A 102,231-nucleotide genomic window follows, 5' to 3' on the forward strand; every position below is an offset into this window, starting at 1 on the left:
TGTGGTGTGTGGCGTGTGTGGTGTGGTGTATGTGGTGTGTATGTGTGGTGTGTGGTATGTGGTGTGGTCTGTATGTGTAGTGCGTGGTGTGTGTGGTGTGGTGTGTGGTGTGTGTGGTGTGGTGTGTGGTGTGTGGTGTGGTGTGTGGTGTGTATGTGTGGTGTGTGGTGTGTGTGGTGTGGTGTGTGGTGTGTATGTGTAGTGCGTGGTGTGTGTGATGTGGTGTGTGGTGTGTGTGGTGTGGTGTGTGTTGGGGGCAGCATGGTGAGGAGCAGAGGCGGCCCTGAGACACACAGCTCCTGCTCCCTCCCCCATTCCTCACCGGCCCCATCACACCCAGCTACTTGGCTTTGCCTTCCCGTCAGCCTGGAGCAGGCTGGAGGAGGAGGAGAAGAGAACAAAAGGACGAAGTACGAATCCTTCCTAGGTTCTTCTCCACGTCCTTTTCCTCCCCTTCCTGCTCCCCCAATCCAGTGCCAAATGTCAACCAGGAGCATCGAGGTGACCTGACATTTTCTGAACTGGCAGTTCCCTTCTGGGCCATGCAGCACAAATACACATCTTCTGCATTTGGCTGAAAACAAAGTTGGAAAGACCTGACTACATTTAAAAAAAAAAAAAAGAAAGAAAAGGTAAAAACAGATGACACTGTCCCTCCCACTATTTATGCCCCTCCCCAGATTGCTGTCTCCAAATACAAAATGCAGCATGGAATCCCGGCTGGGGCTCCAGCACAGCCTCGGAGACCAGAACAGAAGTTACCTGAAAATGAAGGGCATGCCTGTTTCAGATCTGAGCTGGCACTAGAATGTATCCTCCGCCTCTGGAATCTGGAGCCCGCACAGACTCCACAGGCAGGGCAGAGGCCAAAAGTCAGGCCTGGAGGCTGATTCCTGAGCAGACGGCCCAGCTCTCAGCAGAACACCTAGGGAAGGGCCGCGAAAATTATGCAGCCTCACGTGCCATGCCAGTCGGGCTCATGCACCTGCATATTTTGGGCCTTCCCTCAGTTGATGGGGACTGCTTGCATGGAATGACCTGGCGACCCTGGGCCAGGGACAACTTTGTTTTTCAAAACATTGTTTCCTGTAACAGCTTGTGAAGAACTGAAAACCACAGATGGAATGCCCCCAGACACCAGAAACTCTGCACACCATCTCCCAGTCAAAGATGATGATTCTCGTGACATTATTATCTCCTCCACCTCTTCCTGTGGCAGGTACCTGTCCCCAAAGTGGTTCAGGCCAGGCCTGCACTTCCAGAATGGTGTTCTTCAAAGGATGTCCCCCCATGAAGGGCAAGAGGGTTACTTGGTCATCCAAGGCAACTGTGGTAAATGGCAAGGTGACTCCAGGCTGTCCCAGTGATAAAAATGCTGCCACATGAAAGAGGGTGCCCGGGTAGAGACACCTAATCCATCACAGTGATGCAGACACATGGCTCCCCTGGGGTTTTATCCCATGTAAGAGGAGAGGGAACAGGGATGGGTGCCCCAGGTCACACAGCAGACTGAGGGATCCTTTGACTCCACATTTTTTTCCAGCACACCAGAACATTGGGAATAAATGACACATTTACTGAGACATGCATTCCAGGTGGTTGCATGCAAATGAAGTTATTGTGGCTTACATGTGTGAGCTATTATGATTTCAAGGCCGTGTGTCTGAATATAAGCTGGGATGCCTTTTCTTCTCGCCTGGGAGACAATAGAATGTTCCATGAGGATCAAAGAGCCGTGAGGGCCAGGCCAATGTGGGAGGAGTATGGAGAGAGGTGTCTGGGAAAAGAGAAAATCAGCAGTACCAGCAGGCCCATTAAGATAGAGTAAGGAGTTGCCAGAAGATGTGGGCTGGGAGCGGACAGACCCGCAGACGCAACTCCTCAGCCAGCAGCACCAGGCAAGAGGTGGCGAGGAAGAGGGAATTGATTCAGATCAAGTCCAGGAACCATGGGAACTGTCCCCCAGGCTGGCCAGAGCCATCCTCCGCTTCCATGACTGCCTGAGAGAGTCCAGTCACTGCACACTCGTGTCCTCACTGCAGGATCAACAGTGGCTCTGGAAGACCTGACTGAATGAGTATCCTGGTGACCCCCCAGGAGAAGTCACTGAGGGGATCAGAGTGGGTGACCCACTGGCTGCACCCAGGGCCTCTGACCAAAACAGGAAAGACAGAAAGCAAGCAGTCGGCTGGCCTGGGACACTCAAGCCAGATGCAGGAGGGGCTGTTGCATTTAATTAAAATGAGTGTTCAATCATTATCTGGGAGAAATTGGAAGCCCCATACATCGCTGGTGGGAATGCAAAATGATGCGGGTGCAGCCACCGTGGAAAACAGTTCGGTGGTTCATCAAGTTAAACACAGAATTACCTCTTGACCTAGCAATTCCACTCCTAGGTATATACCCAAAAGAATTGAAAGCAGATGTTCAAACAAAAATGTATGCAGAACGTTCATCACAGTTCATAGCAGCACTATTCATCATAGCCAGAAGATGGAAACAACCCAAACGTTTATCAATAAATGAATAAACAAAAAAAAAATGGCATACCCACACAACTGAACACTATTCAGCCATAAGAAGAAATGCAATGCTGATCCATGCTACAACATGGGTGAATCCGAGAGCATTATGCTGAGTGAAAGAAACCAGACACAAAAGGCTACATGTGGTATGACTCCACTATATGAAATAGCAAAAATAGGGCCAGGAGTGATGGCTCAAGCCTGTAATCCCAGAACTTTGGGAAGCTGAGGCGGGCGGATCACTTGAGGCCAGGAGTTTGAGACCAGCCTGGGCAACATGGTGAAATCCTGTCTCTACTAAAAAAAAAAAAAAAAGAAAGAAAGAAAAAGATTAGTTGTGCATGGTGGCAGGCACCTGTAATCCCTGCTATTCAGGAGGCTAAAGCAGGAGAATCATTTGAACCTGGGAGGTGGAGGTTATAGTGAGCCAAGATCGCGCCACTGCACCCCAGCCTGGGTGACAGAGCGAGACACTCCATCTTAAAAAAGAGAAGAGAGCAGGGGAGGGGAGGGGAGGGGAGAGGAGGGGAGGAGAGGAGAGAAGAGATTCAAAATAGGCAAATCTATACAGATGGACACAGATTCATGGTAGCCAGGAACGAGAGAAGGGTGAAGAGCCAGGGAGAGGCTGCTAATGAGTATAGATATTCTATTTGGGATGATGAGCAAATTTTGGAACTAGAATGTACTTAAAGCCACTGATTTGGACACTTTGAAATGGTTAAATTGGTAGACAGTCCCCCGCCCCACCACCCGCCGAAAAAGATATCCAGCAATTTTCCTCCTTCCTAAGTTCACAAACTTTGATTTATTTGAAAAGAAACTTGATCCACAACAGATTAAAATCCAAGTTGCGAGCTTTTAGTCATTCTCTGATGTCAGATTTGCCTCATCTGGAAGCAACACTATGTTTGGAGACTGTGCTCTAAGAAGCTGGTCCCAAAGGAGAAGGACAATGTCTGACCAGCCTTGTCCAAGTCGCTGTCCAGTAATACCCCTTAGCTTTGCAGAGGACTTGCAAGACCTTGAAGACCTCACTTTTCACTTCTCAACCTCACTTCTACATTGTGACGACAGACAGGGCCGTGATTATTGATACAGAAGAAGAAGCTGAGGTTCTTGGGGATGAGGGCCAGTCGAAGGTCATCACAGCCTGAGGGAAGCAGCATCTAGACTCGGTCCAGTGCTGCTTTCCCCCACGAGCACCTCCCTGGTTTTGACATATCGTCTCAGGCTGAAAGCCTCAGAATATTTGGCAGAGAACCACTGTGAAGCTCCACAGTGGGTTGCCTGAGCGCAGTAGTGACATCAGAGAGACGTATTCTTTCTCCAGTTCTGCCCCTAGGGAAGCAGCTGGCCTGCCTGAAGGCAGCAGGGAGCGGTGAGGAAATGAAGTAAAACTCAGGGTCTTAAAACCAACACTAGAGTTTTTTTTTTCTTTTTTATGTATTTCCGCAAGATTAGTCACCCAGCCACGTCCTTTTAAAAAAAATCGCAAGGGCCAGGCGCGGTGGCTCACGCCTGTAATCCCAGCACTTGGGAGGCTGAGGCAGGTGGATCACCTGAGGTCCGGAGTTTGAGACCAGCCTGGCCAACATGGTGAAACCCGTCTCTATTAAAAGCACAAAAATTAGCCGGGCGTGGTGGCGGACACCTGTAGTCCCAGCTGCTGGGGAGGCAGGAGAATGGCGTGAACCCAGGAGGCAGAGCTTGCAGTGAGCCGAGATCGTGCCTCGGCAACAAGAGCGAAACTCCGTCTAGGGGGAAAAAAAAAGTCAAGCAGCGGCCCTGTGGCTGTAAATGCTAAATATATCAGATGATCCACAGATTCCTGTCTCCAGCTCAGTTGTCTTCTGAGTTTCAAATACCTCCATCTATTCTACTTGGATGTAGAATGTGTGTTAGGTTTTTCAAACATAATGTATTCTAAATGCCACTTTTGCTCTCCCTCCCCACCTGATACCTATCCTATCCCTGTGGTTTTCAAACATCAGTATCCCCATCTCAGAATTTAAATAACCAATCAGGCAAGGTGCGTGGCTCACGCCTATAATCCTAGCACTTTGGGAGGCTGAGGCAGGTGGATCACCTGAGGTCAGGAGTTTGAGACCAGCCCGGCCAACATGGTGAAACCCCATCTCTACTAAAAATACAAAAATTAGCCGGGTATGGTGGCGCACGTCTGTAATCCCAGCTACTCGGGAGGCTGAGGCACGAGAATCACTTCAGAATGCACCAGAAACTCCGCACACCATTTCTCAGTCAAAGATGATGATTCTCGTGACATTATTGTCTCCTCAACTTCTTCCTCTGGGCAGGTACCCGTCCCCAAAGGCAATTGGGTTCAGGCCTGCATTTTCAGAATGAATGGCGCAAGGAGGCAGAAGTTGCAGTGAACAGAGATCGTGTCACTGCACTTCAGCTTGGGTGACAGAGCGAAACTCCATCTCAAAAATTTAAAAAAAAAAAAATTAATGAAAAACAGTATCTCCACATGATTCAGTAATTCCATTTCTGGGTACACATCCAAAAGAATTAGAAGCAGGGTCGCAAAGAGATAATTATACATCCATATTTAGAGCAGTATTATTCACTATAGCAACCCAAGTGTCCATCCACAGGTGAACAGATAAGCTAAATGTAGTCTATGCGTACAATGGAATATTACACAGTGTTAAGAAGGAAAGAAAATCTGACACATGCTACAACATGGATGAATATTAAGGACATTATGCAAAGTGAAATAAGTCCGTGACAAAAGGACACATACTGTGTGATTCCACTTAGATGAGATACCCCGAGTACTAACATTTACAGAGACAGAAAGAAGAATGGTGGTTGCCACGAAGGAGAGGTAAGAGGAAATGCGGATTGTTGAAATGGCAGAGAGTTTTAATTTCGCAAGATTCAGAAAGTTCTGGAGATGGGTTGAACAATAACGTGAATGCATTTAACACTACTGAAGTGTATACTTAAAATGGTGAAGGTAGGACATTCTATATTTTTTATTTTTGTATTTTAGATTTTGTATTTTGCCACAGTCTTTTTCAAAAATCCAATTCCTTCCTCGTTCTCTGTGCCCCTCTGTGATCGGGCCCCGCCTCCGTCTCTGGCCTCATTTTCTACGCCGCCTCCCCTACTCCCTCAGCTCCAGCCATTTGGCTTTCTGGCTGACACCCGTTAAAGCGTTTAACACCCCCTAAGGCATTTCCACCTGGAATCTTCTTCCTCCAGAGAGTCTCATGACTTACCCTTCCACTTCCACAGGGTCTGCTCAAGGAGACCTTCCCTCACCACCCTTTCTAGAACGGCAGTCACCCTGACTTTGTTCCTTTTTGCCACACTTCCTAACTTGACATCAGGTTGTTTATTTAGAGACAGGGTCTCGCTCTGTGGCCCAGGCTGGAGTGCAGTGGTGTGATCACAGCTCACTGCAGCCTCAACCTCCCAGGCTTAAGTGATTCACCTGCCTCAGCTTCCTGAGGCCTCTGGTCCCGAGGGACCAGAGATTCATGCCATCACCCCCAGCTAATCTTTTGAATTTTTGTAGAGACAGGGTCTTGCTATGTTGCCCAGGCTCATCCTGAACTCCTGAGTTAAAGCAATCCTCCCACCACCACCTCCCAAAGTGCTAGGATTATAGGAGTGAGCCACCACACCCGGCCGACATTATACGTGCAATTGTCTGCTTGTTTATTCTTTCTTCTTGTGAGAGCAGGAGTTTTTGTCTGCTTAGCTTACCACATAACTCCTGGCATACAGTAGGTGCTCAATAAGTGCACTGTATGTGCAATGAACTGCTGAGAGAACGTGAGCCCTGCAATACAATCTCACATAGAAAGACAAGGGTGGGGGTCCCCAGGGACTTCAAATCATCCTTCTCACTGCTCAGTAAATGCAACTTTTTCCCTGGACAATAAAGAATGGAATTGTATATGTACAATACTGAGAGTGCTTAGAGAAAATAGTGACAAAATTCATAGCAACCCGCACACAGCAAAGCTCAGTGTTCATGGAATGCAGATCTTTAGTACTGGCATGATTTTAAAATTCAAACATAAGCTGTTTTTCCATGTTCTTTAACCACAAATAAGGCTGCTGGTCTGGGGTCAGGACACGGTGGAATCAGGAGGACTCCTGGGTCACTAGTGCCACCACTGACTTGCAGTGTGACCTTGGAGAAGCCAGTGTTCCCTCACTGGGCCTCCGTTTTCTTTCCAGTCCTATATAAGGACCAGGTTGCTTCCCGTGGGTCCCTTCTGATTTGAACATTTTTGCAATTTCGGAAAGTTGTAGTTCATTCATTCTTCAAGATTTCTGAGAGTTGAAGTTCATCTGAAACTGCTCCTTAGTAAGGCTCCTTTTTTTGTCCTTCCCTCAGTTGGCAACGCAATACAGAAAAACAGTTCTACCCAGGAGTAAAACCACAATGATTCATGTCATGTCAAACCCAAACGCAATGGGGAGGGGAGGGAATAGGGATATTTACTCATTCTTGGAATAAGAAGGAGTTTGAACTCAAAACTGCATTATTCACGGTAACATCATTCATCGTGACAAGCTGCTGTGTTTTTTCATGAGGTTGTAAGATGTAATTGCTCAGGCATTCAGATGGCATTAGAACGAGGGAGAGTCATCCTATCAATAAAAACAGAATAAACTCTGTCTTTGGGGAGGCCAAGAGTGAGGCTTAAGGGAAGGGCACAGCAAGGGAGACTGAGGCTGGGGCATTAAGCACCGGGGCTGGGGGTGGGGTGGGTGCTGCAGTTCCCCGCCCCCAGCGCGCCCTTCCTACAAGCCTGCCCTGCACTCACCGTCAGCTGAAATGAAGCAGGAAGTGGAGCAGGGGATCTGTGGGCCCCACAAGCTCAGAGGAAGGAGGGCAGCAGGAACTTTCAGTGCGTGGCTATAGGAAATTTACCAAGTGGAACAGGAGACTCCAAAGAGTTCATGTGCTTTTCCAAAGAAGGGTCCAAAGGCACTTAGGCCAAAAATAGATGAATAGATGAGTGAGTGAGTGAGTGAGTGTACGTGTGTGTGTCAGTTCTGGTAATCTACAAAGACAAGACTAGCTCTCCCCAACTTAATCCTCCCACCCACCCCCACACCCCCTTCCATTCTTGCATGTCTGAGCCTGTCTGCCTGGCAAAGGGAGAGGTGAACTCAGCAGCCTCTAGGTAGAATTAGGAAGAGAAAATTAGGCTAACAAGTTTGGCCACCCCTGCTCCCCCTAAAAAAACTGCTATCATCAAAGGCGAAGGGCCATCACATTGAGAGTCTACTCTGGCCTCTGTGACCAGAATTTGTTCTTGTGGAATGTTGTTTTCACCAAGATATAAAAAGCTGTGACCCCAACCACGTAGGTGCCCACCACTGCCACTGCTCATCCACCCCACCCCACTGTCACTCATGCACAGATGGCCCTGTGGTCTCGTTTCCTGAGAACCTCAGCGGATGCAGAATCACTCCAGCCCTCTGAAAACTCCTTAGCGTCTTAGCATTGTGAGCAAGAGTGGCATTAGTCATTTGAGGAAGTGGTGGTGACCAGCAGGAGACAACCTTCATTGAAAGCAAAAATGAGGTGATTTCACACAGTTCTGCAGATAGCAGAGGCCTCTCCCTGAATGCAAAGGTCATCATGACAGGAGACAAACACATGGCAATTCCACTGGGTGATAGTGAACAGGTGTGCCCTCTGGGTATGCCCAGAAATAACTGGAGCTGGACATATTCAACGACAACCAGACATCCAAGAAAACAGGATGCCATGAGTAGGGCTAGCAGACAAAAGAAACACTCACAGGGGTTTCAGATATTCAACGCACTAGACACAGACTAAAACAATTCTAGCTACTCTATTCAAAGAAATAGTCAACAAGTTTGCAAATTCGAACCAGGAACTGGAAACTATAAGAAGTGTCACACAGTCACATAGTTGATATAAAAAAAGAATTCAGAATAACTTCCAGAGGTGAAAAGTACAACAACTAAAAATTAAAGAGCATATAAGTGGCTTTAACCACACTTTGAATCCAGCTGAAGAATTCATATACCAAAATTAAAGCAGAAGAAACATTGACATTACAGTATAAGAAGACAGAAAGATTAAAACCAGAAGAGAGCGTAATAAAGTATACAGTGAGTCAACCTAACATGCATTTCATGGCGGTATCAAAAGAAGTAAAAGGAGGGAAGGCCCAGAAGAAAATATTTTAATAGGACAGGCGTGGTGGCTCACACCTGTAATCCCAGCACTTTGGGAGGCCAAGGCAGGTGGATTGCCTGAGTTCAGGAGTTTGAGACCAGCCTGGCCAACATGGTGAAACCCCATCTCTACTAAAAATACAAAAATTAGCTGGGTATGGTGGCAGGCGCCTGTAATCCCAGCTACTTGGGAGGCTGAGGCAGGTGAACCTCACTTGAACCCGGGAGGCGGAGATTGAAGTAAGCCAAGATCGTGCCATTGTACTCCAGCCTGGGCAACAAGAGTGAAACTCCATCTCAAAAAATATATATATTTAAATATTTTAATATGGAAGAAGGAAGGAGGGCAGGAGGAAGGAAAAAAGAAGGAAAGAGGGAGGAAGGGAGGATGGGATGAAGGGAGGAAGAGAAGGAAGGGAGGGAGAAAGGAAAGGAAGGAGGAGGATGGGGTGGGAGGGAAGGAGGGAGGAAGGAAGAAAACTTTTAAAACAGCCTTAGGAAGAAAGAGATCGCCTTTAAAGAGGCCATAAATAAACAGTCAGCTGACTTTTTTTAAAGCCACAGTGGAATCCAAAAGAAAAGCCTAGATCCTCTAGCCATGGAAAATATCCCTCAAGAGTGAAGATGAAATATAGACATTTGGGACAAGAAAAAAAACTACAAATAAAACCCCAAGAGCATTCACCACTAGCAGATAATCATCTTTTAAAAGGAAAAGGAGTGTGGCACCCAGAGCTGTGTGGAATGTTGAAGTTGACATTTTACTTGGAGCTTCCAACAGGGAAATCGCTCCTTGATGACCCATGTAGATCAATGATCATGGACATCAGTGTGAACCAGATGGACCCCACACATGTTTGGCACCTCAGAGGCCCCTGGAATATGTGTGTGTGTGTGTGTGTGTGTGTGTGTGTGTGTGTGTGTGTATATATATATATATATATATATATACCTCCAGGGAAAACATGGAACCCCTAAAATGACATGGGAAAACAGTGGCTCGAAGCAGGAGCTAAATTCAGCTAGAGAATAATAAAGTTATACATCTCGTGGTGCACAGACTACTGAAGGCAGGCTTTGCAGAGAGCTTGGAGACCTCTAGAGCTGCATCTTAGCCACCCTCCTGAGTTACTAAGGGAGTCAAAGGACATAAGTCCTCTTAAAGCACCTCAGAGGCAAGGAAAGCCATACAGATTTGAGGCAATGATCATACTTGAAATCACTCCCTTGAAGTGACCTAAAGAGTATCAGTAGGGCTCAAGCAATTAAACAATTGTCAAGTGCATCAAGCATCTGTGATATGAATTCACAGGCACATCTGAGCAAGAGACCACCAGTAATTCTTCATGTTATGACTGGATCTTGGGGGGACCCTCGGAATTCCCTAGGAGAGCTCCTATCTAGGACTGGCCCACTCTCCTGGCTTCTCCTGCCAGGAGCCAAGTTCAGAGACTGAAGGACTGAGTTCCTTCTCCCTAGCTTCTCCCTTGTAATTCCCAACAACTCTGACCGCTGGCAGCTCTCCCCTAGAGGCTGGAGGGCTACTGATGATTCCAGGGAAGTGGCTGCTTGCACCGATCCTAACCCCTGATAACTCTAAAGATGCTGGGGAGGAATCTCATTCCCAGGATCATAAAACTTGGTGAAGAGGAGGGGTTTGAAAAAGAATAATAACGTGACCAGACTGACTTCTTGAAAACAAGGGACTGCTGTGTGTCTTCTCTTCTCATGTAACATCCCAACTGCCTGGTGAACAACCAGCTCGAGGAAAAGAAAAAGGAGATTTGCTGCTGTTGCTAGGACTAGGGCTCCAGATACATCAAGGCCCTTGATGGGGGAGTTAAGCCTGCCACCGTCCAGCGTCATGGGGTAACCAAGCACTATCCGCTCTCTAAGTGGTAAACATAATTTTCCCACGTGGGAGACACTAATCCACATCATGCTGAAAGCAAAGTTATAAAGTGAGGCCGTCCCACCCCACCACCGCCCCCACCCCATCTCGGTCATGAGCATCCAGGTGCCTTTTCTTTTTAGAGACAGGGTGTCATTCTGTCACCCAGGCTGGAGTACAGTAGTGTGATCATAGCTCACTGCAGCCTCGAACTCCTGACTCAAGCCATCCTCCCACCTGCCTCCTGAGTAGCTGGAACCACAGGCACACACCATCATGCTTGGCTCAGGGGCTGTTTATTGAAGCTTCTTCCACCCAGCTCTGAGCCTTGCTCCTGAAGTCATCCTTCGACCAGGGCTGCTGGCACCTCAAGCCACTCTGGCCCCTGAACAGCCCCCAGTCACATTAGTCCTGGCTCTCTCATTCTTCATGATGTCCATCAGGCGGAGACCAGCCAATGGGAGGTCAGACCCACCCTCCTCCAAACTCAGCAACATGTGTGGGCTTTTACTATGTGCCTCTTCACAAATCTTTTTTCATTTTTGTGTCCCTTAGGATAGGAATTCCTAGCTCTACTTAACAGATGAGTGTGGGGCCAGGCATGGTGGCTCACGTCTGTAATCTCAGCACTTTGGGAGGCCAAGGTGGGAGAATCACCTGAGGTCAGGAGTTCAAGACCAGCCAGGCCAACATAGTGAAACCCCATCTCTACTAAAAATACAAAAATTAGCCAGGCGTGGTGGCAGGCACCTGTAATTCCAGCTACTTGGGAGGATGAGGCAGGAGAATCACTCGTACCCGGGAGACAGAGGTTGCAGTGAGCCAAGATCATGCCACTGCACTCCAGCCTGGGCGACAGAGCAAGACTCCATCTAAAAAAGAAAGATGAGTGTGGTGGGCAGAATAAAGTCCCCCAAAGATGTGCACCGCCTGACTCCTGGGACCTGTGAATGTTTCCCTCTGTGGCAAAAGAGACTTTGCAGACGAGACTAAGTCAAAGATCTTGAGATAAAGATATTATTCTGGATTATCATCGTAGCCTCTAAATGCAACCACAAGTGTTCTTATAGGAAGGAGGCAGAAGGAGATTTGACAGGAGAGAAGGCAATGAAACAAGGTGTTGCTCTGCTGGCTTTGAAGATGGGGGAAGGGGTCAACAATTAAGGAATGCAAGGAATGCAGCATTAGAAGCTGGCAAAGGCAAGGAAATGGGTTCTCCCAGAGCCTCCATGGGGATCTTGGTCCTACCAACATCTTGATTTTAGCCCAGTGAAATTGATTTCGGACTCCTGACCTCCAGAATGCTAAGAGAATAAATGTGTGTTGTTTTAAGTCAGCAAGTTTGTGGTGCTATATCACAGAGGCAATAGGAAAGTAATAAAATGAGTAAACAGAGACGCTTAATGCCTTGCTTCAAGTCCCCCAGCAAGTCGGTGGAGCTGGAATTCACACTCTGGCTTTTGGATTCTAAGCCTCATATTCTTTCTGTTATACCATGCTGCTTCTGAGACTGCAGCAATTGAGAGTGTAATAATCAGGGAACAGATAAATTAGGTAAACTGTGTGTGTGTGTGTGTGTGTGTGTGTGTGCATGTGTGTGTTAGCAGGATTAGACAATAGGGTATGAAAGAGAACATGTCATTGACTTGTATTTATCTCTCAAACTATCCAATGGAAATGACAGACACCAAATACAAATTATAAAAAGGTGCCATTAAGCTCAACATTTTGCCTCTGTTTTTTCCGGTCTTCATATTGCAAAATAGTGATGCTCTTGTTCTGTCCACATGTTCACCTAAAGTACTGGTCTTACAGAAAGTCTTGAAAGAAAACAAATGGGCCAGGTGTGGTTGCTCACATCTGTAATTCCAGCACTTTGGGAGGCCAAGGAGGGTAGATCACTTGAGATTAGGAGTTCGAGACCAGCCTGGCCAACATGGTGAAACCCCGTCTCTACTAAAAATATAAAAATTAGCTGGGCATGATGGCACACGCCTATAGTCCTAGTTACTTAGGATGCTGAGACAGGAGAATTGCTTGAACCCGGCGGATGGAGGTTGCAGTGAGCTGAGATGGCACCACTGCACTCCAGCCTGGGAGACAGAGTGAGACTCCGTCTCTCACAACAACAACAAAAAAAGACTGTTCCTTGTGAGCCCTATCAAATAACAGAAAGTGTATAGAATAGATACAAGCCGGGGCTTGGGTCCTGAAGGTCAGAGTTCAATGTTTGCATTTCCTAAAGGAAATCTAGGGCAAGCACATCTCTAATGGACAGCGGTCACTTTCGTGCCAGTGATACGCCTTGAGCTCTTGTTCACTTGGTACATGTTGGATTTTCTCCTTCATTTTTAACTCCTCAGGAACCCCTAGAATGGTAAACTGGGAAGTCATCTCATTTAACTTAACAAGGAATCTGGGGCCCAGAGAGGTTAGGGGTGGCTCAGATGCTACTGGTTATGACCACAATCTGATGGGTCATCGTTACTTGAAGGGGTGAGCGGAGCTTCGCTTAACTTCCTTAAGGCTCTCAATGGAAGAACCGCAAGTGTCTGCCCCTTTGTCATTTTCTGAAAAAGCAATTTATCGTGAAATCCTCCCTGTGGCTGAGCTATTCAGTACTTTTTTTATCTACAAAAACTCCACTCTGGTTAGTTGCTGCTTGGACATGATGCCATAGCATTATCTGAGAGGTCACAACACATTTTATGTCCTTGGTCAGAAATAGAAAAACAGAAGCACAAGACCCCTAGCCAGAAGATGACAGCATGCCGGAGCTTAGTGTCGCCAAGCTTTCCTTTCTATTTTTGGAAGCTTTAACTTATTAGGCAAATGTATCACCCAACAAACACTGGGAAATGTAGGTTGGAAAGGTCCCGCTAGTTGATTAAATTCCCTCATTCTCTTCCAAGGCTCCCCACAAAACTGAAAGCCCCTTATCAGCTCTCATAAGAACAATAGAAGGAAACAAGCACTTTCTAAGCCTTTGATCCTACTCCTGCCTAACCTCCTAATTCAGTCTTTACCCTTGGTTTTAAAGCCACCAACACCTCTCCTGCTCCCAGAACTTTTCTCTAGCTGGGACTCCCATCTGCTGCTTTAATTAGAAGATGTGGGTGAAGAGCTGTTTGGGAATCAATGTGGAATCAAGGTAGAATGTTATTGATGCCCAGGTAGCCATCCTCCACCTAAACAGGGTCCTGCCAACATCATTGTACCGCCCGGCTTGCTACAGCACAGTGACAAGATGTGCTGGTGGTATCTTTCAGTGGAGATTGTACCTTGCGTTGGACAAGTCCTCACAGGTGCCAAACTCATGTCAGACAATAAAGCAGGACTTTAAATAGCATGGCAGTGGCAATCTAGAGCTATCATAAACTCTAATTATCTGAATCAGGGGACTTTGCTTATTTTGTCAATAACATCTACTGGCAGAGAACTCCCAGGCCAGGGAAGCAGTGGGACTCCCCACAGGGAAGGGGAGCCACCGCCTACTAAACATGCATGGTTTATCTTCACAGTGGACAGTTTGGTGGCCTTAGACATCATCTTCTACAACCACATCTACATCCTTCCTTTCTGTTTCAAGTTGTTCTCTTGAGAAACTGTTCAAATTTTGAGGAGCTGAAAATGTACTGCCTTAAATCCAACTCATGCCGAGATTTCCAGGTTTGCTTTGAGGAATCCACTGGACTGATGGTGACTTGTTTAAAATTCTTCAGCTCTTCTACTATGTCCAATTCAACAAATAGTTACTGAGTGATTGCCATAGCAAGTCTCTTCTGAGCTGGGAGACTTCAGGTTGTCTCGGACCTCATGGAGCTCCCAGTCTATCTGGGAAGACAAAGTTAAGAAATAATGAGCATTGCAAAGTGTATTATAAATAGCAAGGAGATGTTAGTCTAGAGGGCCAGCTGCTGCTGTTGCCACTGAAACAAATTGAAGCCAGAAAGAGAACCAGAGGAAATGCAGGAAATGTGCCTGAAAAAAAAATAATAATAGCATGGTGGCCACCCACAATGGTGATCAAGTTTTTTTCCAAGTTCTAATGAAACATCCATTCATTTTTATTTTGTGAGATTGAAGCAGTAATAGCTGGGTATACAAAGAATTTCCTGTAGATTAATATGAAGCTGGAAGGAGTTGATAGACTTCAGCAGTGATTTGGGCTATTAATCCAAGCCAGTCATTCATTAACCCTCAGGAAGTTTTCTGTGCCAAAGTCATTATTATTATTATAAACTAAACCCCAAGCCCCAAATGGGTGTATGGCTACTTTTCTCTCCAGGATCCTGAGTGTTTGAGTCAGCCAGGGAGCCTGAATCATTTCCTGAATTCCCTTCTGGTTCATGGGGAGTTAGACTTTGTACAATGCACTTGCTGCCAAGGGAACCCAGCAAAGAGCCTTTTTGAGAGGTAACTATCACTCTTGCCTTTCTTCATGAGGTCCTAAGTGGCTATGGCAGGTGGCTGGTTGTCTCCCAATTTTTGTTCTTCTATACTTCTGTAGTATAAATTTTAGCCAGCAACATGGCTGCCTGGCCAAAGACTACATTTCCCAGTCTCCCTTGCAGTAGCCATGGTCATGTGACTAGGTAAAGCCCACAGAAGTGATAAAGGTCACATCTTGATCTTGCTCTCAAAAAATTGGTAGTATCATCGACCCCTCCATGCCCAGTCCCTTCCCCACTTTCCACTGCTGGAAGGAGAGGAGGAGAACCGGGGTATCTCCTTAGACACAGAGATGGAAAGCACGTGTTCAGGATGTGGAGCTGCCCCAGCAGACCTGATCTGCTGACCTCCAGACTGTGACATGGAAACAGATCAACTTCTCTCAGTAAGTCACTGTACTTTGGAGCCTTTTTGTTACAGCAGCCAAGACTGTACTCCTACAAACACAGTGCCTACCAAGCAAACCCTGTGGCCCCAGGTCAGGGACCTTTCCATATTGCATGTTGATGCATCAAGGCAGTGGCTTTTTTTTTTTTTTTTTTAAACATCTCAGGCTGGAGTTCAGTGGCACAATCTTGGCTCACTGCAACCTCTGCTTCCCAGGTTCCAAGTGATCCTCCCACCTCAGTCTCCTGAGTAGCTGGGACTACAGGCAAATGCCAACCATGCCTGGCTAATTTTTTTGTATTTTTCTAGAGATGGGGTTTCATCATGTTGCCCACGCTGGTCTTGAACTCCTGAGTTCAAGTGATCCAACTACTTTGGCTTCCCAAAGTGCTAGGATTACAGGCATGAGCCACCATGCCCGGCCCACAGTGGCTTTTTAAATACATTGTCTCATTTAATTATCCCAGTAGTCCTATGTGGTTGGTATTATTGCGGAACCGTTTTAAAGATCAGAAAACTGAGGTAGAAATAGATCAAAAAACTTGCTCAAGATTCCACAAGCAAGTAGGTAGGAGAGTGAAGACTCCAACCAGCCGTGTAACTCCCTGTTGCCTCTTCCCTGCCTTGCCATTCCCCTATAAGATGACTTGGTCACATCAACATTCCATTTGAGGTCCAGCTAAATACATACCCTGGGTTAAACAAATTCCAGAAAATAGTCTAACTTGGCTCTGTGTGGGTGTAACCCACCAATCTGGCTTTTTAAAGGCAACAACGATCGGTCACCCTCAAAAGCTCTACCTGGTGGTTCAATAGTTCAGCAGCTCCGCATTGACTGAATTCCTATTGTGTTCCCAGGCATTAAGTTTGACACTGGGGACATCAAAATGGATAACACATGGCCCTGGATCTCAAGGAACCTGCCGCCTGATGGAAAACAAAAGAGAGAGACACACTTAAATGGATGATTTCAGCATAATGAATGTGACAAGAGATACGATAAGGGAATGTATCTGGTATCACCGCTTTTCCAAGGCTTCTCCAGGGGTAAAAAATTACCCAGTGGGTATTTGAAGGAGAAAGTAAATAAAAGAAAATCTACAGAGACCTGTGCTATTTGGTAATATGTGTTATTTTATCTAATCCTTACCACAAAACTAAGAGGGGTATAATTTTATCTCTGTTTTACAAATGGGGAAAGTGAAGGCCAACAGGACCTAAGTTCCCAAGTTCCTACACTCCACAGGAGATGCAGTGTTGAAATCTAGGTTAGCCTGAGTCCAGAGACCACATTTTAGCTACTGTTCCCAAAATAAAGAAGTTGATCCTCTCTTTTGGGAAATTTTTCTTTTCTTGAGTCTTTTGACTGGAACACAAAACACCTGGAATTATGAAAACAGCTAAGAGAAAGGACTAGTTCTTTACAACACGGCGCTTTCTGTCAGTCTCAGGGAAAATGTCTCTTGTCAGCATGGAAAGAAAAGCAAGATTATAGGCAATCACTGTTTCTTTTTTCTGGGAGCTGCTTCTCCCCAAAGCTGACAGTATTGATTCTCGGGGGTTCAGTCACAGTTTCTGGCCCCCTTGAGGTCTGGCTAATCAGCCCCCCATCCTTCCTGCTAAGTCAAGGGCCCAAGGGATGGGCATGTGTCCAAGTAAGGCCAGCCCGAGCTCATCTAGGATTCGACATGTGACTGCTGGGAGAAGAGAGAAGCTCCTTTTGCCCCTCTGGGCATCAAGCCAGGAGGCCTGGAGGTGAGGCAGCGTGTTCAATCATAGAAGCAATCAACCAATCATTCAATCAATTTTCCTGAAGTCCTAAGCTGGGTTAGGTTCAGTTTCTTTTACTTGCCAATGAAACCATCCTAATACTGTGGGGAAGGTCTGAGTACAAAAAGCAAGTTTACAATGTAATTTCAATACTTACATTCCTTATGTTTATTTCTGATTTTATATGTCATATACTTTATATATATAATATTTTCAAATATATATACAATATATTATATTAGATAATAAAGTCATATACAAAATATATAATATATTCATATATAAAATACATATGATTTTACATGTAGAATACTATATATATTTGTGTATTTATTATATTTATTGTATTTATTATGTATTATATTTTTACCTATTTCTTATATTTGTTATTTCAATGCATAGAGTTTCAACTGGGCATGATGAATTCTGCCTGTAATTCCAGCACTTTGGGAGGCTAGGATGGGAGTATCTCTTGAGCCCAGGAGTTCAAAACCTTGGGCAACATGAGAAAGACCCTCGTCTCTACAAAAAAAAATTAAAAATTGGCCACGATGGCATGCACCTGTAATCCCAGGTACTTGAGAGGATCCTTTGAGGCCAGGAGTTTGAGGCTGCAGTGAACTATGATTGCACCACCGCACTCCAGTCTGGGCAACAGAGTAAGACCCTGTCTCAAAAAAAAACCAAAAAAGTTAAGAGTTTTCGAAGTTCTGAGAATTTCAGGCACCCCACCATTTTCAAATGAAACCACACAGACACATGATAAGGTTAAATATTTGGAATCACCATCTTTTTATGTGGCTCCCACAGCAGAGGTTGTTCGTGCATTTCATAACTAAGGTCTGGTCCTCATTTTTATTTGTAAGTGACAGAGGATGCAGACAGTAACTTCTGGTTTAGTCACCAGTCCCACTCTACGAGATGTCAGCTGCACATACTTAAGAGTTGTTAAATTTATGTTTCCTCCTGAATTGCCATCTTTGTCTAACAAAACCCATGCTATGATAAGCTACTTCCATTTCTCCTTCTTCTAAAAGGTATTACTCAAAATGGATTTCCCCAGAATTTCACAGTTTTCTAGAATCTGTGACCAAAAGTGGGACTATTTTCCATCTCTATACTGGAGGCCTGGCCTGAAATGTAGGCAGGTTTAGGGGTACCTACATGGGGTGTCATCAGGGCTTTGGGGTTCCTGCCTCACTCCAGGGCCTTAACACCTGCTTCCTGAGGTCTAAGGGTCCTTCCCCATGGAACAATCTCAATTAGAGATGCCTTCAGAATGTAATTCTGCCTGGGAGAGGTGACACATGGATAAATCCACAGTAAGAAACAAATAGGTGAGAGCCGATTCTAATTCTGCAGAGAGAAAGGGTGAAGTGAGAAAAGGTGGACAGAGGCTGCCTGATCCTGGGAGAAGCAGCCCACGAATGGGGAGTGAGGAGGAGGGATTCTGAAGGAGGAGACTGAAAGTATAGGACCTGCCCCCACAGCTCAGCCTGGCCAGCCATGGGATAATCCTACCTGGGGCTTCCACGAGCCACATGACCTCAGGCAATGCCTTAACTTCTCAGTATCTTCATCTGGAAGTGGAGACAATCATACCTACATCACAGGGTGTTGTATTCCTAAAATCCCTCAAATCTATGGAGTGCGCAACACAATGCATGAGGTTTGCTATCAGTGGACAGAAATTTAATCCCTAAGGATGTCAGGTAAATATTTGTTGAATGTTAGTGAATGGAGGAATGAATAATCAGCCCTCCCTCCATTCAGTCAACCAATCAGTAACCTCTTATCTCACATCTGCTTTGAAAACCACCACATTCAACATTCATTCAAGAGATTATTTATTAAATGCATACTATGTGCCTGGAAGTCAGAACCCGCTCCGTAATTTTCCAGGTCCAGCATAAAATGAAAGAGGAGGGTCTTGTCCAAAATTTACTAAGGATTTCAAAATAGAGACAGCAGCGCATGCAGCTGGCCACACCATCAGCATTTTAGGAGCCAAGGACACAACGGTGACAAAATAAACAAGCACTCTTACCCTTGTGGAGTTTACACTCTAGCAAGAAGAGATAGACAATAAACCAAATTGTTTTGTTTATGCAAGACGTATAAACGAATATATTAAATATATATATATATATATAGAATGTTAGAGAGTGATTAGTCCTGGGGGGGGGCGGAAATGGATGAGGAAAATGGGCGAGGGAGTGGAGTAGGGGTGTTACTTGATTTTAATGAGGATGGTCAGAAAGACTCAACTGAGAAGGGGAATCTGAGTGAGAACTGAAAGAGACAAGGGATGAGCTGAGCAGGTATCTGGGGAAAAGGCTTCCCAACAAAGGGAACAGCAAGTGCAAAGGCTCTGCCAGGAGCATGCTCGGTGTGTCCAAGGAAGAGCACGGGGCTTGGAGCAGCACCAGATGAAGTCAAAGAGGTAGAAGGTCTGAAGGACTCCATCCAAGGCTCCTGCGATTGTGCAAGTGACACACAGGGTGGCCTGACACAGAGTGAGACAGAGAGGTGGTGAGAAGTGAGGAGATTCTGGATGTCTTTGGAAGGCAGGGTCAAAGGATTTGCCGACACACTGAATATGGCGTGTGAGCAATAGAGAGGGGTCAAGAAAGCTCCAAAGTTGGGGGACGGAATAAAGCCCAAAGAAGAATAAAGCTGCCATTGCTGAGAGGAGGAGGTGGTGGGGAGGAGCAGCTTTGGGGGCATCACAGAAGCTCGGTTTGGGACACTCATCTTAGCGGTTCAAATAGAGGTACCGAGTAGACAGAGATAGGAATTTCGTTGTTGGGGATGGGGACGTTCAAGCCAGAGGTACAAATGTGGGTGTCATCAACAGCAATGCAGGACATAAAAGGTGTCAACCTAAATAATGACAGAGAGAGACAGGATCTCCACAAAAAGAGCTTATTTGGGAATTGCAGAGGATTGCAACCTGGGAAACATGTGCTGGGATGAATCATAGGCATATCTAAAGAGACTGGGGCTAAAGAAAACTTTTACAGACCAAAAAACGGAGAATTCCACATAAGCTATTTGGAAACAAAGACCATTGATGACAGGAGTTGGCGACGTCGCATTGGTAGAGGCTGCCATTGCTGGGCAAGTGTCCTTAAGCCAATGACTTACCTCGAATCTTGCGTACGTGAGGAGTTCCTGGCATAGTCCCTATCATAGGCATATGTGCAGGGATTACTGGTGAGAAGTCCTGTTACAGGCATGCGGGTAGGCTCGCTCTTCATGGTCTCCGCCTCCATTTTGTTAGGGTTTGACGGAAGTCACTCCATTCTGATATTGATAATCCCCACAAAGGAAAGGACTCCCAGGAGCTCCAGTTCACCTGGAGAGATGAGCAGGCAGTCACAGATGAGTGCAGGCAAAGAGCTGAAAGAGCGCATCAGAAAATGGACTCCGAATGTAGGGAGTGATATGAACCAGACATGGAGGAATGGAGCCAGACTGACCAAGAAGAAGCCACAGAAAGACCTGAGCCTGAGCAGCGACCCCAGGGCATCTCGCGGAATTTGCCTGTCCATTCTACCTGCAGAATAACTACCAAATCAACCTGTTTCTCTCCAACTCCACTCCCAGCAGCCCAGGTTCTTCTGCTGTTGCTGAGATGACCACAGGTGGGCTCCCTTCTGCTCTCACTCCCTCCTGAGGCGTCCTCGTCACAGGAGCACCTGTTCTTAGAATGTAAATCATATCTAATCACTTCCTTGTTTAAAACCCACCCTTGGCTTCCACAGGTTTTGCATTTCAGCTAAGGAAAATCACGTGAAAACTTTTCAAGAAGTGGGGCTCCAACAGGCTGTTGAAAATCCACCGGAGGGCAACAATAAGCCTCGTTACTCCAGGCAAAAGGAATCATGGAAATCAGTGTCTCTCAAGCTTCTTTTGGCCAAAACCCACAATAATAAATATGTTTTATACCCACACGCTGTAACAATCATTACCCTAACTATACAAATTCACTTTTTAAAAATGCTATTCTGTTGTACATCATTTCATTACAATTTTTTGTAATGCTGGCCACAATAAACTCCATTGATTTCACCAGCCATTAATGTGTTGCAATCTGTGTTGTGTTGGTAGTAAAAGGCAAGGAATTAGGATGACCTGTAGTGGAATCAGTGACTTAGCCAGGTGAATCAGTCTAGCTAATAACAGCTCATATTCATTTGAACAAGTCCTATGTGCCAAGCATTTTGCCATTACTTAGGTACAATATTACATTTATTCCTCAAAATAAACCCTTAGTGTTAGGCAATGTTATACTTATTTTACAGTTGAAGTCTTCTGAGGTTTAAGAAAATTAAAGTCCTTTGGACATGATCACCAGGTAAGAAGTAGAACTTGAGTTAAGCAGTCTGATTCCAGATCCTCAGCTCTGGTCCCACACCAGGGACTAGAGGGGAAAAAGATGAGACATCAGTCTGGAACCGGGCATCTAAAGATCTTATATACCCATCTAAAGGGCATTGATTCTTTTTATTTTTAGTTGATATGCAATAATTGTACATGTTTGTGGGACACAGAGTGATATTTGGATACATGTGTACAATGTATAATGATCAAATCAGGGTAATTAGCATATCCATCACCTTGAACATTTATCATTTTTTTGTGTTGTGAACAATCAAAATCCTCTCTTTTAGGCTGAGCACAGTGGCTCATGCCTATAATTCTAGCACTTTGGGAGGCCGAGGTGGGTGGATCACGAGGTCAGGAGATCAAGACCATCCTGGCCAGCATGGTGAAACCCAATCTCTATTAAAATACAAAAAATTAGCCAGGCGTGGTGATGCATGCCGGTAGTCTCAGCTACTCAGGAGGCTGAGGCAGGGGAATTGCTTGAACCCGGGAGGTGGAGATTGCAGTGAGTCAAGATCATGCCACTGCACTTCAGCCTGGGCAATAAAGCGAGACACTGTCTTAAAACATGTATATAACAATAATCGCTACAGAGCTGCAAAGGCACAAGAGGCTGAGGCACAAGAATTGCTTAAACTCAGGAGGCAGAAGTTGCAGTAAGCTGAGATCACTCCCCTTCACTCCAGCCTGGGTGACAGGGTAAGACTCTGTCTCAAAAAAAAAAAAAAAAAAAAAAATTCTCTCTTCCAGCTTTTTGAACATGTACATTTAATTATTGTTAACTACATTCACCCTAAAGTGCTATAGAACACTAGAATTATCCCTCCCATCTTGCCGTAACTTGTATCCATTAGCCAATCTTTCCTTTCCTCCTCTAGAGGACTAGAATATTTATGTAAGAAATCATCCAATCACCTTTTATTATTATTATGAATATTTCAAACATAGCAAGTAACAGAATTAACTCACAGGTATCTACCACTTGATTCTATCATTTCATCATATTTGCTTTATATTGTTTCCTTTTTTAACCTATGTCATATTTAAATTAGCTTTCTGTAGACAGTTTATATTTGAGTCTTTTTTATCCAATCTGACTATCTCTTTTTTTAGCAGTATGTTTAGATCATTTACATTTAATGTAATTATTGGTATGGTTGAATTTATATCTATTATTTTATTATGTGGTTTCTGTTTGTCCTCTATGTGTTTTGGTTCTGTTTCATTGTTCCTACCTTCTTTTGAATTACTTAAAGTTTTTAGTATTTCATTTTAATGTATCTATTGGCTCTTTTGGCAATATCTCTTTGTGTATGTGTGTGTGTAGTGACTGTTCTAGATATTGCAATATGCATTCCTAGTCTTTTACAGTCTACTTCAAGTTACTATTTTACCAATTCAAAGTAAAATGTAGGAGCCTGACAAACATATACATACTTTTACCCTCCCCCTTTATGTTATAGCTGTTATGTTTATATCTATATACATTGAGAACCTCACCAACGTTACGATTTTTGCCTTCAACAGCTGTAAATATTTAAAGAATTTAAATGGATAAAAATAGGGTATTTTATTTAGCCCAATATTTACCATTTCTGTTGCTCTTCCTTCATTCCTGAGGGTATCATTTACCTTCAGCCTGTAAGTCTCTCTTTGGTATTTATTTTAGAGCAGGTTTAATATCAAAGAATTCTCTCACTTTTTCTTAATCTGAGAATGTCTTTATTTTACCATCATTCCGGAAGGATATTTTTTTCTGAATATAGCATTCTGGGTTAAAAGCTCCTTTCTTTAAGCACTTTAAAAATGTTATTCTACTGTCTTCTGGCCTCCATGGTTTTTGGTGAGAAATACTCAGTCATATGAATCATTGTTCCCCTATATATAATGTGTTACTTATTTCTGGCTGCTTTCAAGATTTTTCCATTATACCTGGTTTTCAACAGTGTGTGATGCATCTGGACATGATTTCCTTTTAGTTTATTCCATTTGAGACTTGCCGAGCTTCTTACATCTACAAATTTATGTTTTGCCCAAATGTAAGACATTTTCAGCCGTTAATTCTTCAAATATGTATTTTTTCCTAATCCAATCTCCTTTCTCTTTCCTTTTGGTGCTACAAGAACAAGAATGTCAGACCTTTTGGTCTTATATCACAGGCCACTGAGAGTCTATTAATTTTTTTCAATCATTTTTTCTCTCTGTCCTTTAGACCAGATAATTTTTATAGATACATCTTCAAGTTCACTGACTCCTCTGCCATCTCCATTCGCTATTAAGCCCATTCAATGAATTTTGTTTTCAGATATTATAATTTTCACTTTCAAAAGTTGTATTGTATTTTTATAATAGTTTCTATTTCTTTGCCAAACACTTTTTTCTTTCCATCTTAAGGTGTTTACCTTTACCTCGTGGGCTTGGTTACAACAGCTAAAGTATTTGTCTGATAACTTCAGCATCTGGACCATCTCAGGATTAACATAATCTATTGCCTTTTCCTTTGAAAAATAATCACATTTTCCTGGTTCTTTATGTGTCAAGTAAGTTTGGATTGTATCTCGTACATTTCTAATATTACTCCGTGAAATTCTAGATTCTCCTTGTAAAACTTCTAGAGAATGTTGGTTTCGTTTTGTTTAGCAGGCCATCAACCCTGCTGTGTTGAGATCACAGGTTCTGTCTTGCCTTCTGTTTGCAGGGTTCTAGTGTCAGGTCAGTTGTGAAAACCTTTGCAGTAGTGCTTATAGGTCTGTCCTGGGTCTATGCAACTTCAGGCTGAACCCAAGATTTGTGTTGGTCCATACACAGAGCTAAGGAATCCCTCTTTTCCAGCATTTCCCCTACTCCAGGAGCCCCCAGTCCCTGGGCCATGGACCGGTACAGGTCCATGGCCTGTTAGGAACCAGGCAGCACAGCAGAAGGTGAGCTGTGGGCAAGCAAGCAAAGCTTCGTCTGTATTTACAGCCACTCCCCATCGCTCGCGTTACTGCCTGATCCCCGCCACCTGTCAGATCAGCAGAGCCATCAGATTCTTATAGGGGCACAAACCCTGTTGTGAACTGCGCATGCGAGGGATCTAGGTTGTGTGCTCCTTATGAGAATCTAATGCCTGATGATCTGTCACTGTCCCCCGTCACCCCCAGATGGAACCGTCTAGTTACAGGAAAACAAGCTCAGCACTCCCACTGATTCTACCTTATGGTGAGTTGCATAATTATTTCATTATATGTTACAATGTAATAACAATAGAAATAAAAGGGCACAATAAATGTAATGCACTTGAATCATCCTGAAACATCCCCCTACCCAGGTTCATGGACAAATTGTCTTCCATGAAACTGGTCCCTGGTGCCAAAAAGGTTGGGGACTGCTGCCCTGTTATCTAGTTCCCAGGGATCCATTTTCTCAGTCCTCTGGCCAGAAATACAGGGTTTTTCTCAGGATTTTAGGTCCACAACTAGGCTGCCCTCAGATCAAAGTTGGGAAATAGAAGGGGGAAAATGAGAAATTCAGTTCTGAACAGTTCATTCTTCAAGTTTTGACTCCTTTCCTCAGACTGCATGCTATGACTTTTCCAAGTCTTAAGAATTTTCTGCTTTTAAAAGTTTTAGTTATAATCAGTGGGAGAGAGAGAGAGAGAGAGACTTAGAGGTTAGACCCCTTCTGGATCAGGACAGGAAGCTGATCTTTTATGTAAGGTTGTTTTAAGCACTACAGATACCATTGAGGCCCCTAATATGTCCCTCCCCCATCCCCTTTTCCTCCTTCCAACTACAGCCTGAATTTAGGGTCTGTTGCTCCCATGTATTTTATGTTTTTTAAGAAGATAATATCCATGAATATGGCATAGTATCATTTTATAAGTTTTTAAGCTTTACATAAATAACTTCATGATATAAATATCTACAGCGCAATCAAAATCTGTATATTTTCTGTATCTGCTTAGAAAAAATGTATATTCTCTAACTTTTTTGGCAGGTGGAGGCTGTTGTTGTTTGAGACGAAGTCTCGCTCCGTTGCCCAGGCTGGAGTACAGTGGCACAGTCTCGGCTCACTGCAACCTCCACCTCCCAGGTTCAAGCTATTCTCATGCCTCAGCCTCCTGAGTAGCTGAGATTACAGGTGCCCACCACCACGCCCAGCTAATTTTTGTATTTTTAGTAGAGCTGGAGTTTCGCCATGTTGGCCAGGCTGGTCTGGAACTCCTGACCTCAAGTGACCTGCCTGCCTTGGCCTCCCAAAGTGCTGGAATTACAGACGTGAGCCACTGCAGTTGGCCTATTGTCTGATTGTTGAGTGTAAAATTACACATACAATTATTGTTCAAGCTTCTTATATTGTTCATATGTTCCATAATCATACTAATTTTCTGTCTTCTTGGTTTATCAATTATTATGAGAGGTATGTTAAAACCTCTCACTACAAGTATGGATTTGTCTATTTTTCCTTCTAATTTTGTAAATTTTTGCTACCTATGTTTTAAGGTGATCTTGCTAGGTACAATGGAGGTGAATGTATCTTAATGAACTGTTCCTTTTACCATAGGTAGTGACTATTTTTCTCTTTAAAGTACTTTTATACATGTATAAAAACGTCCATTTTGTCTGTTATTACTATGGCTGAACTAACTTTCTTTTGATTAGTATACCCCTGGTGTGTATTTTCGAACTTTCTGCATCACTCGTGTAAACAAGAGGCATACTAGAATACTAGATTGCATGTGCGTGTGTGTGTGTGTGTGTGTGTGTGTGTGTGTTTAACCTATTGTAACAATCTCTGTCTTTTTTTTTTTGAGATGGGGTCTCACTGTGGTGCGCAGGCTGGCCTCAAGCTCCTAGACTCAAGCAGTCCTCCCACACCATCCTCCCAAGTAGCTGGGACTTCAGGCCATGAGCCACCATGCCTACCTTCTGTCTTTTAACTGAATAATTTATTCTATTTGTGTGGATTATGATTACTCATATGTTTAGGTTTATTGCCACTGCTTTATTTTATACTTCCTACTTTGTCTTTTCTTTGTTTCTTTTCTCTTTCTCTTGGATTGTTTGAGTTTTACTGATTCCCCCTTTATCCTCTAAACTATACATATACATTTTTTTAATTCCCGCTCAAGAGTAATCAGTCTTACTGATTTTTAAGATTTAAGTCTTAAATCAATTATAAAAAATGTTTAGCCACTTTCACTTTGACTGCTGCCTCTTCCCTATTATCTATCTTTCTTTTTTTTTTTTTTTTTTTTTTTTGAGACAGAGTCTCATCTGTCGTCCAGGCTGAAGTGCAATGGCACAATCTCAATTCACTGCAACCTCCACCTCCCAGGTTCAAGTGATTCTCCTGCCTCAGCCTCCTGAGTAGCTGGGATTATAGGCTCCCACCACCACACTCAGCTAATTTTTGTATTTTTTTTTTAAGTAGAGGTGGGGTTTCACCATGTTGCCCAGGCTGATCTTGAACACTTGACCTCAAGTGATCCACCTGCCTTGGCCTCCCAAAGTGCTGGGATTACAGGCATAAGTCACCATGGTTGGCCCCATTATCCATCTTCTTACCTTCTGGAAATCCCATTATATGTATATTAGAATTTCTCATTCTGTCCTACTTGTCTCTTAATCTCTCTTTCATATTTTCCAACTCTTAATCTCTCTAAACTGCTTTCTATGAAATTTCCTCTACTGTATCTTCCAATTCCCTAATTCTCCTTCAGCTGTCTCTAATCTGTCCATTGAGTTTTTAGTTTTAATGACCATATACTTTTCATCTTTATTAATATTATTAGATTATTTTTCAAATCTGCCTCCTCCTTTTAATAGTCTTATTCTCTTTATCAATTTTCAATTCCTTTTTAAGTCTTTAATCATTTTAAATATACTTATTTTATAGTATATTTGATAGTTCTATTGTCTTAAGTTCTTGAAATATAATCCATCGGTTGCTTGGTCTGCTGACTCTTGCTCATGATAAATTGATTCCTCATATGTTTTGTAATTGGATTGTGAACTTATATTTAGTAGGACTCTGTTAGTAGCAATCTTGAACTTCCTGGATTGAGGGAATGTTCCTCTAGAGAAGATTTTTTTACTGCTTCTGACAGACATTGCAGGGATACCACTTGTATATTAATGTATAATATAGAAGTGATAACACTTCTATATTAATGTTTTATCTTAAGAATTCCCAAACCAAATGGGTTATATGCATTTTAACCTTGAACCTACATGAAGAATTTACAGTATGTTATGTACTGAATGTTTATGTCCCTCTAAAATTCACATGTTGAAGCCCTAATCCCCAATATATTGTATTTGAAAATGGGGCTTTGGGGAAGTAATTAAGGTTACATGAGGCCATGAAGGTGGGCCTTTCATGATGGGATTAATGCCCTTATAAAAGAGACACCAAGGAGCTTGCTCACTTGCTATCTCTCCTGACATTCCCACAAAGAAGATATCATGTGAACACATAGCAAGATGGTGGCCACCTAGAAGAATAACCCTCTTCTACACCAGGAAAAATGCTCACTAGGAACCAAATTGGCTGGTACCTTGATTTTGAACTTCCCAACCACCAGAACTGTGAGAAACAAATTTCTGTTATTTAAGCTACCTAGTCTATGTTATTTTGTTATGGCAGCCTGAACAGACTAATATATAGTAGCATCCAAAAAAATCACAAACCTAGATATTAACATAATGGAAGTTGTGTAAGAGCTCTACCATTCAATATTGGAAGATACAATATAATAAATATATAAACTCTCTACAGTCTGGCATATCTAGAGTTTCTGTGTAATTCTAATAAAAATCCCAGCGGGTTTATTGTGAATGTGCATGGAAATTGACAAGCTGATTCTAAATTTTATATGAAAATGTTAAGGGGCAAAAAGAACCAAGACAATCTTGAAGGAGAACAAAGTTGGAAGACTTTCCCTATTTGATATCAAGACTCATTATAAAATGAAGTAATAGTATACAATAAGATAATGTCACAAGGATAAACAAATAGACCAGTGGAACAGAATCCAGGATCCAGAAACTGACCTATAGATATATGGTCACTTGATTTACAGCAAGGGTGACAATGTAACACAATAAGAGAAATAATATTATTTTCAATAAATAGCATGGGGTCAGTTGGCTATCTAGATGTAAAAAAATTAATATCAACCTCTATATTTTTGAAAAACTATATATACAAAAAAAGAATTCAAGATGGATTGTAGTTCTAAATTTGAAAAATATAAAAATAAAGCTTCTAAAAAAATCACAGGAAAATATATGATTTTGGACAAAGCAAATATTTCTTAAGCAGGTCACACAGAGTAATAACTATAAGGAAAAAAGAGATTTGAACTTTAATAAAATCAAGGACATCTGCTTATCAAAACATCATTAAGAGAATGAAGCCAGGTGTGGTGGCTTATGCCTATAATCCAAGCACTTTGGGAGGCCAAGGTGGCTGGATCACCTGAGGTGAGGAGTTTGAGACCAGTCTGGCCAACGTGGTGAAACCCGATCTCTATTAAAAATACAAAAAATTAGCCAGGCATGGTGGTGGGCACTGGAAATCCCAGCTATTCAGGAGGCTGAAGCAGGAGAATCTCTTGAACCCAGGAGACAGAGGTTGCAGTGAGCCAAGATCTCGCCATTGCACTCCAGCCTGGGCAACAGATTGAGACTCCATCTCAAAAAAGGAAGGAAAAAGAAAAGCGTGAAAAGGCAAGCTAAAGAATAGGCGAAGATATTTGCAATATATTTATGGTCACAAGGATTTATATTTCAAATACAAATCTATAAATCAAGTATCAACTATAAATTAGTAAGAAAAGTACAGATGACCCATTAGAAAAAATGAGCAAAATACTTGAATAGACACTTCATAAAAGCAGGTATCAAATTGCCACAATAATTATGAGAAAGTACGCTCTCATTCATCATCCTAGAAATGCAAATCCAAGGCCCGGTGCAGTGGCTCACGTCTGTAATCCCAGCACTTTGGGAGGCCGAGGTGGGCAGATCACAGTCTCGATTAAGAGATGGAGATCATCCTGGCCAACATGGTGAAACCCCATCTCTACTAAAAATACAAAAATTAGCTGGGTGTGGTAGCACACACCTGTAGTCCCAGCTACTCGGGAGGCTGAGGCAGGAGAACCACTTGAACCTGGGAGGCAGAGGTTGCGGTGAACTAAGATCGTGCCACTGCACTCCAGCCTGCCAACAGAGTGAGACTCCATCTCAAGAAAGAAAGAAAGAAAGAAAGAAAGAAAGAAAGAAAGAAAGAAAGAAAGAAAGAAAGAAAGAAAGAAAGAAAGAAAGAAAGGAGGGNAAAGAAAGAAAGAAAGAAAGAAAGAAAGAAAGAAAGAAAGAAAGAAATGCAAATCCAACGAGAGTCATTAAAATAAGCCTGAGGAAAAGACAATACAAATTGTTGGGGAGGATGTGGAGCAATTAGAATGCTCCTACACTGTTGTCATTGCTGTTGGACTTTTTTTTTCTTTTTTCTTTTTTTTGATACAGGGTCTCGCTTTGTTGCCTGGGCTGGAATGCACTGGTGTGATCACAGCTCACTGCAGCCTCCATTTCCTGGACTCAAGTGATCCTTCTATCACAGCTTCCTGAGTAGTTGAAACTACAGGTGCACACCACCATGCCCAGCTAATATTTTAATTTTTTGTAGAGATGGAGTCTCACTATATTGCCCAGGCTGGTCTCAAACTCCTGGCCTCAAGCAATCCTCCTGCCTTGGCTTCCCAAAGTGTTGGAATTACAGGCATGAGCCACAGTGCCTGGCCCATATGCTGTTATTTAAAATGAACAACCACTCTGAAAATCTGTTTAGCAGTATTCTCCAAATCTGAGTTTATACATACCTAAATTCAATAATTTGTATCTTAAATATTTGTCCAACATAAATATCTTATGTTCAACAAAAACTCACATACCAGAATGTTCTAAGCAGCACTTTTCCACCAACATCCAAAAACTGAGAATCACACAAATGTCCTGGACGAACTTTCAAACCCAAGTGCCCTGGTTCCCAAAACCAGCGTATACACCCCCATCCCCAGGGAATACACCACATCAGTCATGTACTTGAAGCTCTGACTTCCAGTTTCCTCTTCATCTGGCCCCTACAGATTTGCTTTACTTTCTTATGAGCTCAGTTTTGCATGAAAGAGGCTGCATGTGACTGTTCATTCAGAATGTCAGGAGGTTTTGCAGCAGAAGTATTATGAGGTTACATAGTTCCTGATATACCTCATCATCTTTCCATGGCCCCGTCTAGCTGTGAAGATTCTTTCTGGCCCTGGTTTTGCAGACTAAAGATACTATTTTGTTGTAAAGTGGAGAGAGCAGAGAGGAAAAGAGGAGATACTTTTACTTAACACCCAAGGGTCAGGGGAGCATGGTTGGGGTAGTGTCTCTCCCCTAGTTCATCTGCTGAGAGGCTGCAGTGAACCCTGTCCACATCCCACTGGAGAACCAAAGCCCTGTCTGGCTGGAAATCAATACCCTGGCTGTCCTAAGGGCTCATCTCTGGTTCGATGAGGTTGACAACTATTTCTGGAGCCTCCCATCACTCAGCTGAGCAGCTGTCCCCCTCCCTCAGTTCTCTGGGTGGCTCTGGGCAGGGCTGGAATCCAGCTGCCAGGCACCCCTGACTGTGCTGAAAGGGTTGAGCCTGGAGAGTCCCTCTCACCTTCTGCTTTGCCCCTGGATCCTGTATAGATGCCCTCGAAGGTCACGCTTCTCTCTGATAGAGAACCCAGTTTAATCACCAGATGCTGCTTGGACTTCTTGTGTCCTAATTTTCAAATAGCCCACAAGTCCCCAGGCCACATGTTAACAGGCAGGGAAAACAGTAGCTCCTCTTGAGTGCTGCTCGTGGCCCCAGAGGCCAGGATGCCAGTTTTCTGCTGAGCACTTCTTTGTGGTTGAGTAAAAAGGCTTTCACATTTCGGGATAGAACTGAGGTTCCTTAGGATCTACTGTCATCTTCAACCTGTGACTAAAGAACAAGGGCTAGTGAACAGAGAGACGCTCAGGTCATAATAACTAAAAGAGATAACAGTGATGAAGTGTCCTACATGCCAGGCACGGTACACAGGGCTTTACATGGTTAGCTCATTTAATTCTAAAACAACCTGAAAGATGGAGATATAGACAGACATACATATGTATATATGTGTATATATACACATATATTATAAATAAATATATATTATAAATAATGTATAATTATATATTATATATAACCCCATTTGTGATTATTATAATCTTATATAATTATATATACACATTTATTATAAATAAATACATAATTATATGTTATATATATATTTTAATATATATATATAAAAAATTCCCATTTTTTTGATGAGCAACTGAGTCTGCAAGAGGTATGTGACTTGCTCCAAGTGACACAGTTAAGTGACAAAGCCAGGATCGAGCCCCAGAAAATCTGGCTCACATCCTTGACCGTGGTTCTAGATGTGATCTTCTGTCACTGATCCCAGACTCTACGTCACCTCTAGTGCATGCCAGGCACTGCCCCTGGCAGACCCTTTCCACCCTTCCTGCCTTGCTGTCTCAGTGGACCCTGCAGTGGGTGTGTCAGCGGGACAGGTTCACAGAACGCCTCCTTGGCAGGATCTCAAAGAGCCCCTCCTCATTTCCCTCTTCCACCAACGTGTCCCTCTCCCTGCCCTTGTAGCTGGGGTCTCCTGTGTGCCTGGGCCTTTCTGTCTCCTTCCTATTTACTTTGCCTGGCAACTACTATAACTATTCTTACCTGGCTCTAACCCACACAAACCTAGACCAATCCCCCTATTACCCTCTCCGCCTCCTAAAGAGTAGGGTGCCCAGCTGGACCATAACCCAGCTGCCTCGGGCCAGGGTCGAGGGGCATCCACTTGGCTCTTCCTTCACTGGGAACGCCAGACCAGGAATGGCCCCCCTTTCCTTAAGGAGGAATGGTTTCTCTGAGCGGAAATGGTACGTGTTCCGCAGGCACTAACCATCTTCAGTGGTTGTGGTTTAAAACTCAGAATAAGAAAGCCACCTTCAAAGAAGGCATGCCACACATTTCCTGTTTAGGAGCTCAGGCTAGACTAGATGAGTGGCTCACACCTGTAGTCCCAACACTGGGAAGCTGAGGCGAGTGGACGGCCTTCAGCCCAGGAGTTTGAAATCAGCCTGGGTAACACAGTAAAACCCCATCTCTACCAAAAAAAAAAAAAAAAAAAAAAAAATTAGTTGGGTGTGGTGGCACTCACCTGACTCACCTGTACTCCCAACTACTCAGGAAGCTGAGGTGGGAGGATCACTTGAGTCCAGGAGACTGAGGCTGCAGTGAGCCATGATCATACTACTGCACTATGGCCTGGGCAACAGAGTAAGACTGTGTCTCAAAAAAAAAAAAAAAAAAAAAAAAAAAAAAGAGCTCGGCCTTAATCGGGCATCAGATTTAGTTCTTGCTTAATGGCCCAGAGCAGCATAAAGCATGAAGCATGACAGAGATGTCAAAAGCAGGCCTGGCAGAGTCATCCTCCCGGGCACCTATGGGACATCCTTCACCCTGGCCAGGCCTCAAATTCAGTTCCAGGTCTTGACCACCACCAAAGCCCTGCAGTCAGCCAAAGGTTCCTGCCAGCCAGTTTTGTTCAGATATCTACTTTTTTTTCCCCCTAAACGACTCCCCAAAAATAAACAGACTGACTCTTCAGTTAAGGAGGGACATCAGTCCACTGCAAGGCCCCGATGCCAAGGGCTAATTTTAGGAAAGGAGGGAAACACATATCACAATATGTGATATGTGTGATATGTGCCCCAGACCAAACACCCCTGGGACAGGAGTGTGAACAGCGCCTAGAACCACCCTACCCTGGAGGTTCACCTCTGTGCGGCCTTTGGCCATCCATCCGGAGCCGCCCTGATTCTCCACAGGGAGAGCGGGGAATTACAGTTCCCGTCCCTGCTGGGCGGAACCAGATAACATCTTAAAGGCCCTTCCTACTGGGACTCACTCCATCCTGGTAATATCTGCCATTGAATAAACACCATGGCCAGCCATGGAGATGCGTGATCATACTCAGGCACCCCAGCAACCCAGCCAGACTGTTCTTATGAACACCCTTTTCAGAAATGGGGACAGTCACGTGCCAAGATGCCAAAGAGGGGTGGGGGAAGAGAAAGGGTTTGGGTCCAGGTCTGTCTAACTGAAAGGCTGCCTCTGGCACTTCCCCAGCTCACGAAGCCTGCTGCCTCTTGACAGGAAGTCAAAGGCACAGGCAGATGGGGCTCTGGTGGAGCCCTGCCCAGAAAATGGCCACTTCCGGAACAAAACTGCCACAGCAACAGGCCTCATCAACAGCAGCCTCCAACCGTTAACCACAGGGCCGTCTCACCTCTAGAAATCAGCTCCCTCTTGTCCACGCATCCCTACACACAAACACTAACTCCATCACCCAGGAGACCGCGGAACAAAGGCAACGAGAGAGAGGGACAGAATGGGGCATAAATAAGGTGCTGGACGGGCAGACAGGAAAGAAACACTTCAAGGCAGAGCACACCAGGATGTATTAGAAAGGAATATTTGACATGCAGGCTTTTAGATGAAGCCTACACTCCTTATGTGGGGAGTATACACAAATGAGTCTGTATTTTCAAATACGTCACATGCACCGCCTTGTAACCCAAAACAGTATTTGTGCTTCAGGGGCTGCACTGCGCTGTTTTATACACAGAATCACCTGGCACAGCTCCTGTCCCTGAGATGCAAATTACTGTTCTCATGTGGCAGGGAAGGGGTCGAGAGGAGGCGAGGGGGAGGGGAGCAAGTGTGCTCTGCAGGCCACACTCAGGCACTGACATCGCTGGGCATGATAGGCGCCGCCAGCACTGTTGCTTAGCAACCCAATACCCTTCGAGAAAATCCAGCAGCCTCACTGGCTTGCAGAAGCAGGCAGAGCTGGTTCAGCATGGCATTGGGCATGGAAAGATAATCATAGGGGTTTTTTTCCAGTTATTAATAATCATTCTTCCTGATTTCCCATATAGATCACCATACCTGAGGGGACCCAAAGTCACCCACTACACTGGGGCTGGAAAAAGCCCAGGGTTTTTCAATTGCCTCCCAATCGGCTTCGGAGAGTAGTGGAATTTTACTGGCTGGCCCCATGACGCTCCTTCCAGCCCCGGCCCTCACCACAACACAAAGGCAGAGCTCCACGGTGTGACTCACCAGCATACCTTCAGACCGTTGTTTGTCAGCCCATGTCATGAGTCATGGTTTCTTCAGCTTTCTTTTTTCTCAAGACTGAAACACTTGACATTTTAGAATAGGGTTGGGGGGAGGCTTTTCATTTTTTTTTGAGCCACTCTGTGGCTTTGTGTGCAAGTGTAGGGGAATGTGGGAAGAGGTGAGTAATGGATGCAAGAACAGGTAAACATGAGCAAGGTTCTCCATGCTGTCAGCCACCTGGGAAGCCATCAGAGCTGGAGGAAGTTGTCATTTGTGTCGTGGAGGAATGGGAATGCTCCTGGGCTATATATCTTGGGAGAGACAAGGTGCTGGACAGCTTTCCGCCCTCCATCCGTTGCATCCCAGCAGTGTCATGCTCCCTCTATTCCCACACACAAAGAGGTCGGCTTCATTTTGTGCCGCGTGATAACAGCACCACGTAAGGCTTTAAGAAAAATCCTGCAGGAGTTACAAGAAACAAAATACACTGCGATGTAAGATGAGAAAACAGAAGTGGACTTGCCACACGGAAACTGTGCTGGGCCGGACGGTTGGTTGGTGGGTCCCTGGCTTTGGATTCTGATTCTGACATAAATCGGGTGGGTGATGAGCTTCTGCTTATTTGCATGGCTCAGCACAACTTTCCTCCTCTCCATGAAGCCCTCAACCTCCAAATTTATCCACTTAGACAGCACAGTCTTTCCCCTAGAGTGTGAACCCCTCAAAGTCGGCATCATTTTATAAATCTCTTTATGGTATCAACCGAGCGCATATCAAATACATACTAGATGTTCACTCATGCTTCCCGTCTGTATGGAGAGATGGAGAAACGAAAATTAACTAACTAAATCCAATTCACGTTTTGGAATCCTTATTTGTTCCCATGCTTTACAGGATAGATTCAATATGCCCTGTCAAGTCCCAGGAAAGTAGTGAAGACGTAGGAATGGATACAACAGAAAACATTTTGAATGTTACACAATTCGAAATGCCATGATGTTATAAAGCATTCTTAGAAAAGGTAATAGTTGACCGGGCATGGTGGCTCACTCCTATAATCCCAGCACTTTGGGAGGCCGAGGTGGGGGGATCACCTGAGGTCATGAATTCGAGACCAGCCTGGCCAAAAGGGTGAAACTCCATCTCTACTAAAAATACAAAAATTCCCCGGGCGTGGTGGCAGGCACCTGTAATCCCAGCTACACGGGAGGCTGAGGCAGAAGAATTGCTTGAACCTGGGAGGTGGAGGTTGCAGTGAGCTGAGATCGCGCCACTGTACTCCAGCCTAGGTGACAGAGTGAAACTCTGTCTCAAAAAATTTAAAAAGAAAGAAAAGGTAATAACTATCAGAAGCCTCCCCACAGTCAGGGATGAGGACCAATTCTATACATAGGTAAATTAGGGAAGGGGAAAGTTAGAACTAATACAAAATACTTCCCCTGTCAGATTGAGGTAGTGTCTGAAATTTCCACAATATTTGCTTCTTTAGATTAAGATATTGAAGACCCATGTCAAAATATAAATGTTCCCTAGCCACAGCAATGTATTAATCCATTATTAACCTCAAGTGCATTTGCTGAATTTATTAAATCCGCTCCCAGAGTGTAAGAGACCTAGGGATTGAGACTTGAAGCACGTAATTATGTTTTTGCTTTTTATTATGGAAATGTCCAAACGTGTACAAAACTTGAAGTAATAGTATAATCAAGCCCTATGTGCTCATCAGCTAGCTTCAACAATTATCATCCTATCACCAACCCTGTCTTATCTACTTCCCCCCAAAACACACACACTGGATTATTTTGAAACAAATCCAAAACTTCACAGCATTTCATTCATACATATTGCAGTATATAACTCTAAAATATAAAGACTGACTTTTTTTTTTTGGAGACAGGACTCACTGTATTGTTCAGGCTGGTCTCAAAGTCCTGATCTCAAGCAATCCTCCCATGTAGCTGGAATTACAGTCCTGAGCCACCGCACCAAGCTAAAAACATCAGGACTTTTAAAAAACATAACCACAATACCAGTATCACACCTGAAAAAAAAAAAGTTTCTTTTTTTTTTCTTTATTTTTATTTTTTTTTTTTTTTTCGAGACAGAGTCTCGCTCTGTTGCCCAGGCTAGAGTGCAATGGCACGATCTTGGCTCACTGCAACCTCCACCTCCTGGGTTCCAGCAATTCTCCTGCCTCAGCCTCCCAAATAGCTGGAACTACAGGCATGTGCCAACGTGCCCAGCTAATTTTTGTTATTTTTAGTAGAGACGGGATTTCACCCTGTTGGCCAGGCTGGTCTCAAACTCCCGACCTCAGGCGATCCAAAGTGCTGGGATTACAGGCGTGAGCCACCACACCCGGCCAACAGTTTCTTAATATCAGCAAATATCTGGTCAGTAGTCAATATTCAAATATCCTTGTTAAAACAGTTCAGGGGTTGTTTTTAAATTAATGAATTTGAATTATTAGAGCAGTTTTAGGTTCACAGCAAAATTGAGCAGAAAGTACTCTTCCCATATGCCCCCTGCACCCAGACACGCACCACCTCCCCCACCACCAGAGGACAACCTTTGTCACAATCAATGAACCTACACTGACACATCATTATCACCCAGCGTCTGTAGTTTACATTGGAGTTCATTCTTGGTGTTGTATACCCTATGGTTTGGACAAATGTATCATGATATGGATCCACCATTACAGAACCATACAGAATAGTTTGATGACCCCCCAAATTCTCCATGCTCTGCCTGTTGATCTTGCCCTCCCTCCAACCCCTGTCAACCACTGATCTCCATCGTTTTGCCTTTTCCAAAATGCCATATAGTTGGAATCATACATAACCTTTTCAGACTGATTTCTTTCACTTTGTAATCAGCATTTACATTTCCTTCATGTCTTTTCATGGCTTGACAGTTCATTTCCTTTTAGTACTGAATAATATTCCACTGTCTGGATGTACCACAGTGTGTTTATCCATTCGCCTACTGGAGGACATCTTTGTTGCTTCCAAGTTTTGACAACTATGAGTAAAGCAGTTATAAAATCTTGTGTAGGTTTCTGTGTGGATATGTTTTCAACTCATTTGGGTAAATACCAAGGAGTATAATTGCTGGATCATGTGGTAAGAGTATGTTAGTTTTGTAAGAAACTGCCAAAGTGTCTTCCAAAGTGTCTGTATCATTTTGCATTCTCAGCAGCAAAGAATGAGAGTTCTTGTTCCACTTCCTCGTCAGCATTTGGTGTTGTCAGTGTTTGAATTTTGGCCTTTGTGATAGGTATGTAGCTGTATCTTTTGTCATTTTTATTTGCAATTCCCTAACAATAAATGATGTTGAACATCTTTTCATATGCTTATTTGCTATCCGTGTATCTTCTTTGGTGAGGTGTCTGTTCAAATCTTTTGCCCATTTTTAAATTGAACTGCTCGTTTTCACTTTTTCTCTTTTTTTTTTCCTGAGACAGGGTCTTGTTCTATTGCCCAGGCTGGAGTGCAGTGGTGTGATGTCAGCTCATTGCAGTCTCCACCTCCTGGGCTCAAACAATTCTCCCACCTCAGCCTCCTGAGTAGCTGGGACTACAGGTGCACACCACCATGATTTGGAGTTTTTTTGTTTGTTTGTTTATTTGTTTGGTAGAGATAGGGTTTCGCCACATTGCCTAGGCTGGTCTCAAATGCCTGGACTCAAGTGATCCACCTGCCTCGGCCTCCCAATGTGATGGGATTACAGGTGTAAGCCACTGCACCTGGCCTGGACTGTTCCTTTTCTTATTGTTGAGTTTTAACAGTACAGTTCTGAGGTTAAAGTGGTCAGATTCAGAACATGGCCAGAGCTGGTCCTAAGAGTATGCCCAAGGAAAGACAGGATGCGAATTTCACCTGTTTCACTGTTTTGCTTTCTGTTTCACAGTTGTTGAGAGCAGTCCATGCATGAGGTAGGACATAGATGTGGAATTCAAAACATGAATTTATCTTCCTATCAGCCAATGACGCACAACAGCTTCCCCTAGTTGTTATAGAATAACAAAGAGCTGGGTTTTCTTAACCTGGCAGTAGCAGGACTTGATTATTTAATCCCATTGTCAGCTCTACCTGATCATGGATAAGCTAGATATCCTTGTCTGAGCCTCAGTTTCCTTGTAAAATGGAGGTAATAAAAGGACCTACCTCATACAGCTCTTAAGAGAATTAAAGAGGATAATGAATGTAAAGCACTTAGGAAAGCTCTTGGCACGGTACACTCATAATGAAAAGGAACTATTGTATTGTTAGTTCCCAGTCTCCCTGGAAACCAAAGCTGTGGGCAAGCTGATGCTTGATGAAGATCCTAATGGCCAATCATTGCCTCTCCTCTGTTTGACAAAACACTGAATTCGAAATGTTTCAAGCTAGTGTTCTCAATAAGTTTCAGACCACCTGCGTTCAAATCATAGCAAGCAATGATTTAAAATGTGGATCACTGGCTGGGGGTGGTGGCTCATGCCTGTAATCCCAGCACTTTGGGAGGCCAAGGCAGGTGGATCGTTTGAGGTCAGGAGTTCAAGACCAGCTTGGCCAACATGGTGAGACCAAGTCTTTACTAAAAATACAAAAATTAGCCAGGCATGGTGGCGCACACCTATAATCCCAGCTACTCCAGAGGCTGAGGCAGGAGAATTGCTTGAACCCAGGAGGCGGAGATTACAGTGAGCCAAAATCATGCCACTGCACTCCAGCTTAGGCAACTCCATCTTAAAAAAAAAAAAAAAAATGTGGATTACTAAGACCTGGGCAATTCTTACGAACACTGACATTTGAAAACTTTGGCCTTAAGCTTGCCTTACGGGTTGTGGAATGCCTTACTCAACCAGAGAGAAACTGTGGTGCCCGAAAGTGTAGCAGAGGGGGCCCGGAACCTGGGATCATGAGGCTAGCAGTGGACCGCGGCCACTTGTGGAATGGAATTAATGAGAACTCCCTCATGGGGCCACAGCTAAATATATTCCATTAATTGATTAATGTACAATGTCACTTGTGTTATTATTCCAATTCCAAGAACCTAAATATAGAATTCCTACTTGGTGCTTCCAAAAGAAGACCATGTGGCCTAGTGATTTCCATAACAAAGGACATCGCTCATGAGCGTCTCATCCATTCATTCATTACCAAATATTTGTTGAGTGTCTATTCTTTGCCAGGCGCCATGCTGGCAAGAAAACAGGGAACAAAGTAGCCACATCCCCTACCCTCTTGAGTAGAGGGCTCTGAAATATCCACAAAGAAGGGATGGGAGGAATTTAAAACAAAGCTTACAAAATCCAAAAACTAGAAAAGGACCTTCATGGGTACAAGCTCCAATTCCTTCAATAGAACTGGTGAGGAGACACAGAGAAGGAGATGAAGCAACTCCATGCCCAACTCAAGTCGGCAGCTAGGAAGGCACCTGCCCCTTAGTTCTCAGAACTCTTTTTACCCTGTTTGTTTTGCAAAGAAGCAAAACAAATAGGGAGTTGCTTTTTCTCTGTGTCATTGGAATGTTCTCTCGAGTTGACAGCAGCAAAATTGTTCCCACTTAATGCAGTCCTATTACATTTTCATTTTTATCTTTATTTAACAGCATGATATAAAACAGTATACAGAGTGGAATCTCATTTTTGTAAAAAAAATATATATGTGGTGTTTGTGTGTACATAGAAAAATGGCTGTATCAATGAAAGATTATCAATAGGCAGCCCCTAGGAGCTAGGATTATGGGAGCTTTCAATTTTCTTATCTTCTTGGAACTTTCTCAGAATTTTCTAAATCTCCAGTGAACAGGAATTGCAGCACTTCTGTAAGAAATTAAAAGGTTGTTTCAAAAATCATGTTTGTTTTTTTTATTTTGAAGTCAGTGTGTTTTGCCTTTTTGACACTAAATCCAGTCTCATAAGAGGTTTCAAGAATCTTCTTATCCAGATTACATCCAAAAGTTAAACTCAGGAGAGACGCGGCACAAAATAGTGACCTGTTGCCAGAACTCCTCTAAGATACAGTATTTTTTGTGGGGGACGGAGCCTCACTCTGTCACCAGGCTGGAGTGCTGTGGCGTGATCTCGGCTCACTGCAACCTCCGACTACCTGGTTCAAGCGATTCACCTGCCTCAGCCTCCAGAGTAGCTGGAATTACAGGCACGCACCACCACACCCGGCTAATTTTGTGTGTGTGTGTGTGTGTGTGTGTGTGTGTGTGTGTGTGTGTGTGTTTAGTAGAGACGGGGTTTCACCATATTGGCCAGGATTGTCTCTATCTCTTGACCTTGTGATCCGCCCGCCTTGGCCTCCCAAAGTGGTGGGATTGTGGGCGTGAGCCAGCGCGCCCGGCCTCCTCCAAGATATTCTTAGGTGTATCCAGGTGAAGACTAGCTGTGGTTGGGAATGGAATCAACTAATCTACAAATATTTCCAGACCCCTAACAAATACAAGCAATTGCATTGTGCCCTGTGTCAGGAGGTCAAAGGCATGATCCTGGTCTCCAATAAACTTGCAATTTGACTGAGCCACAAAGACATAAACATATACAAAGTAGATTAACAACATGTGCCCAGGAGCGTGATATCGAGACACACGCCGTGTGCTGGAGTGGCAAAGGGAGTTTGTTTAGGAAGCCATGAGAGCCAAGAAGTGGACAGAAGGTGAAGGAGGCTCCCAGGGTCTGAGCCTGAAGGCAGTGGGGAGCCACTGCGGGTTTTTTCAGCAGGGCAGTGACGTGATAAGATCTGTATTTCGGGAAGATTAGGTCAGCGGAATGTACAATCCTACTGGAGCAGGAAGAGACTAAAGAGAGAGAGGAAAACAATTGTAATAAAGGCCCAGTGGAAAGAACACTGGGTGTCAGGTCCAGCTCAGACACCAGGCAGGCCACTCTGAACATGCCACTTCTTCTGCCTGGCACCAGCTGCCCCCCCTGACAAGTGAGAGAGTTAGGCTAGAATCTTTAAGGTCCTTGTCAGCTGCTAAAATTCTTTAGTTCCATGATACAGGTAGGAATGCTAAAGGCCCGAACCAGTGTGCTGACAATGATGAGGGCAGAAAGGATTTTATTCCAGCAAATGCCTCACGGAGGGAGCTGCTAAATCATCTTCAACACAGACACCCACACAATGAAGTCATGTTTTTTTCTTTTACTCTTATTTTAACCCCATGGGAGGCTTTGCAGCACCTTCTTTTTGCTGTTTTTTAAATTGAGATGTAGTTTACACACTATAAAATTTATCCTCTGAAAGTATACAATTTAGTGTTTTTAGTATAGTCACAAAGTTGTGCCACCATCACCTTTAATTCCAGAATATTCATCACCCCAAAAAGAAATCAACTAACTAAGGCTAGTGCCTTACCCATTAGCAGTCACTTCCCTTTTCCCTCCCCTAGACCCTGGCAACCACTCATCTGCTTTCTGTCTCTATGGGTTTGTCTATTTGCTGACATGCCATATAATTGGAATCATACAAGTAGACTTTTGTGTCATCTGACTTCTGTTACTCAACATCACTTTTCTTTTCTTTTCTTTTCTTTTTTTTTTTTTTTTGAGTCATAGTTTTGCTCTTGTCACCCAGGCTGGAGTGCCATGTCAAGATCTTGGCTCACTGTAACCTCCACCTCCTGGGTTCCAGTGATTCTCCTGCCTCAGTCTCCTAAAGGAGCTGGGATCACAGGCATGTTGGCCAGGCTGGTCTTGAACTCCTGACCTCAGGTGATCCACCCACCTTGGCCTCCCAAAGTACTGGGATTACAGGCCAGCATCATCTTTTCAAGGTGGTAGCATGTGTCAGTACTTCATTCCTTTTTATGGCTGCATAATATTCCATTGTATGGATATACCACCTGTTGTTTACTCACACATCCCTTGATAAACGTGTGAGTGGTTTCCACTTTTTTTCCAGTGCAGTGAATCTTATTATCTGGTTTACCAGTAGAAAGCTGTCACATGAGCTTCCATTATTTGAACTGTTTAAAAAGTGGAACTTGGGGGTGAAGGGGAGTGTGGTCACTTCTGGACAGAACAATCCCATCTTCATCTGCATTAATATTCATTCTGGTAAGTCTTACCAGAGATACCACTGGGGTAACTGAAACATTTGTACCTCCAAAAGAGCGTGTGACTTTAAGTGAAAATTGTTGAGCACCAAAGGCCATTCCATGGATTTTAAAATGCCACGGGATTAGGGGTAATCTTTAGCTTTTATGTTCTGCCAGCGAGAGGGCATTGAGTTTGTAGATTCCCAGGCATGACAGAAGCCAAGTCTCAGCTTCCGTGGGACTCACTTTTCATTCTGTAAACAACATACTCAGGCCTGCACATATCAGAGTTTCAGCTTTACTTCTTTTCCCACAGTCCAAGCTGTTAATTTCCTCACTGTATTTTTATGAGTTATAAAAACATGAAATATCACAGAACTGTGATTACAACATGACTCTAGATGTCCTTGTCTTTTCCTAAATCAAACTAAGTTAAGAATCAGGCCAACAAAACAATTATCCAGTTGACATGAGACCTCTGAGTTCAGACTTTTCTAAATGGAAGAGGAGGGGGGGAAAATCCAACTCAGCTGTATGTTGTCTTCTTCTAGATGTTTAACTTTTTTTTTTTTTTTTTTGAGACAGAGTCGTGCTCTGTCACCCAGGCCGGAGTGCAGTGGTGTGATCTCGGCTCACTGCAAACTCCACCCCCCGGGTTCAAGCAATTCTCCTGCCTTAGCCTCCTGAGTAACTGGGATTACAGGTGCAAGCCACCATGCCTGGCTAATTTTTGTATTTTTAGTACAGACAGGGTTTCACTATGTTGGCCAGGCTGGTCTCGAACTCCTGACCTCAGGTGATCCACCCACCTTGGCCTCCCAAAGTGCTGGGATTACAGGCGTGAGCCACCGCGCCTGGCCTATAATTTTAAAATTATCATATATGCCAGCAAAAAGAGTAGAGAGTCTTAATTGAAAGCTTTATCACACACACAAAAAAATTACTAAGTACCTACTATGTGCCAGAAACAGTAATGAGTTCCATGGTCTCTTGTGATGTAATTGAAAAGATTTAACCATTAAAACCATCAGAATTTGCCAGGGACTGTGGGGAAGAGGGAATGGAAAGTGGCCGTTAATGGGTATGAAGTTTCTTTGGGGCTGCAGACAATGTTCCAGAACTAATGGTGACGGTTGTACAATCTTGTGAATATACTGAAAACCACTGAAATGTACGCTTTAAAAGGGCACAGAAATTTTATGGTATGTAGCATACCATAAAATTGAAAATAATTTGGAATAATTTGAAAAGTGAAATAATAATGACGCATCACAGTATCGTTAAAAGTAAAACTTCAGCCAAATTAAATCTAAACGAGTTTAATTGAGCAATGAACAATGCACAAATCGGGCAGCCCCCAGGATCACGGCCAATTCAGAGAGACTCCAGGGATGACTCGGGTCTGAACAAATTTATAGACAGAAAAAAAAAAAGGAAGTGATGTACAGAAATCGGAGGTGAGATTCCAAAACAGCTGGATCGGTTACAGCACCGCGTTTGCCTTATTTGAACACAGTGTGAACACTCAGCAGTGTATGTATGAGTGATTGAAGTAAGGCTGCTGGGATTGGCCAAGACTCAGCAATTGTTACAGCTGCATACTCCTAAATTAGGGTTTCAATCTCGTCATACTCCTAAATTAGGGTTTCAATCTGTTTCAAAGTTAGGTTGCAGTTTGACCACAAGGACTCAAATATGGAAGTAGGAAGTCCGGGGCCAGGCACGGTGGCTCATGCCTGTAATCCCAGCACTTTGGGAGGGCGAGGTGGGCAGTTCACTTGAAGTCAGGAGTTTGTGACCAGCCTGGCCAACATGGTGAAAGCCCGTCTCTACTAAAAATATAAAAATTCAAAAAATCAGCTGAGCGTGGTGGTGGGCGCCTATAATCCCAGCTACTCAGGAGGCTGAGGCAGGAGAATCTCTTGAACCCAGGAGGCGAAGGCTGCAGTGAGCCAAGATCGTGCCTCTGCACTCCAGCCTGAGCGACAAAGCTAGACTTCATCTCAAAAAAAAAAAAAAAAAAAAAAAAAAAAAAAAAAAAAAAAAAACGAAGTAAGAAGTCCTTTTCAGGCCATATCCATATTTAGTTTGCTTTAGCAGTATTTTTTAAAGAGTTAAAAAACATGCCTGGGGGTGAGGTAGAGGAGAAATTCTCTTTCAAAACAGTTTTGCTACTGAGCAAAAACTAGAGTCAATTTCCCTGTCCTGTCACCACTACCCAGATTGGCTGCAGCCCTCCCCTAGCTGTTCCCACTGTAGGCCTTTGGCATCCCCAAACCCCCGGCTTTCTCTGGTTCAATGGACACCCCAGTCCACACACTGCAGTGGAAACCGTCTTAACTGCTTTGCCCCCAAGGATGTATGTTTCGAGAGAACGCTGCCTGGCTTACAACGTGGTTTGGAAATACGCTGCTGGCTGTGTTTTATGCGTTTTATCAAGTGTTTTTAACTTTGTACTAGCTGGAACCATGAAGGGCACAGTTTTAGAAGGTTGAAGTTAAATAATAATTTCACACCAGAAAATGTTCAGCAGGAGCCACCAAGCAGCAAGCTGCCGGGCAATGGTCAATATTCTTGAACCCCGGAGGCAGCCGCACAGCCAGAGTTTGCACAGTGGCCACTGGTAGTTTGGGGTTGGGTAATATAGCAGTTAAGCCTAGGGTCTTTGGAGGCAAGCTAACTGATTGGCCGTATAGTCTTGGGCAAGATCATTCACCTCTCTAAACCTCAGTTTAGCCGGGCGCGGTGGCTCAAGCCTGTAATCCCAGCACTTTGGGAGGCCGAGACGGGTGGATCACGAGGTCAGGAGATCGAGACCATCCTGGCTAACACAATTAAACCCCGTCTCTACTAAAAATACAAAAAAATTAGCCGGGCGTGGTGGCGGCGCCTGTAGTCCCAGCTACTTGGGAGGCTGAGGCAGGAGAATGGCGGGAACCCGGGAGGCGGAGCTTGCAGTGAGCCGAGATCGCGCCACTGCACTCCAGCCTGGGCGACAGAGCGAGACTCTGCCTCAAAAAAACAAAAAATAAATAAATAAATAAATAAACCTCAGTTTCCTCATCTGTAAAATGGGGATGATTTTATCTATAGGTATCCTATAGGTTTTGGGAGGAGTGCATGAGTAAATGAGCATGAAGAGCTTAGGCAGTGCTAAGTAGACGCTGCTGTTAGAATTATTATGACTTCCTGAGCTGTTGTTTTCTTACTGTCCTTAAGAAAGGAAGGAAGGTGTTTGCCACATCTAACAACCTTCAAGGATGCTGGCAACTTCCTCGCTGGGTCTATTTTGATTGTCATCACACTCAGACATGTCACATTCTAAACTAAGACATTTCAGCTAAGGGGCATGGGTCCAGGGACATTCTGAGGGAACTTAGTTGAGATTCCAGGGTGAAACCAATAAACCAGGTCTTCACATTCTGCTACTGTTCATTGACTTTAGGCTTTAAGCAATCTAAGCCCCATTTTCAGGTTCTCAGAGACCCGTGCCAGATAGCTCAGAATCACATGGCCCCACCCAGGACTACTTCACTGAGCCTCTTGGGAGAGAATCTGCATTTCGACAGGCTCCTCGTTGCCTCTTCTGTGAGCTGGAGAGTGAGAACTGCAGCACTTGGGACAAACACAGTGGCTCACGCCCGTAATCCCAGAACTTTGGGAAGTTGAAGTGGGAGAATTCTTTGAGCCCAGGAGCTCAAGACCAGCCTGGACAACATGGCAAGACCCCAACTCTGCAAGAAATTAAAAAATTAACTGGATGTGGTGGTGCACGCCTATGGTCCCAGATACTCGGAAGGTTGAGGTGGGAGGATTACTTGAGTCTGGAGGTTGAGGCTGCAGTAAGCTGTGATCGCACCACTGTACTCCAGCCTGGGTGACAGAGCAGACCCTGCCTGACTCAAAAAAAAAAAAAAAAAAAAGTGGCGGGGAGCAAAAAGAACTGCAGCACTTGGACTTGAGAAACTGACCTCTACAGCCCAAGGGCATAAAACTAAGTGCCAGGCTCATGACAAGCGCTGAAGTCTCTTTTTTCTTTATGAATAGAAGAAAAAAAAAAAAAAAAAAGACTAAATAAAATTGAAAAATAAACTTTCAAAGGCTAACCAAAAATCATGAATGAATAAATGAAGGAGCCACACGTATCTCGTTTCTTCTTTGCGGCTCCTCACCGTATTGTCCCTGAAGGGGAAAGCATTAATATTTATTGAGGAGATTCTTCCTCAGTACAAAAGTAACGTGAGATTGATGCTTACAACTCTGAAAACACAGAGAAACACTAAAGAAAAGACAAACAGGCTGGGTGTGGTGGCTCACGCCTGTAATCCCAGCACTTTGGAGGCCGAAGCAGGCGGATCACTTAAGGTCAGGAGTTCGAGACTAACCTGACCAACATGGTGAAATCCCGTCTTTACCTAAGATACAAAAATTATCTGGGTGTGGCAGCAGGCACCTGTAATCCCAGTTACTTGGGAGGCTGAGGCAGGAGAATCCCTTGAACCGGGAGGTAGAGGTTGCAGTGAGTCAAGATCGTGCCACTGCACTCTAGCCTGGGCGACAGACCGAGACTCCTCTGAAAAGAAAAGAAAAGAAAAGAAAAGAGAAAAGGAAAGAAGAGAAAAGAAAAAGAAAAAAAGAAAAGAAAAGTGTGAAATGAGGGGGATCATATATAATTATTAGCTCCAGGGACACTTTAGAATAATGTGTTTAAAACTGTTTTGTCTGGAGACTTAATGTATAGCATGGTGACTATAGTTAATAACAATGTATAATACACTTGAAATTTGCTATCAGAAAAGATCTTAAGTATTCTCACCATACACACACATCCAAAAGTAACTATGGGAGGTTATGAATATGTTCATTAACTTGATTGTGGTAAGCATCTTGCAATGTTTACGTATATCAAGTCATTACATTCTGTACCTTAAATATATTCAATTTTACTTGTCATTTATGTCTCAATAAAGCAGAGGGCAATATAAATTTTTTTTTAATTTAGCATGCAAAAATTTTTTTAAAACAGTTTCAAAACTGAGTCCACAGTGTTGATTTTACTTGTACAAAATATTTCTGCAAAATTAATCCTATCACTTGGTTCATTCCAGTCCCGCCCTAGAAACCTGTCACACTTTCAGTTTAGGACCTACAGACCCATTGCAACCGGCCAGCTGTCTCTGCTGCCATGAGGGGAGGTCCCAAGTCATCAAAGGTGATACTGTGCCTAAGGTCAGCTGTAACCTCACATTGGAGTGTCTTCTTGTTATTACGAAACATAACTAAGGCTAGGGGGCGGAGGCTCACGCCTGTAATCCCAGCACTTTGGGAGGCCAATGCAAGTGGATCATCCGAGGCCAAGAGTTCGAGACCAGTCTGGCCAACATGGTGAAACCCCCGTCTCTACTAAAACTACAAAAATTAGCTGGGTGTGGGCCTGTAATCCCAGCTACTCGGGAGGCTGAGGCACCACAATTGGATGAATCCAGGAGGTGGAGGTTGCAGTGAGCCGAGATCACGCCACTGCACTCCAGCCTGGGCAACAAAGTGAGACTCTGTCTCAAAAAAAAAAAAAAGGACAAACAGAAATCATTGCTCAGAAGCCACCGCTGTCAACAATTTTTGAGGTTATTTCTGGCCTTTTGTATAATGCATATAAATACACAATTATTTAACAAAAACCTCATTTATGCACAGGCTACTCCTTTTTGAATTTGAGCCTGCTTTAAAAAAAAAAAAAAAAAAAGCTTAGCAAGGCATTATGAATATTGTCTCAGGTCAACAAATTCTTTGTCACCACAGTTTTAAACGGCAGCATAGCGTTCCACCGTAGATATGCTGGGATATTTAATCCCTGTTCAATCACTGAAATTCAAACTCAACAATTAATTAAAAATAAAATAAGGGGCGGGACAGTGGCTCACGCCTGTAATCCCAGCATTTTGGGAGGCCAAGGTGGGTGGATCACCTGAAGTCAGGAATTAGAGACCAGCCTGGCCAACATGGTGAAATCCCAACTCTACTAAAAATACAAAAATTAGGCCGGGCGCGGTGGCTCAAGCCTGTAATCCCAGCACTTTGGGAGGCCGAGACGGGTGGATCATGAGGTCAGGAGATCGAGACCATCTTGGCTAACACGGTGAAACCCTGTCTCTACTAAAAAATACAAAAAACTAGCCAGGCGAGATGGCGAGCACCTGTAGTCCCAGCTACTCGGGAGGCTGAGGCAGGAGAACGGCGTAAACCCAGGAGGCGGAGCTTGCAGTGAGCTGAGATCGGGCCACTGCACTCCAGCCTGGGCGACAGAGCGAGACTCCGTCTCAAAAAAAAAAAAAAAAAAAAATACAAAAATTAGCTGGGTGCGGTGGTGCATGCCTGTAATCCTGGCTACTCAGGAGGCTGAGGCAGGAGAATCGTTTGAACCTGGGAGGCGGAGGTTGCAGTGAACTGAGATCGTGCCACGGCACCCCAGCTTGGGTGACAGAGTGAGACTCCGTCGCGAAAAAATAAAATAAAATAAAATAAAACATGGCAGATTCTAATTCCTTTGGTGGACATCTGTCATTTTTTAAGCTCTACAGTTGACTTCAATCAGTAACCAGGATTGATGGCTACCATGAAAGACTACTTCTAGAATATTCTCAGGAAACCTTTAGAATTGGAACACAAATAAGGAAAATTTCCAGGCCCTGAGGACATCAGCAAATCTGGATTATGTAAACCCCATTAATTCCAGGGTGAGCAGCGCTGTCACACATCACAAGAGGAAAGACTACTACTCCTTTTGTCCTTGTCACAAGTGGACTGACTTGATCCAATGCCCCTAAGATGCTGCCAACTTCATTTCTGATGAACAACTACTTTGAGAATGGTACCATGAGGCTCTGCCAACTGGAACGGCTTGTTTTTATCATTTTTTTCTCTCTCTCTTTCATTTAATTGCCAAGCTATGACTGGAGTTTGCTGTGTCTTTGGGGCTCAGGTGTACAAGGAATTCCTACAAATTAAAAGATATATTCGAGAAAGCTCAGAGTTTATGAAATTATATGCCGCTTAGCTTGATGTTAGTCTAATGCCCATCTCAGTGTCTTCTTGAATGTATAACAAAGAAAAGGTGATTTTTGAAAGTTAGAATTTGTTCAGGCCAAGCATGGTGGCTCACGTTGATAATCCCAGCACTTTGGGAGGCTGAGGCAGGCAGATCTCTTGAGCTCACGAGTTCAAGACCAGCCTGGCCAACATGATGAAACCTCATCTCTACAAAAACTACAAAAATTAGCTGAGTGTGGTGATGTGCACCTGTGGTCCCAGGTAATTGAGAGAGGCTGAGGTGGGAGGATGGCTCGAACCCAGGTGGCGGAGGTTGCAGTGAGCTGAGATTGAGCCACTGCAGTCCATCCTGGGCAATAGCCTTGTCTCAAAAAAAAAAAAAAAAAAAAAAAAGTTAAAATTGATTCAAAGGGAGTTGGTGACAGCTCCTTATAGGGTCAGCCTTGGTTGCCTCTCTATTCCCTACAATTTCTATCATGATCTCACATAAGCCACACATGTTTGTTTAAAGAGGTCATGCCTGCATGAATGAATGAATAAATGAAGGAATGAACTAGCAGATGGCTTTCTATCCCATTTCAAGCCATACAATATAGATGATCTGAATTACTCTGCTGTCCTGCAGGTTTGGCCTTGGTTTCCAAAGACCACCCCAGTAATAACCCCCTGATTGCTTAAAAACTCAAAATAGCCAGTGCTTTTATCCAGCCCTACAATTCTAGCCACAGAACCATAAGCCCATAGAAATATGCTACCAGCCCAGTCTCCCCCAAGGAGGTGTCCCGCAAAATGAAAAGCATGGCATTCTTTACCACGTTCGGGTCGAGGGGCCATCTCCAAGGTCACACTCATTCATTTGCTACAGACACTGTGGCTGCCTTTAAATCCTGGGCGAGAAAAAGCCTCCTTTATTCTCCAGTCACCTCGTCTACACTTTTCCCAGCCTCTCCGTGGGGTCAGCGGTGGCCACTTCCTTGTACCAAACTGCACTGCCCCAAACAGAACGCCAGCCTGATTTACCAGGATCCACAAAGCAAGTGTTCCTTTCTGTGTGTTTTTTATGGATAAGAAGAAACAAAATGATTCCTCTGTCACCAAGCTTTGACAACAGTTTTTGGGGTGGTGCATCCCGCTATGGGGTCCAGGAAGATCATATTCCCTCTGGGGCATTTCAAAATCGGACTCCGCCACTCGCTGTCCCACGTTCCGGGAGCACTTCCCCACATCTGAATGTGTTTCCTTGCCCCAACTTTTACTTTCACTTTTGCTCCAGCTAAATAATTATATAAAGAACAAAAATGTATAATTTCTCTTTATTCTTTTACCATATAATTTCATTTTTCGTGCTGAACTCCTACAAAGCCTTAGCCGTTCTCACATTTTTGTTTGGACCAAACATAAATGCTCTTTTTTATAAAATAAATCGTGTTCTATGCTTGCTTGCTTGCCAATGTGCCCTGATTGCTGATTGTTCTAAAATCACTAGTCTGTCTTCCCTTGTAAACTCTCAGATGAAGACACCCACTTCTGACTCACTTAGCTGTGGTCCCCTGCAGCCAGGTGCCTCCAAAATGGGGCTGGCATTGACAATAACCATTTCCCAGCTTTTAGAAAGAGATGACGAAGCTCTGTTGTAGTGTCTGAGCCACAACTTAAGAAGGTAATGAAACAAAGCATTAACATTCCAAAATGGAAGGCTGGGGGCAGTAGCTCACACCTGTAATCTCAGCACTTTGGGAGGCCAAGGCGGGCAGATCATTTGAGACCAGGAGTTCGAGATCAGCCTGGCCAACATGGTGAAACTCCATCTCTACTAAAAATACAAAAAAATTAGTCGGGTGTGGTGGGGCGTGTCTGTAGTTGCAGCTACTCCATAGGCTAAGACAGGAGAATCACTTGAACCCAGGAAACGGTGGTTGCAGTGAGCTGAGATCATGCCTCTGTACTCACTGCAGCCTGGGGGACAAAGCGAAACTCCATCTCAAAAAAAAAAAAAATCCATAATGAAGAATGATCCATGTTTACATTCATCTTGCCTCTACTGAAAGACAAAATACTGCATTTAGAGGGGACTGCATCTTGGAGATGAGAGTAACAGCTCTAGTTTGTGGTCATCTCATCCATCTGACTCCGTGCCCACACTGTGTTAAATGTTTTGCAGGTGTCACATAATTTACATGATATCTACCATCACTATCTCCATTCTCCAGGTGAGGAAATGAGGCACGGAAGTTAGGTGACTTGCCCAAGGCACACAGCTGGTGAAGGGAAGAGCTGTGATTCCAACCCAGGCCCTGGGGCTGCAGAACCTGACCTGCAGGAACAACAGGATCATAACCAGATCCCAGTGACCCAGGCCCCCCAGGCCCCAAGGTTCGGTTGCAGCTGGAATTGCAGAGTACTTCATGACATCAAAACAGGGCACCGAGCAGGTCCAGTTTACTCTTAATGCATTCATTACTCATCTCAATTTATAGGCTGTTTTGATTCAAATCAATGAACAGAAGAATGTTCTGCTGTTTATCATTTGTTCATTCCTACTGTCATTACCGTCTTCCCCAACAAGGCACCCATTTAGTGGCATAACTTCTCCCTGAACTGCTCCAGCCCCAAAAGAAAAAGGACTTTGATAACAGAGTTACGGATCTGCTCCAATCCAGCAGCACTTTTCTGTGAAGCCTGTGGAGCAGATATGAAAACCTGGGCGAGAAGACCCCAACCCGGGTTGCTATGGGAAGTCTGAGGGGCTGGGTGGGCAGGGGCTGTGGAGCTGAAACATTAGAAGGGGTTTGTTTCTAGGGTTTCTAAGGCTAGAAACTCCTAGAAGGTTTGCAGCCAGGGGACAAGAAACTGTAGCTATCTGGGCTTGCAAACACCAGGAGCCTGGATTAGAGCATTTGGCAAGGGACCCTTTCATTCGCAGACCTCACAATACTCCGATTCTTTCTTGCATGGTAGCGAGCACAACACCGAGGTTTGGAGAACGAAAGCTCTAGAAGGAAATTCATCCCGACGTCAGAGGCTTCTTCACAATGCGAGGAGATGGCGCCCCCTAGTGTTGGGATGATCATTCAGCACCTGGACCAGGCTGAGAGCCGTGACCTTGAGCGCTAAGCAGGTGGTGGCTTTAAGATGGGCTTGACGTGCAGTGGGGAGAGGCCTGGACCCCACGGTAGATGACCAGTTCCCACGGCTTGGGGTCCTCCGTCTGTCACCTTCCAGATCCAGGAGGTCTATACTACAGACCCTCCTAAAGCAGCTTTCTCTAAAGAGGCAAAAAACCACCAAGCTGTTTTTAGATATGCTAGATGCTGTTTTTCTCTAGCAGATGCACCAAATCCTAATGATAAACAGTTTAAAATAATTCAGTAACCTGGAATCCCATCGTCCACTTCTGTCAACACTTTTTTTGGTTGAAAGCCTGATCAGTTCCAGCCCAGCGACCTCGGCAGATTGGCATGACTCCCCTAAAGCCCCCTTTAGTGGGGTAAATGCTAGAGACCCTTGCTGAAAGCTGTCAAGGGCACTTTCCCATCCTTTGGGTTTAAACAGAAAGACCAGCTACATGTAAAGACCCATGACTCCAAGACAACAAGTGGCTCTGGTCTGCTAGAAAGGATTCATGCACAGTTTTTAAAAATGAACTCAGAAAAGAAAAGAACAGAAAGAAAGACAAAATTGAAGCGGAATTCACCCCAAGATAAATAAATACTTGAATAATGCAAACATTTCTCAGGTCCTTCTGGTGTAACAAAATGTATAGGGGCCAGACATGGTGGCTCACGTCTGTAGTCCAGCTACTCTGAAGGCTGAGGCAGGAGGATCGCTTGAACCCAGGGAGGTCGAGGCTGCGAGTGAGCTGTGATGGTGCCACTGCACTCCAGTCTGAGGGACAGGGCAAGACCCTGACTCAAAAAAAGAAATGCAAAGGGAAATTGTTGTTACCACTCTTTGCCCTAAACAAATACCATCCTTATCTGCATTCTGCAGAGCTAAAGAAAATTCCCCCAGGTTGGAGGAGTCTATGTTAAAGCTAAGCTTTGGAAGAAAGTTAAGAGGTAATCTGATCCTCAGTCTTTCATGGATCTCCTTAACTTGAGGCAATTGCCTTCATGTCAGAAGCTGTGTTATCAGAAACCACAGCGGATGTATCTCCCCTTAAAGGGGGAGATAAGTGACAGGATCATGTCACCCTTGTTTTTCTAATTATAATAGTGACATGTGCTCATTGTAGAAAAATACAGAATGTGGTTTGTAATTTTTCCTCATGTCATTAAGCATTTTTATGTCATTAAATACTTTTTGAAAATCTCTCTCTTTTTTTTTTTTAGACAGGGTCTCACTATGTTGCCCAAGCTGATCTGAAACTCCTGGGCTCAAGTGATCCTCCTGCCTTGACCTCCCAAAGCACTGAGATTATAGGTTTAAGACTGTAGTCCTGCACCCAGCCCTGAAAAATCCCATTTTAGTGGCTACATAATATGCCATTTAAAAAGCCATTTTCTTATGTTCAGACATGTGTTTCTAGTTTTTTGCCATTTTAAAGCTGAGTGTGGTGAGCATTTTCCAGACTAACATTGGTTCAGATTTGACTAGTATAGATTGGAAGAGTTCTTTCTGAGTTAAAGGAAAAGTCACTTTTGGCTGGGTATGGTGGCTCACACCTTTAATCCTAGCACTTTAGAAGGTGGAGGCAGGAATATCGCTTAAGCCCAGGAGTTCAAAACCAGCCTGAGCAACATAATAAGACCCTCATCTCTACAAAAAGATAATGGAATTAGCTGGGGGCGTGGTGGTGCATGCCTATAGTCCCAGCTAGTAGGGAGGCTGAGGTGGGAGGATTGCTTGAGCCTGGGAGGTTGAGGCTGTAGTGAGTCATTATTTTTTCACTGCACTCCATCCTGAGTGACAAAGTGAGACCCTGTCACACACAAAAAATCATTCTTTTAAGTCACTTTTTTTTTTTTTTTTTTTTTTTTTTTTTTTGAGATAGAGTCTCACTCTGTCGCCCAGGCGGGAGTACAGTGGTGCAAACTAGGCTCACTGCAACTTCCGCCCCCCAGGTTCAAATGATTCTTCTGTCTCAGCCTCCTGAGTAACTGGGATTACAGGCATTCACCACCATGCCTGGCTAATTTTTGTATTTTTAGTAGAGACAAGTTTCCACCCTGTTGGCCAGGCTGGTCTCAAACTCCTGACCTCAGATAATCCGTCTCAGACCGCAGATGGCCTCCCAAAGTGCTGGGATTACGGGCATGAGCCTTTAAGTCACTTTTTAAGCCTTTGAGTCACTTTTTTAAAAGCATGTACAGTGAGGGTCTGATGCTGCCACGCTGCTCATTTCTACCACTGCAAATGGTTTCTTTGTAGAGAAAATAAAACAGTGAGCAATATTTATTTTGAATTGAAGGTCAGTGTAAACAAAAACATCCAGCTTAGACGTCTGAGTTTTGCCCTGTGGCCTTGGGCAAGTGCCTTTGACTCCGTTGGCCTCAAGTACTAAAATATTAAAATAACTCATTTTTAAATGATTTGAGTTTGTGCAGACAGGAAGTGCTATAACTGCAGAGTGCTAAGTCTCTTCCCTTCTTTTGTTTTTGAGACAGGGTCTCACTGTGTCACCCAGGCTGGAGCGCAGTGGTGCGATCTCGGCTCACTGCAACCTCTGCCCCTCAGGGTTCAAGTGATTCTCCCACCTCAGCCTCCCAAGTAGCTGGGTCCACACGCGTACGCCCAGCTAATTTCTTCTTTATTGTTTATTTTTTGTAGAGACAGGGTTTCACCATGTTGCCCAGGCTGATCTTGAACTCCTGAGCTCAAGCCCATAAGCCCACCTCAGCCTCCCAAAGTACCTAGATTGCAGGTGTGAGCCACCGCGCCCGGTCTCTTCCCTTCTGTAGGACACAATTCTTGTCCCTTTCCAAATGCTGTGTCCTTGCATAGCAGAGGGTGTGGCAGTGTCACAGCTGGGAAGTTTCTGCCCGCTCCCTCCACACCGGAATTCGCACATGGCGCCCTGGCCTGACTTCACAGTGATTTGCCTACAGGCGCCCAAAAATCCAAGCGCAGGCAGGAGGGAGGTGTGGCTACAGGGGTATCAGGCTTCAGGGCTTCTGTGTTTCTCCCCTTGCCCACACCACTAAAATACACCGGCTTCAAAATCCCATTCCAGAAACACATCCTGAATGATTCACTTATTCAAATTCAACCACAGAGATGGAAAGAGATTGGACTTGGTGCAGGTGCCTGGGTTTGACATGCAAATTGCCATTTCCTAGACAAGCTACCTAAGCAGGACCCAAAACCTTTTCACCATCTGTAAAATGGGGGAATACCAAGCCCACCTACGTCTTGAGTCATGCTAAAACTCAAAATAAAAATGAACCCATATATGTGCAATCACTTAAATCCTAAAATTGAAATGACCATAAACTACTATTTTGGAGATGTGCAAGTGGCTGGAAATTATTCTAGATATGAAAAAAGTGTGTCTAAAGATGTTTAGAAGATTCAGAATTGTTTAAAATGTCAAAAAGTTGGGGGCAGGGCGCCAAGCGTGGTGGCTCACACCTGTAATCTCAGCACTTTGAGAGGCCACGGTGGGTGGATCACTTGAAGCCAGGCGTTCGAGATCATCCTGGGGTAAACACAAAATACATAGAGGGCATTTCTCTGCTGCTGTGCAACCTTACAGTTTACTTATAATTAATTTTCTTTTTTTCTTTTTTCTCCTTATAATTAATTTTCCATGCAGCTTTTCAATTTTCTCTCACCAAGTTGTTCCAGTTTTGGAAATGTATTTCAAGATTTTTCTAGATATAAAAAAAATGCTTAGAAGATTCAGAATTGTTTAAAATGCAAAAAAAAAAAAAAAAAAAAAAAAAAAAAAAAAAAGGGGGTTGCCAAGTGAGGTGGCTCACACCTATAATCCCAGCACTCTGGGAGGCCGAGGCAGGAGAATCACTTGAGCTCAGGAGTTCAAGACCAGCCTGGGCAACATGGTGAAAACCTGTGTCTACAAAATAAAAAATTAGCTGGGCGTGACTGTGTGCATATGTAGTCCCAGCTATTCAGGAGGCTGAGGTGGGAGGATTGCTTGAGCCTGGGAGGCTGAGGCTGTAGTGCGCCATGATTGTGCCACTGCACTTTAGCCTGGGCAACAAAGTGAGACCCTGTCTCAAAAAATAAGCAAATAAATAAAATAAAATAAAATAGAAAAAAAAAACCATAAAACACAGAAACCATCTCAATTATATTCAGAGTCTAGAGTTTCCCAAGTATATTTGACCCTAGAACTTTTTATTTGTATTACATCTGTTAACACCCACACTTCAGAAAACACAGGTTTTGCAGTTTAATTTCTCATAGAATATAAAGTTTATAAAGGTAGGCACTGTGTCTTGTATCCTGTTCTAGCTTCAGGGACTAGAACAGCTGGCTGCACATAATAGCTGCTCACTAAATTGTGTTAAATAATGTGCTGAATACTTTTCATTAGGCTTATTTGAAAATAGTCTCTGAAAGTTTGCAAAGTAGAGTGAAACAAGGAATTTCATGTGCTGCTACAGAAACTATAAATTGATTAAAACTTCTGAAAAGCAGCTTGGCCTCATGCATCAGAGGCTCTTAAAGTACTCACATTCTCTCACCAAGTTGTGTAAATTCTGGAAATCTATTTGGAAATTTTCCTAAATAAGAAAAAAGAAAAAAAATGACTGGGTGTGGTGGTGTGCTCCTGTAGTCCCAGCTACTTGGGAGGCTGAGGTAGGAGGACTGCTTTAGTCCAGGAGCTCTCAGCTGTGGTGCACTATGCCGGTCAGGTGTCTATACAAAATTCAGCATCAATATGGTGACCTCCCAGGAGCAGGGGACCACAAGGTTGCCTAAGGGGGGTGAACCAGCCAAGCCAGAAACAGAATAGGTCAAAACTACCATTTTTAAGCCGGGCACACATGCCTGTAATCCCAGCACTTTGAGAGGCCCAGGCGGGCAGATCACCTGAGGTCAAGAGTTCAAGACCAGCCTGGCCAACATGGCAAAACCTCATCTCTACTAAAAATACAAAAACTAGCTGGGTGTGGTGGCACACACCTGTAATCCCAGCTACTCTAGAGGCTGAGGTAGGAGAATAGCTTGAACCGAGGAGGCAGAAGTTGCAGTGAGTTGAGATTGGGCCACTGCACTCCAGTGAGGGAGACAGAGTGAGACTCCGTCTCAGAAAATAAATAAATCAGTAAATGAAAATAAAAATAAAATAAAACTCCCCTGCCGATCATTAGTGGGAACCATGCCTGGGAATAGCCACTGTATTCCAGAGCAACATAGCCAACACCATCTCAAAAAAAAAAAAAAAAAAGAAGGCTGGGCGTGGTGGCTCACGCCTGTAATCTCAGCACTTTGGGAGGCCAAGGCGGGTGGATCACCTGAGGTCAGGAGTTCGAGACCAACCTGGCCAATATGGTGAAACCCCGTCTCTACTAAAAATACAAAAAAATTAGCCAGGTGTGGTGGCGCATGCCTGTAATCCCAGCTACTTGGGAGGCTGAGGCAGGAGAATCGCTTGAACCCAGGAGGCAGAGGTTGCAGTGAGCTGAGATCACACCATTGCACTCCAGCCTGGGCAACAAGAGCGAAACTCCATCTCAAAAAAAAAAAAAAGAAAGAAAGAAAAGAAATTTATGTCTAAATATGCTTAGGAGATTCGGTATTGTTTAAAATGGCAAAAAAAAAAAAAAAAAAAGAAAACCATTTGAATTATGTTCAAAAATCATAGAATAATTAAGTCGCAGAATATTCACTGGATGGACTGCCCTGCAGCCATTAAAATGATACTTAGAAACTTTTATAATTTGGAAATAGGCTTATATTATAAGCATGAATGCATAACTCATATGTAATTTTGCATCCTTTTCTTTCTTGCATTAAAGAAAAAGGCAAAATACCAAGTTGTATAAAGATTGTTAATCTGTATGTATAACAAAAGCAAACAAAATAAAGAACTAACATAACCAGGTGTGGTGGCATGCACTTGTAATCCCAGCTACTTGGGAAGCTGAGATGGGAAGACTGCTTGAGCCCAGGAGTTGGAGACAAGCCTGGGCAACATAGTGAGACCCTCATCTCTAAAAAAAAAAAAAAAAAAATTTATTAGCCAGGCTTGGTAGCATGTGTCTGTAGGCCCAGCTACTGGGGAGGCTAATGTGGAAGGACTGCTTGAGCCTAGAAGGTCAAGGTTGCAGTGAGTCGTGATCATACAACTGCACTCCAGCCTCGGTGACAGAGCAAGGCATTGTCTCAAAAAAAAAAAAAAAAAGACCAAATTAATGAGTACCACTCTGTCAGGCAATTGTTCTAAGCACTTTACATATATACTTTTTTATTTCTCCTAATGACCTACAGGCAGATACTATTATAATACCCATTTTATAGATAAGAAAACTGAAGCACAGAGAAGTTATATAATTGGGCCGAGGAACTGATTGGGATTCAGGCCAGGGTAGTTCAAGCCACAGCCTAAACAAATGTTGAGAAACAAGACACCAAAATACTTACTACAATTGCCTCAGTGGAAGAAAAGAGGACAATTACATATTTATCTTTCTCTACATTTTAAAAAGTTTTTAGGGGGTTGGGTGTGGTGGCTCACACCTCTAATCCCAGCACGTTGGGAAGCCAAGGCAGGCGGATCACTTGAGGTCAGGAGTTCGAGACCAGCCTGGCCAACATGGCAAAACCCCATCTCAACTAAAAAGAGAAAAGTTAGCCAGATGTGGTTGTGTACACCTGCAGTCCCAGCTACTCGGGAGGCTGAGGCAGGAGAACCACTTGAACCCAGGAGGCAGAGGTTGTAGTGAGTTGAGATCACGCCACTGCACTACAACCTGGGTGACAAAGTGAGACCCTGTGTCAAAAAAAAAAAAAAAATTGTAATATTGAGAAAACTACTCTCTAAAAGTGCAAAATAATGAATTAACGTGTTTCTACAATACATCTGAGCAGAGTACTTTTCTTTTAAGTTGATTACAGAACCCCTACTATTATAAACAGGAATACTGACCCTTGCTCTGCCAGCCAGTCTCTTCTCCGACAGAGGAGAAAATTCGACTGAGTTCTATTTAGAGAGAACGGGTTGAAGATAGGTTGTTTCTATGGATGAAGAGAAACTATATCCAAGGTTAGTATCCAGTTCTCAGTTTCAATATCAAATTTGTTCAAACCCGGGTTCTCCTATTTTAGGCCTGATGCTCGGATAGCCACTCTGCCCTAGCCATAATCAAGAATCTAGGTATCAGAATCCCACCTGCCCTCACACACCAACAGCTCAGTTCTATACTCAGGTGAGATGGGTGAGAGGGGAGGGGAATGGAGGGCCACAGAGATTCTTTGCTTTTGCTTGGCCAAACTTCAGTGAGGCTTCTGAACCTTCTCGGAGGCCTATCTATACACCTCCCTGTAAAATCCAGTTTTAGCAAAACTGCTAAGTCAGTTTAGCCAGAACCCCCAATCTTCGATAACCGATCATCTTTGATATTTGATCAGGGTCCCCATCCTTCACCATCCCCCAGGTGATGTCTGATCACCCTGACCTGTCTTCTACAAGATTCCTCTAGGTCATTTTAGCCAGAATCCCCCTTACCCCAGTTTCCTCTTAGTAATTTTCTATCCACTGACCCCCACACTGCTCCTTGGCTATAAATTCCCATTTGTCCGTGCTGCTTTCGGAGCTGAGCCCAATCTCTCTGCCCACTCCCAGACCCGGTTGCACTGGTCCTATACCCATCGCTATGGTCCTGAATAAAGTCTTCCTTACCATGCTTTAACAAGCATCATTGAATAATTTTTTATTTAACAATGGGTAGTCATGGCCCAGGTAAGAGGGACGTGGTGTCCGCTCCTGGAGCTGCAAGGCTCCTGGGGGCTTTTTGTTTTGGTTTGGTTTTGTCTTTGTGTGCAACGTGAAAAAAAAGCCATTGATTCAGGCTTTAGCATGCTGGGAAGGAAGAGTCAAGAATCCAGTGACACTGATAATAACTGTGAAATGGAACAAATACCACTATATTTATCTAAATGTAAATTTTAAAACTGGGAACAGCAAATCCATTCTACAGTGAGGGCTGCTTGGCCAGTAACAATGATTTCATTTTCACGTGCAGTTAAAGCCCTCTGGCTCCACCGCAAGGGTCCAGCCCTTACCACTGCTAAGAACTACAACTCCCAGCCAGAGGGAGGTCTTTGCGCCTGCGGCCTGACGCCCTACGCCTACACTTCCCAGAGAACCTAGCGGTTACGCTAACGCGCGCGTGCGCTCTTGCGCGCCTCTCTCTTCCCATTCGGGTTTGACCTACAGCCGCCCGGGAGAAGATGGCCGCCCCAGCAGTGTCCGGTCTCTCCCGGCAGGTGAGAGAAACATGATCCTGAGAGCCAGTGGTAGGATCCCTGCTGGGGTGACCGGTACCAAACCCCGAGCACCAGGGTGCGATGCTTCGGTTGGGGAAGTCTGGCAGTCTTCAAGGTTATGGGACCCGGCGAGTGGGAGCGACTCAGGACGACCCAGCGTTTGTCCCCCGGGATGCCGCGGGGCTGTGCGTGCCGTGACCTTGGCATCCTCCGAGCACAGCCCCAAGAAGCTGCTAGCCTGAGGGGCGGAGGAGAGGGGGTCTGCCGTTTGCTGAATTCCGGGGAAGGGGCATGGCCTAGCCCCCAAATCAGCTTCCTTTGCCATTGTGGTAAAACTTGTCAGAGATCACTTACTAGTAATGCTAAGGAATATTTGTAAAACACATTTCACAGTTTTATAAATGAAATGAGGCCGAAAAGTTTAAATGAGTCTTTGACTGCTCAGCCAGTAAGTGGTAGAATTGAGATTTGAACCCACAGAATCACCCAGAAGATGGAGTTTGAAAAAATTGTATGCTCTTTGTACTGAATATCACCATGGTGCTTTACATATCATGACCCCTTCCTGGCATCTTAGGTAATTTTTACATAAGCATTACAAAGTCTTAATCCTCACAAGCAGTTTGGATAAAACACATTCCATAGCTGGAAGTATTTGAAGGTGACCTGTGATCTGTGACCTGTGCGCTTGCAGGTGATTTTTAAACTGTAAGACTGTCTCGCAGAGGTAGGGCCTCTTGTCAGATCAAACTCTGCGGCAGTACTCAAAAAATTCATCTTTATTTTCAGATAGCATTTGGATTCCGAGAAGGGTACATCTGTTGCAAATGATCTGCTCAAGGGTGTGGTAATAGGAACGCCAGAATTTTGGTTAAATATTTTTGAAACGTGCACTCCTTGGAAGTTAGTGTTTTCTCTGTCATACGGGTGTGCTAGCCTCGGTCCATTCCTAGCGAGCTAGGAGGTTAGTGAGAAGGTGATTTCCCAAGCAACTTGGGATAATCCTCGTTGGGTAAGTTTACTCCTTAGTAATAATAAGTAGCTCATCCTCATGTAATATGTGAAGATACAAAGAGACAAAACTAATGCTTTTAAGGTCATTAAAAATTTGTTGTTGATGTTGTTACTGAGTTACGTGCAGAAATCCTTCGAGTAAGCTTGTTTGATCTATTTTCCTTTATTGCTTCAAGGTGCGATGTTTCAGTACCTCTGTGGTCAGACCGTTTGCCAAGCTTGTGAGGGTATGTTAATTTATATTCTTCTGTAATGATAAGCACGTGAAAGTGTTAGTCAAACAGCAGTACAGTTAGGGCGTGGATTTTTGTGTAGTTACTATCTAAACCTTTCTGCACGACTTGTGGTTCCCAAAATGTGATGTGTGCGTAGGGTGTGGAAAGGAATGGTGTTGAATACTTGCTTTGTGACAGGCCCATGCATAATCTTTAAATATGAAAACTTTTTTTTCAATCATTTGTTTTTCCATTAACCCTCTAAAATAGGGAAGCTAGCATTTACTTATTTTTTAATGAAAGAAACAGGTTTAACAAAATGACATGCCCAAGTTATCACAGGAAATTATTACAGGAGTTGATATTAAAATCAAGGTACCTTGGTTTCTAATGCAATTCTGTTGCAATTCTCTATGTTCCATTCTGGTTAGGAATATTCATACTCTTCACACTCTTTCTCTCCACTAGGAGAGAAAGAAGGCTCACTATTTCAGAGAGTTGCCAGTCCCTTTCTTTTCAAACCGGAAGTAGTCCAGTTGACCCCGGATAAAGAGGACTATCAGTGACACATAATAAATGAAGTTCCCCAGAAGGCCCCCAGAAATGATACATGACTAACAGCTGGTAACAACCCTGTTGGAACATGAAGTCTGACTCCATTTCTGTGGGTTATTTTGAAATTCTTTATTTGATTAAAGAAAGTCCCTGGGCCGGGCGCGGTGGCTCAAGCCTGTAATCCCAGCACTTTGGGAGGCCGAGACGGGCGGATCATGAGGTCAGGAGATCGAGACCATCCTGGCTAATACGGTGAAACCCCGTCTCTACTAAAAAATACAAAAAACTAGCCGGGCGAAGTGGCGGGTGCCTGTAGTCCCAGCTACTCGGGAGGCTGAGGCAGGAGAATGGCGTGAACCCGAGAGGAGGAGCTTGCAGTGAGCTGAGATCCGGCCACTGCACTCCAGCCTGGGTGACAGAGCAAGACTCCGTCTCAAAAAAAAAAAAAAAAAAAGAAAGTTCCTGTGTGATCGAGAATTGAATCAACTGTCAGGAAGCAGGAACTTACTCTAAGATGTGCTGGGTCAACTGTCCTACCCACACTTTTCCCCACCAAATCAACGGTGAGCCAGTCCTCCCCTTGGAAAAATTTCGTAAAGGAAAGATCATAATACCAGCCTATGTCCTTAATGAACCCACATCAGGTGGGATTTAGGAAAATAATTATCATGTCCTGTCCTCATTACCAGCCCCAAATCTCAAATCAAATGATCAAAATCATTTTGTCCTTCATGTGAGAGCTTAAAAACCTCATAACAGTGTTCAGGAGTAACTGGTCTTCCCGTTTTACAAAAGGGGAAGCTGAAGCCCTGGGAAAATGTACCTGAGGTTACTCAGCTTAGTCCTAGAGCTGGACTGGAACTAAATCTTTCTCATCCAAGCTTGAGCTTTCCCACTACAGCCATACAGCACCACTAAGAACATGTAGTTACACACTGATGGTAGAAGAAAAGTCTGTAGTTTACTGTGAAAAATAATTCAAGCATCAGGTTTTTTGTGAACTGCCAAAGGGCTCTGTTAAATTGAACATCGATAAGGAGGCTATGTAAGGGAAAATGTATAGTGTCAGTATGAAATGTATAAAAGTATATTTGTGTGTTTCATAAATACCTGTTTTCCTAGCTCTAACATACTCGAAACTGTCCATCAGTGTTCACAACCTCCCATACTTGAAACTAAATAGTTACTGAGTTTAAAGGAAACATAAGCTCATCTCAAAATTAAAGTACAAGTAATTGATAAAGGTAGGTAAACCTGGAAGGGACTTTAGACCCTGCTTACTAAGTCCCTCATTTTACAGATGAGGAATTGGAGGCTTAAAGATTTGAGTGACCTGACCAAGGAAACATCCCTAATTTACTTGCAAATTGCCATTTAGGGCAGCTCTTGGGTGACACATTTAAACTGTTTTGTGTTAAAACGATATATTTTAAAAAATATAAATTTTAAATTCTGCTCTTGACAGTATACTATTAACTGATTTTCCTTTTTGCTTCCTCTCCTATTTCACCTTTTCTTTAAAGCCTCCTGTTCAGGTATACGGTATTGAAGGTCGCTATGCCACGGCTCTTTATTCTGCTGCATCAAAACAGAATAAGTTGGAGCAAGTAGAAAAGGAGTTGTTGAGAGTAGCAGTAAGTAACTTTCCTATTCATTATATATTAAGTTCCTGTTTGTGTATTTTTTCCTTTGGTTGTTTGACTGCATTCCTAATGAGGTGTATCCTACAAGAAAAAGAACTGGGAAAAAGCCATTTTCTGTAAACACGTTTTTAGTGATAATGTTGGGTTTTTGTTATTATAAGACATATAAAAAGAACAAACAGATACATATAAGGATATTAATATTAGGAACCAAGATTTGGGGCTAAGAAAAGATAGAAATGTAAAATTAAAATAGATGATAATTTAGGAAAATTGCTATTTCAGTGGAGAATTTAAAAGCTACCTTTAAAAATCTATACTTATAACTGGGCACGGTGCTCACACCTATAATCCCAGTACTTTGGGAGGCCGAGGCAGGTGGATCAGGAGGTCATGAGTTTGAGACCAGCCTGGCCAACATAGTGAAACCCCATCTCTACTAAAAACTACAAAAAATTGGCGGGGCATGGTGGTGAACACCTGTAATCCCACCTACTCTGGAGGCTGAGGCGGGAGAATTGCTTGAACCTGGGAGGCCGAGGCTGCAGTGAGCTGAGATCGCACCATTGCACTCCAGCCCGGGTGATGGTGCAAGACTATCTCAAAAAAAAAAAAAAAAAAGATTATATGCTTCTGGGCTAGGTCTTTAGAATATATTGTGATTTGGTTTTACAGAGAATTTGTTTTCATAAAACCTTTGCCTCGGGTTTTAATTGCCATATTCTATGCTTGTAGAATCAGAGGAGGCTCAGACATGTCTTACAGGTTGTTTTCATTTGGTAGAGATGCTTTGCAATTGTCAGAACCCCAAAAGTAACCATGTAGACCTTTTCATTGTTATTTTGTTCCCAAAATGTGAGGGAAGAATGACAGGCTGGGGCACGCTGGGCAGCAGAGTTAGTAAAGGGGTATAGGCTTCCCAGGGGTAATAGAGGACTGACAGGCAAAGACTGTGAGGCTGCTGCAGGATGTTTGTAACTTTTTTTTAAACATGAAAAGCAGAATAAATAAACCGTATTAACAGAAGCCTACATTGTAACTCAATAGGAGAATGTCTGCTTTCATTTTCACCGAATTTTCTAGTTAACAAGTTTCTACACATTCTGTTGCTTCTTTCTTTGATTTTCTGGCTGCTACCACTGGCAGTAAGGTCTGCATTAAAAAAGGTGAAGGAGATGCAGTCTGGTATATAGCCTCTTCAGAGGAAGTTTTGTTCTTCCTTGATTTTAAGATTCTTCATTCCTTGGCCGGGCGCAGTGGCTTACACCTGTAATCCCAACACTTTGGGAGGCCGAGACAGGTAGATCACGAGGTCAGGAGATCGAGACCATCCTGGCTAACATGGTGAAACCCCATCTCTACTAAAAATACAAAAAAGCCGGGCATGGCGGCATGCGCCTGTAGTCCCAGCTGCTGGGGAGGCTGAGGCAGGAGAATGGCGTGAACCCGGGAGGCGGAGCTTGCAGTGAGCCGAGATCATGCCATTGTACTCCAGCCTGGGTAACAGAACAAGACTCTGTCTCAAAAACAAAAAAAAGATTCTTCATTCCTTAATTCACATGTCTGTAAGTTTTTATTGTTTAGGAAAAGCAGTTCATAGGCCAGTTGTATAGAATAATAATTCTTATGTTCTATATTAATCATCGTGTGTATAGTCTATAAGTATTACTGTTCTGTACTGTTTATGTTTTATTCATTTTTCACTTGAGCTTCTGTTGGAACTTCCATCTTAACAGGCAGAATAATTTTAGCTCCATATTCCTTCCTTGATCCATTTACCTCTGCAGATAATGCTTAAGGTCTTAGCTGGTGTGATAAACTCTTAATGATTCTCACAGAGCCCAGGAACCCAGCCCTGTTGTTGGAGACATTTGGAGGAAGGGCATGCAGGAACAGACGGGGTCTCACACAGGCGTTTTTGGAGGTGATGGTTATTGTCTGCTACTTGTCAGTTATGCCCATTTTAAACAGAAACAATCGTGTTTACAATGGAGAGAATGACTTGGATTGTGGGCATTAGAATGGAGTTTGTCTAAAGCCTGGAAGTCAGTCGAAGACATGGAGAAAAAGGGAGGCAATTATCTGAAGACACTGAATATTAGCAGGGTTTTGGCACTAAGAGGGAAGGATAATGCAGGCATCATACTCACTGTCCTCTGGATGGTGCAGGAGACACAGATAAACATGAAAAACTAGGTAACCCAAATTCCAGAATGCTTTCAATCTGTGTATGCCTGCATTTTTTATGGAAAAATGTCATTTCTGTGGGGTCACTCAAGTGGAAATGTTAGCATTGGATGATAGTATCTGACCAGTATCCTGGATCAGAGACAGGATTCTGGCCAGGAGCCTGGGAGGAGGTGCTAGGAGAGTAATTGAAAGGCATAGAGAGGTGTGTTAACTGAAGGTGCTTGACTGGAAGCTGCCATTGTTGGTTTGTTGGAACTCTGGAGCAACATGCTGGAAGCTGCACTTGGTCACTGAATGCAGATATTTGTGATATAACAAAATGAGAAGAAGGTCGTTCCCCATGATGGTTGTGCTCCTGTTTTTTGTCCACTCTGTCTCCCAGACTCTTTGGGGCTGGCTGCTCTGGCAGCACCAGAGGTCTCGCAGAATCTGCTGGGTTCCCTGGACACTGTAAGAGGCAGGACCCCTCCAAGGGAGCGGTGAGGAGGCCTCTGCAGTCAGAGCACAGTTTTGAGGTCTGCACTTTAGAAATAGCACTGCTAGAAAAGCCAGACTATTACTCTCTTAAATACATTAAAATATGCAGTCAAGTGAAGTTTTGGCTGCTTAGTGTTTTATAATCTTTCTTGAAAAGCAAAAATAAATTTAAGAAATTTCATACAGTATTTTTAAGTATTTTTGAGGAACATCATTCTATCCTATATAAAATCCTGGTGCAGTGCAGTGTATTCTGAAAGGCAGTCAGAAAATTGTTTGATTATATTTTTGTCATAAGTTCTTTGGCAGTGCTAATTTAATTCATAAAATACTTAATTCATAAGAAAGTGTGTGTATGGCCAGGCACAGTGGCTCATGCCTGTAATCCCAGCACTTTGGGAGGCCGAGGTGGGCGGATCACTTGAGGTCAGGAGTTTAAGACCAGCCTGGCCAACATGGCGAAACCCCTTTTCTACTAAAAATACAAAAATTAGTCAGACATGGTGGCGCACACCTGTAATCCCAGCTATTCGGGAGGCTGAGGCAGGAGAATCGCTTGAACCCAGGATGCAGAGGTTGCGTGAGCCAAGATTGTGCCACTGCACTCCAGCCTAGGCGACAGAGCAAGACTTTGTCTCCAAAAAGAAGAAAGTGTGTGCATGGCACATCCTTCATTTGTGCTCTAAAAAATTTAAGAAATTTTTTTTTATACTTTCAGCAAATTCTGAAGGAACCCAAAGTGGCTGCTTCTGTTTTGAATCCCTATGTGAAGCGTTCTATTAAAGTGAAAAGCCTAAATGACATCACAGCAAAAGAGAGGTTCTCTCCCCTCACCACCAACCTGATCAGTGAGTATTAGAACTTTTTCATTTGAGGTGTCTTAAAACCGTGACTGGAAATGTGGTCCATGGACCATGGGCATCAGCATCACCTGGGAGCCTGTTGGCAGTGAAGAATCTCAGGCCTCACCTGCTTAATCAGAGTCTGCATCTTAAGCAGCTCCCTAAGTGAATTGTTTGCATATTAAAGTGTGAGGAGCACTGTCTAAAGGATGCTAGGACCTAAGCGTGACTAATTGCATAGTCAGTAGTTTCAACTGTGGAGGCAGCCAATATGATACCTGCCAAGAAAATGGTTTGTGGCCTGTGGGTATACCTTGATCCTTGGAGACATTTGCATTCTTGGGTACATTTGGACTGCTTTTCTCTCTCTTTTTTTTTTTTTCTTTGTTGAGACAGAGTCTTACTCTGTCACTCAGGCTGGAGTACAGTGGCACGATCTCAGCTCACTGCACCCTCAACCTCCCAGACTCAGGTGCTCCTCCCACCTCAGCCTCCCTAGTAGCTGGGAATACAGGTGCATGCCACCACACCCAGCTAATTTTTTGTATTTTTTGTAGAGATGGGGTTTCTCCATGTTACCCAGCCTGGTCTTGAACTCCTGGGCTCAAGCCATCTGCCTACCTTGGCTTCCCAAAGTGTTGGGATTACAGGCGTGAGCCACCATGCGGCCTGGATTGCTTTTCAGATCGTCATAGCCAGCTCAAAATAAAAATTGCAAAGAAAGTGTGTTTACGGTATCATCTTTGAATTTGTAGCCAAACGTATAATCTGTAACGTAAATATGAAAATCAGATTGCAAGCTGAGTATAAGAAGTCTGTTGCAGACCTGTATGGGTGAGAACCCCCCATACCTACTAATTTAAATCCTTGTCAGTACAGTCTATTTAAAAAAACAAAATCGAATATGCATTTTAAATAACAAGTTGTATCTTCATTCTTTTTTTTTGAGACTGGGTGTCTCTTTCTGTCACCAAAGCTGGAGTGCAGTGGCACAGTCTTGGCTCACTGCAACCTCTGCCTCCTGAGCTTAAGTGATCCTTCTTCCTCAGCCTCCTGAGTAGCTGGAACTACAAGCATGCCCCACCATGCCCAGCTAACTTTTGAGGTTTTTTTTTTTTTTTTTTTTTTTTTTGTAGAGACGGGGTTTCACCATGTTACCCAGGCTGGTCTCAAACTCCTGGACGCAAGCTGTCTGCCCACCTCGGCCTCCCAAAGTGCTAGGATTATAGGCGTGAGCCACTGCACTCAGCCTCCATTCATATTCTTAAAGGACATTGAATATATTGTGATTTTAAGAGACAAGATCTTACTCTGTCACCCAGGCTGGGGTGCAGTAGGACAATCATAGCACACTGCAGCCTTAAACTCCTAGGCTCAAGCAATCTTCCTGCCTCATCCTCCTGAATAGCTGGGACTCTAGACATGCACCACCAAGCCCTAACGTTTTTTTGTAGTGATGGGATCTCGCTATGTTGGCTGGTCTTGAACCCATGGCCTCAAGCAATCTTTGCGCCTCAGCCTCCAGTAGTTGGGATTATAGGCATGCACCCCTGAATATGGTGTTTTAAGGCCACAAATCTAAGTTTGTTTTTTGGGTTGAGTATACGGCTTTATGAATAACTTGTTCAAGTGAGTTTCGTGTTACTGAGACACCTTCACTCTGCCAGATTTGCTTGCAGAAAATGGTCGCTTAAGCAATGCCCAGGGAGTCGTTTCTGCCTTTTCTACCATGATGAGTGTCCATCGCGGAGAGGTGCTTTGCACGGTGACCACTGCATCTGTAAGTAATGGGTTGTTGCTGCTGTGTTTGCCTTGATATTACATGCGCCACCTTTTGCAGGAAGAAGGAAAACACGGTAAAATCAAGAAATGGGGAAGGGTCACTTGTCACCTGGGATGTTTGTTTCATTTTTATATCAGCTTCTGTGACCCTTTGCTTTGGAAAAGCCAGCATGTATCTTATTAGTGCTTCTGTAACCAGTGATTTATTCATAAGGCCTGGGTTAAATGTAAAGTACATCAAAATGTGTTAGAAAAGAGTGGTTTAGACTCCATTATATGTTTGAATTATATTATAAATGCCGCTTGAAGTAGTTTACTGAAACTAGAGTTCTAGAGTTTTTTTTGAGACAGTCTCACTTTGTCAACAGGCTGGAGTGCAGTGACGTGATCACACTTCTGCAGCCTCAACCTCCTGGGCTCAGGTGATCCTCCTGCCTCAACCTCCTGAGTAGCTGGGACTACAGTGCACCCCCACCACACCCAGCTAATTTTTTTTGTATTTTTTGTAGAGGTGGGGGTTTTACCGTGTTCTCCAGGCTTGTCTTGAACTTCTGGGCTCAAGTGACTCACCTGCCTCGGCCTCCTAAAGTGCTGGGAATAAAGGTGTAAGCTACCACACCTGGCCTGAAACTAGAGTTGCAAACCTTTCATCTTTTGTAGTGGTGAATGGGAAGGAGTAGAATGGGTGGGCCTTTGTATCTTATATAGAGTGGGCTATGATTAGCTACCATTTATTGAACCCTACTATATGCTGAGTACTTTATTATTTTATTCAGTATCAAAATATTCATGTGAGATAGAAGTATAATTATCCTCATTTTACAGATGAGGAAGCCGAATGCAGGGAAATGCAGTCGCTTGCCCAAAGTCATACGAGGTGGGACTAGAATTTGAACACAGGCCTCAAGGCCTCTTGGAAATCCATATTCCTTTTACTACACTTCATTGCCTCCCTAGAATTAATTTTGTTATTGTCTTAAATACATATTTTCTTCCCTATGCAACTCAGTCAAATGTAATGTAGCTCACTCTACAGGAAAACAGGAGAGTGTGGTAGATTTACTTGGAATTTGTAGCACCTGACTTCATCCAGATTAATAGTTCTAAGTGTTTAAAGGACAGTCTGACCTTCTAGTTAGCACAGATTCAAGGAGAGGCATCCTAGCACATCATACTTATTTGCACATTTGTAGTTCAGTAGTTGGTGCCCCCAAAACATGTGCCTGGTTGCAAATCATTACAGCCCAGACATAGGCAGGGAGCCCTCTGTGGCTGCACCGGTTATCCCTAACAGTGTGGCGCAGATTAGAGATTCACCTGCCCCGCTGCACCAGTTATCCCTAACAGTGTGGCGCAGATTAGAGATTCAGCTGCCCCACGGTCACCCATCATGAAGCACTGGTGCAGGGCATTCTTCAGTGAATACAAGGACATGATCTTCTTTTCTTTTTTTTCTTTTCTTCCTTTCTTTTTCTTTCTTTATTTTTGAGACTGAGTCTCACTCTGTCACCCCGGCTGGAGTGCAGTGGGACGATCTCAGCTCAGTGCAACCTCTGCCTCCCAGGTTCAAGCAATTCTCCTGCCTCAGCCTCCCAAGTAGCTGGGATTATGGCACCCGCTACCACACCCGGCTAACTTTTTGTATTTTTAGTAGAAACGGGGTTTCACCATGTTGACCAGGCTGGTCTCGAACTCCTGACCTCAGGCAAACCACCCACCTTGGCCTCCCAAAGTCCTGGGACCACAGGTGTGAGCCACCGTGCCCAACCACAAGGACATGATTTTCTTTTAAAGGATACTTACTTTTGCAAAAGATTTTAGAACCAACTGTTACTAATGCTTTTGATGTTGATACTACTGGGTCCGTGAGTCTGTACTGTTTGAAAAACATTATCTTGATGAATGACTAAGAGCACAGGCTTTAGAAATACACAGACTGGTTTTAAATATTGGGGCTAGTCTTCACTTGCTGATGTGACCTTAGGTGAGTTTCTTAACCACTCTGATCCTCAGTTCCCTCATACGTAAAATGGGAATAATAACCACTGGCCTTTCAGGGCTGCCCACATGAAGGGAGATAGTAGGTGTGAAATGTCTGGCATGGACAGGCACCTGGCAGTTTGTACACGTCTCAGTGGAGGGTATGTATATTTCAGAATTCTGTAACCTTTTAGTCTCAGTAAATAATGTTTTGAATAAGAATAGACTGTGGCCAACACCACCACCCCTACCCCCAAAAAAGGATATTGTTAGATCTTTACAAAGACAGAAATTTTTTTGCTAAAATTTTTTAGGCTCTTGGAGGAGGGGCTAGGGAGGTAGGATTTATGACAAGTAAAAAAAAGGCCTTTGCAGCAGGGTGTGGTGGCTCACGCTTGTAACCCCAGCATTTTGGGAGACTGCAGCGGGTGCATCACTTGAGGCCAGGAGTTCGAGACCAGCCTGACCAACATGGTAAAACCCCGTCTCTACTCAAAATACAAAAATTAGCCGGGTGTGGTGGCACGCGCCTATAATTCCAGCTACTTGGGAAGCTGAGGCAGGAGAATTGCTTAAACCTGGGAGGCGGAGGCTGCAGTGAGGTGAGATCTCGCCCCTGTACTCCAGCCTGGGTGACAGAGCAAGGCTCGGTCTCAAAAAAAAGGCCTTTGTTTTAACAGCCTTTTTCATTTTCACCATTATAACACTTAACGCTATAACATTATAACTAACCAGGAGTAAGAGTTGGGGCCGAGAGGAGAGTGCAGTCTGCATATTTGAGGTGCTTGCTCTAAAGTAAATTATGGAGCTGAGCTGACTTCAGAAAAAGCCAGCTGCGCCAGGTTCTCTCACTGGGGTTCAGAGAGTGGAGTGGCCTGCCAGAGTTCCAGGTAGCTGTGGATGCGGGGAGATGAACAGCCAGCAGAGCTAGGGAAACATGAAGATGTAAAACCAGGTTAAAATGGCAACTTTTCACCCAAGGACATGATAGGTGCATGTTGTGACCCCAGGGCTGCCCCAGGAGGGGCCTGCGTCCTCCTGCATTGGTGGGGCTGTGTCTTCAGGCATTAGAAACTTGAGGGCCTTTCCTTGTGAATTCCAGGTTGTACTGCTAGCACACAGAGCAGAGGCAGGGAGGAAGTGGCATTGATAGGCAGTCCATGAACAACTGAGTGGGAGCTGCCCAGGTGATGCTGTGAGGCAGGGCCTTCCTGTGCTCCCTGAACCTCCAGCGCGAACAAGGAGTGAACGCTGCAGAGCAGCTCCATGATGGGCCCAGGTGGCTAAGGGAGGCGCTCACAAGGCCTGTCTTGGTGATGTGGGCCTGGAGTCTTTTAACTTTGGAAGTTTCTGTTTTGCTTTATCTAAACTGAAAGGATGGTTTTGCCTTTCAGCCTTTAGAAGAAGCCACACTCTCTGAATTAAAAACTGTCCTCAAGAGCTTCCTGAGTCAAGGCCAAGTATTGAAATTGGAGGCTAAGGTGGGTTTTAAATTATTTATGGTATGTTTCCTCAGGTTCTTTTAAACTTAAAATGGCTACAGAAAGTACTAGTGAAATATTAGATCTAACTCTATACTAATTTTTCTGTAGTTAAAAGTTTGTCTTTATTTTAAATGTAAATGATGATCTGACTGTGCAGTTTTACTTTTGCCTTTTTCTAGGTGTAATTATAGCCTCTCACATTTGTGTAGCACATTGAGCCTTTCAGAACACTTGTGTATGTCCCATTTGATGAGTGCGTTTTCACACTTGCCGTTGATTTTCTTTTGTAGACTGATCCGTCAATCATGGGTGGAATGATTGTGCGCATTGGAGAGAAGTATGTTGACATGTCTGTCAAGACCAAGATTCAGAAGCTGGGCAGGGCTATGCGGGAGACTCTCTAAGTGTTGGTTTTCTGCCATCAGTGAAAATTCTTAAACTTGGAGCAACAATAAAAAGCTTCCAGAACAGGTCATATTATGTTCACTGTCTTTTAAAGTGGAGTGTAGAAGGCTTCATTTTTATGTCCTTTTTTGGTATCCCCTGAGTATAAAGGCCAAAAAGCCCTTTTGGCCTAGAGAATTTGGTTTGAGTAGATTACGTTTAGGAATTAATGGGTTAGACACAGCATCTAACACATGGTCACTCGGCAAAGTCTATCTGGTCCTGCCTGCCAAAATCCCATGTATTTAAGGGCTTGTTCAGAACTCCTGGTCCCTGCTAGATCGTCGGATCTGTGTTTGCTCCATAGTCCTCCAGGGAGACCTCTTCCTAATAAAATGCCCTTCATCCTGACATGAACACACCTAGTTGTAGGCTGCTCTGTAGCTTTCAAGGCCATTTCATGTACATCTGAAGCTTCGTAACAGCCTTGTCATATGGGTGGGACAGACATCACCCCACTTTACAAATGAGGAAAGAGATTGAGGGGCCCTGGAGATGTGCTCAGAGTCACCTGTCTGGACAGCTGGTTGTCAGGCCCTAGAGCCCATGTTTGTACCACTATGTAACTAACACCATGCACCGACACGTTACTGGAGCAAATGGACAAAAGTTACCTTAGGTAGGTCCCCTGCCCCTTCCCACTTTGTCCCTAAGATGCTCCCAATTCACCTTTTAACCAAAACCAGTTCCCAGGTCAGCTCTTCCCCTACATTTTACCTTTTGGGCTTCTAGAGAAAATAGAGTTCCCCAGGCAACAGCCCGCTCAGGTGCCTGTTCCTTGGTCAAACTCCAAGAGCTTTTGACCAACAAACCAGTTCCCTTCCCAGAACTACCCCTGGTTGGGCAGAGGCAGGACCATTGCAGCGAGGAAGTTCTCCAGAGCAATGACATGGCCCAGCGCTGCTCCCTGCGTGCTCATACTGGGACCAGCATGCCCTCCACGTGACAGGACACTCCTGGCACTCAGGCTTGGCTTCAACTCCGGCTTCCTCCTGGCAAAGTTTTTAATACATGATCACCTAATGTGACAACCAACGAAGACGCCACGTGGCCCCTCAACCTTTCCAGGAACCAGGAGTGCTGAGGCTGCTGGTTGGCCCAAAGACCATTCAGCCACCTTTTAGGTGGGCCTAGGGCTACTCAGCTAGAGACCACATTCCTGAGCCTCTGGCAGCACCTGACCATGGTGCTGAGTTCTAGCAAATGGGAAAGGAGAGGAAGTGATATGTGCCTCCCTGGACTGCCCTCTTGAGCAATCCTTAGTCCATCCCTCTGGCTAGATGCAGACAAGATGGCAAGTGATGCCAAGGGCACAGCCACCCTGCCAGGCCTTTCCGCTGCCCCTGGGCTGTTAAACACGATGAAGAAATAGACCTCTCTTCAAAGCCACGGGATATTGAGCTCTGTCTTCTGCAGCTGAGTTTGCAACCTAACCACGACCACGTTCCAGGTTCCCCCTGGCTCCCCAGCTCACTGCCTGCCTCCTACATGCAGTGAGGCCTGCTCTGCACAAGGTGGCGTCATACACACAATCACAGCTCTACAGACACGTGATTGCCAATGGACAAACTGTCTTTGCCGGAGCCTCGTGCTGCTGATACCCAGATCCTTCAAAGTCAAACTCAGCAACCTTCCTGTTGATCAAGCACATACAATCTCGGGGAATGATGAGGCGCTTCATATGTTGCCTTACAAGGTCACTAGAGAGAACCCAGAGATCTGTGTACCATGATTTGTTTTTTGAGACAGTCTCACACCATCACTGAGGCTGGAGTGCAGCGGCATGACCATGGCTCACTGCAGCCTCAACTTCCTGGGCTCAAGCCATCCTCCCGCCTTAGCCTCCCAAGTAGCTGAAACTACAGGCGGTGTGACCACACCCTGCTAGTTTTCGTATTTATAGTAGAGACAGGGTCTTGCCATGATGCTCAGGCTGGCTTTAAACTCCTGGGCTCAAGCCATCACTGGCCTCGGCCTCCCAAAGCGCTGGGAGTGAGCCACCACACCCAGCCTACAATGATTTTCTTCACAATATTTTCTTTAAATCGAGGTGAAAGTTTTGCAGTACCTTGTGTATCGGATGTTTCCGATGCATATTAGCTATTAAATAGTACAAGAGGCCAAGTGCCGCCAGGGTGACAAAAGCGAGACTCCGTCTCATAAATAGATAGTACAAGAGTATTTAAAACGCACACAGAAAAAATACAGAAGTGAAGTGCATCAAAACTTAACCTTTATTTTTGTGTAGAACATCTCCATTAAGTGATTTTATTTCCTTTGTGTTTTTCTTTCCTTGCTGAATTTTCTGCATTAATAAGTATTACTTCTGTAATGAGAAGAAAAACTAAATATTTGAGAATAAAGTATTCCTTTGATTATGCTGGCTACTAATCATGGTTAAATAGGTATTAATTACATGTTTTCTACCAGTGATTCCATCCACTCTGGGCTCTGTGAGGGGGCCCTCATCAGACTTGGAGCGAACTAGGTATAGTCTGGGAAAGTTAATTATTGCATTTGTTTTTAATGGCATTTAACTTTTATTTTTAAAACAGGGTCTCACTCTGTCACCCAGACTGGAGTGCCGTGGCCTGATCATGGCTCAACTGCAGCCTTGACCTCCTGGACTCAAGAGATCCTCCTGCCTCAGCGTCCCTAATACCTGGGACCATGAGCATGGGCCACCATGCCTGGCTAGTTTTTTATTTTTTGTAGAGACAAGGTCTCACTATGTTGCTCAGGCTGGTCTTGAACTTCTGGATGCAAGCAATCCTCACCTCAGCCTCCCAGAGCACTGGGATTACGGGTGTGAGCCACCATGTCCAGCCTTAACTTATTTTAAAACTTCTAATAACAACCAAGAAAAGGGCATAAGATTTTTATGTTTTTCAAACATGGGGTATACTAGTTTTAAAAAGGCAAAGACGGCCGGGCGCGGTGGCTCAAGCCTGTAATCCCAGCACTTTGGGAGGCCGAGACGGGCGGATCACGAGGTCAGGAGATCGAGACCATCCTGGTTAATACGGTGAAGCCCCGTCTCTACTAAAAAAAAGTACAAAAAACTAGCCGGGCGAGGTGGCGGGCGCCTGTAGTCCCAGCTACTTGGGAGGCTGAGGCAGGAGAATGGCGTGAACCCGGGAGGCGGAGCTTGCAGTGAGCTGAGATCCGGCCACTGCACTCCAGCCTGGGCGACAGAGCGAGACTCCGTCTCAAAAAAAAAAAAAAAAAAGGCAAAGACATACTGCTGTAGGTCAACTTTTAAAAGCTGTGCTATATAACAATTCAACCAGTGTCCCAGCCAGCTAGAGAATGTAAAGGACTCATTTATAGTCAGTTAAATCAGTGATGAAATAGGTAGGAATGGCCTTAAAACCAGAACAGGAGGAAGCAATCTAATAAAATTCAGTGTTGGGTTTTATAGAACTCAGAATTACAGATCACCCAGGTTCTGAACACGTGGAGTTACGTGTGTTAGAAACTTCTTCCTGGAAATTCAGTGACCCTTCTGAGTGTCTTTATAAGACAATCAGCTTTTTGCACCGCCCGCTCAACCCCAGTCACAGAATTTCTTACGCTGTACAACACAGAACTTCTCCTATTCTCACAAAGACTTTGTACAGAGAAATCTATTTCTGCTTGGTGTTAGCTAACATTTATCTACAGCCATAGGAGAGTTGAAAGGGTTGTGGGTTGGTTTTGTTTTCTAGGTTGATTTCTGCACAATTTTCCTTGCACAGCTACAACCTTATCTGTGGGAAGAGGAAGAGACACCATTTGCAGGGCTATTAGCTTCCTGTGCTCTCAGAAAAGAGTGAAGCAGAAAGAACCCAAAATAATCCACTATAACAGATTGACTTTTCTCATTTTATTCATGAACTATTTGAATTTAAACCACACAGGTCAAAATGACCAAAGAGTTGTTTTTTGTTTTTGTTTTTTTGAAGAGATTGTTCTTTTTAGGTTCAAGATACACAGGAACAGCAATTTGTACTGATGTTGCTACTGGTTTAAAGAAAGGTCTCAGTTACCATCATCTGAATGGATAAAATTTAACATTTCACACATAAGTTGCCAAAGGAACACTCAAACAGCAAAAACAAACCTCAGCTTCTTCCAAACAAAAAAGAAGAAACAGTGTTTTGGCCCTGCTTCATCAAACCCTTAGACAAATACATAAGTCTACAATTTATAATAGTGTCTAGTAATTCTTAGAATTCCATTAACATTACATATCAGACAATATAGTCTCTTTTTTATGGAAAATTAAACAGTACCATTATTTGGCAACAGAAGTATATTACAATCAACAACACATCCATCAAGGGGCAGGCCTGGTCCTACCCCTGGGCAGGGCTGTGAGGGGAGCAACTTGCCACCAGCACTGTGGCCCACTTGTCACTGGAAGCACAAGGAGCTCACATTCTGATGGATTACATTCTTTTCCAAACAGGCAAAGGCTATCTGGGAGGGTTCGCTAGCACTCCTGGGAAGGGAGGGCCCCATGTTCTAGCTTTTCTTGTCCCCAGACTTTTTTTGAAACAACCAGGGCCCAAGGGACAGTTGACTGGCTGACTTGTTCCCACTCACAGCCTTCTTGCCACCCCAGCCAGAGGGCATCGTTCTAAGGAAGGAGAGTCAGGGCCTGTTTGGGGTGAGTGAACCAGAACTCATCTCCTCTGCTGGCAGGCCTTAGGTGGCCTTCCAAGGCTGTGCCTGAACAAAGAAACCTCTAAACAGCTCCATCTTTGGGAATAAAGCCAGTTATGGACCACATGGACAGTACCTCTAAGTGATTTGCAGATTATTCATACACCTCAATAGATTCCAGGAAGCTTCCAGAAATCATGGCTTCCCATACTCCTGAAGTCAGGAGCTTTACCGGTTCGGGCCTCTCAGGAAAGGGGCTCCAGTTGCTGGTTGGCAGCATTAAGATGCACACAGCCTGTTGAAAGAAATGTTGAAAACCTAACACATTCTTCAGATGTCTTTTCAGACCACAGACCCTCAACCTTCCACCAGCAGTGTCACCCCCAAGTACAATGCGTTCAGATCACCAGAAACCAGCTCTTTTCGTTACTGCAGTATTTCCAGGCTGCCAGGGGAGGCTGGACTCCTGGGGTTGCCCCCTCCTGAAATCACTTCTGAATGCCTCTCTCAGGGGTTTAGACATTGAGTTTCATGGAACCCACCTTGGGTGGCCTAAGGAGCACTTCTGGTGGCCAAGTACAGAAAGTCTGCGCCCCAGAAGCAGCCTGGACTCCTGATCCTTTTCTGGGAATGGAGAGGGGAGGAAGGTGTCTTTCCCCTGGGGTCTCCATGGGAACATGGGCATCCAGAAGTCTGCCCCAAAATGGCTTAACCCAGAAACCCTAAACCATCCATCCACCCACCTGGCTGTGCAACAGTTGAAGACAGTGAGGATGCATCAGGAAATTTCATGGAAAACACAAACGCTAATTAGGGATAAACTGAATCAATCCAGATAGAGAAGTAGAAAAGGTGACCTCGAAGTCAGAGTAGGCTCTCTAGTGGGATAGCTGCGTCAGCCCCAGATCCCTAACAAGCCCACTAGAACCCAAGGAAGCCTGCGTGGCACATGGATCTGGTGAAAAACAGGCTCCCGATCCTCTCATCCTTCCTGACACAAGTACCCTCTCGGATATGTGATCTGCAAAAATCCATTTTTAATGCAACACCAAGGTCCCATGCGAGATCATGGCTATAGGATACTTTTCATTTGATCACACCACCACCCATTACACTGAAATTTTTCATATTTCCTCCAGGCAGGAAAAAAAATGACTCCTTTGATTTCTAACATATACAACTTGGATTTTTTTTTTTAATATAAATTTAGTTGAGTTGAACCCAAGTAATCTGATTAAGCATTTTCTACTCTTGGAATAGGTTTAAAATTTTTTTCTATAGTTTTATGCACTTAAATTAGATTCCTAAAATACTCTCATATACATACAGAAAAATAATCTCTCAATGACAAATCACATTTTACAATAACAAGTTAAATATTTTTGACTACAGAATCTGTGTTAGTTTATGCAACATTTAACAGCATAGCCTCTTACATACCATATATACATTTAGTCATGGCCATTCCGTAAACACACAGCAGAGATTTCATGATGAACATGAAATGAATACAACCTTTTCCCTTTATGTAGTGGGAGTTCGCATTTTTCTTAGCTGGAAACAGCACAGAATGTAGAAAACTGGTATCATCCACGGGACATTTTTGTTGCAGTTTCTCATCTGTACACATGTATTTACACGTAAGTTCACCACTTACACGTGTGACGGTACAAAGCTGCTGGAGCTAAGGCAATACAACATGGGGTGGGCAGGGGCCAACTCCCCTATCTATGCAGGGCCACCAAGGGATAAGAAGGGGCCATGGAGAGCACAGACTCCGGCTTGCGGGGCTACAGCAGACAAGATCTGAGGTTGATTTCACAGTTCAAAGATACTTGGGCTATTGGCCGTGTATGCTTTAAATGCATGTCTAAAATTAAGTAGCATTAACATAGATCTTGCTAAAATATCTACTTTCTGTCACAGTGAATGTTTAGCAGATGACATTTTAAGGATGTTGATTTATAGAATTGTACCTCAAATGTTCATTAAAACTAATTCTGACATGCTATTAATGAAATGCCCCTGGAGAAAGAACGCTTGCAGAACTTCCCGTGGCTGGAAGACTGCATGACGCACGAAAACAAAGCTATAATTTGTTATGTCATTCAAGGTGACTCAATCAAATCCAAGTGAGATGAGTTTGCAATTTCTGTTCAACTTTCTGTCAACATTTTTACTTAACAAATATAATCCCAGACAGAATCAGAGAACATAGCGAGGATTATTGCTCAATGTGTGTGGAGAAGGGGAAATGGAACTGCAAACATTTTGGAGTGTCCAGCCCAGGAAAAGTAAAAGCTCGTGAAAGAAAGCGACAACAGGAAGCCCAGCTCAATGCTCAGCTGCCTCCTGGGGCCACAGTCTTCTAGAACTTGAGGCTACTTACACAGAGGGTTCTTTTGTCTCCTACCATCCATCCCCTACTTAAAAGCCACACAAGGGATCCTAAGGGGAGAGTCTAGCTGGGAAGTCACAGCCTCTCCGAAGCAGGTTCCTCCCAGACACCTGCAGACCAGATGATGTGGTCCAGCTGGGCAGGGAGGCGCTGGCGTTGCAGACTCCCCTTCTCTCCAGTGGGTGAAGGCTGGAGGAGCAAGTGTCCAGCCACTGGGGAAGGGACACTGAGCACGTCTATGACCCTGCTTCTCTTTGAAGGCAGAAGGTTGGAAAAGGCTTGCTGTTCTCCCAGGAAAGGGGAGAAAAGCTCCCGGTGGCTGACCAAGGCCAGAGGATATAGTGAGCTCAATGGTAAAGGCCCACAGCTGCTTGATGCCCTGTGGCCCATCCTGAACCGGGAACCCAGAGCTCCTGCCACCACCGGCAACCCCTCTCCAGCCTTGGGGTGCAGCTGTGAACTAGGGGCTCAGTTCCACACCCTCTAGCTAGTCCAGGCCATTTGTGCTTTTAGGAAATAAATGCAGGCATTTAGAAAAGTATATCCGCCCAGCTTGCCACAGCCTGCTGGGAGACCTTTTTAAGTGAGAAGACCTGAGACAGAGCCCATCTGCTTCAGGAGCCAGCCCAGAACAGTGTGGTCAGGGCCAGCCTCGTGGGTGTGCCGCCTGGCAGCCACACAGGGCCATGCACTCAGAAGGGACCTGAGCGGCTTAATGCTCTCCTGTCACTGTCTAGAAATGCTTCATCACCTGAACAAGGGGCCTCGCATTTTCATTTTGCACTCTGTCCACCAACCACGCGGCTAGTCCTGTCCAGGACGACAGGACAGTGGAGTAACGTGTTTCCTGTTTCCCTCTCCAAGCCACAGAGCCATGCATCCCCCTCAAGTGTGGGTAGGCACACACACACACGCGTGCACACACACACACATACACACACACGCACACATGCACGCACATACAAACACACGCACACATACACGTGCACACACACGCACACACACACACGCACACATGCACGCACATACAAACACACGCACACATACACGTGCACACGCACACAAACACGGGCGCACACACACATACACGGGCGTGCACACCCATGCACACACACACATACACGGGCGTGCACACCCATGCACACACACGCACACAAACACATGCCTGCACACACAAACACACGTACACAAACACGCACACACACATACACGGACACACAATGCACACACAAGCACGCGTGCACACACCACGCACTGAGCTGCTGCGTCCCACCAACAAAAATTCCCTTCCACCTAAAGTTCCAGCAGTCTAAGTCTGCAAGCAGAGACTCTGTAATCCAATCCCAGTAGAGCACACTGTAACTCCCAGAACGCTTGCCGGGAAGCAGGGCCTCCTCCAGGTCACCTGCCCTGTAGTCCACCCAGACGACAGACACTAAAGCAGATGCAGAAAGGGTGGGAAGGCTGAGGACCTCCGTGCAGCCCCAGCCTCAGCAGCAGGGAAGAGCAAGGTCTCACTGGAGACCCCTGGTGCGTTAGGCTCGAACCCCAGGATCGCCGCGAGCTTCCTTCCCACCCAGCCTTCAGTCTCTGCCAGGCCCACATTCCTAGCTCTGAGTCCGTGTTCCCGTCTTCCCCTACACCTCACATCACCAGCAACTCCTCCTGCGATCTACACAAGAGCGATGCCCAGCAGCTGCGGTAGGTGGAGCCGGCACCTTGAAATCCGCCAGTGAAAACAGCGAATTTCCTCCTCCTACAGGGAGACCCTCCACCCCCGCCAGTGACAGTGCACAGAACGGCAGCGGCTACTGCTCACCCAGCGCTACAAAGCCACCACACCCTTTCTTTGGTTCCTGTCTGCCCCAGGCCCCCACTCTGTTTAGATACAGGAACGGCAGGAAATAAGAGATTTGAGTTAAAAAAGAGAAATGCAAAGGCGAAGAGAAGCAGAGTTGCACAGGAATGTTATTCTTTCAAAAGATAAAAGCATCAAACCAGAGCTTCTGGAAGAAGAAAATATGCATTCTTACCACTGCCTAAAAAGAAGCCTTAGTTTCTGGTTGATCCTCAGGAAATATCAGAGAAACGCTGATTTTTCTTTTTTTTTTTCAAGGCTGACCAAATAAGTCCACTTCTGAACACAGCTTTATTTGGTGGGCTTTGAATACTAAAATATTCATACTAGGCAGATGATAGTAGTAATATAGCCTGGTATAGAAAATAGAACAGAATCCTATTAAAACACAACTCACAAAACACCCCTGACATCCAGTAAGGGGAAACCGACCCTGAAATCTGACAAGCACACATAATGTCAAAAACATTATTATGTGGGTGTAATCTGGTTCCCCCAGGGCCAGGGTAAAGAGGGTTCCTTTGAATGGAGGAACTGATTGAGGCTGCATGGAACTAAAGAAGTTATTGGGAGGTGGATATGAACTTTTTTTTTTTTTTTTTTTTTGAGACGGAGTCTTGCTCTGTCACCCAGGCTGGAGTGCAGTGGCACAATCTCGGCTCAATGCAACCTCTGCCTCCTGGATTCATGCCATTCTCCTGCCTCAGCCTCCCGAGTAGCTAGGACTATAGGCACTCGCCACTACGCCTGGCTAATTTTTTGTATTCTTTAGTAGAGATGGGGTTTCACTGTGTTAGCCAGGATGGTCTCGATCTCCTGACCTTGTGAACCACCCGCCTTGGCCTCCCAAAGTGCTGGGATTACAGGCGTGAGCCACCGTGCCGGGCCGAACTTTTTTTTATAAGCGTTGGGTCTTATTTTAATGACTTAAAGTTAGTTTGCCATTAAAAGCAATGGCAAAAACCGCAATCACTTTTACACCAACCTAATCCAATTAAGCTTGCTTGAATGCCACCAAGGCAGGCCCCGTCCGAGCTGCCTCCCAGCTTCTAGGAGGGTGACCTGGACCAGGATGGGGACTCCCTAAATGAACAGTGCATTAACTACTAAGATGTTTCTGAGAGATCACAACCCAGAGATGCACTGTCTAGTGTGCTGGTGTCTGGGTTTTAATGCTCCCAAGACAGACAGCTGTTAGATATCTTCTTTCACTTGGACTAAGTTTCCATGCCTATCAGGAATAGATTTCTTTTTTTTCTGGCTCCTACAGACATAAGGTTATGTATCTTAGTTGATCCTGATGACCTGCAGACATATCCTGGATCTGATACAGTGCAGGGTGAGGAAACAGGAATTCTAGAACTTTCCTATCTTCTAGCTCAAATAAACAACTGCATTCCAAGTACAGAGAAGCAGGATCCAGAGGAAGCTGTGGGGTGCCACTAAGTTGACCAGCCAATTACTTCCTCCGTGTCAGGTCTAACCAGAAGAGGTCTACATTAGCTCTTTTTGTTTATTTGTTTGTTTGTTTTGAGAAGGACTGTCACTCTCTTACCCAGGCTGGAGTGCAATGGTGTGATCTTGGCTCACTGTAACCTCCGCCTCCCAGGTTCAAGTGATTCTCCTGCCTCAGCCTCCTGAGTAGCTGGGATTATAGCTGGGATTACAGGTGTGCACTACCACCCCTGGCTAATTTTTGTATTTTTAGTAGAGACAGGGTTTCACCATGTCGGCCAGGCTGGTCTCGAACTCCTGACCTCAGGTGATCCACCTGCCTTGGCCCCCCAAAGTGTTGGGATTACAGGCGTGAGCTACCGCACCTGGCCGGTTTGCATTACTTCTCTGAAGAACCCCGCACAAAGCAACATTCATTGATCAGAACCATTCAAAATAGAATAAAAATATCCAAGGGCTCAAGGGAAACATTCCCTCTAGAAGTCGGGCCCTGCACATGAAGTACAAGTCACTGCAACAAGGAGAAGCAGGGACTGAGCCACATCTTCATCAGAAACCGGGCTGGCGGGCACGTGGGAGTATCAGGGGATACAAACGGGCCTAAGACTGCTTCTCCTGGAATGAGCTGACCTGGAGGTCCCACAGGAGGAAGTTGCAGGGAATGCATCCCTGGGCCCCCAGGACAGCTCTCATCAGGCTCCTTGTAAGCCTGTAAGGTCACTGGGCAGAAGAGCTGGAGGAAGCTGCCCTGTGAATGGCAGCTGTGGTTTCTTTGCACCCTCAGTCTTTCTGCTGCTTTACAATATCACCTCATGAGTGCAGCCTCCTGGCACTCATGGACAAGGAAAGCCCACCTTCCTCTAGAAGGGGCCCGGGCAGGTAGGCAATTACACTGTAGTTGGGAAAAGAAAGAAAGAAAGAAAATGCCCCCATTTGATCAAGCGTTGAACGTCCCTAAAAGGAACTGAGTGTCTACGTGCAGGAAGCTGCTAGATCAATGTCATGGGAATTCCTGAGCCTCCCTCACTCGTGCAGGTTAAGGCTGTTCTAGGGAAGCGCCTGCCACTTATATTTAATACAAGCCTGTTTCTGTCCCTGAGATCTGCCCCAGAATGTAGGCTGGCCTAAAAATCCTCATCTGAGCTCAGCCTTCCCAGAAATGGATTCATCTTCTGTGTCATTTGAACAAATGAACTGAAAACATAGAGAAACACAAGCATTTGGTCTCACTGGTCCACTCCAGGGAAAAGAAGGAGAATGAACATTCTAACAATATACTAAGCAGCCCCTGGGCCATTCCTGGAAGTAAGGGGAAGTCTCTAGCAGGCATGTCAGCACCCCATGGTACAAAGAGAAGGAGGTGTTAGTTTTCCCTAATGCCTCTTATGGTGGCTCAGACTACACTGAGGGCTTCATCATGCCACTGGTTTCTGGGCCTCCGGTTATGCTTCTGCCTGGTGTGAGCTAAAGCTCTTTTATCTAAAAGCAAAACAAAGCCATCCAGGTGCCTTTGTTTTTATCTCACTTTCTGGCATACGATGCTCTAAACTTGTAAACAAGTGTATCTGAATCAAACAGACCCACTGCTAATTGCGCACTCACTTCAAGCCCGAAATGACCCTGTTATGTCCAAAGCACACCAGATATTCATGTAAAAGTGTTAGTGCCTGCTATAAAGCATATCGCTAACCTTGAAAAGGAAGGGAGAATTTAGAAATCAAATCAAATCATATTTTCTGTTTCCAATGGAAATTCTTAAAGTTGTTACACATACAAAACACATTTTCTTCTTATCAATCAAAAAGCCTCAATCAACTGGAAGAAAAACAGCTTGGAGTAGAGATAGAGAAGTCTTTTTCTGCTTATACAGGTACTGGCCTACTCTAAAATATATTCCAACAGCTCCGCCTTTCCAGGAAAGCCAGAAGTGCCTTGTCCATTTCTGCCTTCATCTTGAGCCCCATCAGATTCTAGAACATCCTTGTTCTGTGTGGTCAGCGGCTTTACACTTGTCCTAGCCAGTTCCTGGAGAGACAGCCGGCCTGCTCAGCCTTGGAAGGCAGACCTGCAAGTGTCCTTCCCCGCTGGTGCTAGCACCGAATCCCTCTGCCACCCCGGAATACACCCCGGAGGACACCTGAGCTTTGGTACCAGGTCACCGAGATAAGATATAATGTGGGTGGTCAATTTACTCATTTTCTGATGGGATTTTTTTTTTCCCCAGTTAACTTCAGGGCTACTCGACCAGATGAAATCAGTTACTTTCATACACTTAGGTCTTTAGGTTGTTAAAAAAAAGCAAAGAAGAAAAAATGCCTCCTCTTACATGAATGTTCTTTGAGAGCAGAGCCCTTTCCTCTGCTATCAGAGGACAGAGACACATTATCCAAACAAACAAGGAAGTCTGGCTCTAGTTCCTCAAGCATTCCTGGTGACCTGCACCTAGAAAGGTCCCTCCTTCCAGATTAGTTCAGGCCTGGATCTGAATGAGCCACATCTTCAGGCTCTCACGGTCCCAGCAAACCTGGTTCCAGGAGACGATGCTGTCCGTCTACCTGCCAGCATGATGCCAGCAGCCAGAGAGGCCCTGTCCCAGAGGGACCAGGATGTGGACTCTCCCTTCTAGAGAACTGCTGTATGAAGAAGGCTCAGCCCAAGAGGTCCCCGGATAGTTCAGTTCTCAGGGATGACTGAGGGTTACAGCGTAACCCTATGACCAGGACAGCCCCTTCTTGGACTAAAGGAGATCAGAGTGTGCAGGAGGAGCTAGCAGTGTGGCTCAGAGCAGAGGAACGCTTGCAGGGGTGTGTAAAAGGCTGAGATCAGGATGCCAGGATGCAGTGGCCTACAGAACTCCTATATGTAGAAAAGGAAGAGCTCGGAGACAGACCCCTTGTTGGCAAGGAGCATATAATTTCTTTGAAATATAGCCCAGATGGTCAATAGAGGTGAAGGAACAGAGAGGCCCAAGGGTTTGAGACTCCATGCATCAGCCCTGTTCCTCAATCCCCTTGACACAACTCATGAATCACAGCTGGATCCGAGGGCCAGCCCGACTCCTCCATAAGGACGATCAGTTACGTTACAAATTACACCAGGAAATACAAGGACACTAATCCAGAACTTGCTACACAGCAGGAGCATCTCAAGGATGTTCAACAGAGTCACTTGAGGAAAAACAGTCACATATTGCTTTCTCATGCTACATTAATTCCAATAATAGGACACTATGAGTGGGTGACCTGGGACCTCAAACGATTGTTTGTCATTGTGCATACCATACGCTACCTACATGAACAATGATGTCCAACATTAACACGCAAATAAAGTCAATGAAGGAAAGACAGGACAGAAAACAAAAAGAGATTGGAATGGTGACCCACACTACACCATTTACACATGGAATACTTTTTTTCTACCATGGTAACGTGTCTTTCATAAACACACTGAACAAACGGTATTGGTTATAGAAATAGGAAAGCATAAGTTGCATGTCTATTTATAGATTTAATTTAAAAGTTTCTTAACAACATCAAAAAATATAAACTTAAAGTTTTTTAACCATGTTTTCTGCTGGGAAATGGTAAACAAATGCATGCCTGAAGTTAAACTTGGTCTCTAACACGTTCAGTTGAAAGTTTCTAACTACAGGGTATATTTGCTTGTTTCAAAAAATACTTATGTCTGTTGTTCTTGATACAAAATTCTACACTATCTTCAATAAATAAATAATAAAGTATTTCTTAAAAGTATGAAATGTAAACTTTGTTGTCCTTTCCAACACACACTTTTAAAAAAAATTGCTTGAAGTATGACCGGGCTCTCATGGGAAATTATAACACTACACATTCAGTTCCCAGCAAAGGGGGTACTCCGCCACAAAGCTGATGCTATTATTTAGAAAGCGCTTTTATAACCCTAATTAAAGTCTAAGGACCTACAATCAAAGAGAACACCATCTAGTACAGGAAAGCTAGACTCCGGTACCAACAGAACATGCAAAGGACATTTCATGACCACAACAAACTGGGATTATGAGAATATTAACATGCGAACAAAATACGGCCCCCACTTTTCATTAGCAAATCAAGTTACTATCTAACTAACCAGACTATCTCCTGGCATTTAAGGGGAAAAAAAAAAAAATTAAAGAACTCAAACCAAACAGCTTGACACATGGTCATACAGTCCTGACTCTTGGAACAAGCACATTACTGTGAGGTTGGGGTGGGTGCGGTGGAGGGTGGGAAAGTGTCTTAGGTCTTTGGCCCAGGATGTGCGGGGCTTGCATGCTCCTAGGGTCTTTCACCCACCACGTAATGGACTGTCTTCATTTTCTTTCCCAGCCTCCAGCTTGACATTTTTCCTTTTCACTTTTGGGGATCTAGGACGTGGCTTTTCGGGGAATGTACCAAAGACAGTTGTTGAAATTTCCTACAACAATCAGGATTCAGCACATCCAAGCACAGAACAGGGCACCAGCAACTAACTACTGCTGCCGTGAAATATCACAAGGCCTCTGAGCCAAAAGAGATTTTTTCCACCATGGCTGCCAATCGAGACCCAGTGACCCAACATTGTCAGGTTGCCTTTCCAGTGACCTGCAGTGATCTGATCCAGCAGACGGGTGACTTTCTAGATAATGGCTTTCTGTGACCATATTCCAAGCATGCCGGAAATCAGAACTGAATCCACGCAACAATACGCCGGTGTGTTTTCATTGACATATATTAATACAAGGCCTGGAGGGGGAAGGAACGGCAATAACGGTGCACATGCTGGAACCTTCCATAGACCAGCTCTTCAAAGAGCTAAGCCAGGGCCTGATCAGACCGTCTCACCGAGTGATCAGCTCCAGGCAGCATTTCCCTGCGGGGGAGATGGGATTCTGAAGCAACGACAGGACCATCATCATCGTTTCTGAACGCACACCAACGACTGGGCATTGTAAGCCAAGGAGTCTACTGGGGGCCTGGTGGATGTAAGAAATAGGAGGGTTAAATGAGTTCTCCAAAAATATAGACATTGCATTTATAAATCTATTTTATAGTAACCAGACCCATTCTTCAAGCCCGGGAAGGCGCTAGACTCCCAACTGCACCCTGTTGAGGGTTATGGGATTTCAGCGACCCTAGAAGCCATAATGAGACCTGTAGTGAGGACAAAGGAAAACAGAGCTTTGTTTCATGAAAAAGGAAATTGTTTCGGGGCAGGGAGGATTGTCGAGAATGATTCCTAGAAGCTCTGAGGGGCCTGTCTTTGCCATCCCATATCCCTGTGACTGAACACCAAATGGTGGTTTCTTAGAAAAGGAACACAATTTCCAGACAGCATGTGCGGCCGTGGGCTGGGACCCTGCTGAGCACACCCTGAGCCCGCTGCCTACGGCTCATCAAACAACTGCAGGTCCAAGCGGACCACGATCTCTCCCGTGGGGACTTCGTGCAGCAGAAGACACTTCGTAACTGGACCCTTGGAGCCCTGGTCCTTTTTGATGTCCGCCACACGGATCTCCGTCCGACCCAAAAAATCTGAAAAGAGAACAAACAGACCCTGCTAAGAGGGCCCATTCCCTGTCTTCGAGGCACATGTCTGGCATATTGGGGACCCCCCGATGAACTGTTACATTCCGATGTAAACCAACACTAGGATTTCCAACTCACTCCCCGGCAGAGTTGCCAATGTGTCATGGTATTTCATTATTTTAAAAAAACAAACCCAACCCCAATCTTTATCTCTCAGAATTAGAAGGTGGCCGGGCACAGTGGCTCGCATCTGTAATCCCAGCACTTTGGGAGGCCAAGGCAGGAGGATCACTTGAGTCCAGGAGTTTGACACCAGCCTGGGCAACAGAGTGAGACCCTGTCTCTACAAAAACATTTTAAAAATGAGCCTAGCATGGTGGTTCATGCCTGTCATCCCAGCTACTTAGGAGGCTGAGGCAGGAGGATTGCTTGAGCCTGGCAGGTAGAGGCTGCAGTGAGCTGTGATTGCACCACTGTGCTCCAGCCTGAGTGACAGAGTGAGACCCTGTCTCAAGAAAAAAAAAAAATGTAAAAAAATAAAAAGAAAAAAGAATTAGAAGTTGACAGTGCACATAGTGGTTAAGAGCCCAGACTTGGGAGGCAAACTGTTCCAGTCGCACTCAGACATTTAACCAGCTACCACAACGAGTACCTAACTCACAATGAGATAATTCATATAAAAAGTACTAAAAGATGAAGGCCCTATGGAGCCATTTAAACCTTGTATAGATAATGAGAGTATTCGACCCTCACTCCTTTGGTTATAATTAAGTTGAGCATATAATCTTTTAACTTATTCTGTGATTTTTTTTTTGGAGATGGGGTCTTGCCCTGTCACCCAGGCTGGAGTGTAGTGGCACCATCACGGCTCACTGAAGCCTCAACCTCCCAGTCTCAAGCAGTCCTCCTGCCTCAGCCTCCCAAGTAGCTGGAACTACAGGCGCGTGCCACTATGCCTGGCTAAGTTTTGTATTTTTTTGTAGAGACTAGGTCCCATTATGTTGGCCAGGCTGGTCTCGGACTCCTGGGCTTAAGCGATCCTCCTGCCTCAGCCTCCTAAAGTGTTGGGATTCCAGGCCCGCATCACCATGGCCACCGGTGATTTTTACTGGGTTGAGGGAGAGACAGGTGGTTTCTTGGAATCATTGGGCCGAGACTATTCTTTTCCAGACCGAAGCAGGAACAGAAGGCTGGCGGAAGAAATGATTCATCCAACGTGACTGCATCCCTTTGCCTACTTAATAACTGCCACAAAAATGCCACCCAAAGGGACCTGGCCGATTCTGCGGCTCCTGTGCTGGGCTAACATCCTTGTTCCATTGGCCAGTTTCATCCATTGCCAGCATGGCTTTTTGCCAAGGACTGAAGAACTGTGCTGAGGCTCTTAAATATACCCCTCTCCACAGTCACCTGCTTTGGAAAGCAGAAGATGGTCGTGTTTGCCCAGGGCAGCTGGCACAATTCTAGACCAAGCATGCTCTGTCCACTTGCAGTGAGACACCTCCAGAAGACTCCTCCAGGGGAGACAGAGCCTCATCTTGTGCCAGCCAGCCTCATCTCTCGGGAGGGAAGCCCAAGGAATCCTGGCACCAAGTCTCCAGGTAAGAAAACATTAACCCACGCAAACGAGTGCCAGGGAAGGAGGTGTAACCACGGGGCCGCGTTCCACTCACCATCTGGTGAGAACTGGTCCCTCTCGAACACAGTGATGCAGAGGACTTCCTGCTCCAGGTCTCGGATGAAGAACTGGCAGTTGGAATTCCACTTGGGGTTCAGAGTGTCCTGGATCGTCTTGGTGATGTGGCACTGGGAACCCATGGTCACCTCGCAGTAGGGGTTGCTCTTTCCTGAAGGGAACAAAAGCCTTCATCAGGTAGAACTCACCCCTTATTTTGATCCCCACTCTTTTTTTTTTTTTTCCTGATGGAGTCTTGCTCTGTTGCCCAGGCTGGAGGGCAGTGGTACGATCTCAGCTCACTGCAACCTCCACCTCCTGGGCTCAAGTGATTCTCCTGCCTCAGCCTCCCAAATAGCTGGTATTACAAGTGCCTGCCACCATTCCTGGCTAATTTTTTATATTTTTAGTAGAAACGGGGTTTCACCATGTTGACCAGGCTAGTCTCAAACTCCTGACCTCAGGTGATCCGCCTGCTTTGGCCTCCCAAAGCACTGGGATTACAGGTGTGTAATCCAGGCCACTGTGCCTGGCCGCTCCCCTCTCTTAATAATTATTATGCTTAATAAGTGGCATTAAATGGAGAATCCAGGTACAAACTCCCAGAAGTCAGCTTCATCCTTAAACTAAGAACACATAATTAATTGAGTGGGCTTTGAAACTCGGCCCGTCCTGTCTCCTCACTTTGGTCTGATTTTGTGTCATATCCACTGTGAATGCAGCCGCTCAGATCCCTCGGAAAAACAGAATGGTAGAAAGGATGAAAAAAAACCCCACAAAACCTCCAGGTTTTAAATCAGTGCTAGTTAAACCAACTCTGGAAGGAGATTGGGGAGTATGGAAATAGCACATTTGATTTACATTCAGGTGGGGGTGCGGGGAACCCGGACCCAGCTTCCAACCCTAAGGCAGGAGGCGGGGGCGCCTCAGAGCCTTACCATGTGACCGACAGGGTTTCAACTCAATGCCTTCAACCACGTTCACCATCAACCTTCCAATGCCTGTTGCCCTTTGGGAACGGACTGTGACGGCAGGAAAAACACAAAATGCTTCATTTGAACATGCCACACCGTTCCCATCTCTGTGAGCCTCACAATGCATTTCATGTACCTCTCCCGACTCAAAAGTAATTCTCCCCTCCTCTCCTTGAAGTCTTGCTTCCTTGCTCCTGGAATTTGTCCTCCCTCCCCATCTGCATCCCACCCCAAGCTCACTTCCATCCCATCTCATGCCCCTCCTCTAGGTCCAGAGGACTCTTCTATTCTGAGGATTTTCAGCCCAGCCAAATGGCCCTCCCTCCTGCCCAGCGTGCAGGACGCCCCGCGGGGCCATGCATTACCCAGGTACGCTTTCTCGCGCTTCTTTTTCTCAGTCTCTATGTAGAGTTCAGAAGCAGCTTTGATTTTCTGCACCCAGGCAGTCCTTGGACGGAAAAAGACAGAAAGTTGCCAAACAGAAACTCAGGAAAAAGGCTTCAGGTCTGTTCAAACACTGTTGCCAGGACTCCGTTTTCTTTGTTCACTTGATTTTAACAACAAAGGCTTGGGAAAGAGAATCTGATTTTATGTCACATGATGCTAATACTTATTCCTGCCATCAATAAGAAAGGCATGAGGGCCATTTCCATGGATGTCCTCAAGACCTGCGTTCATGTCCCCGGGGAAGAAAATCTGTGATAGATGCTGTCTTGGAGGCAACATGGGGACACAACTCCTTTTCCTTCCTTACCGAAGAGCAGCACATATTTTCCTAATCCAACAAAGCCAGAAGGATCTTGCTTACGAAGTCACGCAAAGAAAGAACAAAAACCACTTCCCAGATTGGGAACCACTTCACAAGAAAGAGCAAAATGCCCTGGGGGAAGGCATTTGTGGCTGCGGTTTTCGCCTTCATTTTTTCTGAGAACCATATGCACGAAAGCTTTAGCCAATTTTCTTGCTTGGTGCAAACGCTCTTTGGAATGATGCTGGCCTTGTGTCAAGTTCACCCTTCAGAAAATGATCGATTTCACTTGGCTCCAGGGCAGTGTCTTGAAGACAGATTGAAGCAAAAAACCCATGGCCCTAGGCTCCAGAATGCCCATTTAAGTGAGCCAAGGTGAGGAGGGGTTTGGGTTTGGGTGGTCCTATTAACCCCCAAATTGCTTTCCTATTGGTTTCTGCCACCTGGGAAGCCAGGGGAAACTTGAGATGCTCCGTTTACCTCAAAGAATGCTAAACATTTCTGAAAAAAACAAAACAAAACAAAAAAACTGCCAGGTGCAGTGGCTCATGCCTGTAATCCCAGCATTCTGGCATTCTGGGAGGCCAAGGCGAGTGGATCCCTTGAGCCCAGGAGTTTAAGACCAGCCTGGGCAACATGGTGAGACCCCATCTCTACAAAAAAAATAATAAAAGACGAGCCAGGCTTGGTAGCACATGCCTGTAGTCCTAGCTACCTGGGAGGCTAGGGTGGGAGGATTACTTGAGCCCAAGAGGTCAAGGCTGCAGTGAGCTGTGACCGCACCACTGCACTCCAGCCTGAGTGACAGAGTGAGACTCTGCCTTAAAAAACAAACAAACAAAAAAACTCAAGCAAAATTAGTTTCAATCCATGTTATTTTGGAAAGTGCATGCCATGTGTCAGATTTTTGAGAGACTATAGAAAAAAGTAATAGCCCCATCCCCAACCCCAGCCAGGGGTGATGGCATTGCCACTTGGGAAACATTGGCACCTGCTGATTAATCACACGTCCCTTTTGTGTGCTAGAGCCGTGGAGCCCCTGGGGCCCATGCTGGGGAGGTGGCAGGTCTTACCGTTCATTTATGCTTTCTGCTCGGAGGGTGTAGACGCGGTCAATGTGGGAGATGTGGAAGATGGGCTCGTCTCCAGAAGGGTCAGTGGGTAATTTTACTAGAACCTCATTTAGGAAAATAGGCTGCAAAGTAACGCGAAGGCATTACAAAGCGAGGCTGGGGGTCTGCGTGCTCTGGTAAACCGTGAGTGTGTGAGCACGCTTATGAGACTGCAAGTCAGCCGTGTGTGCACGCCCATGCGTGTGTTTCAGTAACCTCGACTGAGCATGTGTGTGTGTTTCTGGGTGTGTTCCAGTAAACCAGACCAAGGGCGTGTGTGTTTTCCAGTAAAGAATCCCAGAATAATAATTTTGTGTTAGTACCAACTTTCATAGATTACAAATTATAGATATGGGTCTCCCCCACCCCCGATTTTGCAGGTATGTTTTAACTCCTTCAGAATGAGATCTGGCTGGTGTCGCTTTTCCTGGTGTATCCTAAACAGCAGTCTTCATCCACTTTACATCAAGCAATTCCCTCCAAAGATTTTCACATGAAGTTTCTAGTAACTATATAAATACATAGCTCTCTTTTCCCCCAAAATAAAGCTAACTGCTGCTTTAGAGAAAATTCTTCTGTAAAAACGCCCCCATGGAGACAAATTTAGAAAAACAATGTCCCGTGACACGAAGACACACAAACACAGCCATGCACGTATGAACAGACCATATAAACAGCTGAGGGATATTCTCCACTCATCAACTGTTTAGAGAGGCTGTGCTAGAAAGGGGAGGCCTCGGATGTTTCAAGCTACCTGGAGAAGTCTGGCCGGGGACTTAGGACTGTTTGGAGGCGACGGTGGGCCCTGGGTGCTGTTTTGCACCTCTTCTCCCAGGCTTTTTCACACCTGCCTCATCCGTACCCTAGATTTCGCTCCTACAGGCTAAGGCATGCCTTTGTCACATCCCAGGGACCACAGGAGCCATTTGGCAGCCAATATATGTTCCACCGATGGCACCGAGTGTCACTGAAACTGCGGTGGGATACGGATCATCGTCCACTCCGGACACCCTAAATTGCAGTTCAACTCCCAGCCTTCTACTCCACGCCACGGCCCCAGACCCCGCTAAAACTCTAGCTCCTTTTTGGAAACTTCTTCCTCCCCAAACACGTCAACCCTGACAATGCAATCGGGAATCCAACTTACAGTTTTGTACATTTTATACTGCAGGTTTGATTTGGGGCTGAAGACTTTGTCGGTGCCAGAAGATCCCAAGGGCTTCGTGATCTGAGTCAGCAGGAGGAAGTCGTTGAAAAGGAAACCATACAGTTCCTTGTTGCTCTTGGCCTTGTAGAGCTTCCCGCTGTGCAGAAATTTGCGCGGCCCCAAGCAGTTGGTCACTGAATTGAACACAAGTTGCTGAGAAAGGAAAACAAAACCCAAAGTGTAACATTTTTTGTTTCTCCGCATCTGAAAGCATGGGCTCCATCAGAATCAGAGGCCAGGCCCCAGCGGACTCGGATCTCAGGCAAAAGTCAAGGATGGCTTTGAAGACTTTGGAGCCAAGAGATCAAAGTCAGACAAAGGCACAGTTCAGGGAATTCCAAGTATCAAGAAGAGTCTCAATGGTAATTTCTTTTTTTTTTTTTTTTTTTTTGAGTCGGAGTCTCGCTCTGTCGCCCAGGCTGGAGTGCAGTGGCCGGATCTCGGCTCACTGCAAGCTCCACCTCCCAGGTTTACGCCATTCTCCTGCCTCAGCCTCCCGAGTAGCTGGGACTACAGGTGCCCGCCACCTTGCCCGGCTAGTTTTTTTGTATTTTTTTTCAGTAGAGACGGGGTTTCACCGTGTTAGCCAGGATGGTCTCGATCTCCTGACCTCGTGATCTGCCCGTCTCGGCCTCCCAAAGTGCTGGGATTAGAGGCTTGAGCCACCGCGCCCGGCCTCTCAGTGGTAATTTCTAAGGCTTTTCCTCTAGGGGGATGCTAGTGTCTTATGGTGCAATTGGTGTGTTTTTTTCTTTTCTTTTTTTTTTTTTTTTTGAGACAGGATCTCACTATGTTGCCCAGGCTGGAGTGCAGTGGTGTGACCATAGTTCAGGCAGCCTTGACCTCCCAGGCTCAAGCAATTCTCCCATCTCAGCCCCCCAACCCATGCCTGGCTAATTTTTGAAAAAAACTTTTGTAGAGATGAGGGGTCTCACTACTTTGCCCAGGCTGGTCTTGAACTCCTGGCGTCAAGTGGTCCTTCCACCTCAGACTCCCAAAATACTGGGATTACAGGTGTGAGCCACTGGGCCTGGCTGCTTCTCTTTTTAATTTACTGGGAAAACGGGGCAGCAGAAAGAAAAGTGCCCACCTGGCTCCCACCTTGGAGATTCCCTGCTCTGTGCAGGGTCTGTGCATGAAACAGCTCCAGGGAGAAGACCCCACACAGGTTCAGACAGTCCTTTGTGCTTCTGGAAAGCAGCAGCCCCTGTCTCTCTCCAATTCCACGGACAAATGCTGCCTTTCAAGGCACAACTGCAGTCTGGGCCCCTGGCATGTGTGTGACTGTACAAATCAGTGGTGTTAATTTTTTTTTTTTTTTTTGAGATGGAGTCTCGCTCTGCTGCCCAGGCTGGAGTGCAGTGGCGCGATCTCCACTCACTGCAAGCTCCGCCTCCCAGGTTCACGTCATTCTCCTGCCTCAGCCTCCTGAGTAGCTGGGACTACAGGTGCCCCCCACCACGCCCGGCTAATTTTTTGTATTTTTAGTAGAGACAGGGTTTCACCATGTTAGCCAGGATGATCTCCTGACCTTGTGATCTGCCCACCTTGACCTCCCAAAGTGCTGGGATTACAGGCGTGAGCCACTGCGCCCGGCTGTAAATCAGTGGTGTTGAGCGACCTCTCAATGCCAAACAAAATGGACACTGTACTGTGCACGTGAAACCTCACCCGACTCACCTGCTTAGCAAACAGGAAGGGAACAGCTCCCTCCCTCCACTTACTGACCCGTAGAGACACTGTGGGTGCTGAAATGCGGCTCTAACACCTCTTGGGGGTCTATCACCTCACTCCAGTAGGTTCTGAAGGGGCAGAGGGTACTGAGGTGGAGATGACCCCACAGAGGCCCCCTTTTTGACAGCAGGAGGAGAGGCCAAGGATAGCAAGGCTGTGGCTGCGTGCCATGAGTAAGATGACCCAGTCAGAGGCCAGCCCCTCACGCTCCCCATCTGCCCACACAACTGGCCTGGGGGACGCTCCAGGGCTGTCTCCTGAGCTACGAGCCCTATGGACTTCTCTGAATAGGGTATATGTGAGGGAGTGACAGGTTCGTAACACGTGTCCCCAAGAGAAGCTGGTGGCCACCTGTCCATCTGCAATACGGGAGAAACAGTGGCGCCTCTGTGAGTGGAGAGCTAAAGGCAGCTGGAAACGGGCCACTGCACTCTGCTCTCAGCCACCACGAGGAAAAATGACCTCTGACCTCCCGCGGAGGCTCTGAGAGCCCAAGAAAGACCCAAGGTGTGGCCACAACAGGAGCCTTCAAAGAACATTCTTCACCTCTGCACTCCGGGCAGGGGCCTGGAGACCAACCAGCCCTTCCTGCTTGCCAAGACAGCGTTCAAGCCACTTGGGCACAAAGAATCCAGAGAAGGCAAGTGTCATTGGATCCAGTGACATAAAGGTGCTCTCGTTCATTCATACTCAAAGCCTCTACCTGGCCAGGATAACACTGAATATGCATGAACTGGGAGGAGTATTTGCACTTCTCTATCTTCAGACAGGAATGCCAAAGACAGCATCTGTTTGAAATTTAATCACTGCTGTGTGTCCAGACCTGGGCCACGCATGGTCCACACCATGATCCTAGGTCAGGAGACAGAAGTCAACACATCCCCTTCCCATCACCATGAACGTCATCAAGACAACAACGACGCTGTGCATGATAGCCAGGAAGACTGACCAAGAAGGACAGCCATCTGATGGCAAACGGGGGATTTAAGCCCAAAAAATCAAAGGACAAGAACTAGGCTGGGTGCAGTGGCTCAGGCCTGTAATCCCAACACTTTGGGAGGCCAAGGCGGGCGGATCACTTGAGGTCAGGAGTTGGAGACCAGCCTGGCCAACACGGCGAAACCCCATCTCTACTAAAAATACAAAAAGTAGCCGGGTGTAGTTCTGGGCCCCTGTAGTCCCAGTTACTTGGGAGGCTGAGGCAGGAGAATCTCTTGAACCCAGGAGGTGGAGCTTGCAGTGAGCCGAGATCGCACCACTGCACTCCAGCCTGGGTGACAGAGCGAGACTCCGTCTCAAAAAAAAAAAAAAAAAAAGGATGACAACTAATTTTACTTTAACATCTTCAGATCCTGGCCTCACTGTGTCCCTCTGATGGCAGCTGTCAGAATCAGGGAAGGGCCCTTTCTAAGGTGCACATGGCTGTGTCGGCATTTCTGCCTGGCAGTGCAGGGGCAGCTTGGGTCCCTCGTCTTCAGGATCAAGTTAACGTTCCTTTCACAGGCCTTCCTCGGCTGGGCCTCAGCCTGCCCTGCAGCCCTATGGCCCATCATTCCTCTACAATCCTCACCAATGCCCTGCTCAGAATCTCAGAATGGTCCTCCATTCCTAATGCCCTACCCCGATCTTTTTTTTTTTTTTGAGACAGGGTCTTGATCTGTTGCCCAGGTTGGAGTGTAGTGGTGCAATCACGGCTCACTGCAGCCTCAAACTCCTGGGCTCAAGCAATCCTCCTGCCTCAGCCTCCCAAGCAGCTGAGACTACAGGTGCATGCCACCACACCTGGTTAATTTTCTAAACATTTTTTGTAGAGACAAGGTCTCACTATGTTGCCCAGGCTGGTCTTGAACTTCTGGCCTCAAGGGATCCTCCCGCCTTGGCCTCTCAAAGTGCTGGGATTACAGGCCTGAGCTATGGTGCTTGGCCTGCCTCCAATGCTTCATCCTGCCACACCCAGTCAAGTATCACCTCCAAGGCCCCTGAGAGTCCCCCGTACAACTGTCCCTTGCTCCCGTCACGTGTCCCCACAGCACTTGGCACCTAGCTCTGCCTCCTTACCCCTCACATCTTGTTGTAAATGATGGTTTAACCCCCAGCTTCCTACTGGACCGTAAGCTCCTTGAGAGTGGGGGCCACATCTTACTTGTTTTTATGTCCCAGGGTTTAGTACTGAGCCGTGGCACATGGGCGGATACTCACTAAGTGCTTATTGAATGAATGCATGATGAGCGAATAAATGACCCACCCACCGATTGCAGAGCAACACAAAATCCCAAAAGGGGAGCCCACAGCTGTCCCCTCGGCTGCCACGGGGCTTCTTCCACAACTTTGCTCATCCCACACCAACACTGAAGGTGGACAGGAGGTGGGGCCGTGGAGGAACCAGTCATGGTGACTCCCTCAGGCGGTGACTGCCTTTGTAGCTTATGAGAGGGAAGAAACCACAGGGGGAGTGGATGAGGGAGACGCATTCTCGCTGGGCATTTTGGGAAACCCTAGTGAATGGTATATGTGTGTGCATACATGCATGTATGTATGTGTGTACATGCACAAGTGCGGGTGTATACAGAAACAGAGAGAAAAAAAATGGGCAAAAAAAAAAAAAAAAAAAAAAAAAAAGAATGAGACCAAAGGAAAGGTTAAGTGGAAAGAAGAAAATTAAAGACCAAATGAAAGGCTTCTGGCCAGGCATGGTGGCTCACGCCTGTAATCCCAGCACTTTGGGAGGTTGAGGCGGGCAGATCACTTGAGCTCAGGAGTTTGAGACCAGCCTGGGCAACATGGTGAGTTCTTGTCTGTACAAAAAAACAGAAACATTAGCTGGGCATGGTGGCCAATGCCTGTAGTCCCAGCTACTTGGAAAGCTGAGGTGGGAGAATCACTTGAGCCCAGGAGGTTGAGGCTGCAGTGAGCTGAGTTTGTGCCACTATACTCCAGCCTGGGCAACAGAGTGAGACCCTGTCTAAACACACATGCACACACACACACACACACACACACACACACACACACACACAGAGGCAGGGGGGTGGGGGGCTTCTGTTTCTGGAAGTATAGTGGACTAGATACTCGGAATGACTCACCCAACAAAAACTTTAAAAAAACAGAAAAATGCAAAAATCCACTTTTTAACTCCAAGAAAACTGGCACAGAAAAAAAAATAGAAACAAAGTAAGAAATTTGCAGAGGCTGAAAACAGAATGAAAATAGGAACCTGGAAGATCACTGAGAGCCGGTGCCACTATAGCTTTGAGGGTCTCTCTTGAATCTGCTAACGTTGACCTTGCATTTTACTTACTACGTAGGGTGCAGAAACAGGTGCATCCAGAGCCAACGTGAGGGGTCTAATAGGAGATCTTCACAAAAAGATGAACCCAGAGGAGGAGTGACAGGTAAACTCAAGCTCAGAGGGGATGAACAATAAAACATTTCTGTTTTTCACCTTGGTGTAGTGAAGGAAAACATGCCCTGAGAATGTGTGGTTTATCAAGTAGCTCTCACGCAAGTTTACATCCAAAATTCACACAAGGGGTGTGATGCTCAACCCCCTCTAAACGTAGTTTTGGATAATCACGATAACAGTCCTCCCAGAAGGAATACAACTTCAGACAATAAAGACGCCTGCAGGTAGGCCAGGTGCAGTGGCTCACGCCTGTAATCCCAGCACTTTGGGAGGCTGAGGCGGGTGGATCTTCTAAGGCCAGGAGTTTGAGACCAGCCTGGCCAACATGGCGAAACCCCATCTCTCCTAAAAATATAAAACTTAGCCAGGTATGGTGGTGAGCACCTGTAATCCCAGCTACTTTTGAGGCTGAGGCAGGAGAATTGCTTGAACGCAGGAGGCAGAGGTTGCAGGGAGCTGAGATCATGTCACCGCACTCCACCCTGGGTGACAGAGTGAGACTCCATCTCAAAAAAAACAAAAAACAAAAAAGATGCCCACAGGTAAAGTTCCAAGGAACATTTAGTTCACAGTCAAAAATCATAATACGAGAAACAAGGTAAGTTTAGCAAGAGCTGGCAGAAACAACAGATAAAACAATAACACCCATAACTTCAGGTTATGGGTTCTATATCTATATCTATATCTATATCTATATCTATATCTGTTTGTTGTTTTGAGACAAGGTCTGCTCTGTTGCCCAGGCTAGAGTATAGTAGCATGATCATGGCTCACTGCAGCCTTGAACTCCTGGACTCAAGCAATCCTCCCACTTCAAGTGTGAGCCACCACACCCAGCTAATTTATTTTTTAATTTTTGGATAGACAGGGTCTCACTCTGCTTCCCAGGCTGATCTTGAATGCACACTAGCCTCCTGCCTCCACTTCCCAAAGCACTGGGATTACAGGCGTGAGTCACTGCACCTGGCCAGGAATATCTATGTTTAAAATGTGTTAAGAAATAAATAAGAAGGATTAACATTTGAGCAAAAAACGAGATACAAGAAAGAAACCAGCATAGCTGGGTGTGGTGGCATGTGCCTGTGGTCCCAGCTACTTGGTATGCTAAAGTGGGAGGATCACTTGAGCTCAGGAGATCCAGGTTGCATTGAGCTGTGATTGTGCCACTGCATTCCAGCAGCCTGGGTGACAGAGTTTGCTTGAACCTTGTCGAAAGAAGAGAAGAGAAGAAGAAAGAAAGAGAGAAGGAAGGAAGGAAGGAAGGAAGGAAGGAAGGAAGGGAGGGAGGGAGGGAGGGAGGGGAAGAAGAAAGGAAAGGAAAGGAAGGAAGGAAGGAAGGAAGGAAGGAAGGAAGGAAGGAAGGAAGGAAGGAAGGAAGGAAGGAAGGAAGGAAGGAAGGAAGGGAGAGAGAGGAAGAAGAAAGGAAAGGAAAGGAAGGAAGGAAGGAAGGAAGGAAGGAAGGAAGGAAGGAAGGAAGGAAGAAAGAAAGAAAGAAAGAAAGAAAGAAAGAAAGAAAGAAAGAAAG

At 44.9% G+C, this 102,231-nt stretch overlaps 2 protein-coding genes and 2 long non-coding RNA genes across 7 annotated transcripts in view; 1 reads left to right on the plus strand and 3 right to left on the minus strand.

Annotated features, from left to right (window-relative positions):
- Nucleotides 1–6,201: 6,201 nt before the first annotated feature.
- LOC112621328 lies at nucleotides 6,202–7,509 on the minus strand. The gene is made up of 2 exons (XR_003118705.1): nucleotides 7,340–7,509; nucleotides 6,202–7,163 (listed from the first exon to the last, which is right to left on the minus strand). It is a non-coding gene; the product is annotated as an uncharacterized LOC112621328 (long non-coding RNA).
- Nucleotides 7,510–13,676: 6,167 nt separating this feature from the next.
- LOC112621142 lies at nucleotides 13,677–51,623 on the minus strand. Its single transcript, XR_003118671.1, has 3 exons — nucleotides 51,484–51,623; nucleotides 36,768–36,853; nucleotides 13,677–14,454 (listed from the first exon to the last, which is right to left on the minus strand). It is a non-coding gene; the product is annotated as an uncharacterized LOC112621142 (long non-coding RNA).
- A 9,594-nt stretch (nucleotides 51,624–61,217) lies between these two features.
- Nucleotides 61,218–74,001, plus strand: ATP5PO (ATP synthase peripheral stalk subunit OSCP). Of its 2 annotated transcripts, XM_025379284.1 has the most exons (7): nucleotides 61,218–61,344; nucleotides 62,535–62,585; nucleotides 64,652–64,762; nucleotides 68,157–68,286; nucleotides 69,948–70,060; nucleotides 73,437–73,523; nucleotides 73,817–74,001. In XM_025379284.1, exons 1-7 carry the CDS (start codon nucleotides 61,309–61,311, stop codon nucleotides 73,928–73,930), a joined length of 642 nt encoding a protein of 213 aa, XP_025235069.1. In that variant the 5' UTR covers nucleotides 61,218–61,308; the 3' UTR covers nucleotides 73,931–74,001. The 2 variants fall into 2 exon arrangements, with proteins under 2 accessions (XP_025235069.1, XP_025235070.1); XM_025379285.1 differs by lacking the exon at nucleotides 62,535–62,585 and having other exon boundaries at nucleotides 61,277–61,344.
- A 15,354-nt stretch (nucleotides 74,002–89,355) lies between these two features.
- Nucleotides 89,356–102,231, minus strand: part of ITSN1 (intersectin 1) — a 243,151-nt gene continuing 230,275 nt past the window's right edge. For all 3 annotated transcript variants that reach the window (XM_025378049.1, XM_025378046.1, XM_025378047.1), the window contains 6 exons: nucleotides 95,510–95,722; nucleotides 94,324–94,445; nucleotides 92,868–92,950; nucleotides 92,467–92,550; nucleotides 91,527–91,700; nucleotides 89,356–89,859 (listed from right to left, as the gene is read on the minus strand). In XM_025378049.1, coding sequence (XP_025233834.1) covers nucleotides 89,711–89,859; nucleotides 91,527–91,700; nucleotides 92,467–92,550; nucleotides 92,868–92,950; nucleotides 94,324–94,445; nucleotides 95,510–95,722 — 825 coding nt within the window. In that variant the 3' untranslated portion in view covers nucleotides 89,356–89,710. The remainder of the gene's footprint in view (nucleotides 89,860–91,526; nucleotides 91,701–92,466; nucleotides 92,551–92,867; nucleotides 92,951–94,323; nucleotides 94,446–95,509; nucleotides 95,723–102,231) is intronic.

The sequence above is a fragment of the Theropithecus gelada genome, chromosome 3 (genome assembly GCF_003255815.1).
Source record: "Theropithecus gelada isolate Dixy chromosome 3, Tgel_1.0, whole genome shotgun sequence".
Taxonomy (NCBI): Eukaryota; Metazoa; Chordata; class Mammalia; order Primates; family Cercopithecidae; genus Theropithecus; species Theropithecus gelada.

What these genes read in the sequence shown, in the direction of transcription:
- ATP5PO (XM_025379284.1), top strand. Translation starts at nt 61,309, where the DNA reads ATGGCCGCCCCAGCAGTGTCCGGTCTCTCCCGGCAG. An exon ending in GCACGGTGACCACTGCATCT is followed by an intron (nt 70,061 to 73,436) that starts GTAAGTAATGGG and finishes TTTGCCTTTCAG; the next exon opens with CCTTTAGAAGAAGCCACACT. An exon ending in TATTGAAATTGGAGGCTAAG is followed by an intron (nt 73,524 to 73,816) that starts GTGGGTTTTAAA and finishes TTTCTTTTGTAG; the next exon opens with ACTGATCCGTCAATCATGGG.